At 32.1% G+C, this 121,925-nt stretch overlaps 8 protein-coding genes and 1 pseudogene across 8 annotated transcripts; 2 read left to right on the top strand and 7 right to left on the bottom strand.

The window, feature by feature from the left end:
* Positions 1-2,070: 2,070 nt before the first annotated feature.
* Positions 2,071-6,119, top strand: LOC125839414 (E3 ubiquitin protein ligase DRIP1-like). Its single transcript, XM_049518395.1, has 7 exons — positions 2,071-2,179; positions 3,592-3,686; positions 4,591-4,854; positions 4,936-5,276; positions 5,373-5,423; positions 5,767-5,839; positions 5,943-6,119. The coding sequence occupies exons 1-7, from the start codon at positions 2,071-2,073 to the stop codon at positions 6,117-6,119; spliced, it is 1,110 nt and encodes a 369-aa protein (XP_049374352.1).
* Positions 6,120-6,770: 651 nt separating this feature from the next.
* LOC125839415 (phospholipase A1-Igamma1, chloroplastic-like) lies at positions 6,771-8,543 on the bottom strand (annotated as a pseudogene).
* A 9,286-nt stretch (positions 8,544-17,829) lies between these two features.
* LOC125839583 (auxin-responsive protein IAA14-like) lies at positions 17,830-20,930 on the bottom strand. Its single transcript, XM_049518572.1, has 5 exons — positions 20,544-20,930; positions 19,403-19,617; positions 18,510-18,645; positions 18,169-18,230; positions 17,830-18,058 (listed from the first exon to the last, which is right to left on the bottom strand). Exons 1-5 carry the CDS (start codon positions 20,801-20,803, stop codon positions 18,021-18,023), a joined length of 711 nt encoding a protein of 236 aa, XP_049374529.1. The 5' UTR covers positions 20,804-20,930; the 3' UTR covers positions 17,830-18,020.
* A 45,555-nt stretch (positions 20,931-66,485) lies between these two features.
* On the top strand, positions 66,486-68,228 carry LOC125839593 (auxin-responsive protein IAA4-like). The gene is made up of 3 exons (XM_049518585.1): positions 66,486-66,913; positions 67,379-67,678; positions 67,814-68,228. Exons 1-3 carry the CDS (start codon positions 66,702-66,704, stop codon positions 67,887-67,889), a joined length of 588 nt encoding a protein of 195 aa, XP_049374542.1. The 5' UTR covers positions 66,486-66,701; the 3' UTR covers positions 67,890-68,228.
* Positions 68,229-74,745: 6,517 nt separating this feature from the next.
* Positions 74,746-81,181, bottom strand: LOC125839655 (rRNA-processing protein EFG1). The gene is made up of 8 exons (XM_049518649.1): positions 80,925-81,181; positions 78,904-79,033; positions 78,681-78,808; positions 78,033-78,171; positions 77,238-77,346; positions 76,380-76,443; positions 76,009-76,290; positions 74,746-74,927 (listed from the first exon to the last, which is right to left on the bottom strand). The coding sequence occupies exons 1-8, from the start codon at positions 81,075-81,077 to the stop codon at positions 74,922-74,924; spliced, it is 1,011 nt and encodes a 336-aa protein (XP_049374606.1). The 5' UTR covers positions 81,078-81,181; the 3' UTR covers positions 74,746-74,921.
* A 1,209-nt stretch (positions 81,182-82,390) lies between these two features.
* Positions 82,391-100,377, bottom strand: LOC125839509 (putative ion channel POLLUX-like 2). Its single transcript, XM_049518492.1, has 24 exons — positions 100,198-100,377; positions 98,729-98,805; positions 98,397-98,515; positions 97,072-97,358; positions 96,507-96,578; positions 94,684-94,768; positions 94,469-94,567; positions 94,244-94,398; positions 94,060-94,164; positions 92,877-92,963; positions 91,849-91,933; positions 91,621-91,768; positions 90,898-90,974; positions 90,731-90,811; positions 89,629-89,820; positions 89,434-89,547; positions 86,743-86,835; positions 86,520-86,646; positions 86,375-86,451; positions 85,206-85,253; positions 85,020-85,089; positions 84,850-84,923; positions 82,773-82,883; positions 82,391-82,700 (listed from the first exon to the last, which is right to left on the bottom strand). The coding sequence occupies exons 1-24, from the start codon at positions 100,266-100,268 to the stop codon at positions 82,611-82,613; spliced, it is 2,544 nt and encodes an 847-aa protein (XP_049374449.1). The 5' UTR covers positions 100,269-100,377; the 3' UTR covers positions 82,391-82,610.
* A 7,799-nt stretch (positions 100,378-108,176) lies between these two features.
* LOC125839475 (F-box/kelch-repeat protein At3g23880-like) lies at positions 108,177-109,996 on the bottom strand. The gene has a single exon (XM_049518450.1). The coding sequence runs from the start codon at positions 109,453-109,455 to the stop codon at positions 108,253-108,255; it is 1,203 nt and encodes a 400-aa protein (XP_049374407.1). The 5' UTR covers positions 109,456-109,996; the 3' UTR covers positions 108,177-108,252.
* A 334-nt stretch (positions 109,997-110,330) lies between these two features.
* Positions 110,331-111,717, bottom strand: LOC125839476 (F-box/kelch-repeat protein At3g23880-like). The gene has a single exon (XM_049518451.1). The coding sequence runs from the start codon at positions 111,674-111,676 to the stop codon at positions 110,531-110,533; it is 1,146 nt and encodes a 381-aa protein (XP_049374408.1). The 5' UTR covers positions 111,677-111,717; the 3' UTR covers positions 110,331-110,530.
* Positions 111,718-115,953: 4,236 nt separating this feature from the next.
* LOC125839482 (transcription factor UNE12-like) lies at positions 115,954-120,017 on the bottom strand. Its single transcript, XM_049518456.1, has 7 exons — positions 119,667-120,017; positions 119,464-119,562; positions 118,403-118,522; positions 118,239-118,304; positions 117,779-117,844; positions 116,770-116,847; positions 115,954-116,667 (listed from the first exon to the last, which is right to left on the bottom strand). The coding sequence occupies exons 1-7, from the start codon at positions 119,916-119,918 to the stop codon at positions 116,437-116,439; spliced, it is 912 nt and encodes a 303-aa protein (XP_049374413.1). The 5' UTR covers positions 119,919-120,017; the 3' UTR covers positions 115,954-116,436.
* Positions 120,018-121,925: the final 1,908 nt, after the last annotated feature.

The raw sequence follows: 121,925 nt of genomic DNA on the forward strand, positions 1-121,925 counted from the left end.
AATGTCTCTCCTATGTTTTGCCGATGTGGTACTTTTTATCTTTAGATAGGTGTCACATACACATCCTCTATGGACTCAGCCTCTTCGTTGAGGTTTGCCACACCTCATGAAATTTTTCTGGGCTCGGCACTGAGGTTTTCCCTGCCTCACCATAATTTGCCTAAACTCAATTGAAATCTGGCTCACATCGACTAGGCTGACATATGAGTAGCTCTGATACCATTTGTAATGGCCCAACCTACTAGTGACATTGTCCATTTTGGGCTTAAACGTTGTGGCTTATTTATGTAGTTTCCCTTAGAAGAATAATCTTTTGGGCCTAATACATTCATAAAGGGTGTTAGCTAGATAAGTCGGCCCATCAGTTAACCTAATCCTAAACCCTAATTCTATCTATATAAACGACATTACGGGAGTTGAAAAAAAACTCTAAATCTTCCAGAGAACGGTGAGAGTTATCTCTGGACCACTCAATGATTTTTTGACAGTGAAACTAGGAAATTTATCCAATCAAGTGAGGATTTCTGATAACTAGTGAATCAAGTCGTGATTGTTGCAGACGATCCACCTACGCTAAGGAGAACTATTGTAAGTCTCAAAACTAGTATTTATCGTTATATTACAAGTTTACAATTATTAACTGAAGTATGAGAGACGAGGTTTAAACTATTCCGATGTAGTATAAAGAAAATTAAAAAAAATTAAGTATTTAAAAGGATATTTTATAAATTGTTAAGAACAAGATAAATGTAGTTTTTCACCTTAGATTAAAGCACGTGTTCTATGCCTAAATTCCCGTCTTAAATGAAGTCATAATATAACAATATAAAAGAGGTAAATAATATTAGACATCACATTATCATTATATTAGACCCGAGTCATCCTAACCCACTTTTTGTAAAAAAATAATAATCTTAGATTACTTCATCAAATATATCTGATATATATTAAGCATATATTTATTTGGTACTTGTTTATCAGCATTTGGTACAACAAATTCAGCTTTGTTATAATCATATTCCTTACATGAAAAAAGCAATCTAGTAATTCCATCTCTTCAAAATTTGAAATATTTTGGATGATCTATAGTTGCCACTGTTACAGCATATTCAATTATATCAAATATTTTTGGATGTATTAACACAAAATTTAATAACTTTTTGTTGACTTAAAAGAAAATGATATTTAGAAGAAAAAAAATTACACGTGCAAGTCATGTGACTGATCATTATGAGAGTAGTTCACTTTTAAAAGTATTTGTGATGTTTATTATTTATTCATCCAATGATATAATTTAAGTTGTATATATACTTTAGGGATATTTTTCAGTTTTCATTATTTAAGCCAACTATGACAGGTAAGGCACAAAATAGTATCGAGATGGAAACTTTTGATTGGTAGATATATGCAAAAGTTCTTTTGTTTATATTTTTATTTCACCTTATTATCAAGGTAATTTTAAAATGATCATCTCATGACTCTCTTATTATCACAATTTTGAGATCATTATAGAAATCCATAAACTTGAAACGATAGATCCGTCTCAATCTAGGATTAAATGATACACGTGTTGATAAGAAGTAGCATACACTCAACGAAAAATTAAGTGGTAGGCAAGTTAACCCGAACACAACCCAACAAAAGGAATAAGGTAAAACAAACCAAAAAAAAGGAAAAGTCCATAGTATATATCATATAGTATACTTAGGATCTTCTCTGAATTTGTAAGGGTGAAGTTTTCTTGTATCACTCATGGTATTAAAAGCTATGGAATTAGAAATAGTTGAGTTTCACTATTATCATCATCTACATAAAACCAATTTTGTCCATATATTAATTATTCAAATAATAATCCAAAAAATTCAAACTTCTTTAAATTTTTGTGACTTTCTTTCGTTGTTCCTTTATATAAACACTAAATCAAGAATCAAGAAAACAAGGTACTTTTTTGTGCTATTTTTTCTCTTTGTATGATTTTTTAGAATATGGTTTACATGCAAAGAATGGAATGTATATGTTTATAATTAAGGAAAAAATATTTGATTTGGGTTCCTTTTTTTTTCCAGGAAGATGGATGACTTTGATAAACGTCAAGCTAGTATGAAGAGTGTTTTGACATGTGGAATTTGCAAAAAGTTATGCAAAGATGTCACAATTATTGAAGAATGCTGTCACAGATGTGAGAAAATTTTAATCTTTTTAATTAATTTAATATTTTGGGAGTTTATTTTTTTTTATTTGAGTGATGTTGATAAATTAGTTGTTCTTGTGCTTTCATGATCTTGAAATTTAGATGTTCTTTTTGATGTTTTATTTATTGCTCATCAAGGCGGAGTTATTGAAACAATCTTTCAATCTCTGTCGTCTGCGGTCAATATCCTCAAACCTACTTTGTGAGACTACTAGTGTAGGTGATTGCTGTAATTTTTTGGGTTTCCTCTTTTTAAAAGTATCACTGATTTCGATAAATAATTTGTTCTTGTCATTTCACTCTTGAATTTTTTATATTTTTTCCGTTATTTCCAATGTTGTTTTAAAAGATTAATTTAGATGTGATCTTTTGGGGGTCATTTTTTCTTTTGCTTGATGTTGATAAATCATTGTATTGGTGATTTCATGATCTTGAATTTTTGAATTTTTTTAATTTCTTTCCATTTTTTAAATTTCTTTTTACAAATAATATAAATTTTAATTTTTAATTTTAGGGGTTTCTTTTTTCTTTTTTTTTTAGTGATTTTGATAAATCATTTGTCCTTGTGAATTGAGTTGAATTGAATTTGTGTCATTTACAAGGTTTATGTGATCTAGGTCTTTATTATATTTCTTGATGAAACAGTTTATTTATTTATTAACTTTCTTTATGATCAATTTGTTGCATTTGACCCTAGTCACTAACACTATTGTATTTTTATGTATAATTTGGGATTTTATGAATGATAGCAACTCAAAGGTTGACAAATTATTTGTTATTGTGATTTCATGATCTTAAAGTTTAGAATTTCTTTATTACGTTCTTTTTTATGTTCTTTTATCGCTCATCAAGGCGAAGTTATCGAAACAATTTTTCAATCTCTGTCGTCTGCCGTAGATAACTTCAAACCCACTTTGTGAGACTACTCATGTAGGTAGTTGTTGTAATTTCTTGGGTTTCCTTTTTGTAATAAATAAAATTTGTTGATTGTGATAAATAATTTGTTCTTGTCATTTCACGATCTTGAATATTCGATATTGTTTTCGTTCTTTCCAATGTTTTTTTAAAAGATTAATTTAAATGTAATTTTTTGGGGGTTCATTTTTTATTTGATTGGTGTTAATAAATCATTTGTACTTGTGATTTCATGATCTTGAATTTTTGAACATTTTTAGTTCTTTTCATTGTTGTTTTTTTTAAAAAATATATATATATATATATATAATTTTTGATTTTTTTATTTTGAGGTTTTTATTTTTTATTTTAGTGATTTTGATAAATCATTTGTTCTTGTGAATTAAATTGAAATTGTATCATTTTCAAGGTTTATTTATTTATTTATTTATATATCAAGTTTTTTAATGGAATTTGATTAATTTATGTTTAATATTTTTTTACAGTCTGCAAGAATTGCATAATGAGGAAGGTAAAAGAAGAGAAATTGAAAGTTTGTCCAGAATGTAATACAGATTTAGGTGTTGCCCCTGGCAGAAAATCAGGTATATTCTACAATTTTGATTTTTTATATATCTTTTAAATATTTTGAATTATTAATTATTGCGATTCATATCTTTTTTTTCTTCTAATAAGTAAATTTTATTTGAAAAGGCATGAAATCATATCCCATATATAATGTGGAACAAAGAGAGTTGTATAGTCCCTTCGTCGTTTTTTATGTGAAGGTGTTACTGTTTAGAGATTCAAAACTTTTTTTTTCTTTGACTATAGTTTTCACAATTTTTTTAAAAATATTTTGAATAATTCTTTATGTTGTTGACTTACAATATTTTTCAAATATGTAATTTTTTAAAAAAAGTTTTGATGAATTTGTATCCGAACAATAGTGAAATTAAGTATATTGACCGTCATATGTTGACTATATGCTTAAATTGTAAGAACAATAATACACTTCTAATGTAACCCTAGATTATTCTTCTATATGTCTATGGTGATTAGAGTGCTCTTTATATCTGTTATGATGAAGAATAACATGTACTTGGTAAAACAAGTTAAGGTTGTATCAAAATTGACCTAGACACCACTCTTTTTCAAAATGTAAAATGGTCCATTTTTTTTTTTTTATTTATTATTATTTTTTTGCCCTCCCCCTAGGAGCTCCCACCCTTTTTCTCCCTTGGTGACTCAAACTCGCAACCTTCGGGTTGGAAGTGAGGGGTGCTTACCATCCAGCAACTCCCTCTCATCAATTTGTCATTGTGGTGGTGGAGCTACTATTTGAGTTTAGGGGTTCTGAATTACAAGATTTTGACTCTAGGTTTATGTCGAATAAGTAGACAGAATTGTAATTTCATTCTCTATGTGTGTGTGCGCGCGTGTGTGCGTGCGTGCGTGAGAGAGAGAAAAGTAAGTATTGATATAACCTTATATAATGCTTAATTTCCAGGCCTGATCACCAAATGCAAGGGATCAGAGACATGGTGTCAAGTAAAAGAAGAGAATTTATTAAGCGGGGACTAATCGAAAAATCAAAAAAAGCCGAACCCAAAAAGTTAGCTCGTGAGGATATTGATCTTAATAAAATTCCTGACATGCTCATTGATACTCCACCATCACCACCTCATCCTCTTCCTCCTCCTCCTTCTCCTCCTCCTCCTATTGTCGCTACAAGTTCAAGAAGAAAAGAGAAATCAATCTCTTCCATCGTAAATGCTACACCATTTGTTGTTGATGATGATGATGATGAAGAAGAAGAAGAAGACGAAGAGTATGTGCCTTCAGACGAGGAGTATGTGCCTTCGCCAAAAGTTAAGGAACACAAAGTTTGCAAGAAAAATGTTAAAAGATTGGATGTTATTCAAGCTACAGAAGCGCCATCAAGAAGTAATAATAATATTGATAAAGGAAAAGGAAAAAAGGGACAATGTGGAAGAAAGAAAAAAGAAACAAATATTCCTCCTCCTCCTGTTAGCGGTAGTGGAGATGGTGGTAGTGCTGGAACAAATACTAATGCAGAACAAGTTCAAGTTACTACTGAGACAACAGGAGGTACAAGTAGTGATATTACAATGGTAGTCAATGAAAGAGTCCATCCTATTTGGTTCAGTTTGGTTGCATGTGAAAAGCAGTGAGTTTAATTCTATGCCTTTCAATTTTATGCATTACTCTTATGTATATTATTTCGATTTATGTGACGGTGTTTGACTAGATATGACTGTTTCAGGGAAGGTCATTCACCCTTACCACAGATTTCTACCCGATACATAAAGATCAAGTAAGTATTTAATTACATTTGAATATATATATATATATATATATATATATATATATATATATATATATATATATATACTCACAAAAATATTATGCATGTGACTAGATCACAAGTTCGAATTGTGGAAACAGTCTCTTTCAGAAATGCAGGATAAAACTGCGTATAATAAACCCTAATGGTCTGGCCCTTTCCTGGACCTCGTATAGCAAGAGCATAATGGAAGTGCTTCCCCCCCCCCCCCACCCCTTCTCCTCCCTTTTTTTTGTGAAATTATACATCTTTTTACTTTCCAAAATACCTCTTAACTTCAATTAATATGTTTACATTTTTTCTGGTTAAATAGGGATGTGAACAAGCCGTCTTCCTACATAAAGAAGTACCTTGCACATAAATTGAGTCTCCAGAGCGAAGACGAGGTAATGAAATACGTGTATTGTCATTCAAAATTTGCTCTAGTACCTTCTGCAATACACTTGATTATTATTTCTGAATTTCTGATCCTAATAATTTGAAATGTAGGTGGAGCTTCGCATGTTAGGAATGTTGATTCATCCTGATTTGCCTATCAAAGATCTAGAAAAATTGTGGTTACGTGTAGTACCTCACTCTGGAAAAAGCTCAGTAAAAGTTGGATCTTCTGCCGAAGAACTTGTCATGGTCTTGAAATATTCTCGATCACACCCAAAATTGAATTAGTGTGTTAAGAATGTACAATATTTTAGCTTCTCCTTCCCTTAAACATTCAAATTTCTCAAGGAGAAAACTTCTTGTTGCATGTTGTTAAACACCTTTAATTATATTTGTGTGTTTTTTAATAAACTTGATCAGACGTTTTTGAGTTACATATTTTTGCACTCTAGATATCAGCTGTTTATTATGAATTGTGTGTGTTTTTTTTCATTTTATCTTAAGAATTGTTAGGTTGCATTTCTTTTTTAGATATTGACCGCCAAAGCCAAGGACTAATCTACATCGGACGAATTTACATGGGACGAATCATCATGTATTGGAATCAGTGGCATAGCTACATAGATTGACCCAAGGATGGTCATATGAACACTCATTATCAATAACTTATTTTATGCATATAGAAATAATACTGACATCAAAGTTAACGGGTTGAAATGCTAAGTTGGTTCGGACACCAATAAGAGAGGGCTTTGTCCACATGTATGATCATGATTGGTGTTCATCTTTTGATGGGGATTGATTCTTGAGACAAAATTGTTCAACATATTGTTTTTTCACGTTACTATCAAACTTCATGAATTTTATTTCCCCATTGATTAGCTCAATATACGTCTTGATCGTGAGATCAGTTACTTTTCTCGCCAAATTTATATTATCTCAATTTTGAATCGAAAATCCTTTTCCTTTCCCTTGAAACCTGCTCATATCAACACATTCTAGTTAAAATTGAGAAAACTTGGTTTTGAGAAGAATTCTTTGATAAACTTCTATAACATGAATCTGAATTTCCAAATATCGTTTTTCACTTTGAAAATAAAAAATTATACTTTTTTTTATCTTCACAATGAAACATGGTCAAACGTCTTAGTTTATGAGTTATGGATCACATTTTTTCTTGGCTATTATGTTCTGAATATATTACTTATATAGAGTTTGGAGAAAAATTACTTTTTTTTTTGCCAAACTAGTAAGTTAAGGGATGGCTCCGTCCCTGCATCTATACGGTAGGGGTGGCAATTCGACGGGTTGGGTCCTATTTGAGCGGCTCAAATGGGTCAAGATCCAACTCAACCCAAATTTGTTTGGGTCAAAACGGATCAAGTAATGGGTCATAACCCAATCCGTCCAATTTTTACTAAGTTTTAATTATTTTGTAAAAAGATTTTAGTACCTAATAAAAACAAATTATTTATTATGGCTATATATAACATATTAAATTGGTCGAATGACCTCTGAGACCCTTGTGCTTGGCTCCATTTGTCAGTTGAACCCTCATACTCATCACTTTGCCAACTAAACCCTTAAACCCATCAGAACACAACATTTTAAGACTTTTTCTCCCACCTCAACTGAGTAGGAGGGTTCAATTTGGACTACATATCTACTCCATTTTTAATGAATTGAAATGAGATGACCCCAAACTTAAACAGGTTGAACAAATTGAGTTTTATTTTGTAATCCTTAATAATCTATAGAAATGAAAAAGGAAATTGTACTAACCAGTTGAGTAAATCCAAGTGAACCTCCAAATCAGTGATGTATGTGAGATTATGCATTTCCTTTAAGGAAGGGGATATCTTATGATCCAAAATTATCTCTTCACCAACATGCCAATAACTCAAAAAAAAATCTCCAAGTTTTTGAATCAGTCTTGTTTGAATCTCGAAATCATGTTTGTTTACTACTCTCAAAACTTTCACTCCTAATCTTTCATGCCTTTGTTTGAATCTAATATTCCCAACTTTTGGCCCTGAGAATGAAAATACACAAAGGGGAATAACACGTCCGTCTTCGCGTAAATCTAGTCCAATTTCTGCAATGTCATAAGCATTTATCATAGCTAAACCACCTCCCAAGCTATGTCCTGCTATTGTTATGCTAAATTCCTCATTCGAATATCGATCTATCAGTCTCTTAACTTCGTTAAGAACCTGTTCCCTTGCTGATAACTTGCACACGTTGCATTGATCGTGTTTCCTCGTGTAGATGTTCAACAATCCAGCTTCGATTTTGATTGTTGGATCGTGACTAGACATGTTGTAATCTCTAGTTGGTCTTTGTAAGTACATTATATCCGATATCTCCTCAACATCCTTCATTGTTTTACGCCAAGCAATTGTTATCACGACGTCCTAAGTATATTGAGTACTCATCATTTGATACTGCAACATAGCCAATCCAATTCTCTTGGTGACTCAAATTACTAGGCCAAATTGAATGAGTGAGGCATTTGGAGTAAATGTATCTTGCGACATCATAGCCATGTTTTTCGACACTAGTGACTTTGGAAAAGACATTAGGATGCATGCTAAAGCTATGATCCAAATCATGTATAGTCGCGATTTTGAACAAGAAACTAGGATCGATCATACAGCTACGATCCAAATCATATGCATTGTGACGTGCTTGTAAGTTGTAACATATCTCCATAACGTATTAGCTCTGCTTGTAACAGGGGATCAATAGGATCATCAATCATTTCGACCATGAATATCTTTCCATTTGTATGCTAATTTTGTCTCTTGATCGTCGTGGAATTTGTTTCCTTTCGTCTCTAGCTTTGAAATTGGATATATGGAGTCATTTTCGGAGAAAACCTCGAATTTGAAAGAGTTTTTAGTAGTATTTTCTCTGTTTCTTTGGCCAGGGAAAAAGAATTTAGTACTATATGGAATGGAATTTTTGTTTGGGTTTTGTTTATTTGAGGAGAGAATTATTCTGGAATAAGAAATGATCATTGTATTAGAGATTGGGATAAGAAGAATTGCACTTTGGTTTGTTGGAAAAAAAAAATGTGCTTGTTGGTTTGCTGAATTTGTGGCTTTATATAGAGTCTCTTACTCCAAAGGTCACGGTTCGAAATTCAATGGATAATGGACCTGATACTCTACTGAAATACTATCAGGAACCTGTGATGTGTGTCTAATCTACGCATAATAAATTTATGCTTTAACAACTAGAATATGATGATTAATAGACCTGCTCCTCTACTTTTTTCTACTTTAATACCCTGTGATAGTGTTAGGAGGTGTGACGTGCATCTAATTTACGCATAACAACCAGATATGACATGTTTAAAACCACAAGATTAAATGATATTTTGATACATTCAACATATTTTAAATTTAAGACATTTAAGTTTTTCACAGTGTCTTAAATTTTGTGTTATGTCAAAAGCAGATAAGCAAATTGAAACTAAAGGAGTAACTGACTTAGACAGCAAGATTTTTTTGTTTTATTCACTGTTGTGATTTTCTAGAATCTTCTTCATTTTCCATGAAACCTGCAGCTCACATATAATGAACATTTAGTTACGAAACTTGTGGATCTAGTCCCAAAGCGGAAAATAACTTAACCGTTGGACTAGGGTCGTTAAAGATGGTATCAAAGAAGGACTCTCCCTTAGTACAATAGCAGGACAAACCTCGAGGAGGACGCTCAATTAATCCCTATGGGGTGTATGTGATGCCCTTGACGGAAGGCAAGCCTCTGAATAAGAGGTACAAATTTCACCTTAGGCGAATCCCATGTCAAAATGAGAGAAGAAAGTTAGGGACCTTGTAAGAATGAGTCCAGAACTATTGTTGAGGTGTTGTTTGAGCTAAAACTCAAGGGGAAAATCCATGTAGGCCTAGGCCTAAAATGGACAATACCTTAACAATTGGGCCTGGACCGTTACAATGGAGCCCCAAGGTTTAGGTCTAGTGATACATCATGCATGATGTGTGAATCAAACAAACGTCAGATGTTCAAACTTGGTATACACAAAATGAATGGTAGTATTCAAGTAAAAATGGAGAGGGGTGGGCCATTTTCCATCGAGCTTCGAATGGTGTGCAGTTGGTCCTTGAGGATTTTCTAGTTATAAAAATGAAGAAAAGATGATTTGATAAACTTCTATATATATGAAAAGTAGTTCATACAATCAAAGACTAATTGACAAACTTATATAGAACTTAAAAACAAGAAGAAAGTTATACAAACACATCAAGTAAATGTAAGTGAACCTCCAAACTATGGAAAATATGTGAGATTATATGTATATTGAGCAATGTTATAAGCATTTATAATAGCTAAAGCACCCAAGCAACGTCCTGTTATTGTTATGCTTATTTCCTTATCAAATGCATCGTAACATGCTTGTAACATATCACCATAACGTATTAGCTCTGCTCGTAACAAGGGATCGATAAGATCAAGCATCCCTTCCCAATCATTTCGACAATAATAAAATTGTCGCTAAATATTAAGCTGTAATAATAAATATGAATATTTATAATTGACATTGTTTAAATACCGCAGAAGTCTTTAGTGACTCTGAACGCAACAATATTAACTCAATTATCCACTAAATATCTCTTTTGTTGTATAGCAGGAAAAAAAATTTAGGTTGCTGGTTGGCTTTCCAAAGTTTTAAAAAAAAATAAAAAATTAGTCTTTGTAAGCTATTATGAACCACAATTAGAAGCAACCATTAGTTATATATTATTATTGCACTTAATGGTTGTAATTGACAGCTATAAAAGTCTTCGATAGAATTTAGAAATTACATATTATAAAAAGACCATATTAGAGAGTCATGAACATTAAATCTTTGGATGAAGTTGACTGGGGCGGGTCAATGCCTTTAAAAATGAGACATTCCTTTTAGGCTCTCAAATTTGAGGGGCTCTAAAAAAAATTTAGTAATAGTAGAATTATCATAAGTCCTTTTTAATAAAAGAAAAATTGTATTGTGTCTTTCATTTTATTTGTCTTTTTTAGTTCGTTTCGAAACATTAAAGAATGTTTCTTTCATTTTTGTCAATTTTTAAATTTAACTTCCACATAACATATATAAGATCACAAGATTAAAAAATATTTTGATATATATATATATATATATATACACACATACATTTTAAGTATTGCTCCCCACCCTTCTAGACTTCCGTCCGTTTCGACTATTGGGTAGTCAGTTTCTAATGGGAGTGATAAGTCTGGTATGGTTCTAACCATATGTTTGAGTTTTTGCACTGACTTTATATCTTCCGTGTTGAATGTCTTTTGTCCATTAGTTCTTGTTTTTGAATATAGGGGTCCTGCTATTTTTTCTACGTCTTTTATAAAATTTCTTGCATAATTTAAAATCCCTAAAAAAATTTGTAAATCTTTAGTTTTGTCTAATTTGTCTGGCATGCCTAGGACTTTCTTTGCTATGTGAGGTTGTAATTTAATTTTTCCATCTCCAATTTCTACTCCTAGAAAATTTATGAGGTTTTTACATAAATTCATTTTTTTCTACTACTTATGATACCGTTATCTACAAATAGCTTAAAGATTGTGTGTAAGTGACCTAGATGTTATTTAGTATTGTTACTAAATACTAAAAAATCGTCTACGTATACAAGAATAAAGTTTTTATAATTTCTAAAAATATTATCCATTTTCCTTTGAAAAATTGGAGGGGCCGTTTTTAGTTTGAAAGACATTACTAGCCATTCGAAATGTCCTTCTGGACATGTAAAAGCAGACCATTCTATACTATCTTCATGCATGTTTACTTGCCAGTATCCGGACTTACAATCGAACTTACTAAAAATCTTTATTCCTTGTATTCTATTTATTAGCTCTGTTTTATCTGGTAGCTTATATATGTCCATTCAGGTGCTATCATTGAGTCTTTTGTAATTTATAACCATTCTTGCATTTTCCTTTACTATTTCACTATGATTTCTTACCATGAACGTTGTTGATCTATGCTTTGATGTTGATCTTCTGATAACTCCTAACTTTAGTAACTCTCTTATTTGATCTTCGAATTCCTTTAGGTCTTCATTTGTTGATTCTATAGAGGTTGTTTTTACTGTGTATTCTGGGTTAATTATATCTAGTATGCAGGTTATGTGATTGGCGTCTCAATGCTTCAAGAGTCTTTCTTCAATTATTTCTAGTTTATCTAGAATTAGAATTACTTCTTCTAGATACTTTTAATTTTTTATTACTCCTATGTGTTGTAATCCATATATATATATATATATATATATATATATATATATATATATATTGTAGAATTCAATTATTCTATGTATGTTCACATTTGTTGTAGTTTCGATTGGTTGCCTATGACAATTCATTAAGATCAAATATGTTTAAATTTTGATAATCAAACAAAATGAAAAGACAAATCTTACTCTTAACAAAGCCAATATAAGTAAATTAGTTATAAGTGTTTTGTTTCAAATTATAAGGCATACTATTACCAACTTAGGTATATAACATGTGTGCTTAAAGTCATTTAAGATTTATAATAATAATAAAAATAGCATATCTAATATAATTTCACAAGTACAATAAAAGAATTGCATTAATTGCAGTACCTTTGTGCCTTTATTGCACTGTGAAATATGTTACATTAAGATACTCAGTGAACTGATTCAATCAGGAATAGCAAAGCCACATGTTTTGCAAACATTACTCCTTTTTTGTTTAAGAAATTGATTTTAATTAGGTCATTCATAAAGGGGAAGTAGCAAAATCCAAACTAAGGTATCACTTAAGGAAGAAAAATGTACATCCAGAACTCACAATATGTAAAGAAGGCAGTATAGAATTCAATTATTCTATGTATGAACACATTTGTTGTGGTTTCAATTGGTTACATATAAAAATTTATTAAGATCATATATTTTTAAATTTTGATATTCAAACGAAATGAAAAAACCATTACTCTTAACAAAGCCAATATAAGTATATTAGTAAGTGTTTTCTTTCAAATTATAAGGAATACTATCAACAAATTAAGTATATAACATGTGTGCTTAAAGTCATTTAAAATTTACAACAATAATAAAATAATATATCTAATATAATTTCACAAGTAGAACTGAGAAGAGTAGTGTCTAGTTTTACCCCTACCAAATAGTGGTCACAATTTGTAATGATAAGCTTGAAGAAATTTCACGAGTAGCTTGTGTCACATATACTTACTTTTTTATTTAAAAAATCATATATATTCACTTCAGATTTTTGGGTGTGTTTGAAGTTAGGTTGACAAAATCAAATTTCAGATAAAATGTTTAAAATTCCATGAGTGACATTCATGTATTTCTACCTAAAGTTTAGGAATAAAGGATTGAACTTCAATCAATTTTTACTTAAACTCTAACTATATATGATAGAAGTTGTCTGAAGCGGGATGCACATGCAAAAAATTTAAGTAAAAATTAGGCAAATGACATAGTATAAGAAAGAAATTACTTCCTTTCCCTATTTTTTCATTAATTACCAAAAATCCCTCTTTTTAGTGTTTTTCGGATACATAATATAGCAGTGTGGATACTTAATATAGCAGCGCGGATACTTTAATTAATAACGGGCGGATACTTAAATTATTAAGTTGTTAGCAGCACGGATACTTAATTAACGGGCGGATGCATAATATAGCAGCGCGGATACTTTAATTAATAACGGGCGGATACTTAAACTAATAAAGTATCCGTTAAGTTGAATTGGGGAAAAATAAGGGATTTTTGTATTTTAGTAAAAGAGTAGGGACATATTGAGAATAGGTAAAGAAGTGTTGTGTATTTAAGTAATTTTTCCAAAATTTAAATAGAGGACACAAGTTAAATGGCAACGTCAAAATCGGACTTAATTCACTGCTCACCACCAAAGCCCAAGTCCATCTTTCTAAAGAATGATGGATCCAGCCCATATTAACTTGGGCTTGAAAGTTGAAACAAGCAAACAAAGTCCATAAGCTAATCAAACTTAAAGGAAAATTGCACTTTTAGTCACTTGATTTTAAAGGTATGTATATTATTCTTCTGTAAAGCTAGTGATAAATGTCATTATCCACCACATACATTGTCAAGTCAAACAAATTCATAGTTCTGATTAAGATGTCTTATGTAATATTATGATTTTTTTTGTATTTATATATATTATTTAAATTCATAAATTTTAATAGTCTGCTTTTTTTTTTGAACTCCAAAATAATTCGCAGTTGCTATAACCTCTGCCACTGCTTCTGTCATTCGGCTGAGCGAGCACTCTCTGGTGAGTACATTGTGTGCACTGGATAAATCTTCTTTGTGTAATAGCATGCAAACCACATAGAGAATGTAAGCCACATTAGGCAATTCTTATGAGACAGACTCGACTCAGAAGGGATTAAGGGGAGATTGATCCTGACTCATCCGTGTGGATGACCACCCTCCAAACCAACTGAACCTATCCGTCAAGAAATTACACTTATAAAGTAAAAAAAAAAATTATGTGTATATAATGTTGAATGCCTCTAGCAAAAAATCTACCTTTTAACACTATCTATTGATGTATGACATTTTGGCTCCCTTTTCTTGGACAAAATTAATACAAGATAAAGAAAAATTGAACATAAATTGTTGGTACTTTATATACCACAAATGAGGGGGCAAAAAATGGTTTTGACCCATTCCTTCTTTAACAAAAGTAAAAGGTAATCTTCTAGGTATTTTTTTTGTCTAGGAAGAAAAATATTTTCTATTTTTGTTGTCCAAAAAGTGAAATTTAATATACTTATGAAATAAAATAAAAAAAATAGTCCACTTTCTCCTGATAACAAGGATGTGCATGTGTAAGAGATCCAAGGTTGCTTCTCTCCCATAATTTTCTCAACTTGTCTACAAAAAAATCTTATTTTATTTAGCACCAAACACAATAACTCTCCCCATTGTATGATCCAAGAAAAAATATATTTACAATATTTCCATAAGGTCTTCAATAAAGGCGGAGTCAAGATTTTATCAAGGGAGTTCAAGTTATAAAGAAGTCAACACACGAACTAGATAACGAGAATTAAACATTTATTATATATACATAAATAGTAAAAAAATTCGTCGAAGGAGGTATGGATGAATCCCTGACTGCTAGATGGCTCCGCCCCTAGCCTCCAATGGGATCGTGTCTTTAAAATGATTTGTTTTTAAAAAAAATATCGTATTCAAAAATAAATATTTAATACATAAATTTAAATTAATCGAATCTCAATATAAATATCGAGAATCCTGAGAAAAAAAGTTAAAAGGAGAGAAGAGGAGACAGTGTAATAAATTCTTGAACACTTCTAAATTGTTGTTGTTAGTAATTAATTGGTGGCAGATTCTTCAATTTCCTTTGACTAACATTACTTTTGGTAAGGAATTAACAGTAAAATGTCACTGATTTTTTCTCTGTAAATTTCTTAAAATGGAAAGTTTTAAAGTACTTTCCCAGTTTTATTTTATTTAGTTTATATTGATTTGACATTCCTCTAAAGAAAAAATATTTATTAGGAGTTTATTTCACTAAATGAATTTTTATTAATTATATTTTTTCTAATAAATTAAAGGTCTAAAACGAAGGAGTATTATTTATCTCTAAATTTTACGATTTTTGTAAAGACATAATCTCATATGGTAATGTTTTATTTATACAAAATACACTTTATTTTTTTCTCATTTAAATATAACATATCACCTAATAATTCTTTATTTATCAAAACTATCAGGTTAAACTGAAACAAAACGTTAAATATTTAAAAATAAATTTATTGTAATTAATAAATTTAATTTGTCAAAATAATTAATATTTGTGACGGCAGAGAGTAATAATAGTCATGACCCCATTATATTTAAATATAAATAGTACTATTGTATATAGTACCAGGCACATAGCTCTTTACCATTGTCTGATCCAAGAATAAATATTGTATTACATTTTTACACTAAGATCAGAATGTGATGAATATAACATAAAGGTAGATTGTACACCATCAAAAATAATTTTTAGCGATAATTTATTAATTATAATTTAATTATTATTAAATATATATTTTTAAAAGTAATTAGCATTCTTTATAAATGTTCATAAATTCTAAAGCGATATTAATATTGATAAAGATTTTAATCTTATTTATTAATATATATGTTTATTACCGCTAAAAATTATTTTTATTATGAGGTGATGGGTCAACTATGTAGAGAGATGAAGAGACAAATCATTAAATTCTTTAACTTTTCAATGCCTGCTTTAATTTCTTGAAATAGTAACAATAAAAGGAGGATAAGGATTCGATCGTTTGTCTGAAAAAATCTAATGAATAAATATATTAAAATCTTCTTTTTTTTTTGTGAATAAATGTGTGTTTGCATTTATTGTGTTTTAACTTATTTTATTTATACTAAGTTATTAGTGAATGGAGTAAAAAATATAATAAGAATAAGTCCACTAGAGTCATAGGAATATCATTTAATTGAATGTGTACTTGACAATTTCACCATAGTTTTAAGTGTGTTTGAATGCCTTATATATCTCAATATATAATACTCCTTTTGAATTTCGATATTTAAGTGAATTTTTTTAATTATAATTTTTTAGTGTGTTTGAATGCCTTAGATATCTCAATATATAATATTCCTTTTGAATTTTGATATTTAAACAAGTTTTTAAATATATTTTTAAATATTTTTAATTATGTATCAATTGTTGTGACTTATAGCATTTTTTACGTAGTTTTCAAATATGTAAATTTTATTTCAAAAAAATTTAAACATTTCATGTCTAAATTCACTAAAATTAAACTATTTTTCTCTTCTCCAAAGGTCAAGGGAGACACTGCATCCTTTTCCTTCGGTAGCTTTTTTGGTTTTTCAAAAATAGCGATAATTGGGGCGAAAACCCGCTTTCTTCGCTGCGAATGAGAGAGAAAGTTGCGAGATCCGAAAGTTGAAAATGCCTAGAACCCAAAACCAAAATGACCCCCTAATTTTTCTCGATTGTGAACACATTAAATTTACTTTCAAAATCTGAATTATAACACATAAATTGAGATAAAAAAGACTAACCTAACATATTAAATTGTAATATTGATAATGTAGAAATTGAGACAAAAAAAAAAAAACTAACCTAACATATTAGATTATAATATTGATAATGTAGAAAAAAAGTCATGATGGTATTATTAGTGTGTATGTATAGGGAGAGCTTGAAATTTTCCATTGAATTTTCATGGTCAAATTTTTTTCCCCCCATGCTCGATATTCACATATTGAAGTTTGATTAAATCTAAATTTACGTCAGAAAGTTCCATATTGAAGGATAAATTGTTCCCTAACAAAGACGATCATGTACCCATGGGAAATTCGAACCCGAAACTTCAAATTAAGGATAAAGGAGTATTTATCACTCTACCACAACCCACGTTGGTTCATGGTCAAAAATTTTAAGTAGAAAACATCAACTTCATAATTGTTTGGTTATTAGTAGAGTACTATTATAAGATATGACGAATAATGTAGTGATCCCATGAATATTTAAAGTAGTACACCATACTGCAAACAATTATACAATTCCAGCCCATTAAAGGGCCATTCATTCAATCACAGACGGACACAAATTATTTGATTATTATGGCAATGTACTAAAGGACCAAAAATAAAAACAAATATATTATTGGTGCTATGAATGCAAAAAAACCCATCAACAATGCACATGGCTTTGTTCCCTTAGGGGACATAGACTTTGTCATAAATAATAATTCAATGACATAAATATTCATAAAACATACAAATGGATCAATAAACAAATTTTAAAAATTGAAATACAAGATACATAGAATCTTGTTAATTGAAAAAACAAATAATAACAACAACCACAAAGAAGGGATAATTATTTAATCAAACCATTAATTTAATTAAGTAATAAGCAAGCCAGACACAATAGAGGGTTTTAAGTTTATTGCATCATGTTCATTACAAATATTGTCCAAATTAAAGATCACTTCTTTAATTAACTATATACTAATTAAAATTAAAATACAAGCACATGAAAACAACAATATATTAATCTCACAAAACCTTCAACTTCAAACATTATCTATGGAGTTTTTGCACACCATCAATTGGCTTAGATCCTGCTCTTGCATTTCTCCATAGCTCTTGGTGCTGAAATTAAAAGAAAAAAATTAGTTACAATTTTGTTATAATAAATAAATTTAAATTGTTAACTTGCTTGAAACTCAAAATAAATAGAAATTAAAAAGGGGGAAAATTACCAAGTCCAATAGCTTCTGATCCTTTCATTATGCGTAAACGCTTGCATGAGTCAACAAACATCCTATAGGAGATTCAAAAAATAAAGAAGTCAGTCTCATCGTATTTAGTACGATGTAAAATCATTTCAAATTCTTTCCCTCCTATATGAACATAAGTTAATTTTCTTACAACTATATTATTCACTAACATTATTGTTAATCATATTGACGTTTTTTTATTCATCAATCAAACATTAAAATTATTTTTACGTAAAATCATTTTCGTCAAGCCAAACAAATTAAAACTTAATTTTTTTTAATTGAATAATGGAAAAAAAAATGTTGATAATTAAAAAACTTACTCCCAAGGTACATCTCCAACAAGCATCCAATCTCCATCTTTATCTTCATAGGTTGGCACATATTCAGAACTATTGAGGAGATCCATCAATTTGCTCTCATTCATAAAATCTATCATTCCTTGGGACCCATAATTTCCTGTATTAATTATAATTAAATACAAGTGGATATTAATTAATTAATTAAATAAATAAAAATATTTTTTTATAGAATAATCACACACTAACATTTATTACAATATGTAAATCATAAAAGCTAGGCTGTATCAACCACTAATGAGCATGGTTCTAAGATATTAACTGTTTTTTCTTGTCATGTTTTACAAGATTTTATTCTCATAAAAAAAATTAATTAAACTTATAGAGGTCTAGCAAGTGGACATCCACAAAAGAATATAATCTGCCTGTTCTTTCTCTATTTTAATCCCTAATCACAAAAATATAGTAACAATTAGTTATCTTGAAAATCTTAATATCTAATTATATCTATACACATGCTATTAGTTGTAGAATAAAGTTGTTTTCACCTAATAATTTCAAGATTGATTATTCTTTAAGGAGTATAACTTCTCAACACTAACAACATATTACCTAAAATAACAAGTTTATTTCTCATACAGTCACTTAACTAATAGCTAAGTGATCTTATTTTGTTAACATAAAACTCAATGGTGAAATAAGAATTACTACTAAAAAAATTCAAGATATACAAAAAATAACTACATGAACAATCCAACATGCACAAATCACAATATAATTAATTTTCCGATAAAGAGGGTGTCAATTGAATCTCCTTCGATAAATATAATTTGTGACTACCTCCACCATCGATAAAACTAATTTAAATACAAGATGGAATATTTTTTTTATACTGTCAGCATATATACGATACTTACCATTAGTAAAGGAGCTAAACATCTTAGCCAAAGCATCAGAAAGTTCTTGGTAACTTTTGTACATTTTCAAATCAACCTTACGTAGGTAAGGTGCACCATCCATGCAAACTTTGACAAATGCAACAGTAGTCTTCTCACTTTCTTCAGTGTTGCTCTTTTGAGCCATTACATTCTTCCTAAATGATCTCACTGGTGGCCAACCCACAACTTGTGCTCTACCAAATAAAAAAAAAGGAGCCAGAAATTTTATTAAAGGGTGTCACAATAAGCAGACACACACATGAATCAATTATATATGGTGCGTCTATATACGTAAACTAGCTAAATAGTGTAATTTTCTGGCGAAGAGGTGTCATTTAACACCCCTATATGTAATCTTTTTAAAAATAATTAATTTAAAATTATTATATTAAATTTATGTTAATTTTAGTCAAAAGCTAGTCATAGTAACATGACAAAAATAAACACTACTGTATACAGTCATGTAGGTCAAACAATTTTCTTGTATCTTTGAGAAAGATGGATTTAATTTTCTATATATAGATAATAGACACCATAAAATATGGAAGAAAAAAAAAACTCTAAATCTTAAGTATATAATATTTCTTTTGAGTATATTAAACTCTCTCTAGTCAAGATTTATGACAATAATATCATAATATTGTGGAGCTAAAGACCTATAGTTGAGCAATTGTAGTACCGACAATATATGTTAATCGGACTTATTGTGTCGTATACTTCAAAAAATATGCATTTCTGAAGGATCTGACACGAACACAACAATTTTGAAAGCTCCAAATGACAAAAGGTGAAAATTAAAGAGCAACACAAAAATGTCTTTTTGGATATCCTTCAATGTTTTGAATATTCTTGAAACAACTAAAAATCACTTGTATTTGTGAAAATCGAAAACAAGCTCTCTATCTTTATAAGATAGTGCTTATAAGACTACATATACATCACTCTCTTCTGACTACACTCATGTGAGATTATACTGAGTATGGTACTATTATTGCTGAAAGAAACCAAAAAGATGAAAGAGAGGAGTTTGATATTATTTAAGCAGCTAAGAGTAAAGAGGCATGTCAATTATTCATCGAATTTTGAACTGTACACCACTAACTATTAGAGAGAGACTTACTTGGCAGGTGGCTTGATTGGATCTTTGTTACAAACAACTTCTTTAGTAGTAGTAACACTATTCTTCATCTTATTATTCTCCATAGCACAAGAAATATCATCATTAGCTTGATGAAAATTGAGCTTCAAATCAACAGTCTCAGAAAACCCTCTTTTCCCATTAATCTTATTATTATTATTATTATCGCGAATTAATTCACCTCCTCCGCCACCACCACCACCAGGTAGTCCCAAACACAACTCAGTTTCTTTCAAATCCATCAAAAATCAAACTCTTTTTTCTTCAATATGTAGTAGTAGTACTATGCAAATATTAAAAAGAGAGAGAAGGGGAAAAAAATATTGAGAGAGAAAATGCAAAAATAATATAAGTAATAGTAACAAATGTTTAAGGGGGAACAAAGTATATGGCTTCATGTGCATATATACCCAATGGTTTCATTTTAGCTATCAACTTCTGATGAATCACTATACGACACGTGGCGATACATGGTATGTTGATCACCTAGGGATCAAAAAGCATGTTACTAAAATAATTTAATCTTTTTTATAAAAAAAAATTGTGGGGGATACGTAAAAATTTTATATTATGATACCCTAATGATTTGTCTATATCATATTTTATTTTTTTAGGGTGGGGTGGGGTGGGGTTTAAGTTATTTCAAGTGGATGGTGTTATTTTATTTCTTTTTAAAAATAATTGGGTAAGGAAAAAAAAGACTTGGATGGGGAATGCCATGATTAAGGTAACAAATGGGAAATTGAATAGTGGTCCAATAAAGAGCTATGATCAATCATATTTCTCTATATAACAAAAATAATAATATTGCAAAGATTAATTATAATGTAATGTATTTTCTATATCAAATATATTTGATAAGTTTCATAAATTCATGTAAAACTTGACTTGTTATGTATTGTCACTTTGCAATGACTCTATCCATGTGTTTTCATGTGTGTTCGTTTTCTTTTTATTTAATTTTTTTTGGCATTGTAATCATTAATAATGTACTCAAATTAAGATAAATTTTAATTTTTTTCTCAATTATACCCTTATTGTAACATTAATAATCATGAATGATTGATGGCTAGGGAAAGCCTAATTATTTTTTCAAAAAAGGTTTTTATTTTATATAAATAAATGATGTTATATTTAGGGGGAAAAGTAGGAGTACTAACTACTAATTATTCAATAACAAATGGGATTGATAATTGAATAGTGGTCCTATAAAGGACCATAATTGATAACTTCTTGATATATATAATATAGTCACCAAGCTATATTGTGAGATAGATTGTAGTTTATTTATCAATAAGTATAATGATTGTTAAATTAATTCAAGTAAAAATTGACTTATTATGTATTGGTTACATCCGGATAGTGGTTCCTATTCAGTCAAGATAAGCTTCTCAGAAATCGTTTCTATTTGACAGTTTCTCCAAAAATAGCTTGATAAAATCTTTCTTAGTTCTTTATTTATTGCTTTTAGAATTTCTGTTTTATCTAAAATCACGTTGAGACCCTCGAATCTCCACCAACACTATCTCAACAAGTTATAAATAGTATAATCAACATGGTAAATATACTTTTAATCTTCATTTGGATGCAAATTCTAAAAATGAAGGACAATGTAGTTACACAATGAATTATGTAGAGTCACTCACTTTCACACTTAATAGTGTAATGTTATTATTGAAGATTTTGATAGAGTAATAAGTTTTCTATCTTGATTAAAGTTTTATATTAGAAACTCTGGAAATGAAATCGTCGATTTTGCAAAAAAAACACTTTATTCTTTAGAAAGAATTTTCTCAATACAAACTTAAATTAGTCAAATTCTAAAATAAATACCGAAACACTTCATAAGAGAAAAACTATTACCTTGTTTACCTATTTACACATCATAATGTAGAAAGTGAAAATATGAACCACAACTATATATTATATATATGACACATTTACAATGATTAATTCTGTCATTCACCTATCTTTTATTCCAATTTAACCCCCAAAAAAAGAAAAAAGAAAAACAGAAAGAATCATTGCCTGACATTTTGTTTTCCACTCAATTTTTAAAAAAAAAAATAGAAAACGAAGTGCACATTACTCTCTAGACAATAGAGAGACATTATCAGAGAGGTGAAAATATTAGATATTTGATATATATATATATGGAAAAAATGTCAACTCCAAAAATGTACATTAAATTAAAACAAAAGATTTTCCCTACCTTAGAGACAGATGTGGCATTCTGTCCACCACCTCTTTCTCTCTCTAGATCATCACCATTGATGGGGTCGGTTAGTTGTTGGAGGAAACATTATACTGCAACTTGGTGTACCATCAATTTCCCCTAAATATTATTACTTTCTACGTTTCAAAATAAGTGTCGTGTTTTTCCGTATATTAAGAACAACAGAAAATATAAGATATTTTATTTGTTTCATATTGCTTGACTCATATTAATATGATATAACTTTTATTAGAGATGAATTTTATTAAACTAACCTTATTAATAATGTTTTAAAGCTCTAAGTTTTTCTGTTGTTATTTTATATAGCTATTAATTAATATTAAGAGATAGGGTGGGTGCGGGCTAAGGAGAAACATGACTATTTTCAAGAACCAATTCAGATTTATGTTAGGTGCCCAACTAGTCATTCATCTTGTAAGGAGACTAATAGAGAAATATAGAACAAGGAAGAACTTACGAATGATGTTTATCAACCTAGAAAAGGCTTAAGACAAAATCTCAATGACGATTTTGAAGTGTCAGTGAGGCTAAAGATGTACTTGTGGCATATACTAGGACGGTCAAGGACATGCATGATGGAGTCGAGACGCTGATGAGGGCTGTGGTAGGAGATTCGAAGCATTACTTCCCATTTTTTGATGGGGTTGCACTAGGGATCAAACTTTAAATCATTTTTATTTGTCATGGTGATGAATACATTAACATGACAAACTCAAAGTGCGGTGTCATGTTTTATGTTGTTTGTGGATGACATAATTTTGATTGCCAAGATATATGGTGGAGTTAAAACTAATTTTGGGGGTTGGATACGTACAATTCTTGGAGTCTAAAGGATTTAAGTTGATCAGGACCAAGATAAATTACTTAGAGTGTAAGTTCAGTGACATATTGCATGAGTCTAACGTGGAAGTAAGACTTAATACATAGGTCATCCAAAAAAAAAGTTTCAAACACTTCGTGCCTATTATCCAGGAAACTGGGGATATCAACAAGAATGTCACTCACCATATTAGTACAATCTTAATGAAGTAGAGGCTCACATCTAGAGTCTTATATGATAAGAAGGTGCCAAAAAATTTAAAGGCAAGTTCTATCGAGTGTATTAAATCAACTATGTTATATGGAGCGGAGTGTTGATCAGTCAAGAACACTCTCACGTTCGGAAGATAAAGTTGCAAAAATGAGGAAGTTATGATGGATGTGTGGGTATAATAGGAGAGATATGATTAAAAATGAGGGTATCACGGAAAAGGTGGGAGTGGCTTCGGTGAAGGAAAAGATGTGAGAAGCAAGGCTGAAATGGTTCGGACATGAGAAGAGGAAATGCATAGATGTCCTAGTGTGGACTGTGAGAGGTTGACTATGGATAGTTTCTGGAGAGATAGAGATAGATCCAAGACCGGATAAATTAGGTGATTAGACAGGACATAATGCAGTTTCAGCTTACCAAAGATATAACCTTAGATATGAGGATACACAGGACACGAGTTAGGGTAGATGGTTAGAAGGTAATAATTTTTGCCTGGCTATCCGTTTAGACTAGTAGTAATAGAGTATTATTCTTGTAGTTTCTTGTCACATGTTCATTCCTTGTACCTCGATTTTATCGTATTAGTTTATTGTAATTTATGTTATGTTACTGTTTTTTGTTTCTTTTACTTCTATTAATATTTTTTTCCTGAATTGCTTTGAACTATTTTTCCTTGTGTCAAGAGTATATTGGGAACAACCTCTTTACCTTTGAGATAGTAATAAACTATGCATACACTATACACATATATTATTTTTTTTCTGATCATACTTTATAGGACTACATTTAATATGTCATTATTGTTATAGTAATGTAATTATTTAATATTATTATGTGAATTTTAGCTCATTATCTTTTCTTTTTTTTGTTGTGTGGGTGGGTGGGGGTGGGGTGGGGAGCAAGGTGATATTCTTCTAGGAAGCTGCCGCCCTTCTTCTCTTATTACACATGCATGAATTATTCTTGCATTGCACGGATTTATTTTATTTAAAATAAAAATTCAATTAAGTACTATTTTATATTTTCATAATTGATCTTGCAAGCTTGCAAAAAAAATAAAAAATCTCTCTTTTAATTTCTTTCTGTCACACACATACACACACCACCCCATATTGTGCATGATTATATATGCTGTCCATTCCTTGAATAATGAATAAAAGCCAACCCCTATTTAATTTCTTTTCACATTGTTAATTGAAATATTCATATATTTGGAAGATCTGTTTAGTGAAAAATAAAGCGGTACAAGTTATTTAACAAACTTTTTTTTTTAGTTATTTAACAAACTTAAAAACTGATTATAACAGACTTAACTGTAAATATATAATTGCAATATATTATCCCCGATTAGTCGTAGTAAAGCCTTTTTTTAATACATGAGCTTTGGTTTGGGGGTTGGGGGGGAGGGGGGGAATAGGGGATATTTGTCAAGTTTCATACGACTAAGTGAACCCATAATTTTCATAAGCAGACGCGTGAGTCTAACCATAATTAATTAAGGATCATAATATATATGTGGATAAATAAAAGTTCAAGGTTTTGGGTCTTCCTTCCTTTCCTTTGTGGATAAATTTAGCCCAATATGACTAGCTCACTTTTGCCCATAAGCTCAATATTATGATGCATATGTAAGACTTTCTTTTAGGTCTTATTTGAGAGAGATATCACAAGAGAGTTTGAGTGCAGCCATATAGAGAGAAAAGTGAGAAAGTGCAGATTTTCGCAGAAGCCCTAGCAGCCAATTTCAAATCGCGATTCCCGCTTCGTTTCTTGTCCGATATTTGAGCTGATTTTTGGACAACTTGTTCTTTTCAACTTAATCTTTGATTGGGAACTGAGAGAGGGTGATTTGGAGTCATGTAGCTCCAGATTTTAGCTTGTTTACAGTAGCTGCGGGTTTGGTGCTTTTGCTTCTTTTATTTCTCTAGTTTTTGGTGCTATCTTGTAGTTGTGTTGCTCATTGTTTGGCACTTTGTTGGTGGCCATTTTGGAGAACACTTTTGTAACTCTTGTTGATTTTAGTGGAGCTTTGGTCTTGTGATTTTTACTCTTCACACTGAAGAGGTTTTCCACGTTAAATTTAGTGTCTCGTGTGTTGATTTATTATGCTTGCTTTGGTTGATTTGTTTGATGCCCCAAATAGTTTTATTCTTGCATTATTTTGCCTTCTCTTGGTTCAAATAGAAGGGAAAGTTTTGACTTGGGTTTTCTTCCGCTATAGTCCTGTCGTGCACATTTATTTTGTGCTTGCCTTTTCTAACACAGTTTTGTTCAACAAGATATTAAAGTGGATGATTGACTCAATTCATACTAGAAATAATCGTATGAAATTTTTAGATACCAACCTTTCGAAATGTTGTTGAGTTTATGGGCAAGCAAGAGAAAACTACGTGATTTTTATAATAATTGTGATTAAAATGGAAGCAGCCTAAACAGTGAAAATAAAAATGTACGAGAGAATACAAGCATCATAATTCTAGCTAGTGAAGAGGAACGTAACCTATATTATCCGTAATTGAATGAATTTTGAGATATTCTTCGAACACAAAATATATTTTATCGAGATAGGCAAAACTCCCCCTATAAAAAAAAACGTTCACCTCGTATAACTCAAACAAAACGCCCAAATATAAATACAATAATTATGGAATAAAATTGAGGTAGCAAAGACTACCTTGAATATGTATTTTTCTAAGCAAAATTTATTTTTCTTTCCTCTTGGATTGAATCTAATGATTAATGTATTTTAATTATTACATTATCCCTTATTTTTCTTGAGTCTATTTTTCCTCATTTTTATTTCGTAATCACATCACTATTATTATCTTATCTTGCTTATTTGATTGTGAATCAATTTATTGTTGGTACATCTAAAATCACATCGTAAGGCCTCAATCGACAGCGTTGCTTCGATTTGCGATGATTTTCAAGCTAGCAGACATTTTGGATAAATCAATTTTCAGTATAATTATCAATTATTGTAAATTCAACTTTAGGCATTTTTTTCTACTTTAAGTTGAGTGTAGGAGTGTGCAAAAACCGATTTAACCAATAAACCGAACCGAAAAAAACACTATTGGTTTATTGATATTGGGTTATTGGGCTAACGGTTTTTAAACGATTTCGCAAAAAGTTTTATTGGGTTATTGGTTCGGTTTCCGATTTTATGATTTTTGTTAATGGTTAAACCGATAACCCAATAAGACCATACTAAATTTACTATTTTATCCCTAGACCAGTAAACCCTAATTATATAACATTTTACAAATCCTATTACTTTAATCTCAGTATTACTTAAAACCCTAATTATTGTGCCATTCTGTAATTGCAAGCACACTTCTAACTTGAATGTGCCAATTACCTAAACTTGCAAGAAAAATGATTGCTACTTTTATGACTATTACTTTCATGCCAAATCTTGGAAAATCCATATGGTTTATATTAAAATTTTCTTATCGTGTATATTAATATATATGAGTATTTTCTTATTGGTTAAATCGAAAACCGAACCGTTAAGTGTCATAAACTGATTAACCAAAAATCGATAAGAAATATGTTATTGGTTTGGTTATCGGTTGGACGTATTTACAAACCGATAAACCGAACCAATAACAAATAAAACCCAATTGAACCGACCGATGCGCACCCCTAGTTGAGTGTAGGAGTTATTATAGTTTTTTTTAAAAAAAATAAAATATCTTGTAATTAGAGACAAGTTATTTTTGAATTATTATTTATGAAATTGCCACAAAGCTTGTTGCTTAATGGTATTCGCTAAAAAAAAACAAAAAATTATACAGATACGTAAAAAGAGAATATTGAGATTTTTATTTATTTTATTTTATTTTTAAAGAATATTGATATATAATCGTATTGATAAAAAAAAAAAAAAAAAATTGTCAATCAGTTTAAACTGAAATAATCTTACCATTCAATAATGTACAAATATGGATTTATGTTATTCACTTTTTGTGTTATATTATTCGATCACCAATCCGTGTTGTGGTGAAATCGTTTAGAATTCTTTCATTTTTAATAACAGGTTTAGAATTTGAGTTTTTGGAAATGAAAAAAAATCATTGGGAATGTCGTTCCAAAAATAAGTCATACAATGCGCGAATTCAAATTTAGTCAAATTCAAAACAAATATTGAATATCGGGTGAAAATAAAAGAATATATCTCGATCTTTCCCTACTCTTTTTTTTTTATGTGAGTGTACAATTTGCCCTTCAACTGGGCTGATCTTAGGTTTTGCCATTATCAATCAAATTTATGCTTAGCAAGGTATGCATTTTTTAACGACTCAAGACATAATTTTTGAAATATTATAATATAAAATATAAATCTATACTCCACAAAAAAATATTCATCTTGAAAGATAAAAATTAACGAGCCCAAAATAGGGCAAAAGTATCATTATATTAAATCATTTTTAGTATCAATTAATTAACTGTAATAGTTTAATTGCCGCTAAATATGTATTTTTAGCGGCAATTAGCACTCTTTGTAAATGTTACTTAAGTATAACAACTTTAGATCTCATCTCAATTAACTAATGACGATAAAGACTTTATTAATATAAATATTTATTGCCGCTAAAAGTTATTTTGGTCGGGGCCTACAAATGGCCTTCCTTTTTCCTTTCCTATGTCATGCTCTAATTCTTTACATTATGATGAATGTTATGTGACAATCACTATAGGTCATTGAACTCACTTTTAAAGGCCACTTTCCTTTGTTTGATCAAATCTCCTTTTTTTCATTTACTATTAAGAAAATATATTGTAAGGAAATGTCTACTTAATTAGATTAATTCATTTTCCCTATGTCTCAAAATAAATATTATTTTAGCAACCAAAAAAAATCTTAAAATAAGTGTCATTTTGTAAAAAAAAATCAACACAAAAATTTGTATATTTTTCTAACTATATTTTAATACTCCATCTTTTTAACCATGTTCAATTTTCATTAAGCATTAATTAAATAAGAATAATTAATTAAGTAAAGTAAACATTATATTTATTGATTTCTTAATGAATGTAACTTTTCTTAAAGTGATATTTATTTTGAAACGGAAAGAGTATTGGTATATTTACATTTAGTCAAGTGAATTAATAATAATGATGAATACATATTAAGAATTTCAATATTACATCAACTAAGCAAAACCATCATGTCAATGGTGACTCTTATAAGCATTGAATTTAGCCAATCACCTTCTTATCCAACTTTGTTGGTTGATCATTACAAAACAAGACACTTTAAACTAAAAAAAAATCATATTAAAGTAGTTATTATATATACAATAACTTTGACTAATTCAGATTCGTGTATTATAGCTTATTCATAGGACAATACTTTTAACAGAATGTTTTTTCATTTTTAAGGATTCAAATCAAAACTTCTGATAAAAGTAACTTTGTTTTACGTTTTATCAAGATGAAAATCATGTCTCTCGTCTAAAAATCATTTGTATTTTCCTTAGTGGATTAACAAAATAATGATTAATTAAGAATAAAATGATTGCAATCATCCCGACCATCACAACTCATGTTGGTCCATATACACTAAGTTTTAGTTATACATGCATGAATGAAATTGGATTTTTGCTTCTATAAGACTCTTTAATTACCTCTTATCTTTTAGATCCTTTTGTCGGGAATACAACTAGACATACAAATAATTCTTAGTACTCACTCTGACCCATTTTTATGTGAATGTTTGACTTAGAAATGAAGTTCATAATTTATTTATTTTTAAAAAAAAAACTTTTGTAATGCAAGTCAAATATATTCAAAGTATCAAATCACTCTTTTAAAATATAGTGATGAAAACTACAGATATCTTGTTTATTTTCTCTCTCCTCATATAAAAAATTTAATATCAAACAGATTGACCGCGATGTATCATGTTATTAAGAATAAAATAAGATGATAAAATGAGATAGAGGGATAATTTTTTCTTTATGATTAATTTTGGGAGAGACTTGCAAACATTATGGTTGAAATTAACATAGAAATTGTAGCAGTAACATACATATGCAACCTTCAATATGTATATGACTAAGTAAAAACTATTGTAATTAAATGTTGTATTGTAGTGATGATTATGTTCCCTAGTTTAAAAAGAAATTGAACATTTGGGAAAACAAAATTATAGAGGACTAGAAAGTTTTCTTAACATGTTATGTCAAAATTTGCCCCTAGAAGAAGGGAAAAAATGAATATGAATTAATATCAACAATCAACATCACTCACCAACATGGATTGTGGTGTTGGGTGAGACTGTTTCACCCTTAATCAGAGTTCTCAGTTTGAGCCTTGAATATGAAGAAAATCATGTTGAGAGTGTCACTTGAATTGACCATGAAGTATGCGATAAAAATTTAATCAAAGCTTCATTAATGCAAATTACGGACACCGAATGAAAAAATAAATCAACAGCACTCATTCTTAGCTTTTTTTAGGGCATGGTGGTGACTTAGAGACAGGTCACATCTCTAAGAGAAGGAAACATCCCAAACCCTAGTTGTGCCCTTGCTAAGTCACATCCCTCTCTCTTTCCTACCCCATTCTATTTTGTATTTTTTCTAACCTAACCTAATACTTCTGTCATCTCATTTTATTTGATATATTTGATTTGATATGAAATTCAAGAGATAGAAATGAAGAATTTTGATGCATAATGTAAATATATGCAACATACCAAAATTGTCTTTACTACCCATAATTAAATGAGTGGTGGTAAAACACATGTCGTGGCAGATATAGAGTATCAACACCGAATTTATCTGAGCCCCCCTAATATTTTCTACTCAAAATTATTAAATTTTAATCAAATATAATTTTATTCTGAACCCATAATTTTAAAATATACCAAAATTGTCTTTACTACCCATAATTAAATGAGTGATGGTAAAACACATGTCGTCGCAGATATAGAATATCAACACTGAATTCATCTCCCCCCCCCCCCCCCCCCCCCCCCAAATACTTTCTACTCGAAACAATATTAAATTTTAACAATATATTATATTCTGAACCCATAATTTAAAAAGTATAACATGATAATTAATAGTAAACCTATCAAATTAAAATCACAGATCCTTCTTGATGTATAATACATAAGTGTTCTACTTTACCCTCTCATATTTTCTTTTCATAAAAGGAAAAAAAAATTATGAAATAAGTTTTAACGAATTATGTTATTAAAGGTAAAATAATTTTTATTCAAACACACAATACCCCTAATGAGAGATAAAACACCTTTTTTGTTTTTGTTTTTTACCTTCCCATTTTTTGCATCTTTTGTAGTGTCAATGTCACACTAGACTACAAGAAATTGTTTTTTGGCTATGTAAAAAAATGTCAATAGAATGCCCTTTTTCAAATATCCATAACATATAATTAATCCTAGCTAGCTACAGATCCCTCCTTATCTTGAAAGATATATATGAATTGATTACTATAGAAATATATAGATATCAAGAAAATGACTACCACTCAGTTAACTTTTGGAATTTTTATCCCTTTTTTCACAATAAGCCTAAATAGGATATTTGGTTGGTGGGTGGTCCTGACTATACCCACTATATAAGATTGAAATTATATTTAATTATTACATATATGTTATTCAAAAAAAATTTAAAACACCCTAAGTTTACCTAATTGCATTTTGCTTCTGAAATGTGAATGTAGGTAATGTTATTGGTGTACGAATAAAGTTTTATATTGATAATTGAAAAAAAAAAGTATATAGCTAGGGATATTTTAAAATTGGTATGCATCTTTTTGGAAAAGATGTTCTTTTAAGATCTAATTTCAGTTTTTTTTAATGTTGTGGATTATTATTATTTTTTTACTTTTTTCTACCTTCTTTTTTGTATCTAGTATATTATGTTAAAAGTATTTTTAGATTGATTTAGTATGAGTAAGATGATAGATGAAATATGTGAAATATAAGTCGAGTGGTGTGTATAAATAAAATCTCATATTAATAACTAAAGAAAATAAGTTCATATACAATGTAAAGATAGTACTCTTAAATGATCTAAGGCTTTTCGAAAACGATCGAGCTTGAAAAAAGGATGATATCATACTACGTTAATAATAATTTTTGATTGATTTAGGCCAAAAGTTGTTTTAAAAAAAATTGAATAATTCATGTGACCCATGGCTGTTAGTACTTGTGAAAGTATTTCTCACTCAGATATTCGATATCAATGTTAGATCCCGATTAAATTTAATTCATCATTAATATTAAAATTTGATTAAATTCAAATTCACGAGGAGGTAATATTGGGGTAAAGAGAGTGTTGTTATTAGTTGTTTCTTCTCTATTTATTTTGTGTTTGGTCAGATATTTCTGACATTTATTACTTTCTCAGGTTCTGACATTATTTTTTTGGATTTGAGAATTTTTATTTATTTAATTAACCATTAATTTATTTGGTAAAAAAAAAACAAATAAAATAGTTGGGCTAGAAAATAAATATTGGGAATACATAAGAAAATCTTAGAATATTGTTGTAAGATCATTTATCAACATAATTTATTTAATTTTCAGATTAATTAGTTCTCATATTCCTTATTGGGTACCTAAAAATTACTAGCATTTTTTAAATTTCAATCTATTTATTTTACTTTCTTTTAAAATCTATTTCAAAAGGTTTTTTTTGGCAATATTTTAATTTTAACTTTTCATATGGCCTATTAAGATCATAAAATTAAAAAACATTTTGATACATGATATTCAATAAATCTTTAGTTTAAGAATATAAAATTTTAAGACTATAAATTTAAAAGTTCTTTTTTATTTTCTTAAATGTCGGATCAAATTAAAATCAAACAAATAACTTGAGTCCATGAATGAAGTAAGTTATAAGCAGTAGTAACAATTTAATTATTTTTTACCAAAAAAAAAACATTTTAATTATTGATGTTGACTTCTTTAGACAACTCAACTAAAATATATTTTCCTTATTCCTTTTTTTCTGGAAAAAAAATAACACAAAAGAAACAAGGTGAACCCCATAGGCAAATATCAATCTTGACTAATTGGTCCTAGAAGAAAAGGAAAGCTTATCTGTTGTTTTTACAAACAAAATCAATTAATAGTAGAATACTTATATAAATATTAAGTATTTTCCGATGAAGCAATATCATTTTGTGGTAGAAGGGTATGTACTTTTTTTTTTTTATCTTTAATCAAAGATTTTAAATTCAAATTATAGGTATAATACATTATGCCAAAGGAAAAAAATTCGGTGCAAATCCGATAAAGGCGGATATCAAATACTAGATAATGAGAAACGAAAAAAAACACCATTTTGCTCAATTCCCACAACCCAAAAAAAAGGGGGTTTGGGGTGATTATATCAAAACTGAAATTAGCTATGTATTTCGTAGTTAACCTATAATAGAATTACTCGTAATTAATAAATTCATTTTAACTTATCCCTAGTCAATTATTAAATAAGATCAAAAATAAATTTTATTATTTAGCTATAAAATTTATCTTGCTAATTTATATATTATTTTTTTAGTAGGGGGTGTGATTCTAACAATAGTCAGAACTCAGATCTAAGTTGATTTCACAATTAATTTTGTAATGAACATGTTGAAAAGACATGTTACATCAGCTACACTCACATAGTTTTTACTTTCCTTATCTGGTGTTCAGAGTGTATATTGAAGCCTCAATTAAATTTGGATCGCATATTATAGAATCCATATAATTTTCTCTATATTCATGACTCAAATCCGAAACCTTCGATTAAGGGTAAAGCAGTCCCACCGCAACACCAAACTCATATAGTTAATATGGGGAATCTTTACCACAATAATATTATTCTAAATGTTGGTTGAAGTAGAGACAATGGATCCCAAGGTGGGGGCTGATTATAACACTCATTGCTTGGAATGTCTACCATCAACAATTAATATTTTTTGTTCTTCTGCAGCCTACCCAAGATCTTACTTTTTTATTATTATTTTAAATTTTATCTTACCCCAAATAGTAATTTACCATGAGTATTTTTATGGTTTTTGGCACACCTAGGGCTTAAGACGGAGGGCGAGCCTCTAAAGAAGGAATACACATTACACATTTTAAACGAATTTCATATTAAAATAGAAGAAAGTTAGAAAATTTATAAAGCGAATGAGTGAATGAATTCAAAATTCAATCGTTGAGATAACTTTTGCCTAAAAATTCAAGAGACAAATCTATGTGTGTTTAGGTTCAAAACGAACGGTATCTTAACAGTTGAATCAAAATTGACTTCCTTAGAGGCAAATTTTGAATATTTAATTTATGAATTTCGAATTATAATCTTTTTTGCTTATTGATCTAGATAGATTATTATGTATTTTAATATGTAGTCTAAGATAAAATTTATTAAATTTTGTTGACCTGTTACTGTAATGATGTGGCTCCGCCCCTAAACACACACCCATTAATTTTTTTTTTACTTAAAAATATTAAGAGAGTTATTTGACTAAATTATCCCTAGTCTACTTATGAGGAAATTTTAAAAATATTAAAATACTTTGTAGGAATTTGTTTAAATTTAAATTATAGAGTTATTTGAATATACTTTTACTCTCTTTGTAGCTTATTATTTAACTTTTTTTTTAATTTATTACATATATTATTTTTATTACTTTTGCTTAGGTTGTCATGTTATTTGTTATTACTATTATTATTTTTCTCCATTATTTTCATTATGATTTCTATATTACTGAATTTCCTTTACATATTTTTTTATGTATGCATTATTGCATAGCAGGTTCATTGAAAACAATCTATCTACCTTCACAAGGTAAGAAAGGGTAAGACTGCATACCACCCTCTTCAGATTCCACTTTATGGAATTACATTGTGTATATTATTATTGTTATTTAATATATACTTAGACAAGGATAAATATAAATAAGAATTAATGGATTCTTGATCATTTTATAAAATAAAAGAATCACTACTTTTGAACCAGATTTGAGAGGCTGGACGATCACTAATAATTGTGAACATGAGGGAATAATAATTTAATGTTTAATCTAATAAGTAATTAGAAAAGAAGTGCTAAAAGTCAACTAATTCTCTTCTTTTTAGTCATAAAAAATTACCTAACCTCCAAAAAGTTGGAGTTTGTTTTTTGAGAGCCATGGATATCAAATCTTGATTTTGATGATATGAGAAAATTGTGATTCAAGATTTACTACTTTTTTTGTGACTAAAATATTTATTATATTGATATGTACAAGTTGGCAAAGAAGAGATAAATTGGTATTTTATAAATATGAGGTAAGGTGAATCATTTCTTCTTATAGGATGTGGAATTATAATTTATTGTATATGGAGTTCTATTATTCGTGTAATTACTCAATTAATAGTTATTATAGAAAGAAAATTATTAACGAAAATTGAAATCAAGAAAATAAAAATGACCTTCTTGAGATAATGATTATTACTTGAGTGATCATCTGATAAATCAACAATTTTACATGAGTGTAAAATACGAGTCAAGATTTGTGGCAGAGCTAGACTTTAAATTTAATTTTTACAACAAATTTTAAGTGCTAATAATTGAATTTAAAATTAAATATTTATATATATTTGATAAACTTTATCACAATTATATTGTTTGAACAAAATTTATTGAAATCATTTTTCAATCGAACCTGTACCTGGACTTCTACCTTCGCCTCTTATCCAAATTAGGTTTAGTTTATTAATTAATTATATATGTATGATATGGTTGAAGCTGTCAATTTCAAAGGTTCTTGGGAACTTTAAAAGATAAAGTAAATCTGATTATTGATATGATAAGATATTGAGATCCTTTATAATCCCATATCAATCCTTGATTTGTCACCACTAATCTTAATTTGTCCTAGTTTAATTAGTCTCATACGTAGTAGAATATCATTGTTATTAAATTAAATTAACATTGGAGCTAGCGATAGGGGCAAGTAGGTCACATTGAAAGCTTTTACTGAGTAAAATGATTTTTTAAGTTTTTTTAGTATAGCCATTTAAATATTCAAAATTCATTAGTCTTGCTAATTCAGATTTACATTCCATATTCAGGATCCGAACTATATTACTAAGGAAAATATAAATTTTCATTCAAAAATATTTCTAATAATTCGACAAATCTCATCAAAATTTCACATTTTACTTAATCATGTTCGAAAGTTTGGTTAAAAACAAAAAATCTCATTCATCAGACCATATCTTTGTTGGTAATGGATATATATATATATATGTAAGGTTGCAAAAAAATATTCTTGTATTAAACTATCCTCCAAAACCCTTTTTTCTAGTAGTTGAGATATTTGTACAGCCATTCCATGTAAATAGTTGGCTCTTTTCCACTACTTTTAATTGAGACCATACATAAAAATAAAAGGTAAAATTTATTTCTTTGTTATTTTCAATTATGTGGCCAAAAAGTGGTCAAGAAATATTATTTGTATTATATTATTTTTTCAAACCATCTGGATTCTAGAGAATATTGACCCGATTAATTCATGTTTACTAAGTAAAAAATTTATTATGAAAGATTTTCATAATTTCGATAAAAAAAAAAAAGGCTTTATTCTCAAGAGTCGAATTATAAAATTTGAATTATAAAAACGGTTATCATTTGAGGCTCCAACACACCCTTCGGTAATTATAAAATTAGGTCAATATCTTAAAAGTAATTTATTTTAATCATTGTTTTTTTTGGAAAATGTACAAACACTTTTTATGAATTATCCAACTCAAGTCTGTCAACTCTTAATCTTAAACTCAAAATAAAATAAAAAAAAATTAAAAAAATTGAAAGTACAAAGATTTGACACTTCCTAATATCATTTCATTTGAGTGTATCACTTTTTTTTTAGAAACAAATTTCTGTCACTTTCTTCTCTTGAATAGACAATTCATTTTGTTTAAAGCACTTCAAATCCACCACACATTTTTTTAATAAATATTCAAAGATAGTAAAAAAAATATCATAAGAGCATTTATGCAAGAAAAATACTTACATCTCCAGCTATTTTGAAATAGAAATGCATTTAAATTTCCAAACCTAACAAGTAATAGGGAATAATAATTGTAGAAAGCAATGGTTTGATATCGTCCATTTACGAGACTCATCTTTGACTTTTGTCTCGATAGGTATATTATTATACAATTACCTAATGCTTTGTTTGGACGGTTGTTAAGTATTATTTCATAATGTATCATATTATGTTGTATCGTACTATATTGTTTTAACGAATATAATATTTGGATAGATAGTATTGTTCTTCATCGTTACATAATGTCAGAAATTTGAATGGTAAACCTGCAAAACAATAGGGTACGAGATAGAGCTATTATGAAAAGGTCTGATGAAAGATAAAATATGATTATTAATTAATAAGTAAAGACAAAATAATTAGAAGAAAATATTGAGGTAACGACACAATCAGACAAAATCGATCGTTACAGATAAATGAGACTTTTTTGCCGTTACCTAACAATGGATTTAAACGATACGCTGTAATAAAATTTAAGTAACAATCAAAATAAATATTGTATTTAAACTAACAATACAATACGACGCATAACAACCCTCCAAACAAGGTGTAAAAGAATTTAATTTTACGTTGTAGGCGTGGTCCTTTGTAGGTACTGTGTCCAAATCAATTAATTAAGTGAAGAAAACTCTATAATTTTTTCTCTTTGAATTAATTCCATCCAATTATTGGAAATATTGAAATTGATGGTGAAAAAGAAATTGATGGAATAAAAATTATAATGAAAAATAAAACTAATGGTATTGAAATGTTTTTCCAATCACATTCAATTGTCTGCCCAAAATTTAATCCTTTGAATTTTATTAAATGCTGAAAAACATTCTCCAGCTGATATTCTAGCATTCATTGCCAATACCTTGGCTAATATAAACCACAATTTTCTAGAAAAAAAAATAATCATTCTCTAATTTTGCATTGATTTCATGTTTTTATTTTTGTTTTTTTTTGGATTTTGCTAGCTATGTTGGAAAAGGGACGGGAGAAGAAGGTTGAAAAAGACAGATTCAGAATTTAAGCATATCGTTTTATTAATTATCGTTTCATTCACTACTATACTTTTCTCGGCCTTTTTGGCTAAGATCAAGTTTCACTAGTTGCTCCTTTAGGACAATGAACATGTACTATGTGTGGATGAAAGTAATGATATGTTCGTTGTAGGGTGTTTAACCGTTCATAGCTGAAAATATTTTTTATCAAAAATTCAACTAAAATTGTATACAATAGTGCTAATATGATTTGGTCCTTCCATAGACCCTGCACATAACGATTATTTAGTGCATCGAGTTAGCTTGAGAAAACACATAAAGTTTTACCGCTCTTACTTTAAAAATTGTAGAAAGGCGTATATCCCTCGAATTAAATAGAGATTTCTTTATTGGGATTTTTATAGGACTATCCATGTGAGAAAACAAAAAACTATTTGCTTGTATTCATTTCTAAAATTCATCCATTAAAGAATTTACACATTATAATTTTATACATTGTATACATTCAAAGTATACAATTGTATACCTTGGTTTAAATCACACCGTTGTGTATTATTAAGGTATATAACATGCTGAAGGTATAAATTGAACATACTGGAATTTTATAAATAATTTTTTTAATGAGTATTTCTTGTTAATTACCTATTCTTTGTTTTGGAGTAGGTGATATGATATATAAGTTTGTACTTAGTGGTCCATGATCTATAGTTTAGGCCCATTTTTTTTTTTTAATTCTAGAGCCATGTGAAATCCCATATCCATATGGTGTGAACAGCCCATTTGGATACAAATGTCCAAGATTATACCAGAGCAAATATTAGTAGCATAACAAAAAAGTCTTTATCGTCATTAATATCTCTGTTCACGGAAATTGTGACCTCACGGGAGTTGTGACCTCTCGGGAGAATAGATGACTACATCAAAGATTGGTCGTAGAAAATATAGTAACTTTGAGGAAATTTTAGTACAATTGAATAATTTTCTAAAAAGAAAAAAAAGGTCTCTATAAGATAATCTTTTGAGAACATCATCAAACCCTCATGTGATCCAAGGTTTAAAGCTTCATTTGTTCTAAAAAATAATATATATAGATTGTGTCAAGTTGCTTGATATGTTAATTATATCCCTAAAACAAGGTCATTAGCTTAACCAAAATTCTTCGGGATATGTGGTAAAAACTTGTTTCAAAACATTGCCTAATTTAAAAGGGTGGAGCCAAACTCAGTAACTTCGGTTCCAAACTCTGAATTTATCTTAAGAAATTCATTTAATATGTATAGATTACTAATTTAGAATTCAATAATTTACGGAATTAGAACTCTAAATCCATTAAACATCAAATTCTTTCTCCACTTCTTCAATTGAGTCGAAGTAAAAGGACAGAAGTATTGAAAACACCCCTAACACTACATAAAAAATTATCATTAGCGGCAATTAATTAACCGCAATAGCTTAATTGCCGCTAAATATGTATTTTTAGCGACAATTAGCACTCTTTGTATATGTCCCTAAAGCCTTTAGCGACATTGGTTCTAATGGTACTTAACTAGTGCCGGTAAAGACTTTAGCACTCTTTATTAATGTCTATATTTATTGCCGCTAAAAATTATTTTTGTTGTAGTGTAAACTCATGGTGAATCATTAGTTTCATCCTCGAACTATTGACAACCTTAAAAGCACCCCTTTACTTGACTAACTGAACTTAAATACACCCCCGATCTTGCAACACGAGTGAATCCACTTATAAATTCTCTTCAAGTTTAGAGATGTTTTCAACACTTCTCTTGACTTTCTATTAAGAGCCCCGTGCTTTTACAAGAGTTTGAGACCACTTGCTATGCTACGTGTCAGATCGGGGGTGTATCTAAATTTAGTTAGTTAAGTAAAATGGTGTTTTTAAGACTGTCAATAGTTCAAAAATGAAACTAAGCATTTGCACCACGTTTAGAGATGTTTTCAGTACTTCTCCCAAGATTAAAAATTATAATTGACTAATAATTTGGGTGAGAGGTCACAATCCAAGCAATAAAAGCCCTGATTAGAATGAAAGGGATCCAAATTATGTCAGAGATATGGGCCTTGGTCCAGTACAGTCCACAAATGGTGTTGGGAGCATCGACGTGGCTTCACCAACAACTTAATTTCTTTTTATAAAATTTAAATTCAAGTTTTATATATTGACAGCGTAAAATATATTCATATAAGAGAAAATTTCATGAATTGTTCTATTAGCACTATTCTTGCAACAACAACAACAAAAAAATAGCAAGAATTCGTTACATTTCAAAACGTAGCATGGTAGCAACATTTTGATTCCAAAACGTAGTAGAATACATGTATATACACGTAAACAATATCTCATTTTAAATAAAAAATTATACGGATATAGTATCTGACTGTAGCTATATGTGTATGTATGTTTAATCAACCTGTACATGTATGTGTTTTCAAAACAGAAGTTGGAGATACGTATAGCTAAATACATGTGTATGTATGTGTGGTAGCTAGTGACGATTAAACTTTTTAAATATACAAATACATATATAAACATAAATATGCTATAAAATTGCATAATCTCACTATACTATGTAATTAATTTTCTTTTTCAAAATATCACTATAAAAAATAATATGTGGATCGAGATCGTTAATTTAGGTTTAAAGGGTTGGTAACAAGTAGAAGCAGGCAAGATATTGGTGTTGGGCCCAAATTTAGAGAAATCCAAACAACGACAGTAAAATGCACACTCGTGTGCATTGACCCAAATCTTGTTGTATGTGGAAGTGTGTGATATGGAAAACCTATAAACAAGATTTTTTTATTTTTTTTTATAATTATAAAAACATTGTAACTTACTCATATTTATTGAGATCATAAATTTCAAGTACAAGACTTGTGAACGAGAAATATTCAGTATATGAACTGTCCAACTTAGTGGATTAATTATGTGATGAAATTCAAATTAGTCGAACGAACGAACGAACGAACGAATTTCATATATGGAATGCTATAAGAAGATAACGTGCTCGTCAACTCCTGACTGTTTTTTATTATTGAAAGTGAATTCGTTTTCAATTATTCTTAATCGGTTTATCATTTGTTAATTAGGATTAGGAGAAAAAACTAGCTAGATCAAAGTGATTTTTTTTTCCTGTTAAAAACTAAAGCCCCTGATATAAAAGTATGGTGATGCTCTCTTCATTTTGTAAATACAATACATAAAAGAGAAGTCAAAACTTTTATGTAGATCGTACAAGTGATAGCTCTGAGCCAAACTTAAGACGATTATTTTATCATATTTATAAGATTACATTAAATATATATCGCTGATTACATAAAATATGGTTGTAACTTACAAATAGCCAGATAAGAAATAGTAGTACATAAGAGGGGCCTCAATTATGAAATATACACATTGAGCACCACATTTTTTTGTACCATTAGCACATGGGGGGTGGGGTTGTTTGGGATATATATATATATATCCTTTCCTTTCTTATTGATGGCATAAGAATTGGTCCACAGTATATTTTTATATATATCTGAAGATATGGAGTGTGAGGAATGTAACAAAATTTGTGGACCAATTTGTAGATAAAATAAAGTATTAGTGGTCCTTGTTATTTTGGCTGGTGATGAACAAGTCTTTCACTAGAGAATGCCCACGGAATTTAATGTAAGAAAGGTGACATATTCCCCTCTATCTATGAAATAGCCACGTATCGTTCAGACACGGAGTTATAATTTTGAGTTTACAAATTTTGAATTTTAAAAAATATAGTTTATTGAAATTTTGTCGACAAATTTATAGGTGAATTGTAGCTTACAAGTTCATTCGAATTTTACGTAGGACTCATTAAGGAAAGTCGAGTTCCATCAAGTGCTTGACCAATATTCTTAGGACATAAATTTGAAATTGGTCTCTAAATAACAACGGAGAGATATTGCTCATTTCACTATGCCTGATCTCGATCGATGGTAATATCACAACTGTTAGGATCAAGGTTCTATCATCATATCAAAATCGATAGTTGACAGCAAGGCTACAGTTTTATTTCTTAACTAAACCTACCAATCAAGTGTCATATTGTTCGATCATGACTTTGATCCATACCATCCACCCCCCTTGTGGGCCTTGACATAAACAAGTACTCGATAAAATAGTTAGAAACCGTACAAATAGATCCATCGTTTGATGAAATTGGAACATAGAGACTTCTTGGGTTCAATATATCAACCTCAATAATTAGGCTAAGGCCTTGTTATTGATATATTTGAACATCAAACTCAATTGATGCAATCACATCCTTTCAAAAACTAAAAAGTGTGTCAACTTCTTTTGCATGAAAATCAAATGAGTTTGTGATCTTAAAAGATATTACGGTCAGAGGCGAATCTAAGATTTTAAATCAGTAAGCGCTATTATTACTATGTTATTCATTATAACTTTCTTATGAATTATATATATATATATATATAAGATAATCCTAGGCCCGCCTATGTGGCGCCACCACAAACCAGGATTCCTTTTTAAATTTATTTATTTCCAAAACTAGCCTTCCTCTTTCATGAAACATTGTGACTTTTATGAAAAGTCGTGACTTTTATGAAGGGTTGTGACTTTAACGAAAAGTTGTGACTTTTATGAAGAGTTGCGACTTTTATGAAAAGTTGTGACTTTTATGAAAGGTTGTGACCTTTCCGAAGGGTTGTAAGTTTCCAAAGAGTTGTGACCTTTCCGATAAAGCACAATAAACATTTGTTGACACTACCCTTTGTTGTCTATAAATAGAGGGATTTTCTCTCATTTTAAAACAACGAAAATTCTGAATTACTTCTTCTTCTTCTGCACAAATAAATATTCGTATACTTTTGTAACACCCCGTATTCGAAACATACCAAAAATACAGATTTTGAGAAGTTCTAGGTGCAACCCATGGTTTCCATCCACGGACCGTAGGTCAGACCACGGCCCGTGCTAGTGGTCCGTGGTTCACCACTGCAACCCTTCCCCAACCCTGCTCAGAAAATCAGCTAAGTCTCGACCCACGGACAGACCCACGGTCCATAGGTCAGACCACGGTCTGTGGTCTGTGTCCGCGGATCAAGACTCCTTTACCCAACCTCTGAAACGAACTACGGTCGACTAGCACAGATTGTCGTTCTATCTACGGTTCGTAGGTCTGACCGTAAATGAAGGTCAGCAGTCAATTATGAGAGAATTGTTGAGTGGGTCAACTTCAGATGGTTATAACTCTTAGCACAAAAGGAATTATGTGTCCCATGACCTATGATATAATAGATAATTGAATCCTCTTTCCAACACCACCGAGTTTGCTAAAATCTGACCTCCGAGTAAAAAGTTATGCTTGTTTTAGTGAAGTCCTGTCATGCAGACTTGACCGACGACCCCAATCAACGGACCGTCAATTGACCTATGGCCGTAGGTTCAATCCGTCGGTCACTCTGACAGAAATTAAGTCAGGGGTCTTTTGGTCTTTTCCTATTTCGTTGGACCCCAGATACGTCGTTTAGACCCTAAATCATGAGGTTTAAGCCTAGAAACATAACTAGAACTTATCTAAGTCAAATCATTAATCAAAACTTAGAAAAAATTAGAGCGTAAGAGGAGAAAAAAGGTTAAGAACCCTAGTTCAAGAACGCAACAAGTTTCCTTTAGTTCCAACCCCGAAATCGAGAGATTTCTTCGGGGAATTCGTCACCAGGTATGTGAGATTTCACTAGTGGGTTCCTTTCGCCCATTGGATCCCTAAAATTCAGTCAGTTTCTTGATTCCCTTATTATGAATAGACCTAGGGTTTCTAGAATTACAGCAGATCATCATGAATTAGTTATTAACATGTTCCAAATCAGATTATCAGGTTATTACATCATTTCTCGCATGAATTTCAGAACCCTAGCTATGTATTTTTTTAGTTCTTGAATTACACATGCTAGGTCAGATATCTCAATTATTCAGTTATACATGGCTCTGTTATTAATGCATCATTATCAGATTAATTGTTGCATTCTCAGTTTACATGTTCAGTTTTGAGCTTCCAGTATTTTACAGAACTTCAATCATAACCAGTTAACCACTTAATTCATTGGGAGTAGCATAATACCGAGTTGGACTATGGTTCAACGTACCCATATAGTCCCAGAACTACGAGCCACGTAGGTGTAAGTCCCCTCTGTGGGCAACATCAATTTAGTGATCACGCCAGCATGCCTTTATACTTCTTACAGGGTATATTGGGTTTTCTTGATGGGGTGTATACATCGGACTCCACATTTAGCTCATGTGGTTTTATATCGGTTATTAGTAGCTCCCACAGTTCAGTCATATTCTATTGCATTGACTATTTATCAGTATAGTCAGTATTCAGTTTCGGCATGTTATAAATTGGTCACTGCATTCAGTTAGCTCAGTATTTAGTATTTATATCATGTCCAGATTATTTTATTGTTTTATTGCTTTGTTCAGTTATATGTTATTTTAGCTTTACTCTATCATGCATGCTCAGTACCTTTCAAGTACTGACGTATACGTGAGCTACATTTTCTCGTGATGTAGGTTCAGGTTCTCAACATCCAGATCACGCTTAGGTCGGTTCCCGATCTTCAATTCAGCAACATCAGTGGTGAGTCCTCATTCTTCGAGGACTAGTGACATGTTTATCTTTATCGATTTTAGTCTTTAGTTTCAGTTTTGCTAGACCTAGTTGGGACATGTCCCAACATTTCTAGTTAATTTAGAGGTTTATTTTAGACATGGTTAGATTCAGCTTAGTATTGAGTTAATATCTTCTTTGTATTAAACTCATCAGTTTTCATTCATCTCAGTTATAGTATATGGGTTTTCTCCATCTTTTCATTTTTATTTATGATTATAGCTTCCGCATCAGTTTATTATCTTTAGTATGCTCATGATCATGCCAGCAGGGTTAGCTTGGGATCACTTGTGGTCCTAGGTCCCGTGTCCGCGTCTCGGGGGTAGCTCGGGGCGTGACAACTTTGCTCCTGTTGAGTGGCTTACTACACCATTGTATTTGTATCAATACACTGATGAAGAGAATCATTCTATCCTAAGAAGATCTATTCCTTTAGACCTCGAGTACTAAAGGGGAATCATTTCCTTAAGGAGACAATGTGCATTAAGTGGGCTCAATCTTTTTCTTTTTGTTTCATTCTATTGTTACAGAACCTGATATTTTTTTTACTGTCATTAGTTTATGCTTATGTTATTAATATAGTGCTTCAAGATTTCGGAGGAATGCTTTGCCTTGAGATAAAATGTTATTGACAATGTAGAGTATGTATTGAAATTATTGATATTACTGAATAATCATATGTAAGCTTAATAAAAGAGTTCAATTCCGTGCAAAGCACGGGTAATTTACCTAGTGTTGTATAATATAATTTTTTTTAATAATTAGCTATTACATTCCTCCCTACTTACAATGGCCAACATCCCAAGTTTTTCAAAGTGGCCTATTTTTGACATCCTTTAGGCATTGATTAGTGATGTTTCATCTTTAGGGACCACTTGGAATAATACAAGACTTATACATGACATGCCCATACTCATCAAAGTTGTATTTGTCATTTTTGTCCAAGTGTTAAAGGACACTTCTTACATGCCAGCACTAAATCTTAACCTAAATTCTCCCCCCACCACTCACCTCCCACTTCACTCCACCTGGCTCATTGCTCTTGGATATAAGTCACATATACTGACTGGTAATGTATAAATTATTTATGTTGTCATCGTAATACTATTAAAAAATCATTATTTTTCTATTGATATCTCGTTGAAAAATGTTTATTTTATGTTCTTACAGATATTTTAATTGAATTAGTGAGGAAAAAGTAATGTTTTTATACGAAAAATTAGGAAGTTACCCACTATTTCAATGAGAATCTGTTTTTCATGATGCATGCACAAATTTTCTACTCATTCACGGTGACAAGACCTTTTGTTTCTAGTAGTACAAGTCGTAGTAAAAATTTAATCATTATTTTTTATCGAAAAGTCAATAGCATCGATCACAAAATTTTTATGAGAAAATGGACAATCAATTTTCTATTCAGTGTTAGATATTCGTTTTGAGATCTGACTAATCAGGATTATCACTGAAAAGCTTCACATTAAGGGGTAAAATGAAGAATGCATGACTGTTTATCCGTCCACCACAATCTTTCATGATTTCTCTATAGTTACCTAACAAACTCACATCTTCTTTTTGTGCTAATTATCCTTAATTATCATTAAGTATGGCTAATGGAAAATTTGTTGCCATTTATTCTATTCAATTAGGATAATAAACACAATTTTCTTGAGATTAATTATGTTTATGTATACTATATACTAAAACAAAGGTAGTGGCACCGACTTATGAAAAAGAAGGAATAATGATTAAAGGGTGTTTTTGGGCCTATTGTTTTGTTTTTGAACATGAATAGGGCCTATACAGCCTGCACTTGGTGTCCATATACTAACTTTATTAAATCAAACAAAATACAATTTTGTCTCAAAACATTGTCTATTTTTTTTTCTTTTTTTCTTTATAATTTTTTTTTTTTTTTTTTTTTTACTTTTCTTAGAAAACAAGTAGACATAAAGAAGCAGGTGGGAAATTGCCTCAATAGGTACTTTACTTTTTGGCACAGAAATAATTAGGATTCTATTAAAGTAGACATGTTTCATCATTCATTTTCACATGAACTCGTGGGAATTTCTTTTTTCTTTTGTGACTTTTTCCCTTCAAGGAAAAAAAGAAGAAACAATAATAAAATATCCGATATAATTTTCTAAGTGGAGTAATATGAGGAGAGTGATGTATATAGTGTATACGTAGTCTTACTTCTATCTTGTCAAAGTAGAGTACGTAGAGAATTATTTTTGATAAACTGTAGATTCAAGTAAAGTATAACAAAAATCAAAGTAAAGAAACATATATCTATCGTAAGGTTTTGTATCAACAAGGTAACAACACTACAATTCCTCCCTAATTGAAAAATATAATTTTTTTTGATAGTCTATCATTAATCCATCACTAATTATGAACTTTATTGTTTAATTAGCTATGGAATTTGCCCATGGCTAATTTCTATATTTTCTTAGTAGTGATATAACTTTACATTTTCCTTAACTAGCGTTTGGAGATATATTTTGGAAGTAGTTTTTGAAAAGTTATCTTTAACTACGTGTTTACCCATGAAATTTAATTAAAATTTTAAAATCTGACCTTCAAATATTTTAATTTGAACTTTTCAAAAATGAACTCAAACCAGTTTTTGAGACTTCTGAACTAGTCGATTGCATGAAGTAAAACTATATATTCGGACTTAGGAGCCAAAAGAAACTTATGGGGTATTGGAAAGGAGGGAGAAAGAAAAAAAATAGCAGCTCAGTGTGTTAATCTTTCGTTATCTGTAACATTCGAGTAAAGATTGAATCATATTTAAAAAAATTGTCATAATCTTATCTTATATTTCTACAAGAGGTCATTTCCACGACTTAAATTGATGATTCGTTGATCCCACGACTATAATTTTTCATGTTATGCCAAAGCTTCGCTTCATTTAAGAAAACAATAAACAAGTCAATTAAAACTAGAACTTAATAGTACTAAGTAATTTTATTAATTTCAATAATTTGCAGTAAAGGGTAATTTTATATAAGTCAATGAGACCATCACAAAAATTAAATTTGATATTCTACCAACAAGCCAAATCACATAAGTAATAGTACATTGCCAGTTATACATTACCAAAATCTTGCCTACAACTTTGCCTGTGCCAAACTATAGCTAGCTGTTTTTAATTTTCTTCTAAAATAATAGAATCTCTTTTGATATGTCATATCACTTCAAATATCCAAAAGGAAAAAAATAAACTGTTCAAATATTCTTGTGGTCTAAAGTAAATATAAAATAGACAAGAAAAAACATGTTTTTTTTGCATTATATATCAATATCTTCTTGCTATGTTTATTATAGCAAACTCCAAAATAGCTTAGATATATACTTCACAATCTTCTCATTAAAAGAAAGAAATTAGCTATGAACTTCGTCGATAACATAATTTTAATGACAACTCATTGCTAATCAATCGTTCCATAGAATTAGTGACATATTTTGATGTTTTGTTATGAAATTTATCAGTCGCTAATTTTTATTTTATTTTTTAGCTATGAACTTTATCGATAAGATAATTTTATCACAACTTAGTGCTAGTGATCATACATCGTTTCTATTGTATGATCAGACTTTGCTTTATGCCAAATGTTTGATTTTTTTAATTTTTTTAAAAAATAATTATATTGATTTTATTTACTGATAGTTAACTATGTACCAAAAACAATGTAATTCTACATGTAGATTTGAACTCATTATAAAATGATTATAATTTTTATCTTGATTGTTAAACTACCACAATTTTTCTTCTTTATCCATACATGATACGACTATTAATATGTAAGCTAAAGGGCTTCGATAATTTAATCTGACATTTCATTTATTCTTTTATCATTTGATTTTTTACATCTAAAAAATGATCTTTTATAGGATTACGTACAATAATAAAATGTAATTTGATTCAAGCTAGAGTCCAAATGGATAAAACGAGAAGATCTTGAGACAAAGCTTTACTATTCTAATGTCACGATCCAGACCGTCGTGATTGACACCACACTAACCCTTCGGTGGGAGAACCATTATTACAACCCAAACTAAACAACTCAACCAAAAATTAAGGGATTTAAAGATACGGAAGCCAGTTTAAATGTCAATAAAAATGGAGTCCCCATAAACTCCAAGGTTTTAACAAACAACTAACCAAACTAATGCGAAAGAACAACCCCTAAAATCTGAAAGTCATTGTACCAAAACTCTACTAACGACAAGTTTAAGAACAAGGGATACAACCCCGAAACAAAACAAAACACCTTAAACAAATAGTCTAAGTCCGAAAAGGGTGGACTTAAACAAGAAAGATTCATGGCAGCCTGAAAGAACTGGCTCACCCTTGAATTCGATCACGCTCAATAGTCACCTAACTGAGGTCTATCAATAGCCGCCTAAAGATGTATTGTACTCAACAAAGAACAAGCAAGTGCAGTATCAATACACAACCACAATATACTGGTAGAATCACGCGGCTATCCCAATAAGTGGAACACTTGCAAGTAACCACAATCATTACAAAACAGGCATATACCGAACATATACAATATTAGTCAACTATTACGAACAACGAACAATTTCACGATTCTCACATATCACAGTTATATCAATTTAGAGCAACAAACCGTCTTCCAATATCAATCATCATTAGATATGAACGAAATCATCACAAGTAGATACACAACACAATTCAATGGTCCTCTCACGGAACCCAATTGAATGATCTTCTCATGGAACCCACACCCAAACTATTAGTGTACCGGTTCGTGGTACCAGATCCAATGTTTATGCCAGAACGTGACAATCGATCCCATAATTATGTCGGAACGTGGCAATCGATCCCATATTTATGCCGAAACATGGAAACCAATCCAAGTTAGTGTGTCGGATGTAACATCTGATCCATTCAACAAACCACAATCACAATCACAATGTATATCCTCACAATCATACAACAAGGTGTGATTCATGGTGTACAATTATTCAATTAACCTCATTTACGATTAGGGTGATCAATAATGGTGTCACGCCCAAAACTCAAGGGGCGCAACTGGCTCATAATGCCAAAACTCAGGCCCGAGCCGACCCTGCTGAGTCATTCGCTACTAGTGCATGACAGTCACACACAATCAAGAAAACAAACAAGTATATCTCGACTTAAAACTAAGTCACCGGCCGGTAAGGCCCCTGTCAATTGATCTATAAAAGAAACAACTATTCCCAGGAGATCATATAAATAAATAGCCAACTAGCACAAAAGTTCTGATTGGGCCGTCGAGGCCACCATGATATCTATACCAAAACTAAAAGTAGGTATATATCATTAGAATACATCAAACAACTCACAACCTTCAGCAAACGACCAACATAGGCCAGTATGGCCATAACGTAGCTATACACCCCACATACTAGCCTATAAGCCTCTAAGAGTAGTAAAGATTAGCGGGACAGGGCCCCAGCCTACACATAAAGATATATATAACAAAATATAACAAACCTCCCAACTCTGGCAGCTTCGAAGGAAAGGGCTAGCCAACCAGATAAAAGTCAATTTTGCTGCTGAGGAGGTCTACTCAGTCGTCTGTCAGGACCTGCATGCATGAATGCAGCATCCCCAAGGCAAAAGAGTGTCAGTACAAAATAAGACACAGAGCATGAAATGCAATAGACTATGAGGAGGTATCCTGATATACTGGAATAATCTGATAAATAAATCAAGGATAAGATAATTATATTGACCTGCTCCTAAATCTAAACTTATCAAAAATAATAAAACAACCTACCCAAGCCCCCATAAGCTTGACAGGTAAAAACAGCACACAAGACCACCTACCCAGGCCCCCACAAGCCCGGAAGGTGCCAATCAACCTATATACCCCTATCGGTAGTCCCCTAGCCCCGTAGGCAGTCACATAGCCCTCTTAAGCATTAATATAGCCCCGTAGGCAGCACATAGCTCTCTTAGGCATCAACATAGCTTATAGACAACTCATAGCCCTCTTAGGCAACAACATGGCCCTGTATGAAGCACATAGACTTCTTAGGCGTCAATATAGCCCTGTAGGCAACTCATAGCCCTTCTAGACATCAATATAGCCCCGTAGGCAACTCATAGCCCTTTTAGGCATCCATATAACCCGGTAGGCAGAACATAGCCCTTCTAGGCATAGATCACATTCCTACAGCTAACCACAATAGCCCCGAAGGCAACAATAACAATCCATTCACTAAAAGTAAGCAATTTAGTTATAAGCAACTTATACAAATAGCATCTAAGTCGTGTCCAACACAGGGACACTACTAACTGAATAAGAATCCCGATAAGGGATGATTATATCAACTCGAGCAGCCAATAATCAACAATATTGGCTACAAATGTAACAAGGATAACAACTAAATTACATTGATCCTAAGCTTTAAGAAAACATGTCGTAAGTACAGAATAACCTTAGCATACTTTTCCAATGAACGCTCGAAAAACAGTAGTTCCTTCATGAAAGTTGTTTTTTATGTCCTAAGCTTCGCAAATACTATATATACACAGCTGGTACGCACCTATAAATAGTTCATAATTAATCTTAAATCGGCAGATTTGCCATATTTCCCCAACTTGTCGAAACATCCGTAGAAATTCATAAAAACAACCATAAATGGTCCCGAAATGATTGCCTTAGTTAACCAAGTGTAAACCTTGAAGAAATACCAATAAATACAAATTTATATCTTCAAACACCAGCTCCAAACGCAGCTAATAGAAGGGAAAAACGATTGCCACGTGTAGGAATTACGTTTCTAGGCACGGGGGGAATGTTTAATGGTAGAAATCGTCAAAATCTAACCTTCATCATGCTAGAACTCCATAAGAACTCTCACTTAAGCTTTCTCTCTGGTTTGAAACTGAAATGGAATGTTTTCATGGCTTAAAACGTTAAATAAGCTGACATACCATATTTTTGGCCCGACCCGGATTTGACCCGGATTCTGCCGCGGCAGTCCCTAGTAAAACCCTCATAACTTTTTGCTCTGATGTCGATTTGGTACGGGATTTTGTGCGTTGCAAACTAGACTCGTAGGCCTTCGATTTAATGGTTAATAGACCTTCTAACTCTTTATATATTGGGAGAAAACATCCAAGACATTTGACCCAAATTTTAGACAAATCTTTAAAAAGGAACTTACGATAACTTTTGCCAACTTTTATTTTCCCACTTACTTAACTTCAAAACTTGAGATACAACCCTTGAACACTTAAAATATGACATACCACATTATTTTTAATTTATTACTCATCCTCCTTGTCTTTCCACGAATATACGAGTTAATTTAGACGTTTTGGAAAGTCGGGGTGTTACAATTCGCATACATACATGCATTATAGTAAGCAATTACAAACATATATCAAAACAATCACATACCTCGAATCCAAGCTTGAATCCCCTAAGGCACTTGAATCTTCTCTTTCCAGATTATTTCCGCTTGTTCGTGGTAAAAAACATACAATTAATGCAAGGATCAATAAACGAGGCCTAATTACCCAGATTATAATCAACATTATCAACCCTAGGCCCAAACCCTTGATCCCCATACCCAGGTTAGGGTTTGTTCCACCATAAATCACAGATAAAAACCCTTTCCTATCGATAAGTACCCAAGAAACTAAGTTCTACAGATCGAAAAATGGATTCGGGGAGTGAAAACCTTACCTTTAGCCTCAAGAATAGTGGAAAACTGTCAAGAAAACACCTGGGGTCGTTCCTTATCTCTCAAAGTCGAAAAGTACAGAATAAAATGATTATGGAATTTATTTCTAACTTTAAGTCGCGTCTGCCCCACCATGGCGGCACTCACCCCGCTACGGCCGCTGGCTGCAGAAATCCCACCTCAGCAGCTTGCACGGAACCAGTGAGCTATTTTAATAATTTCAAGCAGAAAATATCGTTCACGCTAAGATCGATTCCGGAGTTCTACTCACCCGAATTTAATTCTGTAAAGTTGTACAAACTCCTTAACCATTTATCTAACCACTCATGTAATCAAAATCATAAATAAGTCACCCGATTGCTACCAGATTTCTCTAGACCTCACTGATTCCGATTTCGTCCAATCTGGACTAGGCTAGGAAATCTCAAGTTACTATGAAAAGAGTTTTTTGGCCCCAATTCTTTCTCCATTGACTTTTCCTAACGACGGAATCAGGTCGTTACAATAGATACTAATTTACCCATCACTTGTCCCCGAGTGAGCAACTAGGGAACACTGGCTAAAGTAAGGGTAGAGTAGTATCTGAAACGTCGAATTACTGAGGATATTTGTCTCGCATGTCCTTAGCTTCCGGACATCGTGATCAAGAATTTCCATTGGTTCTTCCTCATATCGAATGTCTTGTTTAACAATATTAAGTCTCACTTTATGATATAATCTTCGTCCCTAAACTAACCAATTGAATACCTACACATCCTCTTATATAATGCCTTAATGAAGTCATCACAATACTCGAGTGATAATTATTGTTGTATGTACACTTAACGAACAACAAAGCTATTCCCAATAACCACCAAAGTTTAATCGTCCACATGTCTGCGACATGTTATCAAGGACTTTGATACAAACATTAAGATGAATCTTTTCTCACATAACCATGATAAAATCTTAAATCAAAACTTGCCACAATTAGAGGTGAACCTGAACCAACCAACACACACTCATAATACCCAAACAATAATAGATCTTATCAACATCTCCATCTCACAACCCAATTTCCCATGAGCTTAAGTTATAAAAGTTTAGTCTTTAGAAATTGATACCCATCGAGGGATATGTCCAAGCAGACAAACTCTCTAACAACACGATCGAAATGCTAGATTTAGTAATTATAGATTACCTCTTCAGAATAGTATAATTGGATTCACTGGTCCCCACATTCAACCACACATAATTAATATATGACCTCACCGACTAGATGAATATAAGATTGTCGGACAACCATAATTACACATGGTAGCTCTTCTATGAACTCTCAGAAGCAAGGTGGTACATGTAGAACCACTAAAATACTTTTAACAACTCCAAGACAACACCAATTATGTCATTCGAAATAACCAAATCTTCCCACTCAACCAAGAGAACATCGCAGGATTTGGTACCCCTGATCCACCACTAAGGATCCACCCACAAAAGTGAAAATGCACCAGAGCATAACTAATTAATCATACTCACAATACTAACAACTATCATAACACTCCGACCATTTACATTATTATAAACAAACACTTTTAAATGAAACATTTCTTAGGTACTTTAACATTCAAAGTAATAAACTTTACGACTCAAATCAAGTGTAAGTCCTTTCACATGCTCAATACCGAATACAATTGATCATTCTTCACCTTGCCAATTCATACCTTGACAAAATATATCACCACAAATGTAGACTTATAATGAAAACTCTAAATTGTAACCTCAACTGTATAACACAATCCCCTTATATATCAACATTAGCTTATACCTTGATGATTTTGATAAAATCCCGAATCTTCGCTTATCATTGATCGCATCTTCATCGATCTTACAATATCTTTTCGCTAAAATTTCAATCACACTCATTGCTAAACTCAAAACAAAACAAGCATTTATCATCACACCCGAGCTAATGTCTGTACACTCATTTCTCAAGTCCTTTCCAATAGTTTTTAACCAATCTAAGGGACTTGTGACACTATTACCATTGCCACAACAAAACAAATGAAATCACGCATCTTTGAACACAATTATCTACCACTCTGAAGATACCTCTTTAGCCTTAAGAATCAAATAAAATATCCTTGCTCTCGCCTCTCTTTAAAGGCTGTACTACATTCCACTATATTTTCCTTCATTATAACTCTAGCTCTTTTAAATTCGGTTCGAGTGGTGTCCCACCATCTCTTAAAACTTTCCATACAACCACGTTACTCACCAAATATTAGAAAACCACAACCTTAGGTACTCGCAAGTTGTAATTACTATACAAAATTTGCTTAATCAACAATCTCATTATATATTTGCATCCCATCACAATTCACCACGAACTCTTATTACCATTATTCTCAGTCAACCTTGACTATCGCTACGAAGCCAACCTTTCAACAACACGACACCTCAAACTTAGGTATACTCATCAAATTCAAAGGACTAACCCAATTTTTATACGTACCTTCTTACTAACATCTTCAATTTTCTCCACCCAAGTATACTCAATTGGACTTTCTTTATCCATAAGCTTGTCATTGCGGTATTAATCCACTCCAATATGGCTCAAGATAAAATCACCAGTCCTCATACTACCCTCCTTCTTCATAACAGCAAGACAGGAGCACCCCACGGGGAAGCACTAGAACGGATGAAACTTTATCAAGAAGCTCTTGGATTTGAGCCTTAAGCTCTCTTAATTCTGCTGGAGCCATACGATATGGAGGGATGGAAATGGGAAGAGTTCCAGTTTCCAAGTCAATGCAGAAATATATATCTCTATTCGGAGGCATACCAGACAAATCCATAAGAAACACTTCCTTAAACTCAGACACCACACGAACAGATTCAATAGAGGGAAACCCAACCTCAACATCCCAAACATGAGTCAAATAAGCCAAACAACCCAACCCTACCCTACCAGTTTCCTAGCTCGAATGGATAATATGATATTAGCTAGCTTATGCTTGTACACCCTTTCCCACTCTAATCTTTTACTACCAGGGATCTCTAGAGTTACCGATTTAGTATTACAATTAAGCCCGGTATAATAGAGGGACAATCAAGTCATGCCTAAGATTATATCAAGTCAGTCATATCCATCATAACCAAATCATCCCAAAACTGAAAATCTATAACCACAACAGGACAACACGATACACATGGGTGACTATGACTGACTCTTCAATTGAAATAGAAACATGGATGGGGGAATCAATTATATAACAAACCACATCAAATTCCAAGACAATTGAACTGACACATACGAATAAGTAGAACCTGGATCAAACAAAACAATAATCATCCGGGCATAGACAAGAGTAGCTCTTGTGACCACTGCATCACACCCTCAAACTCGATCTTGCCCGAAAAAGCATATAACTAAGCCCTGCCATCTTGACAGACAATCTTTTCGCTTGGCTGCATTACTTCTTTACCTGCATTAACATTTCTCTGGCCTCCACGACCTCGTTGATTTCCTCCTCATATGACCAGGTTCTCCACAATTTTAACACACCTTATAACTTATATTCTGTTGCTGAACACTGAATTAGATCGCGCGGGTTAGTTCAGGTACGATTCCGGGTCCATAATTGTGACTAAAGAAAAACATGGGAGACTGGGCTAAAATTATGTCTCGTTCTGTCCTGCTTTGGCGGGAGAAATCCCGCACTGGCGGTCTCGCCTTGGCAGGAAAATTCCTCCCCAACGGCCATAACAGATTTTGTTGGGTTTCTTTTCTTTCCTAATTTCCCCTAAAGGTTCTCAACTATAACACATGCATTTTTAGAGTACTTAATCCCTTAGCTAGGATAATTGTTGCCTACCCCGAGTCCACCCAACGATACACACTCCAATATCATTTTATGTTACTTCAATACTACAACATCCTCATCTCTTGGATATACCCAGACTTTCACACGGTTATCAGTTGGTCGCAACACACGTCCAAATTTCTCGCTTACGAACCACATCGTAATTTATCTAGACCATTGCACGTAATCTCGTGATGACTTTCTTTTCACAACAAGTTTCACAACACTCAAGCATTTATAACTTGCAGATAAGTCCAAATTCTTTAATTAGTTCGTTTCATAGACGACTGTTACTAATAATCTATGCCTTATACATCCCCTAAGGCCAGATACCACTTGGAACCTTTTCAGTTCCAATTAACTTGTTTGTGTCCCTTCAGCCGGAACTACGACGTCTAGTTCACTTCGTTGAGATACCAATTGAAATCAGGAGATACCAATTGGACTCAACTCATACCACAACTGACAATGGTAGCTAGCGAGCCCCACAAACTGCTAATTTCAATCATAGAACTTGGTCGAACCAAATTCTTAACCACTTCAACCTTTAGCTGATGGTAACCAGACTTTAAATCAATCCTAAAGAGAACCGATGCACCTTGCAATTGGTCAAAAATGTCATCTATCTGAGGCATTGGATATTTGTTCTGAATAGGGACCCTATTCAACTGTCGGTAGCCTATACACATCCTCTCTTTCTAGTGATGGTGTTACTGTTGTTGTTGTTTTAGCTCAGACCATAGAGTGAAGGATGAAAGATACCAATTTGTATCACCGAGATACCAATTGGATTCAAGTCATAGCACGAAATAGAAAGAAGTGAGTTTTCCTAAAGTCTTATAGCCTCTCAAAGAAAAGTACGAACGTCATCGTATCGTTTCGCAAGACTTTACTAGACTCATTTTGGTACAATGAGATCAACGAACCTAGGGCTCTGATACCAACTTTGTCATGACCCAGACCGTCGTGATTGTCACCCACACTAACTTTCCGGTGGGAGAACCATTACTGTAACCCAAACTAAATAACTCAATCAAAAACTAAGGCATTTAAAGATACGAAAGTCGGTTTAAATGTCAATAAAAATGGAGTCCCCATAAACTTCAAGGTTTTAACAAACAATTAACCAAACTAATGCGGAAGAACAACCCCTAGAACCTGAAAGTCATTGTACCAAAACTCTACCAACGACAAGTCTAAGAACAAGGGTTATAACCCCGAAACTAAACCAAAACACCTTAAACAAATAGTTTAAGTCTGAAAATAGTGAACTTAAACAAGAAAGATCCACGACAGCCTGAAAGAACTGGCTCACCCTTGAATTCGGTCATGCTCAATAGTCACCTAATTGAGGTCTATCAATAGCCGCCTGAAGATGTTCTGTACTCAACAAAGAACAAGCAAGTGTAGTATCAATACACAACTACAGTGTACTTATAGGATCACACGGCTATCCCAATAAGTGAAACACATGCAAATAACCACAATCATTACAAAACAGGCATATATCGAACATATACAATATTAGTCAATTATTACGAACAACAAACAGTTTCACAATTCTCACATATCACAGTTATATCAATTTAGAGCAACATATTATCTTCCAATATCAATCATCATTAGATATGAACAAAATCATCACAAGTAGATACACAACACAATTCAATGGTCCTCTCACGGAACCCAATTGAATGATCCTCTCATGGAACCCACACCCAAACTGTTAGTGTATCGGTTTGTGGTACCCGATCCAATGTTTATGCTGGAACATGGCAACCGATCCCATAATTATGTCGGAACATGGCAACCGATGCCATAATTATGTTGGAACGTGGCAATCGATCTCATATTTATGCCAAAACGTGGCAACTGATCCAAGTTAGTGTGTCGGAACGTAACACCCGATCCATTCAACAAATCACAATCACAATGTATATTCTCACAATCATACAACAAGAAGTGATTCATGGCGTACAATTATTCAATTAACCTCATTTACGATTAGAGTGATTAATAATGCAACATTCGCATACATAAATGCATTATAATAAGCAATTACAAACATATATCACACCAAAATGAAATCACAACTATCACCTACCTCAAATCCAAGCTTGAATCCCCTAAGACACTTGAATCTTCCCTTTCCGAATTCTTCCCGCTTATTCGTTGACTAAAAATATACAATTAACGCAAGGATCAATAAACGAGGCCTAATTATCCAGATTATAATCAACATTATTAACCCTAGGCCCAAACCCTTGATCCCCATACCCAGGTTAGGGTTTGTTCCACCATAAACCACAGATCAAAACACTCCCCCATCGATAAGTACCCAAGAAACTAAGTTCTACGGATCGAAAAATAGATTCGGGGAGTGAAAACCTTGCATTTAGCCTCAAGAATGGTGGAAAAATTTCAAGAAAACACCTGGGGTCATTCCTTAGCTCTCAAAGTTGAAAAGTGCAGAATAAAATGATTTTGGAATTTATTTCCGACTTTAAGTCGCGTCTGCCCTGCCATGACGACACTCACCCCGCTACAACGATCGCGCCATGGTGGCAGAAATCCCGCCTCAACGGCTTGCATGGAACCAATGAGCTATTTTAATAATTCTAAGACCCCCATTCCACAACACACATTTAACCAACGACGCTCAGAAAATACCGTTCACGCTATAAGATCGATTCCGGGAGTTCTACTCACCCAAATTCAATTCCGTAAAGTCGTACAGATTCCTTAACCTCGTATCTAACCACTCATGTAATCAAAATCATAAATAAGTCACCCGATTGCTACCAGATTTCCCTAGACCTCACTGACTCTGATTTCGTCTAAATCTGGACTAGGCTAGAAAATCTCAAGTTACTAAGAAAAAGTTTTTTGGCCCCAAGTCTTTCTCCATTGACTTTTTTCTAACGACAGAATCAGATCGTTACATCTAAATAGCAGAAAAAACTTTTTGAAAGTCGATCAAATTGATGAGTTTGATTAATTTACATGTAGCTTTTGATACAACCATTTTAATTGATCCAATGTAAGTAGAGATCTAGTTCATCATAAATTTACTAGTTATTTTATCTATCGATTCACTGTATTTATTTTTTCTTAAATTCAAATTTGGGATCGATAATATGTATCAGTCAGTCACAAACCCCTAGTAATTGAATTTAATCCTCCACAAAAAAATAAGAAAATCGGCATATTTTTATCAATTCAAGATTAAAAAATCGGGTAGCTCCCTCTGCAAAACTAGGATAAAGTTGATCACCAAAAAATCTTGATTCAAGATAAATTCATGACCATAGATAATTTCCTAAAATTAGATGGATTTAATTTATTATTAAATATCAGGAGATGTATGTTTGGACAAATAATATATCATATGATGAGAAAATGACATCTTAACCAAGCATCTGATATAGTTGAAGAAAAAGGATAATTATATAAGACAGCAAAACTTGTCCATTTTTTTTGTACTAAAATTTGTTTTCATTTTTTGAGAGAAATTCCTATGAAGCTTCAAAATGGAAGAAAAAAAAAACAGGAAATATCTTGTTATTTTTGGTGTCTACTTTTTAATTACACCACAGACAAGATGAACTGTGATTGAAGTTTTCTGTTTTTCTAGTTTTTTTTTTTTTTTGGCTTTTAAAAAATAATATACACAAGATTGAGTTCAAATTTTAAGAATGGAAAAACTACTAATAAGAAACGTTTTTTCTTAAATGAATCTTATGTGACACGAATCTAGAAAGTAAAAATAAAAAAATAATTAGTTTTAAATTTTATTATTGAAAAATAGCCACAATTCAAACATGAGATACTCCTATGTTTTAAATAAAGGAATCAAAAGACATTGTATTTAATTAATTAAAAAATAAAGTGTATTAATTAGTTAATATACTAAGAATCAAACTTAAAATCTATTATAATTAAGTGACTAAAATTGCTATTATTATATCTACTCAAATACTGCTTAAAAAAATTCTACAATACGTGTGAATACAATTCAACTCGAACAAAACAAAAAAGAAAGTATTCGAGAGAACTCAAACTTTCAGCCTCCTTTATGACAAAAGATTTCTTTCATATTAGAAAAAAATGAATTGAATCGAGAGGCAATACTTATACTCTTCTTTATCGATAGAATTTCCATCATTACGAAATATTCTCAAAACACCAAGAGCCATATTTATTTGAAAATGCCCCTTCAACGAAAGATTCTTTTATCATCTTTTTAGTTTTTTTTTTTTTTTCAGTTTAACAATGATGAGTACTTGAAAGACCAGACAAAGAATCTTATCAAAATATGCTTTTTAATAAATCACATCATATTTCTTAAATAAATCCATTCAAGAAAAGCAAAAAAGAAAAAGAAAAATTACAATAAAGTTTTGAAGAAGAAAAAAATTGGAACCACCAGACAAAATCATTGCACGTTCCACTATTATTCTTCATGTCTTACGCGTCTTTCTTTTTTCAATTTATTTGTAAATAAAAATATATATTGTATAGTATAAATAAACTAAAAATAAATTATGTTCCTAAAACAATCTGAGATGATGAAAGTCGGACTGATAAGTATTTATTTATATTTTATTAAAAATCTCGATTTTAAATCTCAAAACTTAAATCGCTTTTGGTGAAAGTGTTTTACTATTAAAGTGAAATTCTTTGATACAAATTAAGATCAATCGAGTTTCAAAATGAATATATAATATATATTTTTAAAAGAAAGAAGTTAAAGCCACTTTTTAATGGTATATATAGGCATCCTTTGCTTTTTTAAAAAAAAAATTATTTATTAATATGATAGCCATCTTAAGCACTACTTAATTGCTCAAGAAACAATTTAATGAGTGTAAGGTATCTTGGAAAAATTCAACATTCACATGTAATATTTCGAAATATAATAATGAGGAGAGTTTATAAATAAAATATAACTATCATTTTAGCATTGAAAAAGATATTTGTAATAATTATTTGTTCATGGTTACTAGATTCCTTGCTAATTTTATGGTTCTTTTATTCTATCTATTTTGGGATGACAACGGGGCGATGAGGCAATGCAATTTTGGTTTATGGAGATTCAGAGTGAGTTGAAATATTTTTTTAAAAAAACTAATGCGGGGTGAGCAGGTATTTGTGTGAGTTTAAATAAATAAATAAAAAAAGATACTATTTTCATAAATTTACCTTAAATTATATGATATCGCAACTATTGCACCGTCTCATTTGCCATTCCTAACCCAATTAAGCTATATTAGTGGGTTTTAATAATATAGTAAACGAAATTACTTTGTAAGTCACCAAAAGTTACTTTTTTTCCCAACTACATTAATAAGGTTCACATTAAAATTTACTAATTAGCACATTAGGAATAATTCCTAATACTTTTTTAGTGTTTCATCCTTTTAAACTTATACGCGTAATCTATGATTATTCTTGTTGAAAGGAAATTTCCTTCATATTTCTACTAATTAGGCTACTAAGCTTCTTTGTAATCATTTTTCAAAATTAATTATTATTATTAATTTCTACAAAGTTTGGTTGATTAGAAAGAAAAGAAAATGGGTGGGTAGATAACAAATCTAGCCACTTAACTTTTCCCAAAAAATTGCAACTTGAGTGTACATAAGTACACATGCAAAATCAGCATTTGAAATTTATGTATTATAAATTATAATTTTATTTTCATGTTATCGAGTTTTAAATAAAAATAAAAATAAAAATAAAATTAAAATCATTTTATTTAACTAAACTCTCTACTCTAGCGTCGCCCCTCTGTCCACAACATAATGGACCATCTTAATTATGTTCATATAAATAGTAAAAAAGATAGGAGAATCCCATGGCCTAATTTGACTGAAAATAGATAAACAAATGTTTTTATTTTTTAAACAAATGTAGGACTTAATAATTTATATTCTTTAGTTGCCCATTACTATGTTTATTTTTCTTAGAATATTGTTAAGTAATAGTTAAAAGTACTATGATAATATTTCCTTTATTTTTTTCAATTAAAAAGAGGGGATTTTTTATTTGGACGAAATTCTCTTTGCTCTTATACACAACTTAAAACATGCAAAAGCGAAACTAGTAATTTTACGAAAAATATTTAAAATTTAATATATACGTATAAAAAGTAAATATAAAATATTAGGAAATTGTATATTTCACTCTTTCTTTTGGGCTGTGTCAACAAGTAAATGATGATTGTGTTGATAATTTGTTGGTGGGAGGTTGCATTTTTTTTCCTTTTTCTTTTTTCAATTAAAAAAGGTTTAGCTATTATTTATTCCAGAGAAATAAAAATTCTTGAAAACTAAAAGTACTATACTATTCAGGTGACTTTTAGTTTAAGTAGAGAAAATGGTCTAAAACCCCCCCAATCTATACTCGAAATCCCAACTACACACTCCAACTTTAAGGGTGTCCTATTATCCCCTGAATTTTATATTTCTCCATTTTCTACACACTTAAACGCTGACCTGTCATAGGAGGTGTTCTCACCTCCTCTAGGCGCGTTAGAAGGTGAATTTTGACGAAAAATTTCGAGAAAATAGTCATCTTCCCCACCCTTAAAATAAACCATTGTTTCTTCTCCATAGCAACAAAGACCAAATTCTCATACAAAAATTAAACTGGGTTTACATCAAATTCAATTGAACTCCCTAATGAGAATGTTTTTTTCCTTTTTATTGTAGATCCTTTAATTATCAATCTCAAATTTCAATTAATCAATGAAAGGATTCAATCTCAATTGACCTCCATTAATGGCATTGCTAGTGCTTTCGTTTAAGAAATTACCTTAGAGATTTTAAGAAATTGGGAGAGTATAGGAAAAAGTGGAAAGGAATTATAAAAAAATTGAAAAATAATAATAAATTAATTGAATTTTCACCTGTAAATGCGTGAAGTTTACAGGCCAACACAGATCTGGTTATGGCTTTTTAGGGGTGTAATAATTACAGTTTTAAATAATTCAGGTGGGTGATAGAACTTCAGTAAAGTTGGAGTGTGTAGTTGGGATTTCGGGTATAGGTTGGGGGGGTTTTAGACCATTTTCTCGTTTAAGTAAGAAAAAAAGTAGTACTTATTTAATAACCATTAAATATTCTCAAGTATACTAACTCGATTAATTCAGGTTTTCGTTGTACATAGAGAGAAGCATTTTGTAATTGAATTTCTCCACTATTACAAAAGAAGCATGAATTGCAAACAACAACAGATAACGACTTTCGTTTAAAAAATAAAAATTGATCGCTAATTTTATTTAATAATGAATTAGTGATGTATTATTAAAGAGTTATGTTAGCAATATGTTATTTAATGACAGACTAAAGATGAATTTTATAGCTAATTCATATTTTTGAAGTAATCTTATGATTCTAATTTGAGATTACTAATTAAGAATAAAAAAATCTCATCCATATATCGCGTATCTTAATAGAGTAAATAATGGTTTGAAAATGTTGTACTCACATTTATTCTTAAATAAAAATTATGCTTATTTGGCAACTTAAATTGACCTTTAAGTAGAAAATAACAAATTAAGGAAACACAAATTGAAAAAGGTGTAGCACTTTAGCTAACATTTCCATGTCTTGTCTTTTATTTCATTATTTTCAACAATATCTCATTTGGAGTTTTCAAATTAGTAAAGTTTAAACCAAATTAAGCCAAACAAAGAAAACAAATTAATATAAAATTCCTCAAGCGAGGGTCAAATTAAATACTTACAACACACACAACAAAACATATTATATATGAATATTTATATAGGATGACTTTACTAATAAGGGTTATCGTGGAGTGGTAAGTATTCATCCTTAATAAGATGACTTGAGTTCAATTCCCCTGAATACGAACTCGCCTTTGTTAGAGAGTATTTTACCCCTATGTGGGACTTCCAACCAGCTCTAATACAAATATCGGAAGACTTTCATACTCATCATATACAACATATAAACCAAAGTTTATTAGTCTAGCTAGTAGTATTAGTAATAGAGTGGTAAATATTTCTTTATTCTTAATCAGAGATCTCGGATGAGTCACCTTTATTAGTGATGTTTTACCCTATGTATGATTTTTCGGCGTAAATCTAAGTTTAGTCGAAGTTGAATGTGGATATCAGGAAAAAAAAATCAATTCACATAATGAGTGTCATTTTTCTTTCCTTATCCCCTGTATAATGAAAAATATTTTAAAATAAATTTAGGGTACATTCAATTAACAAATATAAAATATAATAATGGAGACATGAGACAATGAACTTAACCAAAAATTAGAAGTCCGCCAAAAATCTGAGTTCCCCTAAAAGCTATATCATGCTTTGCCCATACATAACCTACACTCATATGGACCCTCCTTTTTATTTCACATGGTAGGCTTCTTCTTCCCTTTTTTGTGCTCATTATTTTTAATTTTTTTATTCAATAGTCGATAATTATATTAAAGTCAATAGTCGATAATTATATTAAAGTTCGATCAAATCTAATTCACACACTGTAAAGTTAATTTTTAGGAGTGATAGCTGATAATTATATAAAGTTTGATTAAATTTAATTCACATATTGTAAGGTTAATTTTTAGGAGTAACTCTTTCAACAAATTTTCTTTTTTAATTCAAGAGATTTAAATATGAAATCTCTAATTAATAATGAAAGAATTTTAATTATTCCATCATAATTTATATTAGTTTCTTTTATCTAATATTCAAAATTACTGTATTTGATATTTGTGGACAATAAGAAGACTAGAATTATCAAATACTTTATATTGAAAGATCTTTTATATTCTTAAAAACGCAAATTCAATATCTCATACTCCCTTTATTTTTATTTGTTTGTCTTTATTTTTTATTGAGTCTAAGAAAAAAACTTTTTTTAATGGTTTTTCTTTTATTCAATTTTTTCACATGATATGTTTAAATTATAAGATTAAATAATATTTTGATATATTGAACGTATCTCTAATTTAAGATTATAAGATTCAAAAGTATTCTTACTTATTAAATCTCATATTAATTCTAATTAAAACCCAACAAACAAATCAAAATAAGAGAATTTTAACGATTTTCATTATATCCTTGATGGCACATTTTTTTTTTCATCCTTTTTCCTTATTTTATCGAAATGTTTTACTTTGTATCTCATGTAATTGATATAAATTGTGTGAAATTTTTCTTTATTTTATTTTATAAATTGATAAATTCCTTGCTTAAAACACTAAAATAAATCAATTGTCTCTCGCTTTACTTTTTTGATAATGCATTTCTTGCTAGATTGAAGTGCTCCCTTCTGCTTATTTAAGGCGTTTAATTTGGGCATTTTTCGATTAGTTTATTTTGCGATGAATTTGTTTCTTTTTTTAATCAGAAATTTTGATTTTGCGTTGGGAGCGTTTTTAAAATTTGATCAACTAGGAAAACTATCTTAATTCTATCTATATTTTTAAATAATTACGTATCTTATCATTAATTTAGAGTTTTCTACATACTTAGACACGATATTTTTGATATAAGATATACCTAAATAGGGAGAGGTGAGTGAGATATTCATGTATCCCATATACATACGAATCACACTAAATATATGTATATGTATGTATATGGGATACCTAATACATATGAGAGCGGAGAGAGAGATAGGACAGAGACGAACAAGATTTGTCTATGAATCCTAAATACATACGAAATCGCTTGGATACAATGTATCTAAAAGAAATTACATTTAATTTTGACTCATGTATTTCGATATACATGTATCTTGACGTATATAGACATATCTAAACACCCCAAAATCTTATAAAATTTGTAATACTGCAAATTAGAGTATATCTAATTATAACTAACTCCCTAAACTAATGAGATTTCTGTAACTTGTAAGTTTCTTTTTGGACCGATCAAAACGAATAGCAAACACCAAACAAGAAATACCTTACCCCCATACCACCACCCACCCACCCCATCTCTCAAACCCCAAGATATACAATCCAACGTACCTTATTTTGCTCCACAAGGTCCCAAAACTCATCTTGACCATACATCATTTTCCATGAATCCTCCTTAAAGACTAAAGTCTCTTCCATATGGGCGGCTCAACTTGTCCCACTCTTGTCCCCTAAATGTTGCTTCACTTGTCTTAAACCTGCTCGTCTTCCTGCCGACAACTTTACCTTGTCTTTGTCCCAAATTTATGCACTTTCAACAAATTATTATTTTTTTCATAAAAAAAAAATAAAAAATTATTCTTCAATACCTACACCCCCCACTACCCCTCCCCCCATCCACCCCACTCCACCCCCACCTAAAATCCCTTTGTCTACATATTTCCTTTTCCCTTTCTCTTTATATAACAGCAACCAACAACTTGCAAAGACCTCATCTTTTTCTTGAAATACAACAAATTGCATTACACAACTTCTTCTTTGTACCAAAGGATAGTAAACAAAGGAGCAATCTTGATCAAGAAAGTGTTTACAAAAATTTGGGGCTTTTTCTGTTTTGAGATTTGAGGTTTTTAATTTGGTGTTTTGGGTATTTCAAGAATCAATTTTTTTTGGAGAAAAAAAAAAAATGACAAGTATAGTGGGAAATCAGAAAGATCTGAATTTCAAAGCTACTGAGCTGAGGTTAGGTTTGCCTGGTACAGAAGATCAAGAATCTGACCAAGAAATATCAAATTCCAAGAATAACAACAAAAGGGCTTTGCCTGAATCAACTCATGATGAAGAAGATTGTGAATCTAAGTCAAGTTCTGATCATGTCAAAACCCCACCTGTTGCCAAGTAAGTTTCTTGAAATTCGAGAAATTTTAGTAGCTCAGTTGGTTAGTTAGCTGACTTTGATGGTTCCATCTTTTAAAGTATGTGTGACATATTGGTCATAGTTTGAGTCGTGGACGAAGTCACTAATATTTGTATTAAAATAGATTGTGGGGTGTGGTAATTCCCAAATTCTATTAACGCGAGATATTTTGTGCATTAGGTACCCTTAAAAATCTAAACATTTTTGCCCCTTTTGACTCAATTGAAGAAATGAGTACTAATAATTTGTTGTTGTCTGGTTTGAGTCGTGAAAGTAGTCACTAATATATGCATTAGGATAGATTGTGGGGTGTGGTCCTTTTTCAAACTCTGCTAACGTGTGATGTTTTGTGCACCAAACACACTTAAAAATCTAAACTTTTTAACCCCTTTTGACTCAATTGAAGAAATGAGGTCTAATAATCTGTTGTTGATTCATGTTTGCAGGGCACAAATTGTGGGGTGGCCACCAGTGAGATCTAACAGGAAAAACATAATCCAACCAAAGAAAACAGAATCTGAATCTGGAATGTATGTCAAAGTTAGCATGGATGGTGCCCCTTATCTAAGAAAAATTGATCTGAAAATGTATAAATGTTATCAAGAACTACTAAAAGCCTTAGAAAACATGTTCAAACTCACCATAGGTGAATACTCAGAAAGAGAAGGCTATAAAGGATCTGAATTTGCCCCTGCTTATGAAGACAAAGATGGTGATTTGATGCTTGTTGGTGATGTTCCTTGGGAGTAAGTTCTTGAAATCTTGAATGTATATTCCATGTATATCATGTATATTTCATGTATATAATTTATGTATATCGGCTAGAAAAACTTGTATTTTTGTGTAATTCTAATGGAGTTTTTGAATTCTATTTTTTGCAGAATGTTTATGTCTTCTTGTAAGAGGCTGAGAATAATGAAAGGATCAGAAGCAAGAGGCTTGGGATGTGGAGTTTAACTTATAAATTATAAAAATTCCCAAATAGAACATTATGATGATGATGAAGTTTTTCTTTTTTCTCTTTTTACAGTAAAAAGAGTCTTTTTTTCACCTTAGGTTCTTGATTAAAATGAACCTAAATATTGTAATCAAAACAGTTTTTTCTCTGGACAGAAAAAACCTAAGTAGTTACAGTTTTATTAAATTTTGTTGTTTTTATTTTGGAGTCAATATGATTAATATAAATATATGTATAGCAGGAAAAACAAACCATGGGTGGTTTAAAGATCCTGCAAGTGTTATTTTCTTGTTTTTTGTTTTGGAATAATCTCATCAAACATACAATATAGTATACTATATATGTTTATTTATTTTTTTGTTGCTAAGAAAGCAATTGTACAAATTCACAGTAAATACTGCTTTTGGTTTACTCAAATGTGTTGCAAAATTGTTATTTTTTAAATTTGTTTTATATTTTAAACAGAATTATTGTTTTGCAATGATGATAAGAAGTCAATTTTGATTTTGTTGCCTTAGAAATCATAATAGAACAAGAATGATGACTTTAGCAAATTGAGTATTTTATTACCAAGAATTGAGAAATACTTAATTAATTTGTTTTATATTAAATATATATAAGACAATAATCAATACACTAAAGTTGAATAGAGGAATATAATACCCTTCCTCTCCTTTTCTCTCCTCTCCTTTCTACAATAATTTGAATTAGATTCACTAAAGAAACTAATAACAAATTTTATATAGAAAAAAATGTTGATTTCCATTGCTCGAACCCGAGCTCTATTTCATACTTACAACAAGAAATAAGAGGATATGGAGTATCCTTCTTTATAATATTCTAAATTCGTGTCAGGTGACAAGTTTACTAAATAGATAAGTAACAAATTTTCTATAAAAAAACTCATTATTCTGATTTATTTAATAACTAATTCCTACATAATTTTAATCAACTATCAAACGATTTCTAAAAGAGAATATGGAGAATATTTTGAATTTGTCCGGACCAATTCACTAAGAGGTAGGTTTCATCTCCATTGTTCGAAGCCTGACCTCCATTTCTTACCTACAACAAGAAATAAGAGGATATGAAGTATTCTTTTTATTATATTGTGAATTCGTTCCAGACACATTTGTTTAAGAGATGAGGTTCATCCCATTGTTCGAATCATGACCTCCATATTTCATACCTACAACAAGAAATAAGAGGGAATAATACATTTATATTTACATGTTATCCATCGACTATGCCTTTCGGGCTGATCTTAGACCCTGACTTTGCCCCTATGGATGAACCTTGCGGACAAACCCTTAGGTTTGTGGGGGGGGGGGGGGGGGGGATCCTTCCTACAATATTCTAAAACATTTTCATTAAAGAGATAAATTTTATCCTCATTGTTCGACATGACCTCCATTTCATAGCTACAACAAGAAATAAGAGGACATACAGAATCCTCTCTTTAATATTCTGAATTCGTTTTGGACATATTCATTTATGATAAGTTTCATCTCCATTGTTCGAATCATGACCTCCATTTCATACCTACAACAAAAAAATGTAAGTGTACGGTGAATCTTTCCTATAATATTCTAAATTCGTTTTGAATAGATTTACTAAAGAGATAAGGTCAATCTCTATTGTTCGGACCATGACCTCTAATTCATACCTACAACAATAAGAGGATATGAAAATCCTTCCTACAATATTCTAAATTCGTCTCGAATAAATTTACTAAAGAAATAAGTTTCATCCTTATTGTTCGAACCATGACCTTCATTTTATCAATTGTGTTTACTTTCATTCTTGTATCCAAAGGTGAACTTATATGAACCCAATAACATTATGTGAACCTCAAACCAAAAGAAGACAATCTTAAATTCAAATAAAAACTGTAAATAGTTAATTGCTACAAATTTCATCAAATAAATTCCACTAGATTTTATATGCTCATCAAGATAAGTAGGAATCTATTTGTATATAGTATATACTATGGATAAAAAGGGAGAAAAAGTTGCAAACTTTTCCTTTGGAATCTTTCATACACATTTGTGTGGTACACAACAAAGTACCTTTTTTAATTTATTACTTAAAGTTTTTCAAAAACTTTACCAAAATGAATTTGACAAAATAGAGTTGGGGTTTCGAAAATGAAACCAAAATGTTCTAGATTTTTTGGTTCTCTTGATGTTCGATGTCAGCTTTGAGGCTCGATAAATTCAAATTCACTCAAAAAAAAAATCTCATTTTAGAGGTAAAAAACGTTTCCTTTTAATTACAGTTTCATTCTCAAATCTCGAACTCCAAAAGTTGAGTCTTTTAATTGAAAATGAAAATATATTTACCATCCTACAACTATGTTTAGCAAATCAGTTCAAACTTCAAACAACATCATTCTCAAGTCTCGAACTTTAGAAATTAAAACTTCTAATAAATGATGAATTAATAGTTACCATCCTACCACAACATTAAATACAGTTCAAACAACAAATTTTCAATTTACAAACTCAGTTTTTAGAAATTAATGCAAAGCAAACTGCAACAATCTTGTCATAAGTAATTAAGCAAATTGCAACCATCTTGTCATAAGTTATTTTAAATGGAAAAAGACTCAAATATGTCATCAAAATATTTTATCAACCGTTAAAATTTTAGTTTATCTATATTTTTTTTGTTTGAGAAAAGTTCATCTATGTCATTATTTGTAAACCAAAAATATTTCCGGTTTTGCAAAACCATCTTTACACGTGGTCAATTATGATTCAACCACGTCATTGTTTAAATTACTTTTTAAAAGAAAAAAGGCTCAAATACATCATCGAACTTTGAGAAAAAAGCTCATTCATGTCATCTATTAAAAGTTTGGTCATCTGTTAAAAGTTTCAGTTAATAAATAATTACATGAATTAGCTTTTTCTCAAATAAAAATATATAAATAAATTAAATTTTTAACAAATAACATAAATGAGCCTCCCACGGCAACCAAAGAAAAATGCCAAGTTCATTGGATTCTAACTTTGAGGACAGGATACATTAATTAACAAGTTGGCCAAGAAGTTTTAATTGCTTCAGAACAATCATTATACACTGTCCACACCTAAATTTTCTTCTATGAAGAAAAAGTCAAAGTTCAATTATATGAAATAATTAAAAGAACAAAACTTTAAATTATAAAATGACACATGAACTTAAATACATACATGGTCAAAGTTCATAATAAGTGAAAGTACAGATGCAGGGAATGCATTAAACTTAAAAGTCTTTAATTAAAATAAAATAAAATAAAAATTACATCATTAATGAACATGCCTATATTCTTGCAGAATTTCTCTATTTTCACACATAGAAAAAGAAGATTAATTGGGAAGAAAAAAAGAGATTCTAATTTCAATGATTCATGTGATTAATCTTTTTGTTTTGTTTATCAATGTTAATTTTTTTCTAATGAAGGGGATGAATCCCACGTCGGTGAAGGTCGAGATTCTTACAACTTATAAAGTTTGGACAATTATTTATTTTATCTGAGCTAGCTTTTGGATCGTAAATTAAACTTAAGACCTAATTAGATATGATATTATAAAGTCTGATTCGATGTGGCCCCTAGGGTCCCGTACAATTGCACAATCCTAATATTTTTGTGTGTTCAATTAAATAGCATCATATAAAACGAAACGGAGAATTTGTTAGAACTTTTTTCACACACACAAATTGTTCGTGTTTATAAGAAAATCATACATAAGAATTTAAGAAGTATCCTCCTTTACATGGTGCCCCTCACCTTCTTCTCTTTTTATGTGAACACTAAATATTTTGTGCATAACTTATTAAAGAAAAATCTTACTTGCACTCGTGTTTCTACCAATTTATCAATCACTTAATCAGGGTTAATAGATAATTATTAAAAAAAAATTGAGGGGGGTGGGGGGTTGCTTTTGACATAAGAATCCAAAGTTTTTGCTAAGGATCGATCATGTTTGCTAATTAGTGGACATAAGACATTAATCGAATAATTAAAACATTTTTCATAAGAATCTTATCGAGCAATCAAGAAAATATTTCTTGTGCTTTGCTACTTATTTTAATTAAGGCTTAAAAAAATTAGTTATCTTGGAGCCCTGTGCCCTACATAAAGCAAACAAAAGTTAACTGAAATTAACTAAAATAAGATTGATTACTTATCAGAGATTGTGGTGAAGTTAGGGGTGTACAAAACCGAATCAAATCGCAAATTGAGTCAATCCGAAAAAAACTCGACTAGTGGTTTGGTTTGACTTGATTTGGTTTTGAAAAAAAAAACCAGACTATATTTGGGTTTGTTTGGTTTTAACTAAAAAAAAACAACCCGAGACCAAACCAACCCGACATTATATATATAATTTTAAAATTTTATTTTATACATAAAAATATTTTCTTTGATATAATTTTTAAATATTTCTTATACTTTTTCATAGTTTTTATCTTTTAATATATTATTTCAAGTTTGAAACTTAGAATTATGAACGGGCTAATAAAGATTATAGTCTACAGATGTTGGTAATTATAATAAAGTTTAAATCAAAATCAAATTAATACTAATGCAAAAAGAAAATCAATTAAACACTAAGAATGACAATAATATTGAATATTTGTTCTTTAGTTTTACATTGGTTTAGACAATTAAAATACATAATCTAATTTTAATTTCCTTTAATATTTAGTCATGTAACTAATACTTATTAAATTTAATGTTAGCATGATTTAGTACTTTTAAATTATGATCATTTTCATTATAACTTGTTAATTTACAATATTTATTTTACGCGATTTCATTATTATTATTTTTGTTGGATATTTTAGTGTCATTAATCATATCATATTGTGTTATATTTTTAAGAAACATTTTAAATAATTGTATTTTGGTAGGACTAAATAAATATTTGAAGTACTAGTAAATTATATGTTTGTATGAATACTTTACCGGAAAAACCCGAAACAATCCAAAAAATTGAAAAATCCGAAAAAACCCGAGGTTGAAAAACCCGAGTTTTATTGGTTTGGTTTGGTTTATAAATTTTAAAATTCGACACAAATGGTTTGATTTGATATTTGAAAAATCTGAACCAACCCGGCCATGTACACCCTTAGGTAAAGTGATAAATACTCTTTCATTCTTAATCAGAGGTCTCAATTTGAGTCAGAGATTATGGAGAAGTGATAAATAATCTTTCATCTGTAGAATTTTCCGATGCGAATTCGAATATAGTTTGGCTATAGGAGACACCAGATGAAAAAAAAGATTGATTACTTATTAATCAATAAAAATATCTCATATCTTATTCTTCACTCGCTGTCCACATACATTTAATTAATTAATTAACACATGCTAACGGTGAGAATTACGAGGTAATAGTTACAATTGTTCACATTTCAGCAAACAATTAGACAGTAATTTAAGTAAAGTAACCTTTTTTTAACTGATATTATCTTCCTTATTATTATTATATTATTTTAGCAAATCTTATTCTTTTTAGAAAATCTCTTCTTCTTTGGATGCTTTTAAGAAAAGATATGAAATGATTCACTTGAATTAAGTTAGCCTGCAACTATTTCCAAGTTTAATTAGTATTTTGAATACATTTTGCATATTTTATTATATAAGAGATTAAGTTTTATACATCGCCATTATAACAAATATTTTATATTATCATATTAATTAAAAATAAGTATTTAATAAGTATTCACTTATAAGATGTATAGTAAAATTAAATTGATATTATAATATTTTATTTTATTTCGGTTTTCCACTTTGTATTCCGTATTTATATTGGAGCCCGACTATTTTGGATAGGTCCAAATCAAAGGAAAACACTTTCTATCAAGAATTATTTCATACACAAAGCTCAAACTCGAGACCTATAATAAAGGGAGGAACAACCTCATTGGTGAAGTTATAATATGGATGTCAGCACCGTGCACATAGAATGTAATTTTTATTTTCATTATAATAAGTGTAAAAACTATTTACAGAGCAAAAGCACCTTTTTAATTAAACCTTCATTACTTTAATTATGAGTCAGAGCTGCAGTAATATATTTTATGTTGTTTATAGACCAAAATTAATAATCAAAAGAACTTGGAATCCAATGTAGCATTAACTGGATCCTTGTGGACACCCAGAAATTGAAAAAGATATTTAAGAAAAAGGTGCAAGCAAAACAAAAGTTATTTAAAATGTTATCTTTTTTAAAAAAATTAATTTACTTTTTTCATTCTAAAATAAGTGTGGTTTTAACTATCAAAAAAAGAGTATCTCAAAATAAATGTCATTTTAAAAATTTACGAGAAAATTAGTATGTTTTTCAACTATACATTTATATTAACGAATTATTTCTTCTTAATAGGGCTTATTCTCAAGAAACATCTTATAAATATGATTAATTTAGTAAATTATAATTATATTTTTTACTTTTCTTAATGGGAGTGAAATGAGTTAAAAGTGACATATATTTTGAAATGCAGGGCGTGATATATTATAAATACATCATATTGTGCATGCCCATTACACAATTTTCTATATTAGTTTGAAATCAAACAAATAACTTGCAAGTAATTTTATTCTATAAATAGAAAGCCAATTCACTAGTTGAAGAATATATTAGTCTCTATATTTGTATTTGATATATTTACTTTATAATCTTTATCTTATAATACATAATGGGCACTCCAATAATGATGTCTCCAAATACACATTTTAATTTTGAGAAATAAAACTGATGTATTTGGAAATTGTGGTGTCTCAACAATAAATAAATATTCATTTGACCCCCTTTAGAGAAAATTGGGAGAGGCCTTTGTGTAACTTTGTAAGAGGTTGGTTGGATGGAGATTAAAGCAGTGATTACAATAGTAAAATGAAAACAAAATATCAAACAAATGTCATTCAAATATATGTAGCCTTACAACTTGCGATCTAATTCTTGCAATATTTAAGAGGCATTTCAATTGTCCTCACAACTCTGGTACAACAAATGTATTTGGAGCTATGGAAACTTGATTCAAGCCTGAGAAAATTGTAAACAAGGAACCTGTTAGTTATGACTATAAACCGAAACGTAAGTCAAAGGAGTGTTTAATATACAAGTCTTAAGGATTATGTATTTATACCGAAGGTGGTGAAGTTGTGTACAATAACATACCCAGTGTAATCCCACAAGTGTGGTCTGAGGAGGATAGGATGTACACAAAACTTACCCCTACACCTTTGTGAAGGTAGAAAGGTTGTTTCCTATAGACCTTTAGGTCGACAGAAAAGAAAAGAATTTGAAGCATTGTAGCAAGAAAATATGACAACAAAATAGATAAAACTTGGCTAATATGCACTTGATAAATTTCTATATATCTATCTTACACTTGTATGTAGAGCTAAACTCCAGAACAGACCAACCAAGTAACAGAAAAGAGCACCACAAACAGGCAACCTATTTTAAACCAGCCTATATTATCATCTGGTACTTCAACAATGAAAAGATGTATTTCACACATGAGGGAAATAAAACGAGGAAAAAAAATGCATTAGAATACAGATTCTTCCATTATATACTTCTTTAAAGTGTTAAGCTACAGATGGGACTTCTACAGTACTACTATCAGAGAAGAACATAGCCGGAAATAATGTATTCCTCAATAAACCGACACTTACATGTACAAAATGATAAAAACACCCTAGGAGCAGCATTATGAGCACCAACACAGAAAGAGGTAGACCTTTTATTCAAAGGTACGAGGACACAACAGCATGAGGCAAAATATACTTCAACATATTTTAAACTATGCAGTACATGCACTATATATGTATGAGTGGAAGTGTGGAACTGTAGATATTCCGGTTCTTCCCACTCCATGCCCAAATAAATGACTTTGTGTGTGTGCTCATGTTTTAGAATCTGACATAATTGAACTAGACTATTCTCAATTTTTTACAACAAGAATACTTTTTAACTTATTGTTTTGACTTTTTAGCCTCAAACTTTATGGGACATCTTCAGTATGTCAAGTGCCCAAAAGGCCAAAAGTGTGCTTGAAATTGAGTGTGCATAATAATGATCAGGAAGGAAAAGCTGCATTGCATTTAGAAGTAACAACCTGTTGTTTCTTCTTCTTCGGTCTCCTCTTTCTTCGGGGTTTTCGAGCATCAGAGTTGGAGCTGATATTTCCACTGTTGCCTGTGAGTGAATCTGCAGGTCTTCCTTTTCTGAAGGTAGATCTATTAATGCTATCTGATGTGTTGCTGGAGGTTGACATGTCACGGAAAGATGATTTCTTACTTGTAGATCCTCCAAACCGTGATTTTTTATTTGCTGAATGACTAAATGACTTGCTCGAAGGACGAGGTGGTGGCATTAGAGCACGGGCAGATATTTGCTTCTGCATACACCATTTCAAATGGTAAGAAACTACATTAATATTTAAATCCAAAGTCAATTTTCAGCAGCAAAAGTCCAATTGAAAGAGACCTGATTTTTTTCATCGCTGGACATGCTAGAAGCTGCTTTCCCAGATGCACTAGAAGCTTGTTCTCTGCAATAAAAGTATTTTTGTTTCGTTATAATGATCAACGAGAAAAGGGCTCACAAGATCGATCATTATGCGAGCACTAATCACCTTCTACAGACCCCAAAAGGAACTCCAATTTTTGTTAAAAAGTGGGAGGTGGACACTAACTGATCAGAGATTGAGGCATAGTGTTGTTTGTTTGGTCTAAGAAATGAAGAATCTAGAACAAAGAGTTCACAAGTGGACTCAACCTGAACCACGAGGGGCGTACTCTACTCCCTTTCATTGAGTTTTGGGAGGAGATTGTTTTTTGTGTCCCTACTTCATTCCATTGTGTTTTAAAAGAGGGTGGATACACCAGCTTCCAGTTGCAAATTAACTAGTACAAACTTCACTGCCAAGCTCATACTATGTTCTAAAATCTAACACCAACACATTAAACAACATCACGAGAAAATTATTGACCCTAGATATAATGTCATAATTCCCCTTGCACACATTATAAACTTCAGTCCATCTCCACAAAGGATACTTTTACTTGAGGCAGAACATTACTAAGTCCTGCAAGTGTGAAGTCAATAGTAATTACTCTCTCTATTTCAATTTGTGTCAAAATTTGTCCGGGCACGGAGTTTAAGAAAGTAAAGAAGACTTCTAAATTTGTAGTCTTAAACTAAACAAGTGTAAAATGCCCCAAAATGCACTTTGAATCATATGGTCGTAAATATGCCAGGATATTGGATTTAAGAGCCTACTAAATCTAAAAAAGACATTAGAAGAAAGTAAGACACATACGTTGAAAAAGGACAAATCAATACCTTGCACTTTTATCAGTCCACTCGTCATCAGCATCATCACTTGAGCTTCCACTTTCAAAGAAATCATCATCACTTAAATCAAGAAGCCCATCATCTTCGCTCCCTGTTTCTGTTAGTAAAGGCCCAAGTAGAGGGGTCAGTTCTGATTGATGCAAACAATGTTGCCAACACTAAATTTGAAATTGATAAGCACACAATTGAGAAGAGCAACTGAAGTTCTGTCTAATAATCCATCTAGTAAACCGACTGAAGTTCACAATGTTGGCGCTACTGGCACAAAGTCCACCTCCCACTCTCAGATCTGCTAAATCTTAAGCTCTTCTTAAAAGTAAGGCAATAAGGTTTCCACCTGTTGCTCCAAAAATTATGCTGACATATTTCTATGAAGCTTAACCGAGATCTCATTCAAAATTCATCATTCAGAAGCATATCAAATTTGAATACCTATTAAAAACTAACACTACATAACCATCAACCAAAACACACTTTTTTCAATAAAAAAGAATTTTTTTCCCTATACAAGTTAGTTAAGGCTCTTGCTCACATGTTTCATATAACTGATAGTCTTACAGATATTAAAATGAGAAAGCGATAAGATTCATTTAGTTATGACGAGGATATGAGGATTGATCACTTAGTAGCTAAGATAAGATAAAATCAGCTTAGACAGATATTTTGTTACGTAGTATTTTTTAGTTACAGATATTGACTGTACCAGATATTGCAATAAGCATCTGTAAAATGAAACGAACTCTATGAGGAGCTAGTCAAACTAAGGTAACAACAGCTTAGTACCTTCCAAATCTTTCCCACTTGCGGCAGCAGCAACTATATTGGCTTTGATTTGCTCCCGTAATTTACATCTTTTGTCAACAATATCTTGCTCGTCACCTCCCGAAAACAAGGATACATATTTCTCATTCTTGGGAAAGAACTGCAACCAAAATAGCACTTCGTTATCAGAGTAAGAAGACAAAAAATGACCAATTAAGTTTAAACTTGCACTAGCAAAGACGTCATAAGTTCTATTGTACTATATGAGAAACCATTTATAAAAGGTAGATTTCTGAGTTAACCATTACAGCAGGTGATCTCTGCATTAACAATTTTTTTACAGAACCCTAGACGACCACACATCTAGGCTAACTATTGCATCTTCATAAATATGTGAATGCCATTTTTGAGATGATAAGATGACCTAATGCTCGCACTAGCAAAAAACAAATGGCATCAATGATAATATTCATTAAAAAACACTCAACTTTATCCTTCTCATTAAACAATTTTCTTTGAAAGGAAAATGGACTAAACTCTAAATCTGGGACCCGAAAAAGTAAACAACTGTTTCAGTGAAAAGATTGATACTGTGAGAAACAGAGTCGAACTCAACCAGAGATGGAAATCAAAGAACATAAGAAACAGGTAAACTAATTAGAAGCTCACCCGAACATATTCAAGGTCCTCCTTCAATTTAGCAAGTTGTTCAGCAATTTCAGTTTCTTGGGCCTTACAAGATGAAGTGCGCTGCTGTTTCTCCAAACGTCTTATTCTTCTCTCTATTTTTCTTCTATCTGCCCATTAATTGAAGCTCGATGAATCAACTATCAACTAAAACGTAACGTGTGGAAGCATATCAAATCTAGAAAGCAGAGAAGAAGTTACTAACCAAAAAACTTAACCTTCCTGTTGCGAAGAAATATTTTGCGTTCTACAGCCAGACGATTCTGAAGCTCTTGCTGCTTTTTGAGTTCCTCCAACTTCTGTTTTTGAACTTCTCTAATTTCAGGAGGCAGATCCTGGAAAAATTATCCTGTTATTACGTTTTTCAACAATTGTGCAATCAAATCTTATAGCACCTCAGGGCTGACAGACTAAAAATGCTAAATGAACACGTTAGCTTCCTACATTAGCTGTATGTCACTTGATAGAGCTTGAAGTAGAGATGCTGATACCAAGCATAGAACTTTGCGTTAAATCTATTTCATGGCAAAACTACTTTTGAGTCTCAAGTCAGGACGCTTGTCTAGGAGTCTAAACTCAGATAACAAAATTCACAGGTAGATAGTTATGAATTTTAAGTGGAAAACGGACCCAGCAGCATGACATGTAGAATGTGAAAAAATAATCCATAACTATCCGACATAGAATTTCACAGGATGTTTTTATTCTATACAATTAGTGGGAATACCAACAGCATACCCAGTGTAGTCCCACAAGTGGGGTCTGGGGAGGGTAGGTAGAGAGGTTTTACAGATAGACCCTCGGCTCAAGTAAAAGCATGACAAAGCATACTAAAAAGGACCAGTAACTACAAGTCTACAACAAAATAATACGATAATTGAAGTACGAGAAACATTAAATAGTAACAGAAATGGAATAACATGAAACTACAAGAGTAATGCTACTACAACTACTAGTATGGAAGGTTCCATAATCTCCTATTTAAGGTCATGTCCCCAGTAAGCTAAAGCCACGTCATGTCATGTCTGTCAATCTGCCAATTAGTGGGAATACCATAATCATCAAATCAACGTTACACTTAATTTAACTAAAACTCAAATATAACTACTTGCCAATCATTCAATTAACTATAATCAATTAACTATGTCTCCACCCCAGATCCGTTGCCGCTATGAATCCACTACATCCATTCTGTTGTCTTATCTAACTATTGTCTAACTTATCTGATCTAATAAAATTGCTTGGTCAAAAAAGAAAAGATTTATCAAAAAAACTAGTTTGTTCCTTATTTCTGATAGAAGTCATCGTCAGATATGAGCATCAGTTATTGGGTGTGAAACTAGTTATTCCTACACTTGGTAGATTGTTCCAGTAAGCCACGGGCCCACGGCTAATAGCTACTCTTTCCTAGAAGATGCTAGGAAAACAATCAAACTGTAAATTAAAGCCAAAAACTAAGCATCCTAGTACTCCTATATGTTGTAGTTTCTTCAAATCTACAAGTTCCATTTGTCTCATATTTACAATTTCCATCCTTTTTTTATCAACACTTATTTCCAAAACACTTGTCACAATAGTCTGTTCACAATTTAAGCCAATAAATAAAAAATACGACAGATTAACAACATCAAAGTTGAGCAAAGACAACAATTTTAAACCACCCCATCGTGTGCTACTACTAGTTCAGTTAAGAGACACAAACACCACCCAGGATATATCAATTTTGCAAACAACTCTAATCAAACTTAAACCTACATTTTGCCAGCATCACAAACCATATTTGACAGGAAAAAACAAAAAAAGGGTATTTACCATATCACTCTTTGATAAACTTTACCATTTAAAAAAAATCACTCTTTTCATAAATTGTTCAAGTTTTTCAAAGAAATTAGCATTAACCAAACCCATTCATCACACTCTAGTATAGATACTCCTCTTACAATGCACCATTACTATTACAAAGTCAAAAAAAGTTGTTTTTTCTTCAACTAACAAACATTTTATACAGTTTTTACTCGTTTTTACTATATACCATACTTCCTAATGCCAAAATTTACTATTTGTTAAGATAAATTCATCTCCAAAGTGAGACCTAAGCTGAGATAGTTGAACCTCCAGTATTACACAACAAATATGAATATGAATATGAATGTATAATCGGAACCCTTCGTCTATATTAATTCCAACCAAAAAAGAAGAATTAAGGAGAGAGAAAAGGGTATGTACTTTACGGAGCATGCGTTCGACGGAACGAATTTGATTTTTGATTGAAACAGCCTTAGACTTAGACTTCTTCTCAACACCTAATGATTTGGGTCGCCGGTTTCTATTACTATTAGCTTCAGGGACTCTTCGTTTCCCATAACCTCCATGCGCCATTAGAGAAGGAGACAGAAAATACTGAAATGGAGCCAATTTCTAGTGCTGTGGAGCGGACATTGTGCGACTCCAATGGAGTTTTGTCAAGCTAGGTTTTTGCTGACTTGCCTTGTGGGGGGTGGGGTGGGGTGTTTTGAGTGGGGGTGGGATGGACATTTTCTCACCTTTCTTTTCGTAAGAGTTATTATTTCTATTAAATATATGAAAAAACAATTGAATATTTCATACATAAATTGTGAATAAAATTAATGTTAAAAATAGGCAAAAGTTTGAGGGAGGACTAAAAATACACCAACATTGTAAACACGAGGGACTATTACGACTTCATGTAAAAACTCAAAGATGACTTTGAGTTTTCAATTAAAGACAGGGACTATTTTGGATTTTTTCTCAGTTTTTAGTGGTATATGCACATAATTTAGTTTCGTATATGAACCACCGGTTCAAAACATTTCATGAAATTACGGTCTACAAAGATAAATGTGTGATATATTGCTTATCGAGGGGGAGTTTCAATTGAATTGAGTTTTTTTTTTGGTTTTTCACCCGGTGTCCGATATTCACATTGGAGCCCGACTAAATCCGAATACGCGCTGGGAAGTCCCACATTGGGTTCAATTGAATTGACTTATGAACTCTATTGGTGTAAGTCGTAATTGTGATATCCCAGCTGAGGCTAAGAAGTCCTACATCGACAAAAAGCACGAGAAATATTAGATTTATAAATAAGCACACCTAACAAACTAGTGACTCATTGTAAATCCAAGCGAACCTAAATCCAAAGCAGATAATATCACTAATGAGTGAGGCGTTAAACTAACCTTCATTTATAGTGGCCAAGCCGACGGAAGAGGTAGGGATCGAAGAACGAGTCAAGTCGTTAACCATTAAAATCGTACGTACGATCGAAACGAGATCATGGAGGTGCGGAAGTTACAACCATAAATGATTTGGCGCAGTGGAGTGATATTTATATTTTTACCTAATAGAGAAGAGTAGTTCTGAGTGTTACTTGCTTTAAGTGTTTTATGGACATAAACCATAATGTAATACTATTTCATAACATATTAATAAATTATTATACATTGGGAAATTTATTTATATTTGACACACAGAGTACAAGTTATCAAGAATGAGTCTTTCTTTGTACACTGAATATATATAATATATCATTTCTCTGTATCAAACACTTGCAAGATTTGGCTTGAACTTGAAACTCTTTGTAAAACCTCCTTTTGAGTTGATGGTTCAACTAACAAATGTGTTTCTCATTTCCCTCTTAACCAGTGGTGGAAGAAAAAGAAAAGAAAAAAAAAACACTATAGTTCAATCCAACGACGATTTTTTCTTTGCTTTATTTGTAACTTTGATGTATTTACAGTAACTTGCATCTCCTTATCATGTTTGCTCCTTGTTCTTTCTTCATCAGTTGTAAGAAGCCGAGAACTGAGACTGGCGATCCAACTTGGCATTCGTCGTAGTTGGTGTAATAAGAAGTAAGGTGCTACTTGTGTTATTTTGCTTGAACTGTGATCAAGGTTTATTTTCAAGTTCTGATATCACTATCAGCCTATCGCCATGTTCAAGAGAAAGGGGTTCTGATTTCGGGATTGGGTTGATGACCTGCAATGGGTGAGGCATTAGGTTGAGCTCTGATGTCCGTTCTATTTACAGAAGCAAATCGAGATTCTATACCTTCTTGTTGTTCTTCACATATCCGATAGCAACTTCTCTTCGTAAATGTGCTCTTTCAGAAAGTTCAGCAAATGAAGGTTTCTCACCTTCCTTCATGTAAAGCCCAATGTCCTGTAAGTGGAGGATGAAAAGAAAGTTACAACCAAGTCAAGAGCTCTAACAGTTTCTGTTTCATGTCACCATTTAATCTATGAGACTATGACAAACTCATGCTGTGTGGAACTGAGGATATTAAAAATGTAAGTAACGTCTCTTTCTACGTTCACTTGTAGCGTCCTTTAAAGGTCTTAGAAGGAGAATAATTCTCAAAGACATTCTTGTAACACCATTAGGAAGATGAAAGAAAGGGGAAAGGAAGTCAAAAAGTTATTTCTGGCAGCTAAGGTAGTAGAGAAGGAGAGGATCGACTGTCTCTTTCTTAATTTCATCAGTAAGGCATTTCTTGCTAGATTGGTAAGGTGTTTTATTTGTGTGTTTGCAACATCCAAAAAGAAATTCGACACTCTTCCACCTTGGAGCAAGCATCGTAAATTCGTAATTGTAGTGCTATAGAACAATCCATAGGAAGTGGAGCAACCTCTACGTATGGCCCATTCACCATCATTGGCGAGTCTGGTAAAACAAATAGGCACTATTCTTTCATCACTCTCAAGGAAAAAATAGTACATATGTTCAGTTGATGTTCTAAGGAATACACACATCATTCATTTCCCAAAGGTCAAAAGAGAGAAATGCTCATACATAAGCGAAAACTATATTTTTACATTGGCTATATTTTGTTGTCTTAGGACAAGGAAAAATTGGACCTAATGTAAGCTTTACTGACATGACTAGGTCTTATTCCAAACTACTTGATGTTGCCTCAATAAACTTTTTTCTTCTATTGTATTCGAAGTCTGCATGGAATGTAAGACGTTGTAGGTTTTAAAAGATGACTTCCCTCCATGTGATTTTAAATTTACCTCGTTCGCTTTTAACACTTGCAATGATCATGATTCATGATTCATAGCAATCGAAGGGTAGGACATGGCTAAACTATCTTAATCTTACATGAGTGCACATCCATATTAAGATTCATATTTCTGGGGCAGTCATCTTGTGAATATGTAACCTTACAGACCCAACATTTACTCTCATATAACATTGCTGGTTATACAACAATACACTACTTGTATTTCACTTTGGCAGGTGTCCTTTTGCTCAACACTCCCGTAGCATTTCTCCATTTCTACTATTCTATTCAAATTCTATCTTTTACATTTTCATCTAACATATCATTCTCGGGAAACATTGAGCCTTCATAATTGAATTGTCTACATTAAGCACCACAATCCCATCTAATCTCTCATCAGATTTACTCTTCTTAATGCTAACTCCCAGAGCACAGTCTATTTTACTTCTATTTATCATAAAACTCTCACTCTCTAGAATGATTGTTCATAAGTCGAGCTTTTAGTTGACATCTTGTTAGTTTCATCAATTGACACAATATCCAATGCATATAGCATACACAATAGGACCTACACATGGGTATTATTAAATATCTCATCTATAACTAGGGTAAACAAGTACGCGCTCAATGCAAAAACTCCTTTATATTACCGATTACTGTTCTCACACTTGTCACAACTCGTTCTGTCGTTCATACATTTATATATCAAATATTCACACCTTTTGGCAAATGAAGCATAGATCAATTAAATAACCAACAAGCATGCCTGTTAAGTGCACCATTGACACAAGCACGAGTTGGTTTACATGCACCATTACAGGAAAGTGGAAACACATGCCAATTCCTTCATGAACTAGATCAGACGCAGAGAGGTGAAGCTTATATAAAGGTTTAATTTATTTTTTTTGATGACAAGGGAAACCCGCAGCCGCTACCCTTTAGGTGTGCACAGGGTAAAACCCCCGCTCCTATGCAATAGCTCGCAAACCACATAGGAGAGGTAACCCAAGCTTATATAAAGGTTTAATACATGAGGTTCAAGATAATTAACAATAATCTTATTTTAGAAGCCAACTTTCTTTGTCCATTTTCACACCTGCTATATTTAAAAAGGCAAATTATTACCTTAACGTATATTTCATCTCCATCGACATTCAAAATATCTTTCCAAACCTCATTCAATTCACTATTTTCTGCAACTGTGACGAAAACAAAACAAAAAAACACAATTCAGGAATCACTTCAAACCACACTGAGAAAAATCCATTTGGCCTTTGTAAGGAAATATTTGAAACCTTGAGCAGTCACAAGACTCATTACTTCCTCTGAAGCAATGTAAGTGAGGGAAGGCCTGATTCTTGTAATCTGGAGAGCAGAACATAAACACATGCCATCAAAACTCCACAACTCGAGAAAAACAAAGACATGACTTACACAATCATTTAAATTAACCAAGAACAGTCTTTGTTAGAAACAAATACCTGTTTACCCAATTTGGAATCCACAATCTCTGCAACAAGATTTTGTACCTGCAATTTGATCATTGATTCCGCAAAGCAGAATATCGAACCAATCAGTAGAGTTATTGACAATTTCCCAAGGAAAAAAAGATACAGGAATAGTGATGAAATAAGAATGTTTTCTCCAAACATCAGGATACCCTGATCAGAAGATTTGAGCAGCACCCAAACCATTACATAGTAGCATTCAAGTTTTTTATGTGCTTTCTCAGGTCATAGATGCAAGCACAGGCAACAACAGCAATATTGTAAAGCCTACATAAGAGATTGTTACTTTATCAAAGAAGGTTGGTAGATACATATATGATGTTGAAGGTTACAACTTACAACATGCATCTTGAAATCACTAAGGCGGTACAGATTCTATGATGCAAGTAAATGAAATTGTTTTGTTTGGGTTTCAAGTTACCACCAACGAAGTGAAAAAACAAAAACTCTGAGTAAATCTTCTAGAGTGCACCTTTTCATTTTAGGATAAAAGTGAATATAAAAAAGTATAGATTGGCACAGTAGCTATCTAAATTAGTTGCTGTTCTTATTTCCAAAGAAGGTAGGAAGCCTAGGAGCGACGGTAAAGTTGTCTCCATGTGACCTGGCCACGGGTTCGAACAATGGAATCAACCACTGATGTTTGCATCAAGGTAGGTTGCCTAGATCACACTACCTTGAGGTGCACGGATCCTCCATGAATGCAGGATATGCTTTGCACCAGATTGGTCTTTTCTTCTCCTTATTTTCAAAGAAGGCATAGTTTTACATACCTAATTGTTTGCGACTGCACTATGGGATACAAAAATTTAGTACAGGGTAAGAAAAGGAGTTAAACCGTGGTTTCAACCCCCCCATCCCAGTACCACACGAATAAAGTACTAATTATGAAGTAGAAAGAAAACCAGCACATATATGTGGTCAAAACTGCCAATATATCATGTTCTAGTATTCCTAAACCCCGTTGTTCATGCATGTCCAAAATCTCCCATCAATCTCTCTGCATAATTAGATGCACTTGAAACTTGTTTCTGATTTGTAGAAGGAATAGAGGGAGGGCATCCAACATACCAAAGAACTAAATAAAGAACAATGAAGTAGGAAATTAGATTTGTGAAGGCAGAAATATTTTGAACAAATACCTTCACGCCAAGCTTGTTGCAGATGTTTTCAGCAAGGAGGAGAGAATATACAGATTGCTTGTCTGCCTTCGATGCATCTGGAGAAATGAGATACAAATTTAAACATGCGTCTATATCCCATATAAGATAACACCATTTTTGCTACCTCCAAGTAACCATTCTCTATCAGATATTACGACAATGGAGAATGGAAATTCTTCGCCTTGTTTAAATGATTTTTGAATGTTTGCAATGGTGTCCGTCAGCATGTCATAGTCCATTGGGCTTCCAATCTGTAAAATATTATGAATATGGACAGATTAAGATGGACAGTTCCAAATCTAATCCAGGTAATCAACATAAGATAATGAGTCAGAACTCAGAAATACCCTATGAGAGACTCGAACATTTTTTAGCTTTCCCTGGCCAGCAAGTCGGCTAGCCGTATGTCTATCATTCATTGGGACATCTGATAACACCTCCTACAAGTTTATGGGATGCAAAACAAAAGGATACATAAGAAGACTTAGTCTAGTAGTAAGCAATTCTACAATCACTCAGTCATAAATTGTAAAGAGATGGTGATAAATTCAGATGCTAATCTATAACTGCTCTGTGTTTTAGAAGTAAGACATTTTCTTAAGACTGGTAACATGTTAGTATATTCAAAAAACACTAAGGCAGTGCAAAGCCATATTTACAAAGAATCCAAAAGCCCTGCTAAGCACAAAATAAAATTTACATAGAACCTATCAATGAGATTCTAGTTGTGGACAGTTTCTGGATGGAGTTTGCTCTTTAGTTATAGACTAGATAGTGTAACAGAGTAACTCCTTTTATTCCTAGTAATTTTTGTCAGCATCTTCTTGACACCTTTTAATGGAACTCTACTCACTTCATCAAAAAAAAAAATAATAAGAAGGGTGTGTTGAGAATGTAATTAAGTAAATAAAACGTGTGCTCTCTAGCTATTTAAGCTTTAGGATTAGATGGCCGCACACTTCAACAACTATAACAATTTCATTTTTCTAAGGATCCTAGGGTAGGATATCTACATCATACCTCTTAGGGTGCGGTCCCCTTCCCCTTCCCCTGCTATTGCGAGATGCTTTGTGCACCATGCTACCCTGCCCTAAGGATTCTAATCATTCTGATATTACCATCAAAAATAGCTTATACAACTAAAGTTATCAGAATTTTTCATCCAGCCACCTAAACTATGCTCTTGCCTATTGAACACCTGACAATTGCTCAAACTGCATCATTAGACAGGTTGCTGAAACAGTCAAGAAAATAAAGTGTGAAGTTCACACATTAGAAACATGGCAAAGAACCTAATGAGAAAAGACATGTAGCTCTTCATCCCAAATAATTTAAGAAAAGGAAGAGAGGTTTTTTCTTCTCTACTCTCCCCTTCCAACTCACTCTCTTCAGCTCCATTGATTTCTCCCTACAATGCCATTGATTCCATGGCCCAAACTCCCCAATTTCTTCTCCCTTTCCAACCCTCTCTCCCTTCGCTGATATATTTTTGCATAATCTTCACACTCTTTGGTGTCTATCCAGAAAATTCCTTTCCTCTCTCCTTATTCTAGAAATCATTGTTTTATTTTCAACCATGGTGGAAGAAGAGGTCGCCCCTCATCAGCTCTATACCCAAGTCCAAAGCTTCCCACTTCAATATCTCCGACCAAGATGAAGTAAAGTCTCGTTCGACGAGGCCGAATCAACTTTTCATTCACCAGCCAACATCCTGATCAACTCTGCCAGTGTGCTTGATAGGAAATACCCCTTCATCCTAAACAAAACTAGAGAGACTTTCCACAGACATTCGAAGTAAAGTGGATGGTGGGTTCATATGCTGCAAAGAAGGTGCTAACAGAATTTAATGTGGCGGAAGCTGTCCATTCTCCAGAGAAAACTTGGACAGTAGAACTAATAGTTGGATATAGAATTCAAGGATGGCAGATTGTTGGAGAGCTTAGAGAGAGGGATCCATGGGGTCGATGAGGTGTTGGGTCACTGTTTACATATTTGTTTCCCAAGAGAAGCTAGAGGAGAAGAAAGCTGGTGGCAGCAAGGTCGTCTGTGGTCTGTAATGGTAGTGGTGAGGTGTTGGTTTTTGTTTCATGGGACAACAGGTGGCTGTGGTGGTTTGTTGGTGGAGATTTAAGGAGAAAACTGTTGGAGGATGGGTCTTGCTTTGAGATGAGAGATGAGAAAAGAATTAGATGAGGAGGAAAATAATCCACGGCAGCTCATTTTCAATGCATTCACGTGCTTAATGTATGTGATATCCATACTATGTACCATGTTAGCCACATGCATCTAATAGGCATGTTTGAGCATAGATCAAGTGTTCAACAGGTTGTTGGCTTAGTTCAGGTGGCTACGTGAAAAATTTGGACAGATTTAAGTATGTATTAGGACTTTGATACTCTTAAAAGTACTTAACCGACAAGAATATTCTACATTTTGCCAATTCTCTTGATTTTGAAGAGACATTTCACTATCAGCCAAAGATCCACATGAATAAATTAATAGCATCTTTTCATCAGGAAGAAATCAAATCAACTATTTTCAATGAACTAGAAACTTTTAAGAACAATATTTCACACTTAAAATCAATTGGAAGGTAGCATAATCTGTTAACATTAGATAACCTTAAATGAAAGAAACCTCCTCTGGATTATCTTCCTGAAATGTGATCCATAAATCACCTCTCTTCATACTACGGCAGTGTTGTCAAATAATTCATGTAAAAAGCGATATGGTGTAGAAGGGCTGACAGAATCATGTTGTTTTTTGTGTCAATCCCTTGTGTCTACTTGGAAAGAAAAAAAATCCAAAGCAACCCACAACTTTAGAACCAAGCGTTTCAGTTGCATTTTACATTGTACCCTTTTTGAGTTTGACAACTTGATTTTTCCTTGTCATGAATCTCAGAAATACTAACAGATGTCATGCTGAATCAAGAAAAATGTGTTACCCCATAACAAATTGAGAAGTTAAACATCCAATTATCTCCGCCTATAGTGTAGAGGTTAGAGATGGAGGTCTTCCAGAAGAGTATGACTTACCAGTGTGCTGCCAGGTCCCAGATAATTATCATATTCTTCAATCATTTCCACAATATCAGCCCGCCATCCCAGCATTAATATGCATTCTTTAGGTCCCGGACACCAATCAGATGCCTGAATTTAGATACTTACAGAGTTAGCTAAAATACTCAGCAACGAAGGTGGCAGGTGCAAAGCATTTCTAATATGTTATACCTTAGACCCTGATTTTGTTCGTTTCACTATATTCTCAAGACGTGCTTTGGTTATCTCCAACGTATTACTTCTGAATTGTCCATTCTTTTCTACAGTGTGAGAATCATTTATGGCATTGTCACTTTGATCAGAAATATTTGAGTATGCCAGCTGCGGCCTTTTTTTACCATGAACAGGTCCAATAAACAAAACCTGTATGATTCAAAGTGAAAGAATCAGCATGCAAGTAAACAAAATTAGGGGACTATAGCAAAAAAAGTATTTGAACTTCATACATTTTTCAGAACTTTCTGATGAGAACATACACAACATTGTATGATCGAGTCAATTATAAAACAAAGTGCGGTACATAAAATTCCTGCTCTTGGCGCTAAAATGGTGACACTGCAACTACTATCATATGCTCAACTCTCTGATCTCCACACCGTAACCGAAAGATAGTAATCATTGGAGCCAGAAAGGAGGGGTGGATGTCCCATGGAATGATCTAGTGCTGTAACACTTTTTACCCCTTATAAATGTTTTTGATCCTTTACCTAAAACTGATGATTTCATTAAGACCGAAGTAAAAGGTATAACAAGCCACTGATTATTATTATTCTCTCTCATTCATACATGATCTAGGATAGATGAAGAGGTCCACAGGAAGACCAAACGCAAGGCATTATTGGCAGAAACGAATCCACTTCACATCCAAACTGATAAATCATCAAAAGCTTAAAACTGTAGAAATATACACTTCAATGGCAATAATGAAAGCAACAAATACCTGTCTAAGGATTCATCTCACCTAGTTCCATCACCTAGTTAATATTCCTTTCTTCTACTTGAGAATAATGTACGATGGCTTATAACAGATGTACAGTTTACAAATCAATATAAGCATACAATATCTTTAAAGGACTGATGCAGAATAATTAGATCAGTATAAAAGCAGTGTACTGTGTGTATCACTATACTTTCACAAACTAGGTCCCCCAAAGGAAGTTAGTGTATAAATTTTCGTTTCTCCACAGTGATGGTCCAAGTTAATTTAACATCTACAGCTGGATTATTTTATTCATATGGGTGACACAACTGCAATATTTAATGTTGAACATACTTTATCAGTTTCTTCCAAAACTTCTTCATCCCTTGGATGGAAATTTATCTTCCCTTGTCGGTAGAGACCGCAAACAACAGCCTGAAAGAAAAGCAGAATTGAATGACTTCAAGATCTACAAATTTAATGAAATCAATAGTTAAAACCATTCTAGTCAAATAGACTACCTCTTGGAAGCCACGTCTTAATTGCTTATATTTTAATCCTGCCAGGTGAGAGAAACTGCAAAGATTGAATACGTTCTCTGCCAGATGAAACCATGCTCTTCTTAGAAAAAAGTGTCCAATCATGAAACAAATTTATGTACAGTTGTGATAATTTCACTGTCAGGATATTGCAAGATGTATGACATAATTTTATGCAAAAAAGCAACATAATATATGAAGCAAAAACTTCAACGACCAGACACTTCAGACTTGAAATGTTATCCCACAATTAAGGACAGAACAGAGTTCCGGTTCACTGAGAACTTTGAGAAACTTAAGAAGACATTAGTGCTTTGAATTAAGCGCAGAATGTCCAAAGTTCAAGGTTGTGGACCACAGAATTCAAAATGTCTTAAAGAACTTAGCTCTTTACCAGACAGAACAAAAGACGCTATCAAACTGAAGTTGATTTTAGCACAAATGGCTACAGGTAGATGAAGTAAAAGAAGCTACCTAGCCATCATAACCTAACAAGCTGCATGATATTTTACTCAGGTTTACCACTCCACCAGTGGATGATCCACTTTTCGACAAAAATTAAATGCATTTGAGACCGCTGTCAGAATGCAGCACTTAAAACAATGGAAGACAATGAGATACCTGCCAAATCTTCCTTTTCAGATTATGCATTCAATAAAATAACTCATGAAACAAAAATGATTTAACTGAGAAACAGGATATTACTTCGATAATTGAGCAAGTGTTTGTATATTTTAATGAGTCCCTTTTGGCGAGAACATTGAACAAACAACTTTGATGCGACATTCTGAACAGGCTCCACTCTCAATCCTGAAATTGACTTTAAGAGTTCACATGTGTTGGAGCTCGAAACCTGAAAGAACTCTGGGAAGGAGTCAGTAACTTATAAATGATGATTCAAAACGTTTAAAGTACTCTTCCAAAGAAACATACCTCAACTATGGTGGGGACAGAGATCATTTCTGGAAGGGGTTGAAGGGCTAGTACTGAGAGAAATACATCTGTGTCGACCTCATACCTAATTAATTCAAGAACGTCGTAAATAAGAAACTAAGAAGAAAGCACAAACACAAAATTCAAATTGAACATAAACTGCCATTAATTTAAAATTAGGGAAGTGTAGACATCAAAAGACTCGGGGAACCGTGCATGAAACTACTCCCAATAACCAGAGACCCAATCACATACATGTCCCCTGGCGTCAGGGGATAAGGCCTTTCATAAGGTCTAGACTTAAGCACTGAAGTTGCAGATAACATATTGAGTTTCTGTGGCATAGTTTAGTGTGTTGTATTATTTCCACATATTCTGTCTATGGCTTACAAGTTACAAGGACTCTTTTTCAGAGATCATTTTCAGAATCATATTGCATACTGATTCAATCAATATAGAACATAACTGAGAACAACTAACCACGCTGAAACTTTAAGCTGTAAGTTTAACTTTTTTGAAAACACGAGAATTATTTAAATTACATACAGTAAATGCTTCAGTGACCTTATAATCCAATTATAACATATAATTTAGGATAAAAGAATATGATTAACCTCTTCAAGTGATTATTATACTTTACCCAGCTGCTAATGTTGTAAATCACTCTTCATTATTTTAAATATTGATGAATTTGATACTAAGTTTGTTTGTTATTTTCCAAATATTGAACCAAATCTAGGAAAAACTATCAAAACTCAAGAATATAATTTCCTGAAGTCCATGATGTCAATAGAATTTTTTAAGTTGGGGAGAGTGGTGCTTCCATGTCTATGTGAGGATAAATTAATCATAGAAGTGATAGTATGTGAGGATAAATTAATCATAGAAGTGATAGTAGTATTTAGAAAGCTCAACTAGAAACTGTCTTCTATCCCTTTGACCACTTACCATTTGAAGAGAACTAAAGAACAAGAAAATTGATATTGAAAACAGTTTGTAATGTGCCCAAGGTAAAACAAATCACCTACCTATTTCCCTTCGCTGGAAGTATAACAATGGCACGTGCCTTATTGGCTGCCGCTCTTTCAAATGATTTTGTCATACTTAAACTGCAACTGTTAGAGAAAATGTATGAAATATTAGATTAAAGGTAACTGAAATTATAGCAACTTCAATTTGATCATACAATAGCTCAGGAAATATGGACAGACTAAGGCCTAAGAATCCGAGGCCTAAGTCGACTTATGTGATCTTGCACAGCACAACAAAACCCTCTTGGAAATCCAAACTACAATCACTTGATGTTTTGACCATTAGCAACATATACAAGTTAGAGGAATTTTAACTGCCTCCCCCTCTTCAAAGTGAGGGAGATAGATGCATACACCATGCTCTGGAGTAAGACTGGACCAGCATCCCCTATGGAAATATGTATCTCAGCCACCCATATCAGGCTTGAATTTGATAATTAACAGGACTAGAGTAATAAAACATGATATTGTTCAATGCTAATCATGAAATCAAGTTTTGGGAGTATTGACTGCTTTTTATGAAAAAGTCAATCTTATTCATTGGAAGTGGGAAAAAAACAGTTAAGCTTTTGGATGAGTTGTAGGTTAATATTCAATAAGGTTTCAAAGTATTCAAAGAACCTCAATTAAGTAGCCACCCATAATCAAATACAGTGATTTGCTTAGCTCATGGGAAAAGAACCCATATAAGAGAGAGTAACTTCAAAATCTAATAAGATTAAATAAACAAGTGGTGACCCTCTCTAAACAGTATAAGTTTTAAGAGAATGCAGCGAAATTTATAACATCATTTACAAAAGAGCGCATTTTACAAAGAGGGCACCAAGCAAAAACATGTATTCCATCTAAGCAGTTCAACAAATTGGAGATTTGGAACAGCAAATGTAGCACTTCAATTCCTTGAAAAAGTAAGGATTTACAGCTGTAGCACATACAGCTTTGTTCAAGGAAGTATCTTCAATGATATTCCCCTTATTCTCTTTCCTACCTGGAGCTGGACATTTTTCTTATTATAGAGAACATACGCAAAGGTAATCTATATAATTAATGGAGTAGCTTTACTAGGCACAGGTGATCTATATAACTAATGAAGTAGCTTTACTAGGACTTGTTTGATCTTCTATAGAGATTCCCAGACCTCTGCAACCTTACATATTTTTCTTTGTGAAGTGAGACTAACCTTTTAGTAAAGACATCAATGTGATTGAGATCTTTGGTGATGTTGTCGGATATTTTGTCCATTTGCTTTCGTGGAAGATCAGATAGCAGAAGAATTCTCTGCCGCCTGCAAACAGGTAACTCCACTTGTAATATTGGCAGCACAATGCATATTTTGTAAGGTGAACTGTAAGCAATGATATTACCTAGCAGTGGCAGTACCTAAGCGAACCGCAAATTCATGGTACTTATTTAGCTGCTTTAGTATAAAGTTCAGATGACTGTTAACTCCACAAATTATAATATGATCAGTCTCCAACACTTGCATTTGTGCCCCTTCTCTGAGTCTTTGCATATTATTCTGTCAAAGTGCTTGTCAGGGGACTGCCTGCTGATATTAAGCTTGAATGTAGCATTTTTCAAGAGCTTACCCTAAACTGCTCAGTCATGGTGCTCAATAGGCGAGAATAAAACAGTATGCCCCATATGGCAAGGATGAATCCTATTACACGTTCAACTCTTGTTCTTTGCTGCAGTCAAATGCAAGTCCTTTTAGTAATGATAATTGATATGATCTAAATATTGCTAATCAGTAAGAAGATTACATTTTATCAACAAAATCAAATGTGATAAAGATAAACCACACTTTCAGGTGAGTAGATGATGAACAGAGGCATGCCCAGGCCTCCCATAAGCAGTCCTCCAAAGAGTAAGCATTACCCCTGCGTTTTCTTCATGATGAAAAATATCCATATCAGCAAACAATAATGTGGATAGGAAAACAGCTGGAGAAGAAAATTGAAATATGAATAACTTCTCATATAAGGCTTCAACAAAATTCACTATCAGAAACAATATGAGACGCGATAATATAGTGACACACACAATGAAAGCAAGTGATAAAACTATTCGATGGATAAAAATTAAGATCATAGCCAAAAATGTTTACTTTAAATCTGAAAGCAACTAAACCACCAAATTTTTGCCAAATTTCATAAAAGGGAAAGTGAAAAATTGAAGAAGATTCCTAATACACAGCACTTTCAGCAATAGGAAAAAAAAAGGGAAAGAAAAAAAGGAGAGGGAAAGCAAGGAAAATAAGATCACAAGAGAAGTAACATGACTGACAGGAGCATAGCATAACTGAAACCAAATAAACATGCAGGTTGCTTTATCATGGGTTAAAACCACGTTGGAACTTGAAATAAACTTAAGCTTGGCTTCTATGTTGCTCGGACTTAGGTACATGTATCTGATGAGGGTGCGGATCTAAAGGTCGGATTCTTCATCATATAAATTTAGTATTCAAGGTTATGGATCCGAGTAGGCGAGTACGGATACGGGTTCTGGGATACGGCCAATAAATGTACATTACAACCTATACAGTATATATCTTGATTAGTTATAAATTATTGAACTAAAACTAATAAAACTTCATTGTTTATAAAGACAAATATTTTATTCTTATCTCGCGTAATTAGAAAAGCATTCTCATACTTTATATAACGCTCTCTCTATATATATATGACATAAACCCAAAAATCAAACCATATACCCAATCAATTTATACTTCTCCATCATAGAATGTGGTTAAAGTACCCGAGATAAGTTGACCAAATCTGGTATAGATCTCATATCCACACCCATGTCGTGTGGACAGGGTGCGGCAGGAATTTTGAAGAGTCCACTGAACATAGCTAATCTTTGTACCTATGGTGCAATTAAAATCCAGATAGTATTTATTTATTCAACAACGTAAAGAACTTTCAACTTTCTTAAAGTGGTCATTATTAGTTGATAGTAGCTAACTGAGAGTATACAGGATACGTTTCGCCCTTAGCTGATAGAATATATGGCTTGTTTTGTTAGACATGCATGTTAGCGTGTATTTATACCCAAAAACATCAATATTCTGTGATTCTTCAAGTTAAAAATGGTTGCAGCCAGCTCTGCACCTTGATTATTGCAGACCTAAAACTAACAATAGAAGTGTTTGCTCAGTAGCAGTTCACTTTTTAGCTAATGTGCTTCACCCAATTCAACATGGTATCAAAGCAAGAAGAGGTCATAGTTCAACTTTCAGTTCCATCCATCAACAAAAATATCTGTGTGTGCTTGCCCAAGGAATCATGCCTACTTGTGCGGACCCGAAATAAATAAATAAAATATACCCTATCTACCAGATTAAACTATTAGCTGAGGTGGTTACGCAATTCAATATAGATAACTAGTTCTTCAGCACCTGAAAAACTAATGACCTCTATAATAGGTATTGCGGTAACAAAGGCAGGAGAAATTTACAATATGCTTCTGCTAAAGAATGAGCTTCAAGAAGATCTTTGGATGTTAATACAAGGGGGGATTACTCATCATTTGTAACGAGAAATCAAATCTACTTTTAGTTTTATACATTTGTATACAACATTAGCACAAATAAGTATACTGAATATCATGTCTGGAAGAGTTTACCTGAATTTATAGAACAGAAAACCACCAATCATCACAAATGAGAAGCATGATACCAAAAGCACAACAAAAAACCTGCACAAAATGGAATAGATGATTCACATCTCTCAGGAAAAAGCCAAATAAGGCCTAGTACTGTATTTTTATGAATGCGCTACAAAGAACTGACATCTGCACATATATTTTCCTATCTCTTCATACATTATAATCTTAAACTAGTTACAAAGATGGTAAGCATGTACAAAGAATACAACTGGAAGTGCATTAATGCACCTGAAATGAGAGAAGATAGTAAGTTTAGATGACTGACATAAAACCCTACTAGTACAAGCCCATGAATACTTGAAAAGTTATAAGCATTATGATTCAGGTCCAGAACAAATTAAAGAAGTAACGAGTAGGAGTTTCCTGATTCAAGCCACCTATATTTAATTTCTACAAAGCAAACTTTTATTCTCTCTCTAGCATGTTCCATGATGTCATTTCTGCACCCATCACTGAGCTAAGTCATTGAGAAAGAAAAATAGAAAGGTAACATACTACAAAGGAAGTATAATTGGCTACTTACATGGCAACATTTTTCTCTAGTTGTATGTTGAACAAATATATTAACCGTGATAAACTCCATTTGATGTCTTTCAGTGAAGGAAAGGACACATCCAACTGAAGTGGTATTGGTTTATTCACGGGCTTAGAAAGACAAGCAAAAGGTAAACTTTGAGCCCCTGATGTTTGAGTCACAAAGAAGGATAACTCTCGGATCATCCCCATCTTCTTACCAATTAGATTTAGAAGTTTCAATTTATACATGAAATAAGATGCGAACGAAGCTATTACAATTTTAGCTGGGAAGTCCTGCACATGTAGACATTCTCATTAGTAAATATTTACATGATATAATTGATCTACCTTTGAGAGTTCTCAATAAAAATTTTGACATTGCAGAAATTGGTTTATAGAAGAACTGGCACAAAGTTGGTCAGAAAATTGCATCTCAACAGGATACAGAATGGAAAAATTCCTTGGTATAATGGAAGTGGAATCAGCTGAAACATTGGAAGTACAGAGGTAGTTGTATAATCCCAATGGCTCCAATATGGAGCAGAAGTTTACATTATCAAGAACCAACCTCACAACTTGATATTCAGCTTTTCCTCATCAGACTTTTAAAATATTACATTAAACAACAACTAAGCCTCAGTCCCAAACAAGTCAGGGTTGGCTAAAATATTATATTAAACAACTGAAGAATTTGTAACCTACATAAGTTTTTTCGAGACAAAGATGGCACATCTAGAAGTTAAGATTTTCCAATTACTGGGTGCAGTATCATATTTACAGAACTAACATACAAATAGTTACTTCATTAAAAAAATGGAGTTTTCCCTGTACTATGATGGAAGTTCTTTAAAAATCCATACAGATACTAGTTTCCTCTAGATCTCTGAAGGAGCTCAACTTCAGATTCAAGGTGAAAACTGAATCAGAGGCATATCATGAAATTCTAAGAAGGGTCCAAGAAAAATAAGTATGACTAAGTTTTTTGTGGACAACCATCAAATTCAGTTGCTTATCTCTTGATTATTGTTAAGACCAACTTCCAAAACTTAGGGGGAAATTCTATAATGCTGAGAGATGTTATTTTTCCTTCAGTAAACAATTCAGTAGCAGGAGCAAAAGCAACAAACTTGAGAGAAATATGATATGGCCCTGCGCAAACCACTGAATTCTTTTTCTTGATAAGTAGCAGAACCATTAAATTATATCATACACGGCCGAAAGTACCACGGCATTAAATCTAAAGAATAAAAAATATTATGTATTATAGAATCCTTAAAATATTCTGTTTTAAACTGAAACTAATGTACAGTTAGTGCCAAGAGGCATTGGAACCTGAGAAATATTCTTCAAATAAATCTTCAACGGCTGATGATTCCGATTTTCCCTGATATTCATGTTTCCTAGGGAACGTAACTGTCTGCATGTCTTCTGTTGAATGCTTGGCAGGTTTCCTAGTTGAAAAGAGTAACAACCATTACTAGGATGCAGTTCCGAAAAGGGGAGGAGGATAGGAGCTCAATGGACCACCATCCCAGTACATCAAGGTTCTTAAAGAATAAAGACATAATGATGAATTCTCAGTTTTCATGACCGTCAGCTGCATTGGAGCTTATTTTTGGCATAAATACTCATAAGCATAGAAAATAAACTATCTAGTTACTCACCTTTACTTTTGGCCAACCAGTCATTCATGTAAAAAGTAGAAGCATGGTTTCTCCGACAGGGAAAAGCCAATGCCTTCCTGGAAATTGAAACAGCTTTAGTTAAAACAATGCGCAAAAAGGATAGGTTCTATATCACGTGAATATTTTTTGGCTGTAGCTGCAAGGCTTAGCAGCCTTATGCACAAATATCTGAGTTATGCATTCACTTAAGCATTCCCCGATTTAATACAACCAGCCATAATCACATACTATTTGGGAATAAAGAAACTTCCAACAGTCATGAGACCAAGATCCAGTATTTGTAGACACCCGTAATCTGGATTATAACAGAGATAGATTGGGACATTCTGGACAATGAAAATAAAGAACAGCTTTGTTCAATTTTAAATACACAGAATATTGGGAATAAAGAGACTTCCAACGGTCAACCTTTTGCACAGAACAAATCAAGTATTGCAGCTGTTTCTTCCACCTTAGAACACAGTTCATCTATTTCAAGGAATATAATCGGCGGACTATGTCTTGAGATTTGGAAGTGGTATTCTATTTTGAAGACAGCAAGATATGCAACTAACTGAAATGGAGGATTGTCCAACACTAACTGCTCTGTTTACAGGAGTTGGTATAAATGCACATTGCAATATGCCTTGGCTATATCTGTAAAGATGGACGAAACTGCAGAGCCAAAGTGGTTAAGTGATGCAAGATATTTGCAGGATTTCCAGTTAATCCCATACCACTACTCCTAACATTATGACTTTCTTATTCCAGGACTGGAAAATCCTCTGTCTATTAGCATAACCTACCAGCAGTTAGATTAGCACTCTCTCCCCAATCAATCCGGTTGTAAGATAGCTGACTTAGTTTGATCCTATCCGAATGATGATGAATTACATCTATTTTAATATAATATTCAATTCGAAAATCTCAGATTTGCGCAAAATCCATTATCTTCATTCAATCTTTACAGTTCATTAACTTCTTTTTATTGCATGTCATCACAAGTATATGTACTATCATATATTTGATTAAAGTAGTCAACTTCAGCATATAAACTTGTGTATTTTTTTTTTACAATAAGATTTATGCAATTAGAACTTCCGAAAATACACATAGATGCAATCCAAGCTTACAATACTCAACACACCCAAGAGCACAAAACTTTCAAATGTCTAGCATTTCCATAGATTTTGCTGATTAGCCATGAAACTTGGTTAGATTTTGAAAATTTATCTTCAAAACATCTTCAAATTCCCAAAAACCGGACTGCACTCAGTTTTTGAGTGAAATTTCACTTCCACTCACAAAAGTTCAATTTTTTCCAAAAATGCTTGTCCACCCACCAACAACTTCGAAAACTCAATTTTTCAAGTTTAACTTCAAAACTATTTCAAACAGAAAAGCTTATATTCATACTAACCACACAATACAAAATTTATTCATGAGAAACATAATAGAAACAAACAAACCTCTTAGAAGGAGAAATCTGATAAATTCTTGGATTTAGTATTGGAAGTGATGGGCAATGCAATTGAAGCATATTTCTGTAACCCCTTTTCTTCCCTCAAGATTATGTAAATACCCTTTGAAGAATTGCAGAGAAAGAAGAGATTAAATACATTGTTTTCGACGAAAAAATTTCAAGATTCTAATATAAGAAATGCACGCTACGAATATAATTATGGAATGTGAAAAAAAAGATGTTGGCAAGGGAGTAATATTTTTCTATTAATTTGAGAGATGGTTGAAAACCATGAAGGTTCGAGTACACTTCAACTAATTTCACAGTATATTACAATTTTGTCAAATATTTTTTGTTTTGCTCAGATTTAAACCTAATATCTCATCGCAATGAAACCACACCCTTGATGCAATTTTAATGAGTCACTTTGACATTTGCACGGCTTTTAAATTATTACTTATTTTTTATCATAATATTTGTATTTTTGATGTGGAAAAATAATTTTAAAAGAATAAACATAAGAATAAAATACTTGAAGGAATCGAATCGACAAAAAGTTATTAATTTATCGGTAATGGGTTATTGATTTAGCGGTTTTGTTAATATTTTAATTATTTTTATTATCAAAATAATGGTTTTTAATAGTTTGAGATTTTTTCTTAGTAAGTTAACCGATAATCGGATAGCGGGGTATAAAGTCCTTGACTTAGGTCGTAGTGTCATACTTTTATTTCTGGTTGTGTCAAACTCTTAGTTATTCTACAATAGGATGGTGTTTGTTTTTGCCTAAGATGTAATATGTCAACTCATGTACATGATTCTTTTGATTTGTCGCATTGTTTCTAAGTGGTTTTCAATGATTGTTTTTGGGGTCAAATCTTAATGAGTACCGAATCGAAAATGATAAACAATTGATAAGTCTATATCTTAATTGCTTAACGATTTAATATGTTTACAAACTGATAATCACTAAATTAAACTAATAAACTTCAAAATTAAATTGAACCGACCCAGCCTAGCTTGGAATTTAGCAGTTGCTGCTCATCGATATATTGAACCGACCCAGCCTAGCTTGGAATTTAGCAGTTGCTGCTCATCGATATATTTGGACTTCGAACGTGGGATGTTTTTTATGAGTATCAGAAAGGGGGGGAAATATGAATGTGTGGTTCTTTTAATTTTATTTTTTTCTGAAAATATCAAGAAATGGGTCTTTTTTGACAACATTTAAAAAGGGATCTAAAAAGTATATTTCTTAAATTTCATATTTGTCATGATTATAAAAAATATCTAAATATTGAAAAGTTGAATAATTATAATTCAATTTTTTATTTACCACAAAACAGTATATTAATATAGTTTGAAAAAGACAAAATATATGCATTCAAACCTTACTTCTATTATCATAAGATAGAAAATTGTTTTTAATAGATTTTCGAGTTAAGAAAAAAAAATTGAATATGACAACAAAATAATAAAATATAAAGCAATTGAAACAATAGAGAGTAATATACATTGAGAAATTAAAAAATTATGTTATTATTATCTAAAATGTGACAACCTTCTGTCTAATACTTAAAGTTAAATATCAAATTTAATATTTGATGTACTCATATATCTAATTGAAGCTAAAACAAATAACAATCTTATTCGTGGAATTCTAAAAATAATTTAACTTAAACTTCTTAATTTACTTTCAGTGACAACGTTTACAACATCACAAATATCATTCCATGTTTAAAATCATAATTTTCAAAAATTATACAAATATTTCTTAATCTATGTCCGTAATTAAATAGGATCAACAGAGAAATATATAATTTCACTAATAAAGCAAGTGAACAATGTATGACATGAAGGCGACATTAACATATTTAATATAACATAAATAAATCTGAAAAGAATAATACATGCGCAAATTTTATCACTATTTTAAAAATAGATAAGTTTTTTCTAATAAACACTCGACTCGAGTATAAACGACATATTATCACATGCTCGTCAAATGAATGTCAAAACTTGATGCTAATTATGTTCATTATTAAAATGCCAACATGATTAATGTTCATGTTCATAAATTGTTTGTCAAAATGCCAAAATTAATTATTTTATTTATCCTATTTAAGAAAAGTCACATGGCTTTAGCCTATATCTGCTGGTTCCATGCTACAACTAACCTTTCATATGTTGGATCCTTTTTTAAATAAAATAAATAAACAAATATTTTGGGGACAGTTGAAAGAAGAAAAATATACAATACAATTTTTTAAAATTATTATTATTATTATTATTATTTACAATACAATCAAGGATACAACAACTCAGAAAAAAAGAAGAAGCTATAACTAATCAATGTTTGTCAGCATTTTTATATTTGAAAATGAATTCAAGTGGTGGAGTAATTTTATAGTAATATTTTTCCTAATCAATACCTACTCTACTTACATTATATAGCAATAAACTGAGATGTACTATTTGTTTTTAACAAAAGTAAACAGAAGAAGTTAAACTAAAAACATCAACCACTTCACTTTCTATATAATTATTATATTATTATTTGTGCAACAGGTAACATTTTATCATATAAAACACAAGACTATAATGTAGTTAATCTATATATAATATGTATAAATTTTTCTGGATAGTACAATCCACTAAGGGTGTGTCATGAAAAATAATTTCCTAGAAAAGATTTTGTTAAAAATACTCTATCCATTTCAAAAAGACTTACCTCCTTTCCTTTTTAGTCTGTTTAAAAAAAAATGACCTCATTCTTTTGTTGATAACATTAGTTTTCCACGTGACATGTTTAAAACCACAAGATTAAAGGACAATTTTGTACATTTGACATAACTTTAATTTAGAACCACAAAATTCAAAAGTCTTCTTTATTTTATTGAACTCTGTGTCAAGTCAAACTAGACCATTCTTTGTGAAACGGAGGGAGTGGTTTTACATGTTTAAGTGAGCCTAACTGATGTGAATCCGATTAGTTGAGCCACAAGACTTCAGATATCGAATATTAAAAAAAAAATCAAGAGGAAATTTCATAAATAACAACAGGTTGAGCTATAATTACCGATCATAGTGATAGTTTGGCTAATTACAAGACGTAGCAATAGTTACTTAAAAAATTCACGACACAATGTATCGATTAACATACAAAGCAAAACAAATAAAACTCAAACTCTCATTATGTCTTGTAATTTTTTAGACTCGCGCTATTTCGGATAAATACATGACATATTTGCTATGTTAGGTAATTTTCTCAAAGTGGGCTTTAGTCCATCACAATTCACCTAGACCTTTCTCTTCAATGGTGACTGTTGGACTCAGCTTGCTGTTGAGGCCTCTAATCTAGCAGCCCTTTCCAGTTTGAAAGGGTGGCCCATCATGACCCTAATTTGGGTCATGATCAACACTCGAAAGGCCACCCCAACAACAACATACCCAGTAGTGTAGAGTATACACAGACCTTATCCGTACCTCGTGGTCGTGGAGATAGAGAGAGTTGTTTCCAAAAGGCAACTCAAGCACTCAAACAAATTTAGTCATTCAAACAAACCAACTCCAAGTTTCTTATCTCAAAATACCAATTCAACTACTCAAGTACTTCTAATACAATTTTCTTTGCACTTCCAAATAAAGTTAATTAATACCAAAACAGCAAAAACCAAGAACAAGTCTGTAACACCCCAGAAAATTTTCGAACTAACACTCGAACCGTTCTTCGTAGTGAGTGAGATTTTACCAAGGAATTTAAAATTTCTTAAGTGTTAAGGTCACTAGATGTAGCACCTTGAGTTTCAAAAAGAATTAAATTGAAAATAGCAAAATCTGAAATTTTGCAAGATATGCTTAAGTATGAGTTTTGGGTCGACTTCAAACGACCATAATTCCTAGCTCAGGATGAATTAGGTGTGCTACCAGATACCGTAGGGAAGATATTTGAATTATCTTTCCAACGCCGCTGAGTTTGCTAAGTTTCGAGGTCGGATGAGTGAGATATGACCTTTTGAAGTTAGGCTGTCCAGTTAAGGAAAGTTAGCCGAAAATAAAGAGGGGTATTTTGGTCTTTTCCTTAGCAAAACAGATTTAATTCGTTTTTAGTAATATTTTAGCGGTCTAATCTGATTAGGTTCAGTTTTATAATCCTAAAATTAGCCTAGGGTTTTAGTTGAGAGTTCAAGAAGAGAAAAGAAGAGAGAAGAGGAGAAAAGAGGAGAGGATCAAGCGTTCGTCGAGATTCTTGCGTGTTGTAGCGGATTTTCGCCATGGGTTTGATCCCTAAGAGGTATGTAAGCTTCCATAGTGTTGGGTTCTTTCACCCACACGCCAATCGTGATTTATTCAGCATAATTTCGTTCTTGAAATTTAAAGATTAGAGTTCTTGATGAGTTCTTGATAAGTGTTCTTGAAGTTTCATTAAGTTTTGAAGTAAGATTCTGCTTAGGTCAACTTTAAACGACCATATCTCTTAGAATATTAAGAGTTACGTGAGCCATAACATATCCAATTAAAGGTAATTGAATCTACTTTCCAACCCCACCAGTTTCACGTCAATCCAATATCTGAGTAAAAGGTTATGACTATTTTAGTAACCTATACAGTGCTGTTACGAATTAGCCGACGGAAAAATATTAAAAAGAGTCATTTTTGTCTTTTTACCTCCAAGAAAATCATAAACGAATTTATTGACTAATAAAAGGCTCAAAAGAAGTAGATTTTCATCTTCACTCATGAAAACCATATTTTTTGGCCATAGAGATTTCAAGAAACTAATTCAAAAATCTCAAGAAAGGTTTTCTTGATTGTTTACCTTCAAGCTAGGGTTTCAAGGCTTCTAATCAAGTTCTTCTTCAAGATTCTTCAAGAATCTTGTTCTTCTAGGTATGTAAAGCTATCATAGTGTTGGACTAGTTCATCCTCACACCCTACATCTACTTTCAGATCAGTAAAGAGTAATCTAGGATGTTTTCCCTAGATTTGAGTATTCTTGAGATAAGTTAATTTTGAGTTCTTGAATTCATATTTCTTTTAAAAGTTGTATTCCCAATTATCGAATAGCTATATTGTTATTGAGATCCTTCATATCATGAATCATAACTCTTGAATTCATAATTCAAATTCAAGAGAGAGTTGAGAGTAGAGTTCAAGGAAGCCTTTGAGTTCAATTGTGAATCCTTTGAGATCAACTATCGATTTGAACTAAGTTTTGAGGAAGTAAGTCAGAGAATGAGAAGAGACACATACATGAGTTTCATAATGTTATGTAGACCTACGAGTCAAGTCGTTCATGCCCATAAATTCTGCATGAACTCCAGAAGTTGAGTATCTTTGAGAGGAGTAGTATCTTCAAGTTCTAAGTCTTGAGTATTGAGTTCCTAATCCCCTTTGAGATTATATTTCTAAGCATGAGACTATTACATGTTACCCATAAAGTCTTTGAGTTGAATTGTTCATGCCCATAATTCCGCATGAATCCTATAAGTCGAGCAGTCTTGAGAAGAAAAGTACCTTTGAGTCCTTGAGTTGAGTCGTTCATGCTCATAATTCCGCATGAACCCTCTGAGTTGAGCATTCTTGAAATTAGTAGTATCATTGAAGTTCTTGAGTTCCAAGTATTTGAGTTCTATCTATGGTTATTGAAAACCTTGCATTGAGTAGTTCATGTCCATAATTCGGTATGAACCATATTTTAAGAAGTCTTTTACAAACGTTTTAACTTTGTTTTAAGACTTAAGTTTTGAGTTCAATAAAGAGTAAAGAGTAAAGTTTGAAGTCCTTTTCTTCAAAAGTATATGGGGACTAAGTATTCCCAAGGAGTTTATAAATGTTTTCACATTTAAATAAGAACGGAAACTGAGATTTCCAAAGGGCCTTCGGGCTAGTTTTCAGAAAAGAGTAATTGCTTTCTAAATGAAGCAAGCAGGGAAACTGAGATTTCCAAGATAGTCTTTGAGCTAAGTTTTTGAGCAATTATCTCAAATCAGCAGAAAAAAAGTATGTTTTTAAAACATAAGAGCTAGTATATTTTGGGAGTAGTATTGAGCACCGATATGGGGGAGAGTTCAGACAACTCACAGCCCCCATAAACCATGTAGCCATCATGGGTAGAAAAGGGTCATACTTTTTAGATGAACCTTTTTCACATAGACTAGTGGATCCATTAGTAGTTCAGGTTCTATACCTTTGGCCGGGTATAGGATGCGCTGGCAGCGTGAGATAGATCGCTGTATCATCACTATAGCTCTCATGTGATGGTTGTCGGTTAGAGAAACTCCCACAGAAGTTATTGTATTTTTATATACATCAGTTTATTGTATTTTTATATACATTTCAGAGTTATGTTGTATCCTTTCATACACACAGATTTGACAGCATGTTTTTAAACAGTTTATTTCTTTATATTGCACTTGTTTTAAATTGCTTTATATTGAAATGAGTTCAGTCACATTTAGTTGAGTATTCAAAGTTGAGTATCCAGAGTTGAGTATCCAGAGTCGAATATCATATCTTTGAGTCGAATATTATATCCTTGAGTTGAGTATCTTATCCTTGAGTACTTCTGAGTTGAGTAAGTTTGAGTAATTTTGAGTACCCTTGAGTATTCCTTGAGTTGAGTAAGTTTGAGAAGAGGTAAGTATGTTTCATTCCTATCAAGTTTCAAGCTTATGTTTATGTTTTAGAATTCCCCTTACATGCTCGTACATTCCACGTACTGAGCCATTTAGCCTGCATCTTCTCATGATGCAGACACAGGTATTCAGGATCATCAACAGGAGCTTCGTTGATACATCCAAGAGTTCGAGTTAGCTATGGTGAGCCTCCTTGCTTTCGGAGGATTTCATTTACCTTTCAGTTATATCAGTTGTTAGGATGTCGTGGGTCTTGTCCCGACTTCCATCTTTATCAGTTAGAGGCTTCATAGATAGTCAGTACAGTTGAGAAGTCTGTATCATTTATTTTATTAAATGTTTTAAAGACTAAAGTTGCCTTTTTATGGCGAGTTGTATATATTTTATTATACAGAGTTTTCTTTGGACTTAAAGTTTGTATTTAAGTTTTATGAACTTTTATTTCAGTTTTTAAGCTTTGTATGCTTGAATCAGTTTTCCGCTTGTAGTCAGCCAGGATGAGGGTTCGCTTGGGGACCAGCAATGGTCTTCGAGTGCCGGCCACGTCCAGGGTGTAGGCTCGGATCGTGACAAAGTCACAAGCAAATCGTTCTGCTAGGAGGTTTACACAAACAATGCCCCTTAGCTTGCAAGAATTTCCACATGCACACATTTCGACCTATTTTTATTTGCTTCATACAGTTCCACTATAATACATCTAAGTTGTCGTGGCCTGCGCCTTATCTCCCTTGGTTCCTCAATCTAATGGCTCGCATGGGATGCAAATCAACAAATAGAAACCACTATAAGTCGATGCATGTGTGTCAAACTCTTGACATAACTTTTTCATAAGGACTTGCTTGATTGTATATTTGCATGCTTGGCTTCAGTGAGTTCACCTTCTAATGGATACTTGTTTTCATCAATATTACTGCAAATGCGAAAATTGATTCAGCCTTTGTAAGTAAAAGAATTAAGCAAATATAGTAATTTGAAGTGATAAATACACAGTTAGCTATCAGCAGCAAGGAAAACACCAAAACTAGATACTATCTCTGAGCTTAAACTTCTTTAAATAACTCATTTTGAGCTATTAAGGTTTCACCCATGGAAAATAGTCAGAGAGCCCCCCTGGATCAAAAAAAATATTCTTTTAGGGACAACGTCTCCTTTAAAAAGAGCTCAAGAAGAGCAACAACATCAAGTACCATTGAGTTTAAAGTTCAACACACCTGGTAATACAACAAAAATAATTGCTTGTGCAAAAGAGTATCGTTTCTTGAAACTGGTGCAGAACAGGGAAAAAAACTAACAAGATCCGCAAGCAAAATGAAGCAGAATCTAACAGCACTAATGAAAAATACATAGAGTGCAACTCTTACAGGTTATTAGTCACACAATTGTCTTCATCTGAATAATTTCAGCCTCCGTTGTTGTGGCATTCGTTATCCCTGCTGTGAAAAGGGACAAATTAGGCTCTCAACATAGATTTCTGCCTCAAGACATGGACCAAAGTTGGTAACATCTAGATAGCTGATCATGTTATCCTTTGTATTGTATTTCATCAAGCGACCTCCAAACATGCACAAAAGTTCACCTTCATTTGACGTTAAAATGGTTGGATGCAATGGATGTGTCATAGGATAACCAGGAGACTTGGTGGTAAATATCTTAGTCCAAGATTCTTTTACCCCATACTCCTTCATAACCCAGACATCTGCATGACTCGATGCATAAATATAAGATGCAGAAAGATCACCCCCTAACACTCCTAGCTTCAAAAATACATATTGTTTAAAACAGGATGGTCGCTCTAGCTCTGCCCATTTCTCATCAGCCAAATCAATAGAAATGATGTTCCATTGCTTGTCAAGCCAATGAAGTTTCCCATTGACAAACTTAGCAGAACCAGCCAAGAGCTCTTGACGTCGAAAATCATCAATGCATCTCCAAGAATCCCTCTTAAGACTATATATTTTGACCTCAACACGACTCAAGTGTCCCCTTGTATAAATAGGAAAAATACCCACTACCTTGTAATCATCTTGCAACTCATTGTATGCAAAACCAAATTTGAAATTAACATGTCCATCCAAATAGTAACGGCGACTTACATCAAGTCTAAAATTAGGCAATTTCTTATACTTTCTAATTGATGGATTCCATAGAAACAAGTCGTACAATCCGTCAAATAGACGGATGGAAAAACAAATCAATCCATTGACAACACCCACAAACCAAAGATAATGATTGGGACTTTTACCGGGATAATCCAAGTCAAATGCCTCCGTTACAGGATGGTAAAGCAAAGACCTAAGAGAACAATCCTTAACAACGAAGACAGATTCAGTAGAAACCTTAACCATAACTCCATGGTGGGTGTAGTTCTTGTTACTAGCGGATGAAGAGAGATGAGCCTTCACAAATTCAGGGCTAGAGATTAAGGAAAGCCAAGATTTCGAAACAGATCTAAATTGCAATAGGGATTTCACCGGAAGCTTTAACAAGATTTCTAGGATGAGTTCTGTAGGAAGGTTAGGCATTGGCAAGACTGAATCTTGGCTTAAAATGGACGAAAAATGGGCAGGATTTGTGGGTTTGCTCCGTTTTGGGTGTCGAGGGATGACTTCATCGCCTCTGGATTCCATTTGAGTTGCAGCAACTATAACTCTTGAAGTTGGAGACTAGGTTTAATGTTTTTCCCTTCTTATAGTGAAAGCTCCAAGTTTGGGGAAATAGCAAATTTAGCACTTATGCTATTGCAGAATTGTGTTTATGATCCCTCTATTATATATTTATATCTATATCATATAATCATATATACTATACTATATTATTCTATAAGTGGGAAGCCTCAAAGGTAAAAGTTGAAAGACGAAAACAACCATCAAAAGTTGAACGACAGTTTTTCCCTTTAAGCAAGCATTATTCATCAACTCTTTTGGTGCAAAAAGTTAAATACAAATTGTAAAAAGATAAAACAATTTAGAATTAAGACACCTACTTAAAATGCTGATAAATTATTTCATTTACGAGAAGATGTGATCCGCTTATATAAGTGAATTTTAAATCAATATTATCTACAAACATTATCATTACAAATTTTATTTCATCAAGTGTTACCTTATCTCACAATCTTTATCTATATCATATTAAAAGCACGAAGGTACTTAGAAATGTTTATTGAACTTTTTTGCCCTTCATTAAAGACTCTACGGAGTCGTTTGGTGTGAGGTATTAGCTATAATAATCCCAGAATAAAATGTAGGATTATTTTATCCCACGTCTGGTTGGAGGTATTAGGTAGTCCTTGGATAATTTATCCCCACCATTTTTGACATACTGATGGGATAACTTATCCAATATACATGGTGGAATAACTCATCCCGAGATAATTAATCACAGGATACATGTTCCCAATCAAACGAACCCTACAATCTTTCAGGAACAATCTCTCTATCTCTGCGACATCCGATAACATTGAGTTTAAAGTTCAATACATCAGTAATGCAATCAAAATAACTATTTTTGAAAAGATTATCATTTCTTGAAAATAGTGCAAGAAAGGAAATTGACTAACAAGATCCCCAAGCAATATGAAGCAGAATTTAACAACACTTCAGAAAAATGCAAAGCGTGTAACTCTTACAGGTTATAAGTCACGCGATTGTCTTCATCAGAATCATTTCACCCTCTGTTGTTGTTGGTGAAATCGTGGTCTCATCAGTAAAAAGGGCAAACTAGACTCTTAACATAGATTTGTACCTCATGACATGGAGCTAACTTAGTAACATCTAGATATCTGATAGAGTCATCCTTTGGATTGTATTTCATGAAACGTGATCCAAACTTAAGCAAAATTTCACCTTCATTTGACATTAAAATGATTGGATAGAATATACGTCCCATAGAATCTTCAGGAGACTTGACGGTGAACATCTTTGTCCAAGATTCTTTTACTCCATATTCCTTCATAACCCATACATCAACATGAGTCCACGCGTGATTACAAAACACAGAAAGATCACTCTCAAACACTCCGAGCTTCAAAAATCCACATCCTTTAAAACAGCAGGGCTGATCTACCTCTGCCCATTTCTCATCCGCCAAATCCATAGAAATAATGTTCCAGTGCTTATCAAGCCAATGGAGTTTCCCATTAACAAACTTAGCAAAATCACCCAAGAGCTCCACACCTTTATAATCTTTAACACGTTTCCAAGAATCACTCTTTAGACTATATATTTTGACCTCAACACGACAAAGACTTGCATAACTATAAATAGGGAAAATACCCACTATCTTGTAATCATCTTCGAATTCATCATATGCAAAGCCAAAAGTGAAATAAGGAACAATATGCTCCTCGTAAGACAATTTCTTATACTTTCTAATTGATGGATTCCATATAATAAAGCAATCTATTCCGTAAAATAGATTGATAGCAAGACAAATCAATCCATTAACCGAACCCACAAAAAGAGGAAAAGCATTAGGATTTTTACCTGGATTATCCAACTCAAATGACTCAGGTACAGAATCGTAAAGTAAAGAACTAACAGAACAATACTTAACACCGCGGCAAGTATTAGAAGCCTTAGTTATAACTTCGTGGTGGATGTAATCCTTGTTACTAGCGGATAATAAGAGATGGGTCTTCACAAAATAAGAGGTAGAGATTAAGGAAAGCCAAGATTTTGAAACAGACCGGAATTGTAAAAGCGATTTCACCGGAAGTCTTAACATGATTTCTGTGATGAGTTCTTCAGGAAGATTAGGCATTGAAAAGACTGAATCTTCACTACAAATGGACTGAATTTCTGTAGATTTGCTCCGTTTTGGGAGAATTTCATCTTCTTTGAATTCCATATTTGGGTTTGCATAAATATGAACAGAGTTGGGAATTTTGCTGATGACCCATCCCACCTACACACGAAGATAAAATTTATAGAGTCGATTTTTAATTATTTTAAGTTGTTAATTATTATAATTTATAGAACTTTTATATAATTTTTAAATAATATATGTCACTTTCATTGTTTTAATATATGTAGCATAAATAGAATTTCAAGAGTCAATGCGTTGTTAATTATTGAGATTTGTAATACTTTTTACGTAGTTTTTAAGTAATGCATGTTGCTTCTATAAAAAAATTCGATTGATTCATAAAATTAATCTATTTGTGTCACATAAAATGAGACAAAAGAAGTAACATATATTATTTAATTTGAAAACTACATAAAAAGTGTTGTAAATCTCAAATCTCAACTATTAACAACATAACGACTCTTCAAATTCTATTTGTGATACATATATTGGGACAAGGTAAGTAACATATATTATTTAAAAATTACGTAAAAGTCCTATAAATTACAATAATTAACAACTTAAAATATTTATTATATTAAACTTTCTAAATTTTATTTATATCACATAAAATGAGAACAAAAAAATAACAAATATTGAGTTTGTGCTAGAGCACTAAGGAGAATAAGCTACCACCTCTCTGTCAACACGTCTGTTATTTGGAATTAATATTCAATCTGGGGTTACTTTTGTCAATTCATCCTTTTGTAAGACACGTGTAGCTCTTTGAATAAGACACATGGTCACTTTACAACCCCTTCTTTGCATCTAAAGTTAGTCCTAACTTAATTATTACTATGTCAATTAAACTTGCGGGCCCTGCTTGTATCTCACTTGGATTACTATTATTGTGAAAATTCTACTATCAGTGTCACAAAATTGAAATAGATGGAATAACATATCTTATTTAAAAATAACGTAAAAGTATTATAAATCATAATAATTATCTATTAAAAATATATAAAAGACATCAAAATTTGATAATTCTCGAAATTTTATCAATGCCACATAAATTGGGATAGGAATAACCTATATTATCTAAAAATTATATTAAAAGTGCTATAAATTATAGTAATTAATAACTTAAAATATTTACAAATCATAAAAAATTAATTGACTTTCAAAATTTTATTTAGATCACATAAATTGAGACAAAATAAATACTCTCTTTGTCTAACAATAGTTGTCCACTATTAACTTGACACACTCCTTAAAAAATAATAAATAATAAGGGTAATATTACTATATTATCCTTTGACTTTATTAAATTTAATACTTTGAGAAATATGTTAGATGATAAATAGTATTTACTTATAAGGGAAAATAGATATAAAAAGGTAAATTATCTCTTGATTTTCTAAATTGGACAAATATTATTGGATAACTATTTTTTAGTATAATAGACTACTATTATTGGATAGAGAAAATAACATTTATTGGGCCGATACTGGCACGAGCTCTATTATCTAGTATATATATATATATAACAATATTTATGATTTTCGCTTTATTTTTGTATGACAAGTACTGAAAACTAGAATTTTCTTTTTCGTTTCAGGAATGTAAAATATTTCTACTAAATTTCTGTTGATGAGTTGTTTTTCATTTCTTTGTTTAAAAAACATAGGATGTAATGTAGATGTTGGTTACAAATTGTGATTCATGTTGCATTGAAATATATTTGAGCTTTAGTTTGTGTCCACTTCAATATAGATGAGTCACATTTATTAAAAAGAGATTTAGAATTCTCTAGAGCAAATTCAAATTTAGTTGGGTGTCAATTCAAATGCAGGTACCAGAAACTTAGAATAACAAGAATGTCGCAGCCAGACAAGACAACACGCAAAACAAATTGAGCATCATGCAAGCCCATTCTCGTTGCAATATGGGCAAAACTCAAATTGATGAATTCCATATAAACAAGTCATTCTAATATGTTACATATACCAATGATAAGACAAATAAATCCATTGATAGAACTACAAGCCAAAGATAATTATCACGATTTTTACTTAGATAATCCAAGTCAAATGACTTAGTTAGTAGATGGTAAAGTAAAACACTAAGGAGCCGTTTAGTAGGATATATTAAATCATATAGTCCTTGTATTAAAATTTAGTGCACCCAATACAATATTTGATTGCATAATTCAACTCAAACACACCTAATATATGGATAACCTAATAAACCATATGTGATTTTATCTAATATCTAGAATATCTACCCAATACAATGTTTGGTTGCACAATTCAATTCAAACACAAACACACCTATCTATGGATAACCTAACACACCATAAGTTTTATCTAATACCTAGAATATCTTAGGGGTCGTTTGATGTTAAGGATAAGAATAAAAGTCTTGAGATAAAAAAAATAAAAAAATCCTGGAATAAAAATTTGGTATCTTGTTTGGTTGTCATGTTTGGGATAGCTTATCCCACCATTTAGAGGTCGTTGGTAGACCGCATTAAAACAAATAGTTCATGTATTATGTATGGTATTATTTAGCACTACGTTTGGTAGGAATTTGGGCTTATGTATAACTAATCCAAGGATTAGTTATACCTCCTACATGGTATTATAGGATGTATTACTAATACCTTCCATTTGGAGGGATTAGTAATATAGGATATAATACCATGGGATAAGTTTATGTAAAGACAAAAATATCCCTCAACTCATTTTAATTATTTTGTTTATTGTCTTGATTTATGGTTTATATTTGTACTAGTAAATTTATTTAAATAGATTAGCTTACAAATTATTTAGAGAAAGTTGTTTGTCACTAGATAAATCCAATACAAATTGATACAATATTTAAAATGTGAGTTGTTTAACATAAACTAATTAAAAGAGCAAATATCTAACCACATGACGTTTGTGATCTTAATTGAATGTATATAAATATTTGTATTTTGAACAATTTATAAAATTGCATATATATTAAAACTACAACTTGCAATTTTTATGTGTAAATGTAGATGATTTATTCAATTTTACTATTGTTTGCCGTCTTTTCAATTTTAAAAGTTGATAGTTTATCTTTTTTTTAAAAAAATTAAAAATTGACATTTTGTAAGTAATCAATACTAAGATGACAATTATTTATCCTCAAATAATTTAAGTGGATAAAAAAAAGGCAAACATGACAACAAAATTATTCTTTCTCATAACTAGTTAGAAGGCCATAAAAAATAATATTGTCCGGCAATTTATTTACCTTAACTCAATTACATAATAATTCAAGGGTATAATTGAAAAGAATTTTTTTATAAAGTTTCAATCCAAGCATAAGATGAGTTGGGAAACAATGAACCAAACACTTGGTAAAAACAAACCATGCATTACTAATCCCAGCATTAGTAATCCCTGCATTATTCATCTTTGCACCAAACGACCCCTTTACCATAGTGATGGATAAGTTATCTCAGAATAATTAATTTTGGGATAACTTGTTCCCAACCAAACGATAAGGGATTTACTAATACGGGTTTAATAATACTTGGATGATACAACAAAATGATTGAAGTGCCCCTCAATTCTTTATATAATCTTAAGAATTGAAAAAGAAACATCCTATTTCTCAATTATAAACAAGCCTAAATATTATCCAATTTTATACTTCAGTTGTGCAATTGAGAAATAATGTTTCAGCGATGATCTTTTTTTTTTTTTTTTTGTTAATATGTTGAGGTGGGGGCTCCTTTATTCCAATGTGAAATCTGTACAAACTGGCCCAATTGAGCCCAAATGAAAACAACAAGCAAAATATTTGTCCCTAGTCCAAGGAAGACCGACTGCCTATGCCTAGAATCTAGGATTTCCTAATTTGAGCTCCACTTCTTTCGTTTCAGCGATGATCAAATTTTGCACCGAACTAAAAAAAATAACATCTTTTTTTTTGCTCATTCACTAGGTGCTTACATACATAATTTGTCAAATTAACATATAAACTTTTAAGCAATGGAGTGTAACTGTAGTATTGCACTTTGCTGCAAACTTGAAACACCATGTTTTCTCACTCACCTAGTGTATGGTTAGCAGTGGCTAGAAGTATTGCTTATTCTACGCAGTCCTAGCCAATTATATGAACTACAAAATTTCATAATAATTAAGGGATATAATTGGAAAGAATTTTTTTTTGTAAAGCTTTAAACCAAACACAAGACTAAAAATATTCCCTGAATTACTATAAACCTTAATTGTTTTTCACCAGAAACTCCACATTATACTAGATGCAAGAAAAAGACAAAAAGTACAACAAAGGCACTAATCATATTTTCAGAACTTTTTGGAGGGAGAGCAACTTCAACTACCCATTACAATAATATACTAAAATTACAATATACTTTACAACAACCAGTTGGTTACTTTTACAAAGCCCCACCATCCACTATGCAAAGGATAAAGGGAGTCCCCACAATCCCACAACAAAATGGTGGAAGAAGAGCAGCTAATCATAGATAACTTTGAAAAAGAAGCTCACCTCATCCGAAAATGATGCTAATTGATTGGGTGCTTTCATACGTTTACCTTTGTCCAAGGTATGATGACATCATGCCTTGTTTGACGAAACTCCAGAAAGGTAATAAAAAAAAAGGGCCAATGGTTGGGATAAAAGCAAAAGTTGTGGCATCTGACATTGATTGCATTGCCACCAATTACACAGGAAAATACAAATGGATGGTAGGTAAGGATACAAAGGAGGGGGGACATAAGGCTATTAGGAGTTCTCAGAGGCACGTGCAACGAATTCAAGGTCTATGATGGGGCTGCCGCTTCAGGCTTGACCAGTGACTGGTCATCCGGTTGCTGAGTAGGATAGATGAGCGCAGCAAGTGATATGGGCATGATGCAGAGTGATTTAGACTGAAGGTATTGCATGGCTGCACCGACGTCTTCCTCCATGAGCTTAGCAACCTCTTGTTCTGTGTCGACATTGGACCACTTATCCCATATATGCTGGTTGGATCTACTTTCACCACTGTCCCCCTAAGATAGAGAAAAAACAAGAAAAATTTCAACTCAAGCTATTAGACACTGTTTTTAAGGTCTTAGATGTTCAATTAGTAGCAACAGGATTTCATTCATTACCTCCACAGATTGCAATGGAATGTCAGCAACAAGTTGTGCCACTGCACTGGCTCCTCCCAGCCTACTCATGCTCAGTACCTTAAGGCAGTTTAAATGCAAACCATTTACAAGACAGATACAAGAATGAAAACCAGCTAGGGACTATGATGGCCAAGAAATTCAATATAAACTGAACTCACAAAGGAATGGAAACTCGTACCAGAACATAACGGTAACATGCTACTAAGTTATGAGTTATAGATCAGGATTATCAATGATTGGCATGATAACTGTCGTGGAAGTAAAGCAATCACTAGGGACCACTAGACGAGATGTAAGTTTCTTGTTGAGGCACCAACCATCCTTCAAGAGGTTATTTATATGGTAGAACAGAGGACATCTTTTGAGAAGGCAATGGTATAATAGAAGACTTCTAACTAAAAGTAAGAGAAAGTAAAAGGCATATCTAAAAAATATAATTCGCAGAGTGATGTGAAACCAAAATAGGAAGTGTATGTAAATCAGGACCAGGGGATTAGCTTGTAGAACAGGCCAGCAAGAGAATTAGTTTCAAATTACCCAGAAGGAGAATAGACATTTACTTATTTGAATAATATATAAGCAAATCTGTTAACCTGTTCTTAATATAAAACTAATAAGGCAACCATTTCCCAAGAAATCAAGCTATACATAGCTCAAGATACGTAACATGAATAAGATAGTTAACTCAATCACCGTTAGAGAAACCAACACTCAGAAAACCACATGATTCAAAACCACTAAACCCCCATCAAGGAAGTGTCCAACGTGATGGTTAAAACGAACTAGCGAGATCTACGGGAATGGATTAATGATAATGGCTCCAACAATTTTAAAGTGAAAATTAAATCATATCGAGAGGAATAATTGTGAAAGCAGAATCATTGTACAGAACTCAGAAGCCAAAAACCTCATTTTCTCTGGGACATGGTGGGAAGAGTGAATGACTAAGCTAGCAATTAAGACCAACGTTAAAAAAAAGACATCTTACCTTAACTTGAAGCCTTAAGAACTTCACATAGTCCAGAATCTCATCAAGCATTGCTGCCCTATCTGTCTGGCAAGAGAAATATAATATTTCAATACCCCAAGCTACCACATTCCTTTTAATTTCACCCTTTACACAAAGCACCCATTGATATTAGATGCAGAATAACTAAGACAAAGTCCAATTTCAAAAAGCCCAATTACTATAGTGTAAATTGAACCATCAGACACTCCACTGCAAATAAAAGCTTGCCTACAAGATGATTCATCTTATACCTGTTTTAGTGGTATGTATTACTAGTATTTATGGCGCCATGATGTGGACAAAAAAGTAAAAATTACTATTATTTGTAAACATAAGACTTCATTTTTAGAGAGCCGGAGTATGACATTTGCGATGAGTAAAGGAAAACCCTATTCACGAAAATAAAACCTGTGGCAGGTAACTAGACACTTGGACACACCTTATTGCAGCTGGGTACCAGTTCCTGCAAAGCCTTTATTCTTTCTGATATCCTCTCTCTTCTCAGCTGCAAGAAAAAAAGAAACAGATCATTATTTAGTACTACTTGTTTCTAGAGGACTCCCACAATAAATCACGTCTGCCCTTATGAAACGTAGATCTTACCCTCTCAGCAATGCTATGTGGATCTGTGGCTTGTCCCCTCCGAGCTCGAACCCTAGGACGAATTGAAGGTGGGTGCGGTACAGTTACTGTTGTGCTCGTTGTTGGTGGGCCTTGAAAAGGCTGCAAGAATCCAAGAGAAATTATAAGCTAGAAAAATGCAGTAATTATCTAGTCCCCTCATTGACAAAGAGGCCATGTTCGTCTTAGAGAAACATAATTTAAATCATAGTTATCAAGCATGAATCATACAACTAATTAAACTTCAAAAATAAAGAGAGTAAACAAAATAATGGATGCAATACCAAGCACCTAAGGGCTATGGGTGTGGTCTAGTGATCAAAGAGGTGGGAGAAGAACCATGACTCCACAAGGTCTAAGGTCTATTAAGGCAAAAAAACACCAGGTAATTTCTTCCTATATATCCAACCCTTGGTGGGTAGAGTTACCTGACACCCGTATTGAAGGGTGATAACAAAATACCCGGTGGAATAGTTGAGGTGAACTGGTCTTGACCACCACCATCTTAAAAGAATAAATATATAAGTGTTCTACCTTCTTATTATCAGATAATATGCCTCAATTAAAAAAATTTACCCTTCTAGCCCATACACTTTCCATATAGTCATTCGCAAGGAGCATTAAAATTGTGTACATACAGATTCTGGACTAGTTTCAGACAGCTCACCGACTACAAGTTTGTATATGCATTTAAATTTCAGCTTCTAAACCTTTAATCATTTAACCACAGTCTACAAAGGGCTTGACCACAAAGTTGTCTCTCATAAAACCTTGGGAAGCAAAATCCTGGAGCGGTCTAAACAATTGCAATATTTACAAGTCACAACAAAACTAACAATACATAAGACACTAAACACTGAAACCTATCAAAATCTTTCTTTTTCTAAAAAAAAAATCAACACATGAAAACTGAAATGAACTCAATTTTATATTTCCAGATATTTATATCGAAATATTATCTGTATTGGAGAATAATAATGAGCAATTCTGGAGAACATTTTTTAGCAACAACTTTCTCAATCAAAACACACACAGTGAGTAACCTGGACATGGTGAATAGAAGGCACAGAGTGACGAACTGCATGAGATTGCAAGTGTTCTAGACCTGCATATAAATTTCCGATATTCATTCCATCTCTTTCCTGCAAAATAAACAAAAAAATAAGTTAAACTCGTCAGTTTTCCATCATAGATATTATAAAAACTGGAAAATGCCAAACGCAAAAAAAAAAAAAAAAAAACTTACATGCTTCACTGCATAAGCACCAGCTTCGCTGACGTCATCACGGCCGTTATCCAAGCTCAATCCCAACGGGAACAAAGGTTGCTGTAGGCCAGAAGCAGCGGCAGAGTTAAGATGAGATACGGCAGACGCCGCGGTAAACGACGTCGTCTCTGATGGAGTGCCAACATCAGCAACCGGCAAGCCATAGGAAGGAATAGCGAGAATTTGCTCGAGGAAATCATCGGCGTAGGCTTCCGGTTGGTTTGCTGCCATGCCGGAGATTTACCCGGCGAAATTATTTTTTTTTCCGGCGAGAAGAAGTTAAGGGTTTTGAGGAACTGAAATGGAATGTCTCTGTTTGGCTTTCGTGCTTTGTGGCATGCGTTTAAAAAGTGTGATGATTTTTTGATTACTTTATTTTTTGCTGGTAGCCCCCTGGAATTCATTGTAATGTTGTCTTTTGCCTCTATAGGTTTTGCAAATTGCTCTTTTCTTTTAACAAAAAGATTTGTTAACGGTGCACGTGCATCATTAGAAATTCGGTGGATAATATAACAATAATAATATACTCAGTGAAATTTCAAGTGGATATGGTGCACGTGCATTATTAGAAATTTAGTGGATAATATAACAATAACAATATACTCAGTGAAATTTCAAGTGAGATTGGGAAAGAATAAAGTATACAGAGATCTTATAACTATTTCTTGGAGATAGAAATGTTGTTTTAGAAAGATAATTGGCTCAAGTGCATCAAATTCAAAATTTGGTGGATGATGAGTCTGTTTATTTATTCCTCTTCACGTAAATATCAGATTTTTATTTATAATAGCTTGAACGTCTAACCACAATATCTAGGTTCTTTTCACTAGATCAAAAAATTTTGTGACCAAATTGATCATTATTTTTATTACTGATCGGGTCCTGAAAAAACATAAGTTTACTTTGACAGATAAAGGCAGAGCTAACTCTTTGGTTATGGATTAGGTTAAATCTAGTACCTTCGATCTAAATTTTAATTTTTTATTAAAAACTCGATTAAATATATACAAATTATCAATTTAAAACTCGATAAATTTAAAGAAGTAGAATTAGAATTATGAATTTGAAATTCTTACTACGCCTCTATTGTTGACATAGAAGGGATATTCCTTGTGTTACTAATTTAATGTTGTGAAGTAGTAAGTATTATCTATATTTGTTACTAAGTGTGGACTTGTGCAAATAGATTATATTTTCCATCTTATAGTAAGTAGATTAAATTTGATAAAGAAAATATTTGAAAAACCACTCTGATTAATTTCCTTGTTATAGAACATCAAGACACATTGAAAATGTTGTCTAGTTATTGTTGCTTAAAATAAGAAATTGTTTTAATTGATGTGTGTGTTGTGACTTGTGTGTATGTATACATTAAAAGTAAGTGTGTGGTCTTAAGAAACATAAATGTTTTCAACTTCTTGAAACGCAAATTATTTTTTGTTACGGTAGAATTATTCGATATTTATAATGATGAGATATAACAGGTACTTGATATAATAGTTGAGGTATGCATATGCAAGTTCTATGCATTATTATGTACAATTGGTTTACATTCCGTGGATTGAAACAAATGATGCAATTGTGTCCCACGCCTTCCTCGCCTCGTCGTATAATGGCGTGTTCCATGAACATCTCCTTGATCAAATTTAAAAAGGAAGAGTGTGTATTATCATTGTTATGACTTATGTAGTTTGTTTTTGTTTATATTGGCAATCCTAAAATGCAGCAAATATTGAGGCACTTCTTTTATACTCTTTTGACTTATGGTTAATGTATCTTTCATACACAATAAGATTAAGAATAAATGAGAAAAATAATCCAAGTATGTTGACATTTTGGTTGAAATTGAAGATAGGAGAAACTTTTAAAACTTCTCATCTAGAAGTTGACAAACAAATTAAAGTAGAATTGCTACATATACGTATTTGACTATCTAAAACATCATATGCATTTGAAAATTCTTTGTTATATATAGTTCTATCAATAAATGAATTTGACTACTCTCATCAACAAATCTAGGGAAGTTTTCATTAGTTTTTATTGTCAATTTATAGTTATATTACGTAGTTCTTCAACTAATTGTTTAAAAGACTAACTTTCACATAATTCAATTTAAAAAATTAGCTTATGAGGTGAAATTATCCAAAATTACATTAGGAGATCAATTACTTTTTCACAACTGATGTAGGACTTTTTAACACTCCCACTCAATGCTTAGAACCAGAAATCCAAAGTAAG

This window comes from Solanum verrucosum, unplaced genomic scaffold (assembly GCF_900185275.1).
Source record: "Solanum verrucosum unplaced genomic scaffold, falcon-dt-bn FXZP01000306.1, whole genome shotgun sequence".
Lineage (NCBI taxonomy): Eukaryota > Viridiplantae > Streptophyta > Magnoliopsida > Solanales > Solanaceae > Solanum > Solanum verrucosum.

Bases quoted from the DNA above. Each gene is read 5' to 3' on its own strand.
- LOC125839655 (XM_049518649.1), bottom strand. From the start codon at position 81,077: ATGGCGCATGGAGGTTATGGGAAACGAAGAGTCCCTGAAGCTAATAGT. The intron at 78,809-78,903 runs GTTAGTAACTTC...ATTAATGGGCAG, and splicing joins CAGGAAGGTTAAGTTTTTTG to ATAGAAGAAAAATAGAGAGA. The intron at 76,444-77,237 runs GTATTGATTTGT...CTTTTATTGCAG, and splicing joins TGGACTGATAAAAGTGCAAG to AGAACAAGCTTCTAGTGCAT.
- LOC125839583 (XM_049518572.1), bottom strand. From the start codon at position 20,803: ATGGATTTGAAAGAAACTGAGTTGTGTTTGGGACTACCTGGTGGTGGT. The intron at 19,618-20,543 runs GTAAGTCTCTCT...TTTATTTGGTAG, and splicing joins CCAATCAAGCCACCTGCCAA to AGCACAAGTTGTGGGTTGGC. The intron at 18,059-18,168 runs GTAATTTTCCCC...TTTTAATTTCAG, and splicing joins ATCAGAAGCTATTGGACTTG to CACCAAGAGCTATGGAGAAA.
- LOC125839476 (XM_049518451.1), bottom strand. From the start codon at position 111,676: ATGGAATTCAAAGAAGATGAAATTCTCCCAAAACGGAGCAAATCTACA.
- LOC125839593 (XM_049518585.1), top strand. From the start codon at position 66,702: ATGACAAGTATAGTGGGAAATCAGAAAGATCTGAATTTCAAAGCTACT. The intron at 66,914-67,378 runs GTAAGTTTCTTG...TCATGTTTGCAG, and splicing joins AAAACCCCACCTGTTGCCAA to GGCACAAATTGTGGGGTGGC. The intron at 67,679-67,813 runs GTAAGTTCTTGA...TATTTTTTGCAG, and splicing joins GTTGGTGATGTTCCTTGGGA to AATGTTTATGTCTTCTTGTA.
- LOC125839475 (XM_049518450.1), bottom strand. From the start codon at position 109,455: ATGGAATCCAGAGGCGATGAAGTCATCCCTCGACACCCAAAACGGAGC.
- LOC125839482 (XM_049518456.1), bottom strand. From the start codon at position 119,918: ATGGCAGCAAACCAACCGGAAGCCTACGCCGATGATTTCCTCGAGCAA. The intron at 118,305-118,402 runs GTAAGATCTACG...TTTTTCTTGCAG, and splicing joins CACATAGCATTGCTGAGAGG to CTGAGAAGAGAGAGGATATC. The intron at 116,668-116,769 runs GTAATGAATGAA...TCTCTATCTTAG, and splicing joins TTCCATTGCAATCTGTGGAG to GGGGACAGTGGTGAAAGTAG.
- LOC125839509 (XM_049518492.1), bottom strand. From the start codon at position 100,268: ATGCTTCAATTGCATTGCCCATCACTTCCAATACTAAATCCAAGAATT. The intron at 90,812-90,897 runs GTAGTCTATTTG...CTTTTCTTTCAG, and splicing joins TAAGACGTGGCTTCCAAGAG to GCTGTTGTTTGCGGTCTCTA. The intron at 82,884-84,849 runs GTAATAATTTGC...CTCCACTTACAG, and splicing joins GAGATGAAATATACGTTAAG to GACATTGGGCTTTACATGAA.
- LOC125839414 (XM_049518395.1), top strand. From the start codon at position 2,071: ATGGATGACTTTGATAAACGTCAAGCTAGTATGAAGAGTGTTTTGACA. The intron at 2,180-3,591 runs GTGAGAAAATTT...ATTTTTTTACAG, and splicing joins TGAAGAATGCTGTCACAGAT to TCTGCAAGAATTGCATAATG. The intron at 5,424-5,766 runs GTAAGTATTTAA...CTGGTTAAATAG, and splicing joins ACCCGATACATAAAGATCAA to GGATGTGAACAAGCCGTCTT.